The sequence below is a fragment of the Juglans microcarpa x Juglans regia genome, chromosome 7D (genome assembly GCF_004785595.1).
Source record: "Juglans microcarpa x Juglans regia isolate MS1-56 chromosome 7D, Jm3101_v1.0, whole genome shotgun sequence".
Taxonomy (NCBI): domain Eukaryota; kingdom Viridiplantae; phylum Streptophyta; class Magnoliopsida; order Fagales; family Juglandaceae; genus Juglans; species Juglans microcarpa x Juglans regia.
The window spans coordinates 10,870,447-11,014,625 of NC_054606.1; the positions used below are offsets into that span (position 1 = coordinate 10,870,447).

The 144,179-nt window shown below is 37.5% G+C and overlaps 8 protein-coding genes and 1 long non-coding RNA gene across 10 annotated transcripts; 3 read left to right on the plus strand and 6 right to left on the minus strand.

The window, feature by feature from the left end:
- The first annotated feature begins 4,228 nt into the window (after nucleotides 1-4,228).
- On the plus strand, nucleotides 4,229-8,896 carry LOC121239318. Of its 2 annotated transcripts, none has more exons than XM_041136539.1 (6): nucleotides 4,229-4,787; nucleotides 5,811-6,005; nucleotides 6,118-6,357; nucleotides 6,559-6,770; nucleotides 7,585-7,839; nucleotides 8,384-8,896. In XM_041136539.1, exons 1-6 carry the CDS (start codon nucleotides 4,451-4,453, stop codon nucleotides 8,672-8,674), a joined length of 1,530 nt encoding a protein of 509 aa, XP_040992473.1. In that variant the 5' UTR covers nucleotides 4,229-4,450; the 3' UTR covers nucleotides 8,675-8,896. The 2 variants fall into 2 exon arrangements, with proteins under 2 accessions (XP_040992473.1, XP_040992472.1); XM_041136538.1 differs by having other exon boundaries at nucleotides 4,231-4,787; nucleotides 6,553-6,770.
- Nucleotides 8,897-31,633: 22,737 nt separating this feature from the next.
- On the plus strand, nucleotides 31,634-83,388 carry LOC121238769 (tRNA ligase 1). The gene is made up of 27 exons (XM_041135792.1): nucleotides 31,634-32,013; nucleotides 32,779-33,258; nucleotides 33,464-33,514; nucleotides 33,760-33,842; nucleotides 34,476-34,575; nucleotides 35,658-35,736; nucleotides 36,293-36,416; nucleotides 37,187-37,293; nucleotides 38,048-38,176; nucleotides 38,900-38,964; nucleotides 39,097-39,261; nucleotides 47,710-47,870; nucleotides 48,024-48,055; nucleotides 49,289-49,455; nucleotides 63,534-63,613; nucleotides 64,329-64,394; nucleotides 64,510-64,799; nucleotides 69,832-69,939; nucleotides 76,882-76,979; nucleotides 78,863-78,923; nucleotides 79,437-79,513; nucleotides 79,611-79,682; nucleotides 79,818-79,894; nucleotides 80,181-80,261; nucleotides 81,356-81,458; nucleotides 81,712-81,870; nucleotides 82,774-83,388. Exons 1-27 carry the CDS (start codon nucleotides 31,825-31,827, stop codon nucleotides 83,164-83,166), a joined length of 3,597 nt encoding a protein of 1,198 aa, XP_040991726.1. The 5' UTR covers nucleotides 31,634-31,824; the 3' UTR covers nucleotides 83,167-83,388.
- Nucleotides 83,389-84,825: 1,437 nt separating this feature from the next.
- On the minus strand, nucleotides 84,826-85,800 carry LOC121238127. Its single transcript, XM_041134972.1, has 2 exons — nucleotides 85,342-85,800; nucleotides 84,826-85,203 (listed from the first exon to the last, which is right to left on the minus strand). Exons 1-2 carry the CDS (start codon nucleotides 85,798-85,800, stop codon nucleotides 84,826-84,828), a joined length of 837 nt encoding a protein of 278 aa, XP_040990906.1.
- Nucleotides 85,801-86,831: 1,031 nt separating this feature from the next.
- LOC121240013 ((R)-specific enoyl-CoA hydratase) lies at nucleotides 86,832-89,628 on the minus strand. Its single transcript, XM_041137444.1, has 4 exons — nucleotides 89,380-89,628; nucleotides 87,844-88,292; nucleotides 87,212-87,327; nucleotides 86,832-87,122 (listed from the first exon to the last, which is right to left on the minus strand). Exons 2-4 carry the CDS (start codon nucleotides 88,108-88,110, stop codon nucleotides 87,011-87,013), a joined length of 495 nt encoding a protein of 164 aa, XP_040993378.1. The 5' UTR covers nucleotides 88,111-88,292; nucleotides 89,380-89,628; the 3' UTR covers nucleotides 86,832-87,010.
- A 4,667-nt stretch (nucleotides 89,629-94,295) lies between these two features.
- Nucleotides 94,296-96,105, minus strand: LOC121240010 (adenylate kinase isoenzyme 6 homolog). The gene is made up of 3 exons (XM_041137441.1): nucleotides 95,712-96,105; nucleotides 94,926-95,071; nucleotides 94,296-94,827 (listed from the first exon to the last, which is right to left on the minus strand). Exons 1-3 carry the CDS (start codon nucleotides 95,916-95,918, stop codon nucleotides 94,641-94,643), a joined length of 540 nt encoding a protein of 179 aa, XP_040993375.1. The 5' UTR covers nucleotides 95,919-96,105; the 3' UTR covers nucleotides 94,296-94,640.
- Nucleotides 96,106-100,699: 4,594 nt separating this feature from the next.
- Nucleotides 100,700-101,587, plus strand: LOC121239813. The gene is made up of 2 exons (XR_005935371.1): nucleotides 100,700-101,059; nucleotides 101,212-101,587. It is a non-coding gene; the product is annotated as an uncharacterized LOC121239813 (long non-coding RNA).
- Nucleotides 101,588-104,736: 3,149 nt separating this feature from the next.
- Nucleotides 104,737-111,629, minus strand: LOC121238265 (exonuclease V, chloroplastic-like). Its single transcript, XM_041135095.1, has 7 exons — nucleotides 110,640-111,629; nucleotides 109,175-109,279; nucleotides 107,129-107,250; nucleotides 106,228-106,377; nucleotides 105,970-106,123; nucleotides 105,587-105,663; nucleotides 104,737-105,005 (listed from the first exon to the last, which is right to left on the minus strand). The coding sequence occupies exons 1-7, from the start codon at nucleotides 111,498-111,500 to the stop codon at nucleotides 104,759-104,761; spliced, it is 1,716 nt and encodes a 571-aa protein (XP_040991029.1). The 5' UTR covers nucleotides 111,501-111,629; the 3' UTR covers nucleotides 104,737-104,758.
- A 3,119-nt stretch (nucleotides 111,630-114,748) lies between these two features.
- LOC121239781 (exonuclease V, chloroplastic-like) lies at nucleotides 114,749-119,611 on the minus strand. The gene is made up of 7 exons (XM_041137103.1): nucleotides 119,133-119,611; nucleotides 118,246-118,350; nucleotides 117,619-117,740; nucleotides 116,648-116,797; nucleotides 116,418-116,571; nucleotides 115,967-116,043; nucleotides 114,749-115,438 (listed from the first exon to the last, which is right to left on the minus strand). Exons 1-7 carry the CDS (start codon nucleotides 119,472-119,474, stop codon nucleotides 115,192-115,194), a joined length of 1,197 nt encoding a protein of 398 aa, XP_040993037.1. The 5' UTR covers nucleotides 119,475-119,611; the 3' UTR covers nucleotides 114,749-115,191.
- A 10,461-nt stretch (nucleotides 119,612-130,072) lies between these two features.
- LOC121239663 (elongation factor 1-alpha-like) lies at nucleotides 130,073-133,221 on the minus strand. The gene is made up of 3 exons (XM_041136935.1): nucleotides 133,061-133,221; nucleotides 131,392-131,873; nucleotides 130,073-131,279 (listed from the first exon to the last, which is right to left on the minus strand). Exons 2-3 carry the CDS (start codon nucleotides 131,851-131,853, stop codon nucleotides 130,398-130,400), a joined length of 1,344 nt encoding a protein of 447 aa, XP_040992869.1. The 5' UTR covers nucleotides 131,854-131,873; nucleotides 133,061-133,221; the 3' UTR covers nucleotides 130,073-130,397.
- Nucleotides 133,222-144,179: the final 10,958 nt, after the last annotated feature.

Here is a 144,179-nt window from a genome sequence, read left to right on the forward strand (position 1 = left end):
TTTTTTCCTTTGTCTTGTGCTTTGAAGAGTATGTCGGGTCTCTAAAGATTAGTGATTTGATGTTGAGATGTCGGGCCTCTAAAGATTAGTGATTTGATGTTGAGAATTAATAAACTGCCACGATAACAAATTTTCATGCCATTGTATTAATCTTCCAACATATTTTGAATTTGATTAATTGTTTCAATTTATTAGATCTTAACCTTACTGGACCTTTTCTTTCTTACGATTTAGGGTGTAGGGCACAATGATAAGAAAGTTCTTTTTCTTGCAGCTACAAATACTCCCTATGCTCTAGACCAGGTAAAGGGGAACATGGCCTTGTTTGCCTGTCATCTTGTCTTCAATCAGCATAAAAAATATGTTGCTTGTGGCTAAGCAGTTTTAATTTCAAGCCATCAAACGGACAAGCATATATACATTCCTCTACCAGACTTGAAGGCCCGACAACACATATTCAAAGTAATGGAAACCATTCTTAATTTATTTGGTTCATTGAGTGTGTTGGTTTCAATGAACCAAGAAAAATGATGTGAAGGTTGGGAATTGTGTGGAGCCATGAATGAAGCTTATTAAAATTTTGAAATTTGTAATTGTGTTGGATTGATGTAGATGTGCAGCAAATATGTCAGTAAGTTTTATAAATTGATAAATTGAGTATGTGTATGGGTGGCAAATATGTTAGATTTTACTTAAATGCAATGGTTTATAGATTTGAATTTACATGAGGAATTTGAAGTCCAAGAATTGGACAGATTTGATTATGTTGAGGGTACTATGCATGAACAATGGATTGTGTGATGGATTTAGGTTGGGCTCAAGTGATAAATGAATGAAATCTCTTATACTATTGTCAACCTCGAAATGGTAACTCATACTAATGACATGAATACTAAATATTCTATTTCTATTTTCTTGCTTTCTATGTTGATATTTCTTTTTAAACCATGCCCACTATTTTATGCAGTGTTGTGAATACCGTACTGTATTGGCCGGTATTTATCGTACCGGCCACTGGGCCGGTACAAGTACATATATTTCGTACCGGCCTAAATACCGGCCGGTACCAGCATGTATTTCAGCCTGTACCGGCCGATATTTCGGCCTTTAATTTTTTTTTTTCATTTTTTTAAGCTCATTTTTTTATCTCAATTCAGACTAGACTATTTATAATTTATATATATATATATATATGTATTTATATATAATTTATTCATATATAAACTATTATTTTAGAATATAATTTATATATATAATTTATTCGTATATCGACTATCCCGAAATCGTATACGAAACGGTGCCAGTACCGAAATATTTCGTTCCAGTACCTTGACTGATAGGGCATCCAGTACGGTATTCAAAACATTGATTTTATGTATTGCACTTCTCTTTCATATTTTTGTTGTTATGAATGTTTAATTTGGTTGTACTGATTAGAAGCAATCATATCTATGCACTAGGTCAAGGTTCTGGTCGATCCAACAAAGGAGCTATCAGGATTGGTATGCTTGATCACAAGAACATTTAGACGTAAAACCTCAATATATTTATATATATATATATATATATATATATTCTAATTTTACTTCCATATTATCCAAGTTGTGATGATCTAATTTAAAACATTAATAGTAACGTGCATGGTGCACCCTAACTTATCAATATCTACCTAAACCAAAAAAATGATTGGAGATTGGAAGGGATATTTGAGTCCCCATAATTTTAACTAAAAAGATAAAGTCAAGAAGCAATTTAGACTTCTAAAAGAAAGATGACTCAGGCTCATAATGATGACTTAGATTCCTAATAGGAGATAGACTCAAACTCATAAAAAGAAAAGGCATCACATGTTAAGTTGGACTCTATCACTCCAAGAAAATAACCTCTATAAATAGTCTATAAGAGGTAACAAATGCTGGACTTGATTTATTTGCTACTTTATACACTTACTCTCATATTGCTATACTAACTTTGGTATCGGAGACTCTACAGAGTAACCAGTGCCGCCTCTTTATTCGTTGTAGGTCATCTGTATGGTTGATGGTGTGAAACACGTCATTAATGGAAATATAATTCATTCTTATAATCAAATAGTAATGAAAGGCACATATTACAATTTGAGTGGGGCAACTATGCCGCCCTACTCTTACCGTTGGGCCTTTTTTTTTCTTTTTTTTTCACATTTTTTTAATACATTTAAATATTTTTAAAAAATAAAAAAATATACGAATACACTTAAAATTACTTCCTTAATCACTAAGTAAAAAAAAAAAAAAGAATTTTGCCAAGCAGTCAAATGGAGCAGTACAAATGGGAGGGCAAAGTAGTGTTTTCCTTACAATTTATGTATCAAATTAGGATGTCAAAAGTTGACTTTATTAATTCAGAAATGCTTCATGGAAAATAATTCATTTACAAATCTCTTATAACTATTTTAAAATTGTATATTAAATGAATAATAATTTCATAAAATTAAGATTCATTTTGAATGAAGTGGCATGTTTGTGTTGATTAATTTTAAAATAAGTTGAAAAAGAATTATAAATGAATTGTACGTGTATCATACTTGATAGTCAAAATACAATAATCATAAGAAATTGTTTATCTATGATGTCTTATTTGATTATGTGATATCATTTCAAACTATATGTGTAAAGGACGTATTCCACTACTAGTTGTAACCGTTCACCTGCAAATCCCACTAAGTTGGCAGCAGGATGTGCATGAGACAAATCCGATGCCTAAGTTTGTAACAAACAAGAGATGATAGTTTAAGAATACTCAATAATCTGTCTAGAGAATTACATGTTGCCTCTATATATAGGGGTGGAGAGTATTTGATCAGTATTGTTAATTGACCAACTTCATCTAAGACTTAGCCATAATATCACGAAAATACTGGATCATTACTCTATTTGTATTCACAATGTAAGGGTCTCTCCGCCCTAATAAACAGGGCGGCTAGACTCCAGGATCGATCCATAACCCTTTTTATGAAAGATGGGTCTTGGGTCCCTAGTACTAGGGCTCCTAGTTCGGGCCCAATCAATATTGCTCCCTCTAATCTATTTTGATATAAATATAAAATAGAAGAGGTGCATGCAGGAATGAAACATAATCAAGACAATCATCATGATATATGCTGGATAAAACACTTTTAAGGAAAAAAGTAAAGAATAATACTAGTATACCTCCTCATTTTGTCCCTTCATTTTGACCGTTCATAAATTTGATTTTTTTTTCTTAATAGTTAAGGAAGTGACTATTAGTGTATTGATATATTTTTTTATTTTTTAAAAATGTTTAAAAAATATTTGAAATAAAAAGCAAAAAAAAAAAAACAAAAAAAAAGAAAAGTGAAAATTACATTAGGCAGCACACAGAATGAACATGTTCAGGCAGCAAAGTAGCACCACTCAAAAGTAAAGGGTTCCAAAATGATGAGGGGGAAGCAAATGAGAATGGGATGTGTTGGTGCTTAATTGAGGGCATATTTAGAATTTCACTTATTTTGTCCACGTGCCAAGTGTCTAAAAATGATCCATGCTTACAATAACAGCTCAACAATATATTTATCATCAGACGAAAATAGTGTAATGGAAAGATCTTATCCATATATTAAGTAGCACAAGGTATACTTCAATCCTAATCATAAAAAAATATATATATTTATTTTAAGATATCTATACATATAATTTGATTTAAAAGATAAAATAATAATTTAAGACATCATAAAATTATGTTTTGTTTTATATCAAAACATAATTTTATATTCGGCAAGTAGCTATTCATTTGATAAATGAATGAAAACAAGAAAGAAAATTGTTTTCCTTTTACGTGGGCCCCCTCGCGCACAATGGCGTCGTGTTTGGTGGGAAGGGCCGACAGCCCAAGACTCACGAAAAGCAAAGAGGGATTGCAAATACTAATTAGACAGAAAATTAAAAAATCCAACCAGGCACCAGCACCACCACCAACCGCTCTCAACGAAATTCTTTTTCCTACGCTCACTGACATAACCGTCTCTACACGTGGACGATTCCCCACCGTCGATCTCCTGCCCCCACCCCATACCAAACCCATCGTCCCCATTCCCTCGCTGCAATAGCAAAAGGTCCTCCTCTCACTCCTCTCTCTTTCCATGTACGTACATACATCCACGTATCCGTCTCCACTACTCTTTCACACCCTGCCAAAGCTTAAGCTTATTGCTCCCCACCTTTTCTTTGTCAACATCTTGGTCCCCCCACAACCGAGAAACTTCTCTTTCCACCTTTTCTTTCTTGCTTGCTTGTTTGCGTCCCTGTCAAGCTTTTACCAATCTTTCTCGATTTCAGTCCTTATTCTCACCCTCCCTTCTCCCATTTCCCAGTTTCTCACTTACCCTTTTCATCCTTTCTTTCTGATGTTAATTCTATATCACTGCGTGTATCTACTGTTCGTCTGAGCAATGTCGTCGGATGCTGATCGAGGAAACGTCGGATTGCGCTACTCCCCGCCGGAGGGCTTGATGGATCATATAACAGAGTTCCTGAAGGCGGCGGCGGAGATGTCCGTCGAGTTCGGGAAGGGATGCAGGGATATAGTGCGGCAGAGTCTAGTGAAAGAGGACTCCTACATCGGTAGGCAGTTGGGGAAGGGCTCGAATTTTGTGAGGAGAAGGATCGGCGGGCCTTGTAAGAGGGGTTTTGAGAAACTGAGGGTGTTCAATGGCTACCTCCCGGAGGATAAGGATCCGTTGCACGCCTGGGCGGTGGTGTTCTTCGTCTCGGCGATTGCTTTTGCAGGTATATCCGGGTTTTTGTATTTTTTGGTTCCTGATAAAAGAAATTGTAGGAAGAAAAGTCAGGTGGGTATAAGATCATTGGTATGGTGCGGTGAGCTCTGTTTGGTTACAGAGAAAAATATTAGCAAACGAGATGGAGAGTAATTCTGTCGGAAACTGAATTGCTTTATTCAATTGATGCTCCTCAGCTAGTTTTGTAGGCTCTGTTTGGTACTGAGGGAATATTTTTATTTTTTAAATCTGATTTTCGTTATTTGGACGAACAAACTTCCTCCTTTTTGGATAGGGAATTTATAGGTATTTTGTGGAGGATTGCCTACTGGTCGATCTTCCATATTCTTTGCAGGGTGCCGTTAATCTCACAGATCTCCACTTTCTTTAATTGTTTGGTAGGATTTGCTTCATATCCTACTGTTGGAGAATTTCACTTCGTCTCAAAATATAGTATGTAGTTCAAACGGTTGTAGTTGATTCTATGTTTCATGTTGTCCTAATTGTAACTTCTCGATTCCCTTCTTCTTCTCCTCCTCCTCCATCATGGGAAGTTTATGTAGTCTAGAACTTTTTGGTTCTGCGTATCAACCATGAGACTCTGGAGCCTAACAAATGTAATTTCGTGCTGAATGTGTACTCCTATATGTACTCTTATACTTGTTCGATATGCTGAGGCCACTCTGAAGTGTAACTAGCTCTTTGATGAAGTAACAGAAAATGGATGGTCTCCAAGTTAATCAGTATTTTCTAACTGTTGTACGCAAGTTTGTCAAACCAATTTTGCTCCTTATTCTTCATCCTTTTGGTAGAGTATTACACTCTACACTATTCATAAGCATTACTCGTGGTCTTTTAGAGTAATTTGTTATTCACAATATGTACGTCTGTATGTATGTGCATCTTGGTGTATTTGGTTTGGTATGTACGTTCGCAAGATGTTTGTATGTATGTATGTATGTCTCAGTATGTCTTCTGGCACCTCTACTGTTTTATCCTTTGAACAATGTTGACATGGTTAATTGATTTGCAGTCCTAAATATAAATACCCAGCAAAATACATCCTCTACCCCATTGACAAAGAAGGTGTATCTACATCCTCCTAGTGCTGACCTCATAGTGCTTCCAGATGGTAGATACTTGGCATACAAAGAGCAGGGTGTTTCAGCTGAACGATCTAGATTCTCTATGATTGTTCCACATATGTTCCTTTCATCTAGGCTTGCAGGTTGTACGATTAGAGTGTTGAAAGCATACAAAATTATTTGAATACTTTTGTTGCCATGTATACTTTCCACTCAACTTGATTCTTTTAGCTCCTTTATCATCTTTCTAATTAGGAATACCTGGACTTACGGCTTCGCTGCTGGAAGAGTTCGGCATTCACCTGCTAACATATGATCTTCCTGGCTTTGGCGAGAGTGATCCACATCCGAAGAGGAACCTTGAGTCATCAGCACGGGACATGTTATTCCTAGCAAATTCTGTTGGCATTCGTGACAAGTTCTGGGTTGTGGGGTACTCTAGTGGAAGCATGCATGCTTGGGCTGCACTCAGATACATTCCTGATAGACTTGCTGGTATAAATTCATCTTTTTGAATTTCTATTCAAAATCTGTTTGGAGATCAGCTTATTGAGAAATATGTGGTGATACGAGTTTACAAGGCCAATATTTTCTAAGTTCATCAAGACGATAGAAAATTTTACAACATGACTATTGAAAGAACTAGTCATTTCTATGGTTGAAGAAATTAAGAATTCTGTGTTCTACCAGGTGCAGCCATGTTTGCTCCGATGGTTAATCCATACGATCCAATCATGAGTAAGGAAGAAAGACATAGAACCTGGGATAGGTGGATGCGAAAGAGGAAATTAATGTACTTTTTAGCTCGGAGGTTTCCTAGACTTCTTGCTTATTTCTACCGCCGAAGCTTCTTGTCTGGAAAGCATGATCAGATTGATAAGTGGCTGTCATTGTCTCTGGGAAAGAGGGTGAGATTTTTCTGATCAATTATTTCTTTTAAGTTGATATATTTATGAATCAGAACTCTATACTGACTCTAATCTCGTATTTTTTCATTCCAATTGTTGCTACACGTGGTTTTTCCTGTTTCATGTAAGGTGCTTTTATAATTTCAGTGGAGTTGCTACATGTGTGTAATCTCCTGTTATTGAGAGGAAAGTTGTACACAGCTGAGGAATCTTGGCTTGTACATCTAGTCGGTTTGGCCTTGGTGCGGTTTGTATATAAGAAGGATGCTTGGGTGTGGTGAAAGCCTATATGTGGTGAATTTAGATGTAGAGCGAAGAGGATACCGGAAAGGAGTTAGTGGTGGCTGAAATCTTTCGGAAGATTGAAGAGAAGGATGAGGGTTGGGTGAAGAGGGTCAGGGATGGTGCTGGTGTCTTGTTTTGATTAATAAGTAAAAAAATTATTGATAACCAAAAGAGTGATATCCAGATATACAGGGAATATACAAGATAACATCTAATCAAAGAATGAGAACGGTAATAGAAAATCCTGGCTAAAACTACAGAACCCAAATTGAGCAGCTGGCTGGTGTTTTACATTGAGAATACGCAGTAGCTCTGATATGCCGTATGGTGCCTTCTAACTGGTTAGAGACAAGGGCATAACACCTTATAGTATGTGCTTGGATGTGTCAAAAGTTAATCACTCTGTTCGACTAATTCAATAATTTGGTTATGGTTTCTGAGCATTTCATTTTTGGATTCTTAGATGTCCCATTGAGAAGTTTTAATTACTTGTATGACTCCTTATAGAAGGTATTACTGATCTTTCTAGGATAGAGCTTTGATAGAGGACCCACTATACGAACAATTCTGGCAAAGGGATGTGGAAGAATCAATTCGGCAAGGAAGTGCAAAACCATTCGTGGAGGAAGCTGTTTTACAAGTCTCAAATTGGGGTTTCAGCCTTGCAGATCTTAAATTACAAAAGAAACAGCGAGGGAAAAGCATCCTCAATTTGCTCAAGTATATGCTCTTTGAAGAAAAAGAGGAATATACAGGCTTCCTGGGTCCAATACACATATGGCAGGCTAGTGATGTCTCTATTCTCTCCAAATTTGTTTCAGCTTTTTCCTATGTTAATGCTTTACTGCACCGAAGATAACTTGGAAATGATCAGCTTATAGTAGCTTTGCTTATAATTTGCTAGACTTTGTGTATCCTGAGGGACATTTGCTGGATCTGGTATACCTTTTTAACAAGTCGAGGAGATAACAATAGGATCAGTTACTTGAAAATAACTAATGTAATTGACTTTTACTATGATGCTGATAGATCATATTATGAAAACTGTAGCAAAAATTCTAAATACAATTCCACTATAAGGAGGTAGAATCAAACATAATGTTGGATAAATGAAAGTTTGAAATAGCAAAATAGACAATAGTGAAATCACTGCTAGTGGCAGTTGCTTTTTTTGCCACTTAAACAGTGAGAAAATAAATCTTAGGCCAGCAAACTGGTTTCAGTGAAATCAAACAGAACCTTGAATATATTTGTTATTTTCTTGCAACACATGTTTTTTCCGTAGCCATTTTCTTAATCTGAAAAAAAAAAAAATCAACTTTCTGCAGGGGATGGATGATAGGGTGGTCCCACCATCGATGACTGATTTTGTGCACCGGGTTCTACCTGGAGTTGCAGTACATAAGCTCCCATATGAGGGCCATTTTACTTATATCTACTTTTGTCACGAATGCCATAGACAGATATTTACAACACTTTTTGGAACTCCACAAGGCCCACTTGATAATACCATAGAGTTGGATCAAACTCTGGTAGAAGGTAATTTCAAAGAGCTGGAAAAGACTGAGGAGCAGGAGGAGGTTATACTTGATGCAGGTGCTCTTGCCATGAAGAGGTAACACGGTGATATTGCCATTTTAGTTTTGACATACATTAGAAATTTATGCTGTATATAGGCATAGCTTTGCTCTTTTACTCGAGGAGCATAAAGGAAAAGGGCTGAAAAAGGATATGAATCTTTTATTTTCGGCATTAGGTTCTGGGGTATTGTAACTTTGGAGGAGATGATGTTAGACGCTACAAAAGTATACGACACAATCAAATTGTTCTGATTCTCCACTGTAGATTAGAATGTCAGTCTGATTTGCACCTCAATTCTTCTCAACTGCGGTTCTGCCTTTAAAAAGCAAATGTAGGCCACTCGGTCTGCTGGTTAGTTTTCAAACATATAATCATTTGGCCTACACAGAATAAACTAATGGTACTTCAAGCTTACCAACCGTAAAAGATCTATAACGCCAGGGATTTGCGGTCCTGGTGCATGATGATCATAACATCAACTTGCATGAACGTGCCAAAACAGATTTTACCGACTTGTTATAACTCGGAGTCTAGAGTGAAAGAAAGATACGAAAAGTGAGTTGTGTAGTATTTATCAAACCCCTTGGTTTGTTTTCACAGATAAAATTAGATGAGTTGAGATAAAAGTTAAAAGTTAATTAAATATTGTTAAAATATAAATTTTTAATATTATTTTGTTTTGAGATTTGAAAAAATTGAATTATTTATTTTATTTTGTATGAGAATATAGAAAAATTATAATGATCAGATGAGAATAGTTGTGAAAACAAACAAGATCAATATTTCTGGGACATCTACACAGAAATATCAAATATTGTAGAATCCATTTTAGGTGTTTATACTTTTCCACATTTGATCTTAGATTTTGAACAGGAACTTCTAGAGATCTTGCTACTGCCAAAATCATTTTTGCTTGCAATTGAATTCACTCATTAGAGAAGAGGAAAAAAAAAACTCTGTTCAGAGAGGAACTAGTCTGAGTTGCCCCAGTTGATTCCATTCATAAAAACTTAAAAGTAACAAATAATCAATCGTCGTGACTTTTCTCAAATTGGAAGGAAAAAAAACTACCAATGCAAAGAAATAACACTGTTTGGCAAGTGAGATTATCTCAAGGACTCTCACTACTATTCTTTACTTTATTATTACTTTTCACTTACTTTTTTACTATTAATTACTTTTCACTTACTTTTTACTATTATTTAATATTTTATTATTACTTTTTCACTACTATTCACAAACATTTTCGATAGAATTAACCGGCGGAAAATATGTTTGCTAAATCCACCGTCAAATCGTCCTGTTTCATTGCAGTTGAGGGCTACGTCTTAATTATCTTGTTCAGGTTTACTAAAAACATTTATAAGAGCACTCTCAATAGATTATTCATCCTATCTTTTAAAAGACATTATCAAAATCTTTTTTTTTTTTTACGTGCTGACTTTTACAATATACTATATATCAGCTTATCTATGTTTTTTTTTTCATATCATTTAAATAGTATACTTTTGAATCTTTTTTATTCATTTCAAATATTTTCTCTAATTACTAATGATATCCTCATATCTTTTGATATTTGCAATATCTCTCCATATACAATATCATATAATTATGTTCTATTTTAATATTTTAAATTCATCTAAATTTATAAGCTAAATCAAAATATAAATTAATTAAAAAAAGATTATATAATGAAAATATTCTCAAAATATATTATGAGAATATTCATTCTTAATAATTATATAATGTGAATAAAGAGAATTGAAGAAATGTGAAGCTTAGCAAGAGGAGGGAAGAGAAATTAATTAAAAATTGTAAAATATTTACAATGATGAACAGTGTTCTCTATATTTAGAGGTTTACTGTAGTAGAATGTAAAAGTATTTTTAAAATAGAAGATCTAATAGAGGATACTTTTGAGAGCATTTCTTTATATTTTAAAGAAAAATATATTATAAATGATCCAATTATTATAAGATGGTATCCGCCATGCCCATTAACCCTTTGAGGAGGAATACCATCCCTTCAGAGTGTTCAACAAGAGAACCCCCAACCCCCCCCCAGCCGTAGCAACAAGAGAACCCCCAACCCCCCCCCCAGCCGTAGCAACAAATGGTGGGGCCAAAGATTCCCATAGAACCACTAGGCACTAGCTTTGGTGGCCAGTTTTGACTGCTCTCATGGTAGCCGCTAAAGGGTTTATCAGACCGTGGCCTCCCGCCGAGCACACTTTTTTTTTTTTAAACAAACATTTATATATATTTTTTTAATTTTAGTACTTTTCATTAAAAAAGAAGAAAGAAAAAGATGGTCATGAGGTAGTTTTGCGGATCATGATTTCTTTTTTTTTTGTTAACTGAAGTAAACATAATTTGTAATAAAAAGGATTGATCTCTAGCTTGTCATTGCACGCATAATTATATATTTTTCAGGAAAATGCTAACGTGTACCTAGTTGAGTTTTACTAAGTACAACCGGCTATGCGTAAAAGAGATTAACACTGCTATTGATTTGAGAAAATTCTGAACCCACAAAAATATATTGATGTACATAGCAAGTTTTTATACAAACCATTTGAACAACCTAACTATAGAAAGCAGTAACGTAAAATCTATATTTACAGAAAATTACATACATTACAACCAAATAAGAAAATGATCCTAGAATTATGCTTCCACAAATCTTTGCTGATTTCTCTGTTGATTCTACTATGTCTGTTGATTGTGGGCTGGCATTGAGTTGGCTGTAGGATCTTCCTTGATACGCCCCCGCAAGAATGGGCTACCATCAGTAAGGCCGATCTTGGTTTTGAGTTGATTTGTTTTTTGATGCGAGAGAGGCTTTGTGAGTAAGTCTGCCAGCTGATCATTGGTATGTACATGACGAACTTGAAGGACATTTTTTTGAACCAAATCCCTGACGAAATGAAGGTCTATTTGAATATGCTTCATTCTTGAGTGTTGAACTGGATTGAAGCTGAGATGTGTGGCACCTAAATTATCACAAAGCAGTAGGGGTGGCTGGTTGAGTGTGAACTTCATTTCTTGGAAAAAAGAAAGTATCCACATAAACTCAGACGCTGTAGTGGCCAGCGCCCTATATTCAGCTTTGGTGGATGACCTTGCAATTGTTCTTTGTTTCTTTGAACTCCATGAGATGAGATTTGTGCCAAGTAAAATGAGGTAAGCTGAGGTGGAGCTTCTATTATCTAGATTTCCTGCCCAATCAGCATCAGAGAAGCATGTGAGTGTTGAACTTATGTTTTTCTGAATGGTTATGCCATGAAAGATCGTGTTCTTCAAATAACGAAGCAATCCTTTTGTGGCTGTCCAGTGAGTCATTGTGGGACGATGCATGAACTAAGATAACTTGTTGACAGCCAAGCTGATGTCGGGTCGAGTTAGAGAGAGATACTACAGTGCTCTAATGACACGATGATACTCAGTTGAATCTACTGCTGAAGTTCCATCATCCATTTTTAATGCAACCGAGGTTGATAATGGAGTCGTGACATCCTTAGCTCCATCCATGTTTGTTTTAGCCAAGAGATCACGAACATACTTATGTTGTGTTAAGAACAGTCCATGACTTGTAGTAATAACCTCAATGCCAAGGAAGAAATGCAGTGGCCCCAAATCTTTGATTGAAAATTTTTGTCCAAGCTGAGTAATGATATTCGCCACAAAGGTTGAGTCATTTCCTGTTATGACTAAATCATTAACATATACCAAGCAGTAGACAATTATTGAACCAGCACTGTAGACAAACAGGGAAGAGTCAGACTTGGTATTCAGGAATCCAAACTCAACCAGTGCTTGTTTAAGAGCAGAATACCAAGCACGGAGTGCTTGTTTGAGACCATATATAGCCTTGCGAAGACAGCAAACATGGTCTGGTTTTTTCAGGTCCCGAAAGCCAGGTGGCTGCTTTATGTAGACTTTTTCTGTAAGATGTCCATGCAAAAATGCATTATTGACATCAAGTTGTCGTAGTGACCAGCCCTTTTATTACAGCAATGGACAACATAGTACGGATTGTAACGGGTTTCACTACGGGACTAAACGTCTCTTTATAGTCTAGACCGGGTCGTTGATTGAAACCCTTGGCGACTAATCGCGCTTTATACCGTTCAATTGAACCATCAACCAACCTTTTGATCTGAAAGACCCACTTACATCCAATGATGTTGCATCCTTGTGGAGGAATTTCTAACTGCCATGTACCGTGGCGCATGAGAGCTGTTAGCTCAGAGGACATTGCTTCTCACCACCAAGAATCAGATAGGGCCTCACCTATCGTGTTTGGTTCCAAGGAGGGTTGGATAGGATGCCTAGTGACCAGAAAAGATCTTTTGGGTCTATAAATATTATTCATAGAGCGAGTCACCATATTATGGATTCGGGTCACAGTGGGTATAACAGAATCTGATGGTGGTGGACTATTTGTGAGAGAAATGACATGCAGATTAGATAAAGATGAGTGGGGAACACATACCTAGTGAGGAATCGGTGGAGGAGAAGACTCAATCAGAGGCGCTGAAAAATGGTGAGTACTCGATTCGTGAGGAGCAGCTTGCGGCAGGGATTGAGGCAGGTTTGTTGGCAGAGAGAGCATCACGGGATGATCAATTTCAGCAGAGGATGGAGCAGCAGTTGTGATCTCACTGGGTTTAGGGCACAATTCGGCAAATGGGAATTTGCCTTCATCGAAGATGACATGTCTCAAGTGGTAGATACGATGAGTTGTGGGCTCTAAGCATAGGTATGCATTTTGAGAGAGGTAATAGCCCACAAAGATACACGGCTTGGCTTTGGGCTCAAGCTTGTGTTTGTTGTATGGCCGGGTCAAGGGGTAGCAAAGACAACCGAATTGTTTTGAGTTTTAGATAGTTTGGAGTCTGATTAAAAAGCTTCTCAAATGGGGTTCGATTTTTCAAAGTTGCGGATGGCATTCTATTGATTAGATACGCAGCTGTTTGAAATGCATAAGGCCAATATGAACGGGGTAAATTTGCATCTGTGAGAAGGGTGAGTCCAGTTTCAACAAGATGTCGATGTCGTCTTTCAGACATGCCATTTTGTTTGGGAGTATGAGGGGCGGTTGTGTAGTGACCAATGCCATGAACCGAAAGATAGGATTTGAGAGCAATGTGTTCACCTCCGTTGTCAGAGTATATACTCTTGATTCGAGTATTAAATCTATTTTCCACAAGATGCCGGAATTGAGGAAAAATAATTTGAACACTTGATTTTGTAGACATTGGATAGAGCCATATGTATTTAGTGTAATGGTCAATAAAAATGAGATAATATTTTGAACCATCAAGACCAATGTCATGTGAGGGATCCCAAACATCTGTATAAAGTAACTCAAGTGGTGCTTGACTAGTTAAACCATGAGAATTAAAAGGTTGACAATGGGCTTTATTTTGGAAACACGCATTGCATAAAGCATTATTGGCATTTTTATTGGTCGGTAATGAAAAAGCCCGAATTAAATTATTGACAACTTTAGAAGATGGATGACCAAGTCTCTTGTGCCAACCATCTGTGGTGGTACGTTCATGAACATCAGTGATATTTTTTGATGCTGTAGCTAACTTCTCCAGCAAAGGGTACACACCATCTTCACATGCGCCTTTGAGTAGTGTCGCCCCCGTGATTCGATCCTTCACCAAAAAATAAGAGGGATGAAATTCAAGATAAACATCATTATGTTTGATGAAATGATGAACAGAGATCAAATTTTTTTTTATTGTTGGAACACATAAAGTATCTTTGAGATGAAAGACACGAGATACAGGCAAACCTGATCCATCTCCAATTACCACTTCATCAGTACCATCATATTCAGAGTGAATCGAAAGATTGGAAAGATCAGTTGTCATGTTATGAGATGCGGCTGAATCAACAAGCCATTTGTGATCTCTGGTATTGGAAGACGCTGCACAGTTGGCAGTGACTGCAGTGGATCCAAGTTTGGAACAGGTTTTGGCCGTATGGCCCACTTGGTCACATAGTTGGCACTTGGGCTTGAGTTTTCTGGGACCCGAAGTCGAAGCCCACCTTTTATTGGTGTCTCGACTTTTGTTGTTGGAGGATGAACGATGCTGGCTTTCATTGTTGATGATTCCTCCAGGCCGATATGAATAATTTGCAGTTGCAACTAACTACTGCGCAGAGCTAGTTTCTAGTTGCCGAAGATAATTTTCATGACCAACAAGGAGATCATGAAGTTCCTCAAAGTTTAGTGAGGATTCTCGAGCACGAATTGGTGCGACGATCTCACGGAACTCTGGACCCAATCCATTTAAAATGTAGAGAGTCAAATCATCATCTGAAATGGGATGATAAAAAATCGCAAGTTCATTTGCAATTATCTTGACTGCATGGAGAAATTCGATGACCGAACGACTGCCACGAGTGTGCAATGTAAGATTCTCCTTGAGTTGCATTGCACGGGTTCGGGATTTTTCTACATAGAGATGGGTGAGTGCTGCCTAAGCATTATGTGAGGTTTTGCAGGATGCAAGAAGGGGAGTAATGACAGTGGAGGTGGACGTAAGGATGGCATGAAGGATGAGTTTATCTTAGCGAATCCAGTGGGAATTCGCTGCTTTGGAGGTTGCAAAATTTTCTGCATCTATGGCAGGGCATGTAAGCTTGCCGGTAACAAAATTGATTAGATCGTAGTCAATTAACAGTGCTTCGAATTGGGCTCTCCATTGAGGGAAGGTAGCGGGAGTGAGTTTTTCATTTATGGTAGTGGAAGCGTTGATGGTAATAATCAGGTTGACAGAGGAAGACCCAGGAATTGTAGTCATTTCAGAAGGAAACTATATCTCGTTAGAGACCGGCTCGATGATACCATAAAAGAGATTAACACTGCTATTGATTTGAGAAAATTCTGAACCCACAAAAATATATTGATGTACATAGCAAGTTTTTATACAAACCATTTGAACAACCTAACTATAGAAAGCAGTAATGTAAAATCTATATTTATAGAAAATTACGGACATTACAACCAAACAAGAAACTGATCCTAGAATTATGCTTCCACAAATCTTTGCTGATTTCTCGCTGATTTTACTATGTTTGTTGACTGTGGGCTGGCATTGAGTTGGCTGTAGGACCTTCCTTGATAATGCGCAACCGTTGGGGAACCGAGTGGCCACATCATCATGGCAGAAGTAAGAAAAATGATGTATACAACCGAGTGAGGGAACTGCAGCGTAACCGCGTCCCACGTGGAAAAGAAATGAAAACGCGCCCCCCCTACGGCCCTACCCAAATCAAGAATTATTTGACTTTTCTCCTCTTTCTGAAAAAAGGCAAGTGTGGTAAAGTGCTTTTGCCCTTCAATGGAGGTCATCGCTTCCAAGGTAAGCAAGAAAAGCTAAACGCAAGCAAGAAAAGCTAAACGCAATTAGATGATTGACTGTTCTCTCTCTCTATCTGACTGATTAGCTCGCGCACTCTCACTATTAGATCTGATTCTCTCAGCTCGAAGAAGATCTCTCTAATTACTGACTTTCTCTACACTACACAGTACTAGATTTGTGTCTCCTATTCTGGGTGTTCCTTCATTATCTTGTGTCTATTTCTCTATGGTTGTTAATCCTGGTTTGCTTTTGGCCGGTTTGTGCTTGTCCCCAAGTAATAAGTAGGAAATACAGGGATGTGTGTATTTTAGAAGTTTTGTTTTATGATTTTGAATGAATGCCTTCGTGCTTGTCCTTGCGTTTTAGTTTTGGTTGGTATTTGGAAAACTTTAGGTGCTCACTGAAGTTAATTTGCTGTTTTAGGGGAGGGATTTTTTTTTTTTTTTTAAAGAATTTGTGTTCCTTTGGGGTGCTGGATTTTTTTACTTGTTTTCTCTGCATAAACCAAGATCTTGGCGAGTATAATCTGTGCTCTCCCCACCCCCGGCGGCGGATTTGCTCTCTCCCTCAGCCTCCCTCCCTCTATTGCGTTTCAAAAACCCACTTTGATCAGCCCCACAACACTGTCTTGAGTATTCGCAGCTCCCACTGAGACTAAAAACTAATCAAGGGATGATAAAATTTTCATGTTGTCTGCTCGGAGTCATCTGAGTTTTTGGAATTGTCTTTGTGGAAGAAAATAAGAGAAGTTTAGGAGAGAAGGAGAAACCAAGTGCAATGAAGTAGAGGGGAGACGAAGTCTGTTGGATTTTTGTTTTATTTTTTATAAATCATCTGACGTGGCATAAAATTAAATTGACGATTACACCGTGGTTTCTCAGCGCAGTTGTACGTTTAAGAACTGCAGAAGTAGAAGAAAAAGAAATGAAAACTGAGAAGGACTGAAAAGTGGGAAGAAACATTTGAGAAGAGAGATACGTCCAAACCCTAAACCCATTTCGAAATCCACCTAACTGCAACATTTCGATTGAAAAATCCGATTGCAGCATTTCGACTGTAAACATCTGCAAATATTTCTTTCATCCATAAATCTTACCAAAGCACATACTTTTCAAGGGATCTTAGTCACTCAATAAACCCCATCAAGATTCAATAAAAACACACCAAAAGAAACGGGTCCCTTCCCACTCCAAGGACTGGAACAACAACACAACAGTCAAATATTTTCATCCATTTATCAACCTTCGCGAGAAACTTCCCAGATATTTTCCTCATCCCTGGAAACATCCCTTCAAGAAAAAAAAAAAAAAACCCCACTCAATGATGAAGTTTGTAGATTCCAAGTGAAAAGCATATTTGAAAAAAAAATAAAAAGAAGAAAATTAAAATCATTCAGTTGGCAGATCATAAATAAATGAAAATAAAGTTGATTAACAAGTTATTAGCATAATTGACACAAGGTTCTTCAGAAAAAAAAAAATCAAAAAAGGAAAATTTTCAATAAGATGTACAAGTCAAATGCAGAACAAAGAATATGGTGGTTGGCTCGGTCGCATACTCATATTGTTTGACTTGTACAGGTTTGTGGGGTTCAGCCTCCGCATCCTTGGCAAGTGAAAATCTCCTTAGTTATTGCCACCTTTGACAAAAATGCTATGTGCAGTCAAAAGAGAATAGAGGTAATCGGTTAAGAGTTTACTTTGACAGCGATAAAGAGGGAGAGAGAGGCTAAAGGAGGGGGGGCGTACATGGGGATTGAAATATTTCCAAAACGGCGTGTTTAATCTCCCCTCCCAAAATGTAAAAAACGCTACTTCTTCATTTATGAAACGCGATCGTTTCATTAAATTGACGTGGCCAACGTTTACACAACGGTTGCATGGTCAATTGCCTTTAGCTTTTTTATTTTTTATTTTTTTTTAATTATTGTAATATTTTTTAAAAATTAATTAGAACTTAGCCAGAATCCAAATATTGAAACGAAAATGATAGAGTTACAATTTTTTTATAACTTTTTTACTATTTTTAAATAAAATAATATTTTTTGAAATATTTATTTTAATTTTGATTTTAATTTGATGTGTTTGAATTAAAAAAATATTATTTTATTAATAAGTTGTAAATAAAATATAAATAAGTGGTAACTCTATCATTGCCCTTCCTGGTAGCCGTCCTCCACTGATCTCAACCTGCAATAGCGCAAGGGAGCTAGATAGCCTGCAAGAGAGCCTCCGATGCTTAAATTGGAAGATGGTCCAAGACTGAGCAAAGATGAATGAGTTTAAAATGTACATACCCTTTGCATTATAATTTGTCAAGTATTCGTAGGGCGCAACCCTAACTTCCTCGCGAAGCTTTCTTGTTGTATTTAATTTCTGTATGAACTATTTCATCTCTATTTTTTTTTTTCAGGTAATGATGCATCCACGACAACGCATCCCACAAAAGCCACCGTTTCTTATTTATTTATTTATTTATTAAGAAAGTATTTTTAAATGAATTTGTGAATTTATTTTAAAAAGATATGTAAAGGGATTTAAAAAATACTTAAAAAAAAACAAAATAAAAAAGTATATTTTGCACTTCTAAGTAACATAACTCTTTTTTTATACAAAAACTTTATGTTTAGCCATTTTTGCATACTCTTTACACATTCTACTAATCTGATTGACTGCATCACTTTTTTTTAATATAACATAAAATAAAAAAATATATTTTGCACTTCTCGGTAGAAATCCTCAGGGCTACTCGCAATGGCCTTAGCATGACTCTTTTTTTAAAAAAAGAAAAAAAAACTCTATATATAGCCACTTTTGTGTACTTCTTGCGCATTCTACTAATGTGATTGGTTGCATCACTTTTTTTAATATAAATAACTGTTTTGGCTAATCAAATCAGTAGAAAGCGCAATGAGTACGCAAAAATGACTGTATATAACATAATTCTTTTTTACATAGGAGTGGAGTTCAAAATTGGTTCCCTCGTTTGGAGATCAAATCTTATGTATATTATTAAAGGACCTTGGCGACTATTTCATCTCATTTAGTACTTGGCGTGCGTGCTCTCACATGGAGATCTCTTTGCATACCGTCTTATCATATGATATGCTATTCGAATATCCCCCCAATTCGATCTTACGCACGTTGATGGTGCTTGCACTCCTTTGTCACATAATAATAATTTTTCTTATCAGCCACTATTTATTACCTCACACCTTATGTAAAAAGAAAAAAAAAACTATTTGGTGTGGGGGTGAATATTGGCTGATGTATAGCAAAACCCGTCACATAATGTTATTAATGTGACCCTGCTTTCGTTGTACGTTTTTTAGACGGCCTAGTGGATTGATTCCCAAAGGTTCTAATGATGGATTAGTATCCCGTCCTATGTCACAAAGTGAGAATATGTTAGGATTCTAATACTAATTTTATAAGATGGATTGAACACTGAATGAAAGCAGACGTAAGAACTGGGGAAATATTTTCTTATGTATTGCATAGCTATTGGATTATTCAATTCAAACCTCTAGATTCTTCAGAAATTACAGATAATAAAATACCAAACGTGCCTGACTCATTAAAAGATCCAAAATGCAGTGCTACATACTCATAACAAATGACACAGTTTCAATTTTTATTTAACTAAGAAACATCATAATGCATATGACGCTGCCTAACCCCCTATGCAACATGACTCTAACAACTCTGTGTAACGACATTGTGTAGCCCCCTAGTGAAACAACAATGTTGCGAGGTGGCCTCTGACAACCTCCCCCACTTAAAGGACCTTGCTCACAATGTGTGGATAAAGCCCTTGAAGATCTCTGAGTTTCTCCCAACTAGTGTCATCTGAGGAAGAACCAGACCACTTGATGAGGACCTCAGTGACTAGCCGATGACCCAGCTTCTTCAAACGCCGCTCCAGAACTGCTTCAAGCTCAAGTAAGATTTCCCCCAAAGTGTTAGTTAGTGGTAACACTGGTAATGAACAGATTTGATCTCCCAGCTTCCTTTCCAGGCAGGAGATGTGAAAGACATGATGGATCTTCGAGGATGCTGGTAAATCAAGTCGGTAGGCCACTGAACCCAGTCTCTCTGTCACTTGGAAAGGTTCATAGAAATGAGGAGCAAGTTTCATGTGGTGGTGCATGGCAATCGGTTTTTGCTTGTAAGGCTGAAGATGTAGGTACGTCCAACTCTCCACCTCAAACTCAGGTTCTGTTCTCTTGTGATTTGCGAAATTTTTCATTCAATTTTGGGCCCATGTTAAGTTTTCCTTTAAAGTACTTGAGATTTGTTCCTTTCACTGTAGCAGATTGTCCACTGATAGGTTAGATTATGTCCCCAGTACATAAGAAAGAAATTTGGAGGTGGATTTAGTGGTTGTGTGGTAGGTGTTGTTGTACCACCACTCAACCATAGGGAGCCATTGACTCCATTCCTTAGGCTTGTCCCCTGCGTAGCACTTGAGATAGCCTTCAAGGGTTTTGTTGAGAGCCTCGATTTGATCGTCGGTTTAGGAATGATACAATGAACTGTAGTTAAGGGTTGACTCCTTTAAAGTGAATAGGGACCTCCAAAATGAACTTAAGAAGACAAGATCTCTATCAGTTACTATGGATCTGGGAAGTCCATGCAGTTTGAAAATTGTTGTCATGAAAATCTGTGCTACATCCTGGGCAATGTACGAGTGAGCCAAGGTTGAGAAATGTCCATATTTGGTGAGATGATTAACCACCACATAGATTACACTAGTTCCCTTAGAAATGGGCAAACCCTCTATAAAGTTCATAGATATGTCTGACCAAGCTTGTTGTGGAATCGGGAGTGGTTGTAACAGCCCTACAGGAGGAATAATCTCATATTTATTAGATTGGCAAATGTCGCATTCTCAGATCAACCTTTTAATATCTTTTTTCATTCCTCTAAAAAAAAATCTCTCTTAGTTCTTTGATAGGTCTTCAAGTAGCCTGGGTGCCTAGTTGTTGGATTCACATGTATATAATGTAGAACCTTTGTTTTAAAAGGTGACTCAGCTACAACCACCAATCTACCCTTTTTTAAGATTAAACCTTGTTGTAAATTGTAGCCCTTATGAACCCCTTGGTTATTCTCCAGTTTGTTCAACAATTGTAGCACCTCATCAGATAAGGAATAGCTCTGTTTGAGCTCATCCACCCACGAGAGAGTTGGAAATGTTATAGTTGCTAGGAACCCTTCACCTTGCTCTTCATTTTCTAGGACAAGGCATTAGCCACTCGGTTTTCTCTTCCTTTCTTATATTCGATCACAAAATTGTATCCCAATAGCTTGGTCAACCATTTCTGTTGTGCCTTGGTTCCCACCCTTGGCTCTAGAAGGAACTTTAGTGCCTACTAATCTGTCTTAATGATGAAAGATTGCCTCAATAGGTAGAGGTGCCATTTCTAAAAAGCCTTCATCAACACCAATAATTCCTTTTCATACGTGGATAGCAAGAGGGTCTTTCCCTTTAAGGCTTGAGTTAGAAATGCTATGGGTTGTCCAGTTTGCATCAACACTGCTCCTATACCCTTACCACTTGCATTACACTCAATCGTGAAGGGATATGAAAAAGTAGACAGCTTAAGAACATGTGGTAGAGTTACTGCTCTTTTTAACTCAATAAATGCATCTTCAGCTTCTTGGTTCCACTTGAAGGAATTCTTTTGTAATAGTGAAGTAAGAGGAGCTGTTATCACTCCATAATTTTTAATGAATTTTCGATAATACCTGATCAATCCGAGAAAACCACTTAAAGACTTGGGGTTCTTAGGCACAAGCCACTCCAACATAGAAGTTACTTTAGTAGGATCAACCTTCACCCATTGTGAGTTGATGATATGACCCAAATAATCCACTTTCGAGACACCAAATTTACACTTTGATACTGTTGCATACAACCTGTGCTGCTGCAGCAACTCTAACACTTTCCTAAGATGCATTAAATGTTCATACCAGCTTTTACTATATACAAGGAAGTCGTCAAAAAATACCAAGACGAACTTCCTTAGAAAATCCTCGAACACTGTGTTCATTAATCCCTGAAAAGAAGATAGGGCATTGGTGAGCCCAAAGGGCATCACCAAAAATTCATAATGGTCATCATGGGTACGAAAAGTAGTCTTTTCAATATCCTCATGGACCACCCTAATTTGGTGATACCCTAACCTCAAGTCTAGTTTAGAGAAAACCACTGTCCCAAACAACTCATCCAGTAATTCGTCAATCACCAGAATAGGAAATCTCTCCTTAACAGTTTCCTGGTTCAAGGCCCTGTAACCACACATAATCTCTAACTTCCATCAGCTTTACGCATTAATAGAACTGGAGATGAAAAGGGACTAGAGTTGGGTCTAATAACCCCATTTTTTAATAATTTAGCCACGATTTTCTCAATCTCAGATTTCTAATGCTACGGATATCTATAGGGCTGGGTGGATATAGGTTGTGTTCCTTCTTTAAGAATGATTCTACGATCAGGGTCTCGGTGTGGAGGTAACCCTTGAGGCTCTTCAAAAACACTTTTAAGTTTTTCTATCAAGTTACACAATTCTTCAATAGAAACCTGTTTCATCACAGGAGTTTCCTCAGAAACTATTTGCAACAATAGACCCTTACCTTTATGGAGAGAAGCTAACATGGCCTTGTTAATTCCTTCATAAGTCAAGTGCTTTGGAACTAACCTTTTTAAACATACATTTTGTTCATTAAATTGAAACTCCACGATCAACTTTGAAAAATCCCACATTATTAGTCCCAACATTTCCAACCAATTAACTCCAAGTACCACATCACATCCATCCAATTCAATCAAATACCAAGATGGAGAGAATAAATTACCTTGAATCTTTAGATTGACTGCATGAAAAAACCCCTCACTTTGAATCACTGCTCCTTTGGCCACCTTGACAGTGAGCTTCACTAATTTATCAATACTGAGGTTAGTCTTTTCAGCCAATGAAGTGTCGAGGAAGCTGTGTGTGCTCTTGGAATCCACCAATATTACTACTTTTTGGCTACCAATCCTACCCATTAACCTTATCATATTGTGGCTAGGAGTCCCAGCTATCGTGTTTAAGGAAATTTCCAGCTCACCTTCCTTAATTACTTCATTACTTTCCCTTTCCACTAACTGTTATCCCAACTCAGGTTCCTTTTCCTTGTCATCTATTAACTTTTCATTGCCTTGTAAGAGATAAACCCTTGGGGATTTGCACACATGGACTGGATTTCACTTCTTATCACTGTGGTAACACAACCATTTCCTTCTCTTTTTCATCCATGTGTGTTGATGTGATCTTCTTTGCAGGTGGAGCAGATTTTTGGGACTACCCCCACGCATAAAGGGCTCCACTCAGAGGTGAAGACGCCTTTTCCACCCATTTTTAAACACTTTCTTCTTGTTGCTAATGTACTCCTCCTATATTTTAGCTATCCCGAAGGCTGCATTCAGACTCATTGGGTTGAGCATGTGAATGAGAAAGCGTATTTCGTCCTTCAAGGCCTTGAGAAAGAAACTAAGTTTGTAATGATCAGGTAAGCCTTTTAGCCAGTTTGAAAGTTATTTGAATTAGGCCTTATAAGCTGATACAATTGACATTTTTTTTAGGCGAGCGAGAGCTTCCATTGGATCGTCGTAGGTAGCGGGTCTTAAGCAAATCTGTAAAGCTCGAGCGAATGCTTCTCAGCTAGTGAATTGCTAACTGTTCAATGCATCCCGGTACCAGATTAGGGCTTCCCTTCCATGTAATAAGAAGCCATGAAGAGCCAATGATGTGGTTGAGTCTGGTGAAATTTGAAGTACTGGTTGGCTTTAAATACCTAACCAGCAAGGCCATCTCCAGTGAAGTAAGGAAAATCCAACTCTAACACCTTTAGGAAACGTCATCCTATTCTCTTGCAACTTCAATGCCGGCATCTGAGGACCCTCCTGATGAATTAACTGGGCTTGATTTTCCACCATAGTATGCATCATGTCAGTCAATCGGTCCGTACGATCAGTGAGTGCATGGATTTGTTCATCCTGGCCCTCCAGACGTCTCTACATGTTCTCTTGATTTTGCTTATATCTTATACCATCAGCCATGAGGATCGAAGGCTCAAGATACCAATTGTTAGGATTCTAATACTAATTTTATAAGATGGATTGAACATTGAATGAAAGCAGACGCAAGAATTGGGGAAATATTGTCATATGTATTGCATAGCTACTGGATTGTTCGAGGCAATCCAAACCTCCAGATTCTTCAGAAATTACATATCATTCCACACTCATTTCTCGTGTTCTCCTTCTACAACCAACTCTATGGACTAGACATAAAATACACTAATGAATAATAAAATACCGAACGTGCCTAGACTCATTAAAAGAGCCAAAACACAGTGCTACATACTTATAACAAACGACAAAGTTTCAATATTTATCTAACTAAGAAACAACATCATGCATACAATGTCGCCTGGCCCCCTTTGCAACATGACTGTATCAACTCTGCGTAACGACAACGTGCAACCCCCTGGTGAAACGGCAGCGTTACGAGATAGCCCCTGATAGAATATGGGTGATAGTATAAGATATCAACTGTGAATCTGACACCAAATAAAAAGTATTTGGGTTAAAACAAGTTGAATAGATAAGACATGACTAATAAATTAGTTAATTGTGAGTCAACTTGCGAAATTTGAAATCCATCTGTAAAATACGAATAAATTATATTTTTAAATATGATAAATATTTAATTTTATATGCATTTACTATTGTTGGGATGTAATATTATTATTAATATTTGACTACTTAATATCTTAAATTATTATGTTTTTTATTAATATTACTTTTCTTATATATTATTGATTTCAATATTAATTGTAAAATATTTTATTACCATTCCAGTGGTAATTGTGAATGATATATAATATATTATGTACTTTACTATGAGAGTACCTCGCCTCGTGTCTAGATTCGCGACCATATCTAGGGTGTAAAAAAGACTAAAAAACTAGTTGAATGAGACTGGATTGGACTGAACCGCTGGGCTTGGGCCGATTTGTAAGCAATCTGATGCGGTACCAGTTCTTAAGAATCGAAACTGGTCCTAAACTGGTGTTGTACCGGTTTTCATATTTTGAAAACCGATTTAAACTGAACCGGAGCGGTATATATATTTATAATTTTTTGTATCATATATTGATTTTTTATATTATAATATATATATATTATATGTTAAATTGCTAATTAATATAACATGAAATTCTAATCTTATTATTAAAGCCTATTATTAATGTTATGTTATTTGTTAACGTCGTGTTTAGTATACTTTTGGGCCGGGTTCTAACAACTCGGGTTTTGGTCCTCGTACCTGCACATTTAAGAAAACATAGAGAGTGGAGGCCTTGGTGGAGGCCGAGGAGTCTTCAATACTTAAGTCGGTATATCTCCTTAGTAGTTTGTGTGAGAGGTTCAAGGAGTCTGAGAGAGTTTTTCGTACCTGGAAGTCGGTTTTTATACCAGGTTTTTGGGTGGAGATAACCCATACCTTGCATCAAGGAGTTCATGTCACTTCAACTATTTGCCTAGTTATTAATGCTGCATGGCTCCATAACTCACTTTATCATGCCAATGTTTATTGTTAAGCCTTTCCATGCCTGATGTCTGGGATCGAGGGTCCCCCACATCTCTCGTTCACCTGCTTGCATAGGTTCCCGAGGGCTAGGTGTCATTGGGGAGTGTCAGGGCGGCGAATCTCATTTGCTCCTACCGTCCATCTTTCCCACGTGAGGATTGCTTCACAGGTTGGTTTTGTTCATGGGAACTCTGTAGAGGTCTAGCAACTCGTTTTAGGGGAGGGTCATTGGGTCTGGTTGGGCTCTCTCCCCCTTTCCCCAAGGTCCCTTATGGGCTTGCCATACGGACACAGGGGGGAAAATTTCCTTACATTATTAATATAAACTTGCTTTTGATAAATACTAATAAATTATAATATATATTTTTTTGTAAATACAATTTTAAACATTTGATCATATATACTTATATACAAAGTCTAAAATTTATATAGACTATAGTTAAATTCAATACTATATCAGTATGTACTAATTATTATAAAATAATATACTTATATTATAATATAAATAAACTAATATTTTAATATATGTGTTAATGTCGTGTTTCGTACACCTTTGGGCCAAACTCTGACAACTCAGATTTTAAAAAACGAGCATTGCACAAGGTAGAAAAAAGTATGGCTTTGAGATGGCGGCCTCGGGGTTGGATTACCTTCGATACCAAAGTTAGTAAATATTCTTGAAGTGTAGTAAATAAATAAGAGAACCTAGGAACTAGAAAGTCATTCTCGTACTTAAGATCTGCTATTTATACCATATATGAGGAGGGTTTAGATAGTCTTTTTTTCATAAAACCCATGCTTTTCTTTTTGTGCCTATTATTAGACTTTCTTTAATGTGGCGTGACTTTGCGTCGGCTTTATAAATGTGGCGTGTGACTTAATCAGCAGTGTCATTAATGCGATGTGGTTTCCTAACCTCTGATCTGATTTATATGAGCCGTAGATGTCTTGAAACCGATGGATCAAGGGCCTTCCGTTTTTTCTGTGCATTCTGTGCATATATTGTTCCTTAGGGCAGTTGTAGTGTGTCAAGTTGATCTATCTTGTCGACTGTACGGAGCCCCTCCTTGGTTGATGTTCTGATCCTTGCTTGGATAGGGAACCCCTTGGGCCAGGTTTCTGGGTCGAGGCTTGGTGGGCCTTTCTTATAGGGAAAAATCTCCTTACAGTTACCTCGTCAATTCTTCCCAGACAAGTCCGGAGGAATTCCTGTCATTTCTTTTGTTCTTATGCATTGTCAAGTTCCCAGCCTGCCTAGCCACACGCTAAGTGGCCGTTTGTTTTTCTCCTATGTGGCAGCACAACGTCAGTTACACTTTCACATTGAATGGCATTCTTTCGATTTCCGCATCATGGCTTCATGTTTCACAGCCATTAATTCACATGTCACGCCAGCAGATATGTTTTGTTGTAGTTGCGTTAATCAAGGGATACTGGTACTTGAGTGAGATACGTGGAGTTATGATGCCTCGAGAGGATACCCATCACCCCTGCCTATATATGGACTTTTTATGGTGTCGAGTAGCCCATCTTTTTATTCCGTTTTTGTCATGTCATTATGTGATTTCTTTTTCTTACTTTCCTTCCGAAGTTTCTCATCAACCTTTCCTGCCCTTCATGGCCCTGAAGAAATCTTCGTGTTTTGGAGACAGTGTGGTGCCTTCGGGCGATGTTCAAGACTACTTTGCGGGGTTTTCATGGCGATCGGTGGTTACTCCCGACAAATTGGAGGAGTTGAGGGCGACTTATAAGATCCCCTCCAAGGTGGAGCTTGTAGTGCCTTCCCCCACTGATGGAGTGGTGGTGAGGAAGGCTATGGTACTAAAGTTGCGGTGTATACTGCCATATTCTCATGTGGCCTAAGGTTGCCATTTTTCCTACTGGTGTGCAAAGTGCTGGCTTTCTTTGACCTGACACCCACTCAGCTCACTCCTATTGCATGGAGGATGTTAATCTCGTGTTGTGTTATCTGGCGCCATGCTCTGGAGGAGGTCGGGTCAGATTTTTCCGACCTCACAACCTGTGAGTTATTTATTATTCATAATCTAGTGCGGAAGGGTCGACATATCTACAATTTCCAGTTGGTTCAGGAATTGGCTCGGATAGAGGATAGACATAAGGTGGTGAAGGAATACACTTGCAAGTTCTTCTTCTTGTGCGATGAGGGGTGGGAGTATCCGATTGGGCATGCTGTTCAGCGTTAGTTTTATGTTCGTGCCAACTAAGGCACTGCAGATGACGCCTTGATCAGCCCCCTAAATCGAATTCCCGTGAGTCGATGAGACTGGGGATTGTTTGAGCTTGTGTGATGGCACATCCTAGCGATGTTTATTCGGAGGCTTTGTTGTCGATGGATAGTCTTCGTCGATATTTGGTTCCCCCTGCTAACCTGCACTCTGATGTAGGTATTCCCATGAATCCAGTTGCTTCACCTATTCGTAGTCATTCCCCTAGCCTGCTAGTGGAGGAGAAGGGGAAAAGACTCTATCTTATCTCTCTCGCTCCTGCCGACTTTGACAACGTTCCCATTCATTCTGGGGGACCGTCCGTCCTGATACTTTGAATCCCTGCACCCCCAAGAATTCCTGACGAGACCATGTCGATTGCCAATCTTCCTTGCGTCGTGCCGCCAACCAAGAGAGTTATGGCTGACGCTACCTCTGTGGCCGAAGCCATTTTACTAGGTAGCATTGAGGAGAAGGAGGCCGATGTTCTAGCCGAGGGAAACATGTCACCTAGAGTGCTTGGCGATGGAATTGGTGTAGAGGGCGTCGAGGGAGTTCTTACGGACCTTGAGGTGACCGCATTACGCGGCCATGCTGATCATCTTCACAAGGTCGAGAAGAGAATCCAGGGGGCTATTTGCAGGGGTAAAATTTACTTGTTAATTTCTCAGACTTTCGCCTTTCTTTTTTCTTTCTCTTTCTCTCTCTGTTTTTTTTTTTTTTTGGTTGCTGGCCTGGGTAGAGCCCGGTCGTGAGGATTCCCCTTCCGGTATCCCTCGTGATCTATCCCGCCAACATTAGGCTACGGTTGACAACCCTACTTGTTGGTCTTTAGGTGGGGTTCTACCTCGCCGAGCCTTCATGTCGTCGTTTTGTCCTCCTGGTTTCCTTTAACCTTCTTTTTCTTCGGTTGCATTTGTGAGATTCGAAATAGATCTTGCGTGTCCTTTGTGCACACGAGACAACCCATTCCATGTGACTCAGAAGTTCGCTGAAGCAACTCGAGACATGGAAGTAAGCCAGACGGAGAACCAAGCATGTAAAGACAAAAAAATCGTGACAAGAAAAGCCCATGCATGCGCGAATGAAGTACGTCACATGACGGAGGAGACTGGTGTTCTGCCTTTGGCCCCCGATCATGTGGAAGTTACGAGCAAAATTTGAGATGAACAAGAGCTCCGAAGGGCAGAGCCAATTGGACCAATGAAGCTTATTATCCTCCACCCAGACTGACCAGAGGCTACAGTGACAATCAACAACAAAATGACGCAGGAAGTTTAAGATGTCATGCGACAACTCCTCGTCGAACACTTGAATGTGTTTGCATGGAATCACGGGGACATGCTTGGGATAGTGCTTGAAATCATACATCATAGTTTAAGTGTGGACCCAAAAGCCAGATGGGTGTGGTAGAAGCGCCGAAGAAGTTGACGTCGATCTCGTTGCCTTGGCCGTTCGCCCAGTGGGGAGTTGATTTAGTTGGCCCACTTCCCTTGGGCAAAGGAGGGGTCAAGTTCGTAGTAGTGGCCGTCGACTATTTCACCAAGTGGGTCGAAGTTGAAGCCTTAGCCACTATCACTGCGAGCAATATCACGTGATTCCTATAGAGATCGGTGGTTTGCAGGTTTGGCGTCCCACACACTATCATCTTGGACAACGGGAGGTAGTTCGATTTCGACCATTACCTAAATTGGTGCTGAGAGTTGGGGATCGAGTTTCGATACTTGTCCTTTGGGCACTCTCATTCCAACGTGCAAGTCAAGGCTGAGGAACTCCTCGATGTGCTATGGGCCTACCGAGTTGTGGTGAAGATGCCGATCGGGGAAACTCCCTTTACCCCTCACCTATGGACACGAGGTTATGCCGCCAGTAGAAATTGGACTTCCCTCATACAGAGTTCAATACTTCGAACCAGAATCCAATAGCAAACGGCTAGAAGAACAGTTGGACCTGTTGGAAGAAGTCCGACTATAAGTAGAGATAAAGGCCATAGCCAACAAAAGAAGGGACGAGAGGTGCTTCAACAAGAGTGTGCGACTGAGAACATTCAAAATAGGGGAACTGGTACTTAAGGAAATGGGAACAACAACTCGGGACGAAGGAAAACTGGGTCTCCGATGGGAGGGCCCCTATGTGGTCGTCGCCACAAATCGACCAAACTCCTATCGCCTTAAAAATTTCCAAGGAAATGAATTATCACACCCGTGGAACGCTGAGCATATGCAGAAATATTACTGCTAAGCTGGTTTACTTGTCATAATTTTTATATTTTCCCATGTGCTAGTTATCAGCCATAATATATATATATATATATATATATTCTTGTCTCAATGATTGGTTTCAGGAGCATAATATAACAAGGAAATCGGTCCACCCCTTAGCAAAGTCGACTTTGCTAAATAAAAACTCCGTTAACAACTTATCTCCCCTAGAGGGAAAATGGAAACGAAAATGGAAACGTAGGCCTAAAAGGTTGCATTGTCCTTCTCGAGGAGGAGTGCGGGTCGATCTTTAGCCACCCAAAGACAAAGTTTACCTTTCTCGTAAGCGTCAACAGACGGGAGCGGGTCTTGTAACAGACTGCTTGAACGACTTACCTCCTTGCGGGATACCATAAGAAAATGTAGGCCTTAAGGTTGCATTATTCCTCCCATAGTGGAGAGCAGGATCAGCCACACAGCTCCCCGAATGAATTACCCCAACCTCCGTTGCGATGAAAAGTGGGATTAGCGCCAGCTTGACTCAAACCTACAATTTCCTGTGATGTCAATGGGCGGGAGTGAGTCCAATAACAGACTGTCCAAACGACTTACCTCTCCACAAATGATGATAGGCGAGCAAACGGCTTAGCCTCCTAGTCCAGGAAAGCGGGACTAGCCTCGAGGTGGCCCGAAAAACTTATCCCGACTCCCACATAGTGAAGGAGCGGATTAGCCACATCGTTGTTTGAATTACCTTCTCACCTGGCAACAGAGGGAAAAGTAGGCCTTAAAGGTTGCCTTTTCCTTCTCACAGTGGAGTGCGGACTAATCCTCAGCTATCCGGAGAAAAATATTTACCTTCCTCGTCAGCGTCAACTTTTTCATACGAGTTTAGCCTTATATGCTGGAACTTTTTCATACGACTGGGTACCTCTCTTTAAAAATCGACCGCCATTGTTGTGCCTTAAACATGGGATTTTTTTTTCATTTGACAGTCTTGGACAACCAATGAAGATAAAGACTAGCCGTATATATAATTTCTCCTTGTTTGTTTTCAAATCACTTTTCAACTCATCTTATTTCATATAATCTTTATAATTTTTTTAAATTTTCATACAAAATAAAGTAAATAGCCAACCAATGAACCAGGGAAACAACGATGACCTACCAAACAAACTTTTATATTTTCAATTATTTTTTTCTCCAGAACGCAAAGGAGATAACGTCAAGATAAGGCGCCTCCATTTTTCTCAATCCCTATTTCAAATCCCTGAATTTTTTTTTCTTATGCATTAAAGAAAAATTCTACTTATATAATCCGGGAGGAAGATACGTCGACGGGACCTGACGGCGTGCACAGATGGGGCCTGGGGGCTGGCTTGGGCATGGGGTCACTGGGGTGGGGGCGGGTCTGGGGCATCGCTTAAAAAAGTTGTTTTATTTTATGACAGGGCAGTCCTAAAAAGAAAAAAAACTCCAGAATTCAGCGGAGTCAAAACGGTGCGTTGCATGACTCCCGCCGTGTTGACACCACTACCGAACCCGGTTCATTTCTAACCTTTCTTTCGCCCTGGATTGTAATCATGGCCATGGGGACACACAACAAGCAGTAAAGACCGCCGTGCGTTCTCTGCTAATTTCACGCTCTCTCTCTCTCTCTCTCTCTCTCGCTCTCCTCACCCTGGGGCATTGTAGTCTGTATACATACACATTATCTCAGGCCTACACTAGCATTTGAATGTCGGCACCGCAGAGGATTGTCTGCGCTCTCTTTACTCTTCCTTCTTATACTCAAGCTTTCTCCTCAACCTTCAACTCCAGAACCTTCCTCATCCTTCGTTGTCCTCCACCCTGCATAACCCTAGCCTGCTCTCTTACTTTCACCTCCTCTTTCTCTCTCTCCCCTCCAATCATGCCTTACAACCAGGTACCAACTGCACGTTATCATCACTGCTTTCGTCTGTGTTTGTACACACACTAACATCTATAGATATGCATATTTATGTATACTTTATTCTTATATTTATTTTCAGTAGTTTTTCTTGTTGAGATTGGATTGGAAGGCTATTTAATTTCTGGTTGACATTTTGATAAAGTCTTGAGTGGTGCTTTTGAGTTCGTGGAACTATTTTTCTGTTCTCCTAAAATTTGATTACGGTTGATTTTCTCGTTGCTTGTCTGTCATGAATTCTCTGTGTTTGGCTGTTCGATTTTCTGTTATATTTTGTCAAATGACGCATCAAGCTTTTTAAACAGTTTGCTGATGATTTTCTTGATTTTAGTGATTGTATGTATTACTCTCTCCGCGCTTTTTGATCGTTAGTGATTGATTGGCTGTTACTTGATATAAATAAAATTGGATGCTTGATAGAGTTTGCTATTTTTCTGATTCTGAATATATGGATGATTGCTCTACTTTGTATTTGGATCGACTGTATTTTGGTGAATATTTGATCGGCTGTATTTTGCCCAAACGGATGCCATATTTTATTGTTGTGCTAGAGGCAGAACTGATCATTATGGTTGAGTAGTCTTAGTTCCAAAAAATGTTCAGAATTTGTAAGAGTAAAGCCTTAATTAACTCGAGCTTTACTGGCTGATCACGAGGCGCTAAAGAAATAATTATTTATTTAGAATCGAATTTCTAGGCTCAACAGTCTACTTGAGAGAGATTTTTCTTTTTCATTTGCAGCGAAGGGGTGGACATATGGATCAAAGATGGAAAGAGAAGCCAAAAACTGACATGTCATCCTCAGCTACAGGCAGTGCATCAGCAGATGTAGATGAAACCGTCAGTAAAAGAATTAGTGCACTTAGTATCACTGAAAACAGTGGGCAACCCCATGTTACAGTTCCACCCATGCAATTGGGGAGTGTCCAAACGGCAAACCAGATTCCAGCTCAAGGTGGTCAAAAGGCAGTCTGGAAGCCCAAGTCATATGGAACAGTGAGTGGGTCCCCGGCAGTTGAAGTTGAAAAAGCACCTCTTGGTAAAATGATTAAGGGGGATGGAGCTGAAACAGCAGTAGCTCAGATAACAACTGCCGGTTTGAGTAAGTTGTTCGGTGCTAATCTGCTGGAAAATTTCACTGTGGATAATTCCACGTACTCAATTGCACAAATAAGAGCTACATTCTATCCCAAATTTGAAAATGAGAAGTCAGATCAAGAGGTATAATTTCTTCCAATTTTGTTCGTCTGAGTTGCGTCTCTTAGATATATATACATTGACAAGCCTTACTGCAAAGAGTTGTCTACATCTTTTGAACTACGACTCTATCTAGTATTCAGAATGAAGTTTCCATATTATTGCTTCATTTAAAAAATTGTCTCATTAGATTGTGTTATTTATTGGTTATCGCTTTTCGTATGTCCAGATAAGGACAAGGATGACAGAGATGGTATCTAAAGGCTTGGCTACCTTAGAGGTAAGGTGTTTGGTAACTTTTTTTTTCTTCAAAAAATTGTATTGCTTTCCATTTTGGAGTTTCCACCTCTGCTGGCTTCAAATGTATATCTCTTCCCTTGGCTAAGAAAAAATATGAATTATTTCTCTTGTTTATTTCTTCTTGACTATATGGTTTATTCTGCTATTGATAACCTAATCATCATATGAAGGTTTATATATAACATAAATCAGTTTGATTGAGCAAAGGATGATGCTTTTTTGCAGGTTTCTCTTAAACACTCCGGATCTCTTTTTATGTACTCCGGTCACGAGGGCGGTGCATATGCGAAAAACAGCTTTGGAAATATGTATGGGCATGACAATTTTTTTAATGTTCTTCTTTTGCTTTTTGTTTTCATTTAGAAGAAAAATTAGCCTCTAATCAACCGCAACCCATCTGTAGTAGTTGAATGCCTTGATCTAAAGGGCATGGCATCTCTGTTGCTGTGTTGCATTAAGACATAATATTTAAATCTTCCTTAGTTTGAAATTAAATATTTAGATTTATAACAATAATGCTGCATGATAACCCTTAAGGTTTGGCTCAAGTGGTGAATGCCTTGGGCTTGGGGGTATGCTCCCCCCAGGTCTAAGGTTCAAATTCCCTTGGGTGCAATCAATCTTTTGGGACCATTGGACCGAGGGTTTTTTCCCTTGAATTACTTGAGGTGTATTTGCTGGAAACTCCTTGTTGAGGGCCGATGCCCCCTGGATTAGTTGGGAACCTGTTCCCGGACACCTGGTGCCCCAAAAAAAAAAGAAAAACAAATGCTGTATGATGCTGAACCACTCTTTGGAATTGAACCCTAGTTGAGAAAAATATTTGTTAAAAATGTCACCATGCTCAGTCTTTTGCTTTATATATCACTGGGTTCCACCCTTTATATTCAGGATAGATATTTTTTCTCTATAGTTTTCTGAACAGGCTGTTTCTTGTGCAGATACACTGCTGTAGGTGTTTTTGTTCTTGGACGGATGCTTCGTGAGGCATGGGGAACTCAAGCAGCAAAAAAGCAAGCAGAGTTCAATGATTTTCTTGAGGTAATCTATGTTAGATATTTTTAATGAGAAGGAAATACAAAAGAATCTCCAAAACCTTCATTCTCGCTGTTTGCATTATAAATCCAGGAATGCTTGATGATGAATCTTTGTGTTATCTCTGTCTGTCTGTCTTTTGTAATGTGTATGCCTGCTTATACTCACATCCATGATTTGAGAGTTCACTAAAATGTAAGAAATAGAAATTCCTCCTTTTTAATGAAAAAATAAGAGTTGATAAATAGGAGGGGAGGAGGGCAGGAACTGTTAAAGTGGGGCAGGTTATTATGTCCTTAAAATGAAGCTTGGTGGTTTCTTATGAAAAATACTTCTTCATTTTTTTAAATTTAATTTGGACTTTCTACTTATAAGAAGTTACTTATTTAACTCCTCTCCCCACTTTTCTCCAATCCTTTCCGTATTTTTTAGTCTCCTCACCCTCCAGCATCCTGAACATAATGTAAATCGCATCTGACCTGAGATCAGATCCTGATTTCTCTGACTAAGTTAAGGTTTTGAACATTCTCACATTGTGGGCACACTTATATTCATTTGGTTTGCTGATGGTTGTGCATCTTTGCCAGTATTATTTGTAACAATTACACATGCACACAGTGAACACATTTTTTTATCAATGAGTCAACACTCACCTGGAAGGTCTTGAACCCATGACATTGCCCTCGTATCATTCTTGGAGGGAACAAGATGTCATTTGAGTCCAAGCTTATCAGTATACTTGTGACATGGATTATTCACAAAGATAATAATTGCTATAGAAAGTTTCTCCATTGCAGTCAACTGACTAAACTTGATGTTAAGTTGTTAACCATTCAGATCGCAATGTTGTTTCTCTCACTGAATTTAATTTTCAACCTTTTTACATAATTTATATGATACATTGAATTGGTAACTAGCTGGATGTCATGGGTATCATTCTAAGATTTTCTCTGTTTCAGAATTTTAATTTATACTTGTTTATTTTTTTTGATGAATAATTTATACTTGTTTATTTATTTGTTAGTTGTTAAATTTTTTTTCTTGTGGTTTGCTTAGAAAACTAATTTTGTTGTTGTTCATTCTTTCAGAGGAACCATATGTGTGTATCAATGGAATTGGTAACTGCTGTTCTTGGAGACCATGGGCAGCGTCCCCAAGAAGATTATGGTAAGTGCATTTTTCCTTGGTTCAACTAAGATCTTTTTGTTTTAGGGTAATAGCACATTGTCCCCGTAAAATACCATCCTTGTATCATTTACCCCAACAATCTCTAATTTAGTATAACTAGGAGCGTATTTTGAAGTATGAGTCTCAGTTTGCCTCCTCTATCCAAAGCAGTTGTTAACTTAAACGAAAAGGTATGGAAAATGCTGTAGGGCCCTTGACACTAGTTGTTTTCTATCAGGGGCATGTGCCATTTTGTTTATGTTTTTTGTTCGAGCTAGTGGTTGTTCCATACAGAAGGAGCAAACTAACTTTGAAATTTCGAAATAGAGTTTGATTTTTGCTAAGTTAAAGGTCGTGGAGGTAAATTATGTAGGTATGGAAGTTTATGGGTGAAAAGTATGATTTATTCTTCTTCTTAACATGAAGGCATGTTCTTTGATATGCATTTGCTTTGTTATGTTCATTATTGTCTCGATGAAGCAATGTCATTGTCCATCCAAATTATCAAAAACATTCTATAATAATTATAACTTGCGTGCTCTGTTGTTTTGACCAGTGGTAGTGACAGCAGTAACAGAATTGGGGAATGGAAAGCCAAAGTTCTTCTCTACTCCTGAAATCATTGCATTTTGTAGAAAATGGCGCCTACCAACAAATCATGTGTGGTTGTTCACGACACGGTGATGATCTAGGGCCCCTATGACTAGATTAGCTTAAAGAGTGGTTTGGATTATTGTGCATCTCCCTCCCTTTCTCTCTCTCTCTCTCTCTCCATTCACACACCCAACCACTCACACAAAATGACTGTTGTAGTTCTTTAATCAAGCTGACATTGTGAATCAACTAATTCTGCTGGCACTAAGGTTTTCTTTCAACTTCCGCACATGCCTCTCTCTTTATGTGTGATAATTAGTTTATGATTTATGAGATAATTGCTAATTGTTTCAAATATTGATGAATTCTCTAATTTAGTTAGTTGGACAATTTCTTGCCAAATAACTCAAATTGCACTAGTTGCTTGATTGATTGTCTAATGTAACAGAAAACCGACGTATAATCAAATGTAGGAACGACGTGGAATCAGGCAACTATAACAAGCTGGTGCACTTTTTTTGGTTTATAAGAAGTTCCTGCACTCTTGATTGCTGGGTGTTAATTAGTAATGTGATGTAATACCATTAGGTATTTCATAATAAGATCTTTTAAGGATATGGCATATGTATTTATATGAGATATCTGCATGAGAACCATCAAGCAGAAAATACCTATAAAAAAAAAAAGAACCATCAAGCAAATAGAAGAGCAGATATCTGTATGATATTATTGCCCTAACTTTATTTACATAATACAGTTCCCTAATTTTTTAGAAATGATATTCTGTTTTAGACAAAGACAGTAAAACCATAGTTTTGTTGCTTCTGATTGATATTTTTATTTTTTATAACTGAAGGAAGTCAGTGACTTCATTTTTTGCTGTGTATGATGCGCTGTGTGAAGAAGGAACTGCAACGTCAGTATGCAAGACTCTTGATGAAGTTGCTGATGTATCTGTTCCAGGTAGTGTTTCTAAGTGCTACGCGTCTATAGTTATGTAGCTTGAAATTTTGTGGTGCCTCATCCGGTTGCCTTTAGTTAAGAATGTTATTTTACATACAAATTTTCTTGAAAACCAATTCCAAAATCATGCCTGGTAGGAATGACCACCCTCCCCCTCTTGCTTGCCTCAATCACTGAACCAAATGCAGGAGGTTGCTTCTGCCACTGAAGGGAGGGGAAAAAAATGAAACATAAATGGAAACATAGACAGTTCATTTTGTAAATCATTACCACATGCCTCTTGCAATAACATCTTCACCATTAATGCTGGTTCTGCCATGGATTGATGTCACCGCCATGCTTCAAACATCACATCATCATTGTATTGAATGCTCTGTCGACAGTATCAATCTCAAATTCTCAATATCACCAGTGCTACCAGCATGTTTAGTGTTTTTATCAAAAATTGCTGTTACAACATCTACACTCACCACCTCCACCACCAAATTTCTGCCAAGGAGGCTTCGGTTTTATACTTGATGTTTTTCTTCCCATTTTGGGTTGTCATATTTATTGGATTTATCATGAATATCTCTTTCAGTTTCAATCTTTAATTGGAATTGCTTTTTATGGGATCTTTTCTTTACCAATAAAATTTATGCAATATTTTCTATACAATAAAACTGGGATGTTGGCTAGAATTAAAATTTGGTTCCTTAATGTGAGCATTTTGTGAGAGCACTAGGATTTAACTCAGCTTTAAATCAATATGCAGGTTCGAAAGACCATATAAAGGTGCAGGGTGAAATCTTAGAGGGTCTTGTGGCTCGTATTGTAAGCCGGGAGAGCTCAGAACATTTGGAGAAAGTTTTAGAAGAATTTCCTCCTCCGCCGTCTGAGGGAGGTATACAGCTACTAAGTTATTTTTGTTTTCATTTTATTTATTTGGAACTTTTCCTAATTGACTTGGCATCTGTCCTCAAAGTAGAGTGGCATGTCATGTTAAGATTGTGATACATTCTGTGTAATATTGTAATTTAACTTCATGGAGCCAATAGGTTAGTCCAAATTCAATGATCTAGGGTATTACAATACTCTTTAGATTCCTGGCATCTTCGATAGCCCATTACTATTTGCTAGGATTGGTTTTGATACCATCTATACGATCCAAGGAAGACCCAAGCCACATCAAGGCTTGTATTCCAAAAAGAGTTGTCAATGTTACAATTCAACCTTGGAATCATTATAAACTTTAAGACCTTCTCTTTCCTAGCAATGTGGGATCTCCATTCACCAACCTATCATGGAATCAGGGTATTACTCCCTTCCCCTTCCCCCTCAAAAAACACCTGTTCTAAATTGTATGTTGTCTCTGGTGACTAAATCTTGTTAATGTGGCCCACTAATTCTGCAAGATCAATTAATAAGTATTGTTTTTCCATAGTTAACAGAGAGTTTTAGTATACACTGCATTATATGTGGATCTGCTGTTGGCCTCTTACTTAAAGTGTTCGTATTGCTGAACGCTTTTTGCCCCAATGAAGTTCACTTTCTTGGCCCATGGAAATGCTAGTTAAAACTGTAAATCGTACTGATCATTTGGTAATAACTAGTTTTGCCTCTTCAGCTAGCCTTGATTATGGACCAAACCTTAGAGAAATTTGTTCGGCAAATAGGTCCGATGAAAAGCAGGTACTTGGAGTTTCTATTGTATGAACTTTAGTATTCTAATGTGGCATTTATACTTGCATTCGATTAATAAAGTGGATGACTAAGAATTGATGTAATGTTTTTTTTTTTTTTTTTTTGGAAACACTACTGCAGCAAATAAAAGCACTTCTTCAGAGTGTTGGCACCTCCTTTTGTCCGCACCATTCAGATTGGTTTGTGAATGAAGCTGGTGATTCCCATTCAAGGAATGCAGATAGATCAGTTCTTTCAAAATTTTTACAATCTCATCCTGCTGATTATTCAACCACCAAATTGCAGGTCCTGCTACAATCCATTTCAAAATATCTTCTAAAAATGTTAAATTTGATCAAATTTATAAGAATGTGATGAAATCTAAAAACGTGTGTGATGTAGCGGAAGCAATAAAAAAGAGAAGAACATGTCTCTCTTAAATCCCTGAACAAAACAGAAAGAAAAGAAGAGGACGAAGAAACTTTTTTTTTTTTTTTTTTTATCAGTGAAGAAGAGTTTTGAGAACTAGTCAAAGTCTGATTTATTCAATGAACAGATAATGTTCACTCCAAGCCTTTATCTAGGTCCTGAACCCTAATCTCAAACTATCCAGAAAACCAAAAAAATATAAATTACTTGGAGACTACTCCTGTGGCTTTACTTTCAAGTTGTTCTTACTCTACTTTCAACCTACTTCCCACATTATTAGAAAAAAATAACAGTAAAATTTGGGAGTCCTAAAGATACTTAGAAAACTAAGTAAAAAAGAAAAGCTAGCTGCCTCTATCTAATTTGGAGAGGTAGTTTTCCTGTGTCAGACCCCCTGGCCAGAAAGGAACTTGTCCACAAGTTTAAGAATCAATTTCTACGATCTATTGAAATCCCAGATACCTTTTCCCATCCTTTTTTTTTGGCTGCCTTGTGAAAGTGAAGAAATATATCTTTAGTTAGTATGCTAACGAGAAACTCTGCACAATAGCCATGCACTTATGAAATATTCTTATTCTTGAATTTGCCACAAGAATGATCGGTCACAACTAACAAGGTGCAAACTAACATAATCTTTTACAATATGATCTTCTAAAAATTGAATTAATAAGATTTGTTTATCGAACTTTTTCTGGTAAATCTTCCCAAATGTGATCAAATAATACCTCTCTTGTATCCTAAGAGTGAAGCGTGCCATCAATCTTTATCATGTCAGTGAAAGAAATATGTGATTACTGACCTTTCAAGGAAATTAAAAACTCTTTCCTACAATTGAACTTTAATTTCATACTTTTAGTCTCAGGACACCCATCAAACCCATCTTATCTTAGAAAACAATCACTTGTTTTTTAGCTAACATATATTGCTCTGGCTTCATCATTGAAACAATTACCATAAACCATTGGTGTATCCTCTTCTATGGAGTCAATATGTTCATTCTTTTCAACATTATGCCTATCCAAAAGTTCATTCTCCTTTCATCCATCATCAATTGTTATGTTAGCTTCTGCTACTTCTACTTTCTTTTATTCAATTCCTTTCTGCGCACAAAATGCACGAGTGAGAAGGAAAGACTGTCTAACTTAGCTTCAAAATCTTATACCTGCACATACTTTTGGTTTATCTTAAAATAATTTTGTTTATAATCAAGCATAATCCATGTGTAAATATTTTGAGCTCAACAATCTGAAGCTCTTATTATTATTTTTTTTAATGTAATCAAACATCATTATCTTCAATATTTTGAGAAATCTTTTAACTTTCATCCAATATAAGAATTAGCAATATCAGGTTAACCATTATAGCTTTGTATATCAATAATTTTTGTGTGAGAACTCCTAGATTCCCAATCATCACGAACTTGATTAATAGTTAGGCCTTCAAATCTTGAGATACACCTCCATCATCATGTTCACCATCAAGGGAAGTCTTTGTATAGCCTAGTTACCTCTTTGAAACAATATAAATGCAATCACAAACAGGTCAACGGGAGCTCCATCGTTGTTACATAATACATATCTTCTTGTTCATGTAATTAACATTTAGATCCATTGTTACTAGAGCAAGAGTTGCCTAAGTAATATGGAACAATTTTCAAGTTTCATGTTGGAAATTCACGAGGTTGGCCCTGGGGAACCTTCGCTTACGAACATCATTACTATAAAATTTTTACCATTGCATGGATTAGTCATCATGGTAAGGATTAACAAGGCTCTAATACCAACTGACATAGTGGAAACAATAGAAAAAGAGATGTTTCCATCTTAAATCCTTGAACACAAGGAAAAACATAAAGTAAAAATTTTATTTTGGGAACTACTCAGATCTTAATAATGCCAAAATAATTAGAAAACCATGGAAAAGGAAACTACTTCTATTGCTTTAGTTGCAAGTTACTCCTACTTTACTTGTAAGCTACTTTCCACTTTAATTTCGAGGGTATACTTGTCCTCTATCAGTGCTTCTGTTTGTTTACCTTTTCTTTTGACATTAACGCTTGCTTGTTTTCTTTTCTGCTCGATTTAATCGCTGAAGTAAATGTAGCTACTTACCTTATAGTGTTAGTTCTCAATGAATTTTCTGTCATCTGACAAAATCATTAATTGCTTGTGGAGTATTGATGGTTTTTTACATTATATATTTTTTTTGATAAGTAAGAGATCAATATTATATATATGAATGAAAGAGGCATAGCCTATGTACACGGGAAGTATATAGAAGAACACCTAAATAAATTCTAAGAGCGATAAATTAAAGACAAAAAATCATGAACATTGTCCCCATGCAATACAATAGCAGAAAACCAGCGCATTAAAGTGTGTAACAAAAAATTTTCATCTCGGCCATTGTGCGTTCCTTATTTTCAAAGCAACGCGCATTCCTTTCCGTCCAAATGCACCACATGATGCACAACGGAATCATCTTCCATAGCGCTGCCACTTGATGACAGCCTTGCAACTTTCTCCAACAACCCAACAAATCCACCACCCTCATAAGCATAACCCAAGCAACATCAACCCTTTGAAAGATCTCATCCCACAACACCCTTGTTACCTCACAGTGTAGTAAGAAATGGTCCATAGATTATCCATTCTTTTTACACGTAACACCAATCCATCACTACACATCCTCTCTTCCTCAAGTTGTCCGTGGTCAATATCTTCCCAAGGGCGGCAGTCCAAACAAAAAAATCTACTTTAGAAGGCACACGGGACCTCCAAATCTTCTTCCAAGGGAATGGAGTATGCTCTTGTGATGTCAAGATGTTATAATACGCCTTAACTGTACATATCTTGTGATTATTAGACCTCCACTTCAATTTATCTCGCTGTGCTATAGGAGTCCCCATGGAATATAGTAGGTTGAAAAGTTTGAAACAATAGATAATTCCCAATCATGAAAATTTCAAATAAAAAGAATATTCCATTGGTGCGAGCCATGAGAAAGTAGCCGCACATCCGCCACTGAAACCTCCCTGTTAACTGCAATACGATATAGTCCCGGAAAAGCCCTTTCCAATGCTCGATCTCCACACCACACGTCCCGCCAGAAACTGATTCGATTGCCCTCACCAACTACGAAGCGTATGTGATTTGCAAAGCATGACCACCTTTTCCTTATAAACTTCCATAAACCCACACTATAGCCCCCTCTCACTTCGTTGGAACACCAACCACCCCCAGCGACACCATATCTAGCGTCAATAATTTCCTTTCACAATGATCCCCCCTCTTAAGTGATATCTCCAAAGCCATTTCCCCAAAAGAGCTCTATTAAAAGTTCCCAAGTTACACACTCCCAACCTCCCATTCACAACTGAGGCACAAACTGTTCTCCATCTAACCAGATGAAGTTTCTTTTCCTCCCCCAAGCCCCCCATAAAAACGCCCTAAAGAGTTTTTCCATTCTGTTCATCACCTCTGCAGGCATAGGAAACAAAGATAAAAAATATGTGGGGAGGTTAGTGAGAGTACTCTTAATAAGAGTGAGGCGGCCCCCTTTTGATAAATACACCCGTTTCCAACCAGCCAACCTTTTCTATACCTTCTCCACCACTCCGTCCCATATAGCTTTATTCTTGAAAGTTGCACCCAGCGGAAGCCCCAAATATTTCATTGGGAAAGACGACACCTTACAATCCAGAAGGCTTGCTAAACTATGGTTGTTAGAAACCGCACCCACAGGAACCATCTCAGACTTGCCAAGGTTCACCTTAAGCCTTGACACTACTTCAAAGCAAAGTAACAGTGCTCGCAAAGTTTGGATCTGACTATTATCCACTTCGCAGAAGACTAAAGTGTCATCTGCGAAAAGAAGATGTGAGATAATAACGGAGCTACTAGAGGCATTACCCACCTAAAAACCAGATAAGTATCCTCCCCCAACAGCAGCCTGCACCATCCTGCTTAAAGCCTCCATAACTATAACAAATAAAAGGGGAGATAGAGGATCTCCCTGCCGCAACCCCGCGAACTATAAAAAAAACAAGCAGGTGTGCCGTTAACTAGAACTGAGAACCGGGCGGTTGAAATACAGTGCCTCATCCATGAAATCCACCTATCTGCAAAGCCAAACCTCTTAAGTAGATATAAGAGGAATTCCCAGTTCACATGATCATATGCTTTTTCCATGTCAAGCTTGCAAAGAACACCTGAACCTCCCTCCCGTAGTCTGTGATCTAAACATTCATTTGCAATGAGTACCAAATCAAGAATTTGTCTCCCACGAATAAATGCATTTTGAGACTTGGAAATAATGGGTTCCAGCACCGAACTAAGTCGGTTGGCAAGAACCTTTGAAATGATTTTATAAACGCTACTAATGAGACTTATTGGACGAAAGTCCTCAATAGTTGAAGCCCCTTGTTTCTTGGGAATGAGAGCAATGAAGGTCGCATCAAGGGATTTTTCAAACTTTTGACAAGTGTGAAATTCATTAAAAACCTGCAAAACATCACCTTTGACTATGTCCCAACAAGTTTGAAAGAACCCCATCGAGAAACCATCCGGACCCGGTACCTTATCCTTAGCCATACCAGAAATGACCTTGTAAATTTCTTCTTCAATGAAAGGTCTCTCCAAGACACTTACACTCTGCGAGTCAATTGCCTGAAAGGGCAATGTGTCAAGCTTCGGCCTCCAATAATCCGATTCTGTGAGAAGGGTCTATTAGTAATGTACAATATGGTTTTCTAGCTCCGGAGAAGAAGACAACACCTGAGAGCCGAATTGGAGCTACTCAATAGCATTGTTACACCGATGTGAATTAACCATTTTGTGAAAGAACTTTGTGCACCTATCCCCTTCTTTCAACCAAAGTGCCTTGGATTTTTGACGCCATGAAATCTCCTCTGAAAACAAAACCCTCTCCAAGTTTGCCATAGCTGTGCCCTTCCTCAATAACACCTCCTCCGAAGTATCCCCCAATAATTCTTTACCCTCTAACTCTTGTAGGTCCTCCAACAGTGTAGAATTCTGATTGTCAATGCGACCAAATACTTCCAAGTTCTACTTCTTTTGATCCTGTTTCAGAGCCTTCAACTTGCCTGCAAGAATGAAACTTGGAGTACCATTAAACTGATATAATGACCACCAGGCGCTCACCATCTCTACAAACCTGTCCGCTGTTAGCCACATATTTTCAAACTTAAAGTACCGACGACCCCTGTGAATACCCCCACAATCTAAAAGGATAGGAAAATGGTCTGAACTGACTCGAGCTAACCGTTTTTGACTTCCGGATAGTGTGCTTCCCACGAAGGAGAAACAAGAAATCTATCCAATCTCGACCAAGCTCGTCCGTTTGACCAAGTGTACTCGGCCCCTAGCAGGGGAAGATCCATGAGGTCCTGTTCAAAAATGAACTCGGAGAATTCCTCCATGGCCACAGAATTTCTATAATGCCCTGAACGTTCACTAGGAAAGCGAGTAATGTTATTATCACCCCCGATACACCACGGCATATCCCATAAGGAGTATAGACCTGTCAACTCCTCCCACAACCTTCTCCTATCCCTATCTACGTTAGGACCATAAGAACCTGCAAATGCCCATTCCCATCCATCATCCACATTTTTCAATAAAGTCGCAACCAAGTAATCTCCAATACACTCCTTAATCGCCTCAACCACTCTTTTATCCCACATTAGTAAGACTCCACCTGAGGCTCCCAAAGAAGCCAAATAAATCCAACCCATGTGCGAGCACCCCCACAAACTTTGCACCATTCTTCTATCAATGAATTGCAACTTTGCTTCTTGGAAACATACCACATCATCCTTCCACATCCGCAATAATGATTTGATACGAAGACATTTATTGCGATCATTGAGCCCCCGAACATTCCATGATAAAATCTTAGGTTTCATAAGAACAAGTGTTACCCCTCCCTTTCGATTTATCCCTTCCAGCACTCCCTTCCTTTATATCATAATTAATGGAGCAAATTAGCCTTCTAAGTTTCCTATCTCGCTTTGTGGCTGATTTTGAATGACTAGCTTCAAGAGCTACGAGAAGAGCCTTAAATTGTTCTTCATACCCTCCAAAAAAAATCCCAATAACATCTTGGAACTCCTCTACCTTCTTAAAAACCCAATTTGATGGACAACTCCTAAATTTAGAGCTGGGAGGCAGTGTACATAGAGGAGTCAGAACGGCCCCCTCCTCCCCAGAACTAACAGGAGCTAATAAGGCCAGTTCCTATCCACATGCTAAATCAAGTTCACCACTGGATACCACCACATTTTCATAAATTTTCATGACTTCGAACCCATCTCCAGACTTATGCACATCAACCAAACCCATCTCCAGTGGTAAAGTGACTAACGGAGCTCCCTCTGATTGCACAGGAAGCTCATCTGGGTCTCCGACCACAACGCAGACGACGACATCGACAACCCACACGACGGCGACAGGAAATCAACACACAACAACCCATCCTCTGCCGACACCTCTACCAACTTGCCATCCTCAACATCCTCACGTCGAGGTGGCTGTAGCTGCTCACCGTAATGGTCGAGTACTGCCGACGAACCATTCTGTGTCAAAGTGGGGTCCTGCAAGACAGTTATTGGTGCCGAAATGCACTTCTCAACGTTGTCGAAATTCTCTGTAGAGGCTGCTGACGCACTCTCGGCACACCCAGACCTCGCCGATAGACTCATTCCCATCAACCCTTTATCACACGGCTGAGTTTGTGAAGATTCCGGCGACGAAAAACAAAATTTTGGCTCAATCCGTATCGACGACAACTCCGGCACCCTAGCCCTCACCGGTGAACCCACCACCGCCTCCGACGGAACCACCACCATTGGCGTCGGCCCTTGACCCACCGCCAACAGTGGAGGTTGCGGCCCACTGGACGACGTCAGGATTTCAAAAACACCCCTAAGTCTCCAAGCAACCTTCTGGGCCTCAGAGAGGGGTTGGGCCTGCGTGTTGGGCTGAAAACAGGCCTGCAGTTGAGGCCCACCAAAAGCTACATTCTTTCCCTTAAAGCCACCTTTTGCAGAAACAGCTTTGAGCCCAAATAGAGAGTCTTCTCCCTGGCCCATTAAGGGCTCCTTCTCCATCTGCAAGCCTCCCTCAACGCAGCATTTTAAAATTTCCATATTCAGGTTTAAATGCCCCACTTGCATCTCCATCTCAGCCAAAGCTTGTAGTACAGTTACCATACTTGGCCCCGACAAGTGCCTGCCCAAACTTGCATCTTCACAGAACTGTGCCTTCACCAACGTGGAAGTAACGCCTGTCCCCTTTACAGGTTGAGACATGGGCTCACTGTACGAAGTAACAACTTATCGCCCCAGAGGCGGAGGAGGATCCATCCATGGACAACTCCCTTTGTTCTTCCCTCCCAAAACAGAGGAAGTTGCAGAAATTTCTTTTAACAGCTCACCAAAATTTCTCCAACCTACCCCTTTCCTCCCTTCCGGTATCATTAGTAGGCCGCGCCGTTTCTCTTGACCAAATTCCGATAGGGTGAAAAAACTCCCATAGAAGTTACGTGCCGTTGCACCACCAATACCTGAGCACCATTTCTTCGGGTTCTGAGAAAACCAGAGGTCCCCTCAAAGGCAATACCTTCCTTCACCATGACATTCAGCCATCCCAGCGAGGCCTGATCAATGAATATATGATTCACAGCACGACAACTGCTCTCTGTGATTCTCCACCACCTTGCATTCATCTTCTTAAACTCAAAACATTTTTTATCAATAATAACATTCCTACTAGACCCCATCACAGCACAGCTACACATAATGAAACTGAATAACCTGAGCTAATCTACCACTAGCTAAGCAACACTAATCTCCAACCACCGTTGGCAAACCGACGGAAAGACACCATTTTTTTTTCTCAAGTGTATGGAGAGAGAAAAAACTTAAGAGAGAGAAAAGCAACTCTCAAAATCCATTGAAGATTTTAGCGAGATTAGAAGTGGAAGTTGATCTTTTCACTAAAGAAGTAAAGGTGAACAAACAGATAGTTCGAGTTGTATAGGAGTCTTTATAGAGGAACAATGGGTTAGAGACTGTGTGGAGGGCTTACCTCTTAACAATATTGAGAGGGAGAAGATACTGGAGCTTTGAGGGACACGGGATGGGATAAGCTTCTAGTCTGCATGGGTTCACTATTTTTTACATTATATAATGGTTTCCAAACTATATAGCGTCTTTTGTTCGAATTGCCGAATGCTATAAGTGCTGTTTGTCTGACTCAGATGTTTCGTTTATCCTGTATTGATTACTTTTTTTTACTTGACCAGGAAATGATACGCTTGATGAGAGAAAAACGTTACCCTATCGCCTTTAAATGTTACCATAACTATCACAAAGTTGATTACATATCAAGTGACAACCTTTTTTACAAAATGGTCATTCACGTCCATAGCGACTCTGTCTTTCGGCGATACCAAAAAGAGATGAGGTCTTGTTTGAACTTACACTTGAATATTATTCAACTATAAACTTTGCTTAATTTCCTTTCTCACACTTTTCTAACTATCAAACTTGGTTCATGTTATTCTTCAACATTTTATGTCCTGTATTCCCCAAGTGATAAATATTTGGTATGTTCCAGGCTTAAACCAGCATTATGGCCATTATATAGAGGTAAACATCTTCCTCTCTGCATATGATAATCATAATTTATTTTTGGTTTATAATCTTATACCTGACACTTCATGTTCTTTTCCTGGACTTTTTGGTGTGGCTATTATGTTAATAATGTTCACGATACACGTGGAACTTAGATATTTAGGCCTCGTTTGGGGAATGAGATGAGTTAAGAAAGATAAATCTGTGAGTAGTAGTGAAATGGTTTGAGTTAAGATGTTTTATTGGGTTTTGAGAAAGGAGAGAAAAAGTTGAATAAAAATATTGTAAAGTTAAAATATTGTTAGAATATAGTTTTTTAATATTATTTTTGTTTTGGAATATGAAAAAGTTGATTTTTTTTTTTTTTGTGTTTTGTTTGATGATCAGATGAAAAAGTTGAATATTTGAAATTGAAAAGTGTTTGTATTTGAGTGATGTTTGGGAAGGAGATGAGATGAGATGGGTTCCCAAATGAGGCCTTAATCTCTTATCAGCAGTGTTCTCTAGGTGGCTGTAATGCGTTTTTCTGCAGCAATGCTTTTGTGCCCACAAAAGAATAGAAGTAAATATGGATCCTGTGAAAATGATGACCTAGTTATATGCCAATAAAACTCGTTGGAACTCATCATGGCTTGATAATTTGTGTTGTAAACCTAGAAAGAATGTGATGGACTTGTCAATTGTAGAAGACTTGCAAGGGATATAAACAAATCTTAAGTATTAAAGCTTATTAGTGCTTCACATTATTTGTCTAAAAAGCAATCTGCACCTCCTGGTGTTTTTCAAATTTTTTCATCAGTAGATGTATGTTTTTCCCATAGCATCATACATTGGAACCACTCCAATCCATATTAATAGAGACAATATTATAGTTGTGCCCATAAAGCTTCAGATAAGTACTGGTAAAGAAGTAATGAATGAGGAAGTCAAATGCATTTAGTTGTATTTCCTTTTTAATTCCTTGTTTTGATTTTGGGACTTCCGTTATTTCTGACTGAAAAGTTTAAGTACAATAGCCTTATGTGGCTTTTGTGTATTGATAGACCCATTTAATTTATTGAAAGAGTGTATGCTGTCCCCCAATGAGGTATCAACTGGTATATATTTATAGATGCTAAGACAATGCGTGGTGGGCTGCTGTGCAAGTATCATTCTGCATAAATGGTGCTCACTTTAACAGAATGATATTCAATACATCTAGTCTGCTGCGAGGTGTAAATCTTTTACTAACGTTTCATATCTGCTCAGGCTTCTTTATTGACATTAATTTATTCAAGGCAAACAAGGAGAGAGCTGCTGAAATTGCTAAAAGCAATATTATGGTAGAAAATGGTAGCAGTAGCACATTGGGAAAAGATGGATTGGCTGATGAAGATGCAAATTTAATGATCAAACTGAAATTTCTTACTTATAAGGTACTAAAAGTTCTTAAGGTATCTGTTTATAAAAGTCTCAATGGATATACAATCATGCTTTAGATGTTTAATTAGCATGTAGAATTGTTGTAGGATAGTTCTGCATCCTTCTCTCTAACGCATACTTTTCTTTAATAAATACTTCTTCCAAGTATATGCTGATTTATTATTTTATTAAATAATTATGCACTTGTGTTTGCTAACATGCACACAATATTTAAATTTGTTATTGCATGGTCTAATGCCTTAGTGCTGTATTGGGCAGGGAAAATATCCTTCTAGCAGCCGAAGTCTAATGCTTTGTTTCCCACCATATCTAGGAACACTTCTTTTGGGATAATTTATAAATTCACTAAAAAATGGAACAAATAAGTATGTGAAATCTCCAGGTGTTAACCTCTTGGAAGACCTTTAAGTTTTGCATTTCTTCATCTGAGTATGTATTTGTTAAGCGTCTGTAATATTTTCGGTGTAGGATGGGTTTCAAAAAACACTTACTAATTAAAACCAAGTTTTTTGTGTTATCGTTGGAGGGGGGAAGCTACTTTCGTATTACTGAAAGAAGTAGATGGTTTTCAACCATGCCAGTGTTTGTTGGTTGGCAATTACGGTGGAAGAGTGCAATCATTCAGGGGGTAGGAAGGAGTTTTTAAGACTTTTCGTAGTGGGTCTTTGTCACTTGTTGCCATTCGGCATTCCAATACTTACGGACGCTACTTAAAAGTCACCGAGTATGGTGGTAATGGGTGTCGAGGTATGCTTGTGTTCCAGGAAGGGATGGAAGGTAGAGGGTGGAAAAGCCTCTCCATGGAGATGAAGTGTGCTCTGTATAGCCCCTCCAAGGCTCCAGTGGTGGGTCAGGGTGATGGGAAAGGGAAGGAGTTGGGAAGGCATGCTAGGACGTGCACTGAGGTTGCGATGGGAGGTAGAGCAGAAAGTAGGGTGGCGGTGCATGGTGGTACAGGCATCCTTTGGTGTCACAAAATGGAGAAAAGGACAAAAAGCAAAGGGTAGCAGGGGAGTGTTCCTTTGCAGAGAGGGATGGTCGCAACTTTGTACCTGGAAAAGATAGAGGTGGTCTGTCCGATATCTACACGGTGGAAAGTGTGGGGCAAAATGTCCTATTTGAGCTGAAGGAAGAGCTGGCTTGCGTGAAGGAGCTGCATTGTTTGAAGAAGTCTATCGAAGAGTTGCTAGGCAGAGTGGATTGGGATTTAAATCCTAGCCAGGGCTTGGGCCTGGGCTAAGGAAATGCTAGGTTGGGGTCAAGTCAGTGTACGAGGCTTGAAAAAGGCAAAGTTAAGATGGGCTTGGGCCGGACACACCCCTTCCCAAACTTGGATAGTGTCTGAAAAGAAATGGGCTTACACCCATTCAGGCCCAAAGAACTATCCATTTTGAAATGGGTTCAATGTCCTCCTCTGGGCCTGAGGTCATATCGTCACAGCGGCCAGGGGTGCCACCATCCCCTCACTGGCATTGTCTGAGGTAGTTTTCGACAACCCATGTGCCGGAACCCTAGCGTTGCCATTGTATGAAAAGGTTGGAAAATCGCGAATGCCATCTTTTGGTGGGCCAAAGCTCTATGGGTTGACATAAACTTGTGCGCTGGCATTGTCTGGGCAACTTTCCGTTACTGTGGACATAAGGGAGACGTCACTGTTGCCGGCAACAGAGCCTATGCATTAGAGTGTGGCGTCAAGGGTTCGGGAGTGTGGGGAAATCACTCAAAAAATTTTGCAGGAGTCCTCTGGGCAAGAGCTCAATCTCAATGCAGTGAAGAGGAATATTTTGGCACCAGAAAAAGACGTAGCCTTCGAGATAGCCATACTAATCGAGGGACACTCAACGGGGTTTCAGTAGCAAGGGGAAGCATCATAGAAATGGTTGATGGAGAGGGTTGAGCAGGAGAAATGGCTATAGATGTATGAGAAGGCAGAAGGGGAAGGAACATTGATCTTATTTGGGTCCAACATGATTCCAACAGTGGGTGAGGAGTTACATTAGAATGAGGAAGGCATATTCCAACACGATTCAACACGCAGCACAAGGGAGATTCATCAGATTGGGCCAGAGGAAACTGGGGATGATTCTATCCCTATTTATACTCTTCCTCCTTGTTTGTCTTCAGATTGGGTCATGTAAAAAGTGGAGGAAATTCAGAGATGTGTAGGGATCTCCTGTGAGGGCTTTGAAGATCAATTCAAGGCACTTTTCACAACAATTGAGGCAGGACATTATCATCATGGAATGGGGTCAAAACGAAAGAGAGAATTGAGGAGGCTATCTTGGTCTATTAATTATGTAGGAAAGGAGGGGAGTGCAAGCCGAGGAAGGAACAAAGGGAGGGTTGTAGTAGTTGATAAATGAAGCCCAAAATTCTACTTTGGAATGTTAGGGGGTTGAATGAGATAGACAAAGGCCTCCGAATAAGAAATTTGTGGACATCTTGTGCTTGATGGAGACTAAGCTAAAGCTTATCACAAAAAGTATTATTCGAAGTATTTGGGGCTGTTAGCACGTAGGGTGGTCATATTTACTCTCAAATGGGGCATCAGGTGGAGTGTTGATAATGTGGGATAAAAGGGTGGTGGAGAATCTCGACGAGTTTGTAGGGGAATACTCGGTGAGGTGTTCTTTTAAAAATTCTGAAGATGGTTTTTTGTGGGCCTTTGCTGGGGTTTATGGTCCTAATTTGGATAGCGAGAGGTGGTTTCTCTGGAAAGAGCTAGCAAGATTGTGTACTTGGTGGGATGTCCCGTGGTGTATTGGAGGGGATCTCAATGTGACAAGGTTTCCGAGTGAGAGATCGGGGGAGGGATGACAAAACCATGCAATGGTTGAGTTTTCTGATTTCAGATTTGAGTTGGAGCTTATGGACATTCCTCTTATGGGGGTACATATACATGGTCTAATAATCATGCCTGGTCTAGACTGGACAAATTTATTATATCCCTAGCATGGGAGATGCACTACCCAGTTGTATGCCAGAAAAGACTATAATGGATATATTAGGATCACTTTCCTGTAATGTTGGATTGTGAAGGCATCCAAGGAGGAAGAAGACCCTTTAAATTTGAGAATATGTGGCTAAAAATTGATGGGTTTGTCGAATTGATTAGACAATGGTGAGCTTATATTAGTTATAGGGCACTCTGAGCACCATATTGGCTAGTAAGTTGAAAGCTTTGAAGAAGGATTTGAAGACATGGAATGAACATTTGGTAATGTAGAATTTCAAAAGAAGTCCTTATTACAAAGAGTTACAAAGATTGGAAGGTGTAGAAGTAGAGAACACTCGCAAAGACCAAGTCATTTCCGAATTAGAAAGGGTGACTCTAATGGAATCTTGGAGACAAAAATCAAGGGCATTGTGGCTTAGGGAGGGGGACAAATGCACAAAGTGTTTTCATCGGGTTGCAAACTCACATAGGAGGAATAATGCCATTTAGACCATGACCATAGATGGCTGTGTTTCTTCAGACCAGCCAGCGATAAAGGGTTTCATTGCTGGACATTTTGAAGATTTGATTTTGGAACTCTTTGAATGGAGGCCTAGCTTTTGAGGCCATTGATCAAACTAGTATGGCTTGGTTGGAGAGATCCTTTGAAGAGGAAGAGGTACAACAAGTAGTCAGAAAAATGAATAAAGACAAAGCTCCGGGCCTTGATGGTTTTACTATGGCACTTTTTCAGACGTGTTGGGAGGTGGTGAAAGGGGATGTCATGCAGGTTTTTCATGAATTTTTCTCTTTTGGGAAATTTGAGAAGAGTTTAAATGCTACATTTATTGCACTTATCCCTAGAAAGGTAGGTGCAATAGAGGTGCATGATTTCCAACCTATTAGTCTTGTGGGTTGTATGTACAAGATAATATCAAAAGTTCTTTCTAATAGGATGAACACAGTTATGGATAAAATCATCTCTAAATCTCAAAATGCATTTGTTAGGGGTAGACAAATATTGGACTTGGTTCTCATCGCTAACGAATATTTGGACAGCAGGATCAAGTCAAGAGTCCCGTGTATTTTACGCAAATTAGACATGGAGAAGGCCTATGATCATGTTAATTGGGAATTCCTTTTTTATTTGTTGAGGAGATGTGGTTTTGGGGAGAGATGGAGGGTGTGGATGAGGCATTGTGTGTCAACGATTTGCTTCTTGGTCTTGGCAAACGGTGATCCTGTGGGTTTCTTTAACAGCTCGGGGGTTTGCAACAAGGAGATCCACTATCATCCATCTTATTTGTTGTTGTCATGGAGATCCTAAGTAGAATGTTGTCGGCTTTAGTGGAGGGTGGCTTTTTCTCAGGTTATTCAGTGGGGGGTACTAACCATGGTGCTACCATTATATCGCATCTTTTGTTTGCTGATGATGTGCTATTATTTTTTGAGGCAAATCTAGGTCATCTTCAATCTTTAAAGGCTATTTTGCTGTGTTTTGAAGTGGTTTCCGGGTTAAAAATAAATCTCTCTAAAATGAAGATGGTGGTTGTGGGTAATGTGCGTTATGTCAGGGGCTGGCTAATATATTGGGATGTGTGGTCTCTTTGCTACCTATGAAATTCCTTGGCTTTCCGTTGGGAGTTTCATTCAAAGCCAAGACTATTTGGGATGAGGTGTTAGAGAAAATAGAGCGTAGGCTGGCTGGGTGTAAACGGTTGTATTTGTCTAAAGGGGGTCAGATTACACTAATAAAGAGTACCATTTCAAACCTTCCCACATATTTCTTGTCATTATTTCCTCTTCTAGCTAGTGTTGCCTTTTGGATTGAGAAGCTTCAATGAGATTTTCTGTGGGGTGGACTTGATGATGAGTGTAAGTTCCATTTAGTTGGGTGGGACAAAGTGTGCTCTCCCTTGAGGTGTGGTGAATTGGGGGTTTGCAATGTGAGGGCCTTCAATAAGGCTCTTCTTGGGAAGTGGCTATGGAGATATAATTATGAGAGGGCAGCACTATGGAAGATGGTGATTGATACTAAGTATGAGAGCATAAGGGGGGGTTGGTGCTCTAATGAAGTTAGGGGGGCATACGGAGTGGGGTTATGGAAGCATATTCAGAAAGGTCGGTGGTCTTTCTCTAGCAACACTAGGTTGTGTATGGGGGATGGTAATAGAATCAGTTTTTGGCATGATGTATGGGTTGGAGATATGGCTCTTAAGGATGTCTATCCCTCTATTTTCAGAATTGCAAGGGAACAAGATGCTTTCATGGCTGACTTGCGGGAAATTACTAATGGTTCATAGCAATGTAATGTTAGCTTCATTAGGGAGGCCCATGATTGGGAAGTAGGTGTCTTGGTGGAGTTCCTTATCTTGCTCTACACCATTAGTCCTGCTGTTACAGCGGCGGATAAATTGGAGTGGTGGCCTTCCAAGAAAGGCAAATTTTTTGTACGCACTTTTTATTAGACTCTTACTGTCCAAGGAAGGAATCATTTTCCTTGGAAGAACATTTTATGGAGTAAAGCACCTCCAAAGGCTTTTTTTTTGCTTGGATAGCAGCTTTAGGGAAGATTTTGACTATTGATAATTTAAGAAAACGTGGGCTTATCATCATCGACTAGTGCTGTATGTGCAGAAATAGTGGTGAAACAGTGGATCATTTACTTCTACATTGTGAGTTTGTAAGGACCATGTGGAATTATTTTTTCAGCAAAGTGGGATTTGCATGGGTTATGCCGGGGAGGGTGGTTGAACTACTAGCTAGTTGGAGAGGGATCATGGGACACCACAGATTGTAGCTGTGTGGAAGATGGCTCCCATTTGTATATTATGGTGTTTCTGAAGTGAAAGAAATGATAGAAATTTCGAGGACTGTGAGCGCTCCTTGGAAGAGTTTAAGAGTTTTTTTTGAAAGACTTTATATTTATGTGGGCCATTGTTTTAGATTTAAATGGTCTCAGTTTCCATGATTTCCTTGTAACCATTTCTCGTTCCTAAATAGGTGTAATCACATGTATACCTCCTATGTACTTGGGCTATGCCTATTTTTATATCAATAAAATATCTTCTTATATATAAAAAAAAAAATTGTATTTGTTAAGCTCTTTCTATAGCATGTGCAGTTTTTGGATTTTCTTATTAGATGACCTTTGGATATTCTCATGATTTCGGCTCTAGTTCCTTTACCATAACAATGAAAACTCAGCATCCTTTCTTTTTGAATGGTTTAATTAATCATCAATACAAGTATATTTTTAGTGATAGGTGTGAATTCGTTTTCTAAAATCTGCAGAAGGTTTCCTAGATTTGTTTTTCATTGTCACAAAGCTATTCAAGATGGAGGCAGAGATCGTATTATCTGTGGTTCACCTTATAGAAAATAGCAGGGGTGCTTGTCGCTTGATGTCTCTTGTAATCAGTGTACAGTGGCAGGTTGCATTTGTGGTAGGGTTACAGTGAGCAGACTGTAGGGAGTCTGAAGATGTTACAGGTGGGGAACAAAGCATTTCTTCTCCAACGTTGTGCTAATAGACATGATCGATTTTTGGCCCTTTTAGAGTATGTGGAGGAAGTTGAAGGGGGGGTTTTGGTTATATTGTAAGGTAGAGATGGCAAAGGGTAGACTGGTTTCTGTGCTGAACTCATTGCTTGTTTTCCAATCTTTTCTTGGGGATGGGTATTGTTCGCAGCCGCATCCCAAGTCTTCGGGTGGTGTTTCAATGGCTGTAAGGGAAGAAACAACAAGGTGGATCGGAATACAACTGGTTCAAGGAAGGTGGGAGTGCCGTCATATGTAGACTCTCTCAAGGTAGAGTTTGAGCTTAACACATCCAATTCATCACAGGGGGTAATCTGGGTACCAAATTTAATGGGTTGGTAGGTGTTGGTGGTGGAGCCATAACGACAAATACAAAAGTTCTAAATTTCCAGTTGGAGTAAAACCGTTGGTGGCTTTGAGACATTTGTAGAGTAGAGTTTTTTTTCATCTCTTTTGTGTATAGAGAGTGCCGAAAAGAATAAATAAGGGGTTTCTTTGGGTGTTGGTTCCTGTAGGCAGCTATCTTCGGGCAGCCCATAGAAAAGGGCGGTACAGGTGATAGCTCTCGGGTTGAGCTCAGAATCAATTGGGTTTTGGTCAGGGGTTATGAACCAACTAGGGGCCAAATTTTTGAATTTGGTTTTTATTACAACTCAGGGTCGGGGAATTTGATACCTCTCTTCCACTTTTATCTTCTATGAATTAGGGGGTGTGGGGTAGCCCAAGCAGGGGGAAGATTACTGATTTGTCTCCAAAGGTACATACTTGGGGAATCAAGCTCTTTGTCGATGACTACAGGCATTCAAGAGGACCGAATGTGTTGTGAGCCTTTGGCTATGTGTCTGCCTTTGGCTAATGGGCTCTCAGGAACTTTTGATTGGAGTTTGCAAAAAGTCCGAATGTTTTATCAATTAGTGGGAGTTCCAGGTGATGAGTTTGATGAGGAACTTACTGCCTTGTTTGTAGCCATTGAGCCAGTGGAAACATGACAGACATGTCCTGTTGGCCTCAAACCAGATTCTAGAAGGTTAAGGGAGTTGAAATATTGACATGCTCCATTAACTATGAATTTAGAAATGGTAGCTCAAGTCGTGGTAGACTGGCAGTGATAAGGGGAAGGGCTCGAAAGTATTTTAATGAAGGTCCAGCTTTTTTCATGGATATTGTTAGGGGCTTAATTGAAAAGGGTAAGTGCTTCCTTGTTGGGAATTTGCTAAGAGCTTGGAGATTTGATACTATTTGGCTCCAAGAAATGAAGTTGAAACACGTTCTGAAGTACTGTGTGCATTTTATGGAGTGGTCAACATCTAGATTGGTGTTGCTTCGATTAGAAAGGACTTTGAGTGGTATTTTGTTAAGTGGTGATAGAAGAATGATAGTAATGAGTGTGAATGTGACTATTTCATGTTCTTTTTGGAATGTAGAAGACATGTTTGAGTGGACTTTTGCAGGAGTCTCTAGGCCTATCGTGACCATGCTTGGATGCTTCTTTGGCATGAATTGGCGGTCTTATGAGCTGGTGGACCATGCCTTGGGGTATCAGGGAAATTTTAATGTCAGCCATTTTCCTTGTGTAAAATCAGGTGCAGCTTGCATTTGTCCACCTATGTCAGAATCTTCATATCTTACATTTGAACAAAACCTTATTGATATGTCGATGGTGGGATGAGCTTTCACAAGGTCTAGTAATTGGGAACTTCCTACTTTGTCTAGATTGGATCATTTTTTTCAAATTCTGTGGGAAGTACACTTTCCTAGTGTGTGTCAGAAGAGGTTGGTTAGACTTTGCTTTTATTATATCCCTATTCTTTTGGATTGTGGGAATATTTAGGGTGGTAAAAGATATTCCATTTTCCAAGTCCTAAAAACATAGGGCTTTGTGGGAAAAGTCAAGTGATGGTGGGACTCTTAACTGTATTCAAGGATCTTGAAATTTTGTTTTGGCACAAAAACTCAAAGCTTTGAAAGGTGAATTATGAGTGTGGAAAAGAGAATAATGTTCTCTCTGTTGAGTTAATAGGCCTTGAAATGATTGAGAAAGATAGATCATTGTGGGAGGAAGAGAGTTTGAGAAGGCTGATGCTCTATGGTTGGGAATAATTTTAGAGGAGAGAGAGGTATGGGAGGTAGTGAAAGGGCTTAATGGAGATACGACACCTAGACTGGATATTCCATGGCTTTTTTTCAAACTTTTTGGAATGCTTTGAGGGAAGATGTTATAAAGTTGCTTTATGAGTTTTATTTGAAAGAAAATTTTAAGAAGCTACATCCATTTCATTCCAAAACAGCTAGGGTCAATGGGTATCAAGGATTTCAAGGCTATTAGCCTGGTGGGTAGTGTTTACAAAATTATGGCCAAGTTCTGGCAAATACATTGGATATTGAGAAGGCCTACAATCACGTGTACTTGGGATTCTTGATCGATTGGTTGGAAAGATGCAGATTTGGATAGAAATAGTGTGCTTGGACCACTTAGTGCATCTGGATCTCAACAATCCATTTTTCGGTGTTGGTGAACGATGCCCTATGGGTTTCTTTTGAAGTACTCGAGGTTTACGCAAAGGAGACCCTTTACATTGAGCTTCTTTGTGTGGAGCCTGGTTCTGTTTGTGGCAGCCTGGATGATGACCCGACCTGACAAGGATCTGTTGTGGTTTTTTGGTGTATTTTCATTGATCTGTTTTGGCTCTGAATAGGGTTTATAGTATTGTATTAAACCCTTGGCTGCTACACTGTATCTTTGATTATCAACTAAAATAAAATCCTCTGCAGTTTCGTGGACGTAGGCATGCTGCCGAACCATGTAAACGTTGTGTCATGTGTGATTGATTTTACTTTTGTTTTATCTGTTCTCATATCATTCCTAACACTTTATTCCCTATGCTTTTTGTTATTGTTATGAACGCTTTGCGAATGATTATTTCTGCTATGGTGCATAGTGGTCTCTTATCTGGCTTTACGGTGGGCACCAAGAGTGGAACAAGGATCAACATCTCTCATTCATTGTTTAGAGATGACACATAAGTTTTGTGAGGCCAACCATAACCATTGTTATCATTTGTGTTGCTTAATCCTGTGCATTGAAGCAATACCTAGGTTGAAGGTGAACCTGGCCAAGTTGTAATTGATTCCAGTTTGTAGAGTTGAGAATGTAACCAGTTTGGCTGAGATCCTTGGATGTAGGATCTCTACCCTGCCCATGATTTAATTTGGACTTCCCTTGGGAGCTGCCTTCAAAGCCAAAGCCATTTGGGATGGTATTATTGAGAAAGCTGTTGGCTTGAAATGGTTGTATTTATCCAAGGGTGGTAGAAACATGTTGATCAAAAGTGCACTGTCAAATTATCCCACCCACTAAATGTCTTTGTTTCCACTTTCTGTGGTAGTTGCCAATAGGCTTGAGAAACGTTTTTCTTGGTTTATGAGTAAAATGAAATTTTTATTAAAACAAGTAAATAGGCATGGCCCAATCACACAAGAATATACAAAAAAGAACACCCAGTTACAAGTTATTAGTAGCTAAAGAAGGATGCAAGCAACTCATGAAAACTAGCCCCATTAAATACAATAGAAAAAGCCCAAAGAAATTAGGTTTGGAAAAAAACACATATGAGATCATTCAAAGAGTGTTCTTTGTCTTTAAAGCTTCGTCCATTCCTTTCAAGCCAAATGAACTATATGAGACATAAAGCAATCATACTCCACACAAAAGCAATATGTGGATTGCCTAGAAGTCTTCTCCAACAAGCAAGAAGGTCCACCACCCTCCTATACATCACCTATGCAAATCCAGTCCTACTAAGAATATCATCCCATTGCACCCTTGCCATCTCACAATGAAGTAATAAATGATCCATAGATTCACCACTTCTTTTACACATAGAGAACCAATCCAAAACAAAGAGTCCATGCTTCCTCAGGTTGTCCATGGTCAAGATTTTTTGGAGGGAGGCAGTCCAACCAAAGAAAGAAACCTTATAAGGCACCTTACTCCTCCATATGCACTTCCAAGGAAAAGGATTATGGTTATAACATGACATTACCTTGTAAAGGGATCGGAACATTAAACTTCTTATTCCCATAATGCTTCCAAACCATCCTATCCACCTTGACACTACCAATGCTTGAAGCTTACACCAAGCTGAAAAGATTGGAAATAGCTCTAATTTCCCAATCCTGAGCAGCTCTCAGAAAGCTAATATTCCTTGTAGAATTGCTAGAGCTGTCCAAAAGATCTGCGCCCGATGCCTCCTGATCACAAGCAATCCAGAAAAAGGTAGGGCACATGGTCTTGAGGGCTGAATCACCGCACCAAGAATCATGCCAGAATCTGACCCTTCCTCCCTCTGACAAGCAAATCCTCTTGAGGGCTGTATCACCGCACCAATAATCCAGTTAGCTACACCTGCAGGCATTGGAAATAAGGATAGAAAGTTTTGTAGGAAGATTAGAAAGAATATCTTGATTTATGTGATTCTTCCTCCCTCTGACAAGCAAAACCTCTTCCAACTTGCCAACCTTGTCTCAATCTTCTGAGTCACTCCATTGCATATAGCATTCACCATACAGACTTGAGAAACTATGAAGAGATTTTTTATACGGGAGGAATATAAGTTCCGTATTTTGAAGTGGCCCAAGGTGTGTTTGCTAGTTGTAGAAGGAAGGTAGGAGTGAAAAACTTAATTCTCTTTAACTGAGCTCTCTTGGGTTATGGCATCATTCCTAAGAAAGAGAGAGCCTCTGACGGTGCTGATGGATACAAAGTATGGAAGCTTTGGGGTGGTTGGTGTTCAAATTTTGGTGTTTTTTCTAGAAGAATATTAGAAGTAGTTGGGTTTTTTTTCCTCACTAGATTTCTGATGGGTGAAGGGTCCAAGATCTGCTTTTGGCATGATGTGTGGTGTGGGATCAGTCCTTGAGAAACATCTTCCCGGAGTTATTCAAATCGCTTGTAAAAAGGATACTTATGTGGTAGATCATTGTCATGTTGCATGGCTCTACTCAATGGAATGTATGTTTTGTCAAGGAGGCTAATGATTGGGAGGTGGGCCTCTTCTGAACATTCTTTGATTGGTTGTATTTGTGGACTTATGGCGAAGACATTGGTTTAGGGCCAAAGAAAGGAGTTTTCAAAGTAATATCATTTTAAATGTGCTGTATGTTCAAGGAAGGACTCATTTCCCATGGTAGATCGTTTGGAAAAACAAAGCCTCCCCTGGAGTTGCTTTTTCCCTTGAACAAGGGCTTTAGGAAAAATTCTTACCTTGAATAATTTGAGGAAGTCGGGTGTAGTGGTGGCTAATCATTGTTCCATATGCAAGAAGAGTGGAGAATCAGTGGGAGACGTTTTGCATTGCAAGGTTGCTAGCGTTCTAGTTTTTTACCTTGTTGGCATAATTTGCTTTATGCCTTTCTAAGTCTTCAAATTTATGCTGAGGAATTTGTGACACTTGTTTGACATGAATCTATTTTAATATTCTTTTCCTTGATAAGTAGAGTTTATTTAATATATTAACTCTTGTTTTTCGGAATGCTTGGTATGATATCTATGTTGGCGGCACATTTGTGTTTTACTAATTTTAGTTTTCAAGCTTTTCTTAAATTTTTACCTTTTATTTTTCTTAAGAGAACGGTACCCCATTATTCCTTTAAGCCCGTGTTTGGGTAGAGGTAATGTTCATCTACAGTAGTTTTTATCTGCAACAAAAACTTTTCCTGAACTTCTTCACCGACATACAAAATCTCTGTATTAACATATTTTACTTTTTCATAAAAAAATATATTAATTTTATTATGAAAACACCTCGATTAAAAAAAAAAAGAGAGGGGCAGCTACAAAATCGCAGCCACCCCTGTGGGTACCAAATCTCGGGTGGCCACCCACAGGGCGGCGACAATAGCCTCCCTTGTGGGTGGCTCAAATTGAGCAACCCAAGGGGGTGGCCACCATCGGCCACCCGATATTTTACAACCCATGGGGTGTGGCTGATGGTGGCCACCCCTGTGGGCGGCTCAGATTGGGTGCAGCAGGTAACCCTGTGGCAGCAGTGATTCTGCGGCTGCCCCATTTTTTTTTTTAAATTATGATTATGAAATTTCGAAAATTCATTATTTAAATATATTTTAAAACTCGGACCTACATTTTCACAAAAACCACTCAATGTTTTGCATCCAAACATTCCCCAAAAGCCCTCACTTTTGTTTGAGAAATGCCATGATTACAAATCCAAACACCTTGGTGGTTACAAAGACAGAAAAAAACAAAAAGGCCACAAGCAAGGTGTAAAAAATGAAATTAAAATCAACTGCTAAAAATTAAGAAACGTACAACTCCCTTCAACTAAAACAAAAAAACAAACCAGGGGGACTTCATGTACTGTAATTGCCACTTGCAATTGAGAAATTGAAACTACAAAACTGAAGTTGCAAACAGCATTTCTGAGCAAAATCTGGGCATAATCATTTACAACTATAACTGGAAGTCCAGCTTTGTCCATGATCAAGAAACCCTTTGCTTCCGTTGGTATGTTATGATATGCAAAATAATCTTTAGTAACTCCTCTAGCTAGTGGACACCATGGCTCGAAAAAACTGTTCAAATCAAACTGATTCAGTTGATACAAATTGAATTGGTAAAAAGCAGAACCGATTTTACTCAAATATCCTTATTTACAAATAAGATAAATAACCTTAAATTATATGGTCATGATAATGGTAGTATTGTGAGTCCCAAATCAAATACAAAATATTCATTTTTCTTCTAAATTTTTCTATTCAACCAAGTACAGAAAAGAATTCCATATTCAAAAAAGGAAAATAATAATTCTATCATTCTTACTGAACACAAGGATTAGAAAGTAACAGATGTTGAGTTCTCATATTGTCATATAACAAAAAGGAAAACACATCTTTGAATCTTAAGAGAAATACAATTTTCCAAGACTTGGTGAACTCGACCAGACCTTTCAGCCTTAACTACCACCCATGAAACTGATTCAAGCTCCCGATTCATGAAATTCAATTGCATACATAGTTGCAACCCACCTAGAATTGCTTTTACCTCCACCATGGTGTTTGTACCCTCTTCTTAATGATTTGGGATACCTGCTAAAAACTTCCCTTCTGCATTTCTAATCACCTCACCTCTATGCCCACTTAGTATCGGTTTCTGAAACTACCACGATTGAAACTGAGTTTAAGTTTTCTACAAGTGGGGTTAGTCCATTTCAAGAACCTCTTTTTACATATTTTGGTTAGTAGAATCTCTCGTATATTCTTTGTGTACTTGGGTAGTGCCTTTTTTTCATTAATACGTTCTAACTTAAAAAAAAAATCCTTTTTGGTCATTAATAAGTTCTAACTTAAAAAATCTAGGTGGGAATTCATTATAGGTGAGAGATGATTAGAAAGAAGGGCCCTTTAGATACTCCTGGCAGAATCTAACTCCAATTGATGCCAGATCTGGGGAGTTCAATTGCTCCTGTATAAAAAGTTACTCCTTGTTTTTTTAATTTTTGATGCTTCTCCCCTTTTGGAATTCTTATGTGATGTACAAAAAGCATGCATACTCATCTTGCTCTAATTTTTTCCTGGCAGTTGAGAACTTTTTTGATACGTAATGGCTTGTCAATTCTTTTTAAAGAAGGTCCAGCTGCTTACAGGGCCTACTACTTGAGGTAAGGTTCTGTGCAAGCTTTGAGTGCCAGATATATTTGAAATCTGAAATGAGACATTTAAAGGACAAGGCCTATTGATTCCTTGTTAGACCGCCTACATTTTATCATAATCTGGAGATTGAATGACCTAAAGGAACTATATGACTAACATTAAGTGTTCTTTTTGAGTTTCATTAAATTCTCAGAAGCTTGATGATAGGACTAAAAGATCCTGCTGTGATCCTCATTGAATAACTCTGTATTTATTTCGTGGAAGTGCTCCATGTTTAAATACTCATAGATCTCTGTTCACAATCTGATGTTGTGGCCATTTTTGGTTTTCATTATGGTGGAGCATAACCATACACTAACAGATGTTTTTTTGCAAGCTTCATCAGTTATTTTCCATGTAGGACTTTTGTTATGGCAGATTTTCCCCCTCATCGGTAGTTTTGAATTTCATGTCTGTATTTCCTCAATTAATATCAGATTTTACCATTGTACTTAAATAACATGTAAAATGATCAGTATTGTTTACCTGATGGTTTGCTGCTACTCTTTTGTTGTAATTCATCAATGGTGTTTGGACAGTTCTTGATAACATCGCGAGGTATATGTGTTTGTTGACATTATAATCTATTGTAATTGTTGCGTTGGTCTTAAAAGCTGTAATATTTGGCTGTTCTCTAAGTAGGCATTTTTGGTTAACAATTTATCCCTTAAAAAAACATTCTAGGCAAATGAAGACATGGGGCACGTCAGCAGGAAAGCAGAGGGAGCTCAGTAAGATGCTTGATGAATGGTAAGGCTTGTTTCCTTCTTTGTGTGCCCTTACTATTTTTCTTACTTAGATTCCTTTCGGAATTGGGTTTGTGCAGTTCAGCAAGTTGAATATTTTTCTTTCCTTTCACATTCAGGGCTGTGTTTATACGAAGGAAGTATGGGCACAAACAGCTGTCGCAATCCATATACCTTAGTGAAGCTGAGCCTTTTCTTGAACAGTATGCTAAACGCAATCCACAGAATCAGGCTTTGATAGGTTCTGCTGGTAACTTGGTAAGGACGGAAGACTTCTTGGCCATTGTTGACGGAGGTGTGGATGAAGAGGGTGATCTTCAGATGGAGCGGGAGGTAACACCATCAAGCCCCAGTCCTTCAGTAAAGGATACTGTTCCCAAGAAAGAGGGGTTGATCATATTCTTTCCAGGTAACAATATCTGCAACTGGCCTAAGCCTCTCTCTCTCTCTAATTTCTGTCTTTGAGGGAGTATTAAATAGCTTTGCTAACTTATTCAAGAAGAGAGATATGATCTAAAAGTTATTTTCCTGATTTAGAAGGAGTTATTTATATCTTTTCAATTCATTGGACTGTGTTTTTTGTTCCCAGGAGAGTCGTATATTGTGATAACAAAGTCGGGAGTTATGAGAAAAAATGAGCTTTGGGAATATTACAATAAAAGCTAAATGGCTTACATAATTTTCGTACAAGTACCGATAAAAAAAAAAAAAAAATTCGTACAAGTAATCCAATATTTTATTGAGCAACACAAAAGAAATAAGCCAAGTACATGGGACGTATAGAAGAGAAACACCTAATTAGAAATAGAAAAACGTACAAGAAAGTTATAAAAACTCAGCCCAATAAAATCTATAGTGGCTGCCCAAAGAAATAGGGTATTGAAGAAATAAATTTTGAATCCTTCCATTGTTTGCTTGTGGTCCTAAAATTTTTTGTTATTCCTTCCGCTCCAAATACACTACACTTGGCAGATTGGGATCATCTTCCACACTATCATTTTCGTGTTGTCATATAACCCTCTCCAATTTGCAAAGAGATGTACTTTCCTACTGAGCATAACCAATGCCAACCCAGTTCTACCAAAGAAATCGTTCCACAAGGCTTTGGTAAACTCAAAATGGAGTAAAATGTGGTCTACAGATTTTTCGTTTCTTTTGCACATACAGTAACAATCAATAATTACATTGATATGACATTTTCTTAGGATATACATGGTGAGGATCTTCCATAAGGAGGCTGTCCAAGCGAAGAAAACTGCACTTAGGGACGCCTTAGCTCGTCAAATACTCCTCCAAGGAAAAGGGTTATTGTCCCGAGGTACAAGGACTTGATTTAAAAAGTTAGTGAATTTCCTTTTCTTGGAAGGGGTCCAAAGGGTCTTGTTTATGCCTTCATGACATAATCGGTAGAGTACAAGACATCAATACTTTGTGAAGACACCATTTTTTTCTAGTGATGTGCCACTCTAGAAAAAAAATGAGATTTCACTAAGAGGAGCCATTGGATAAATATAATAGATCAGGCATTGAAGTCTCTTGCACACAAGCAATATTATACATCTATGAGAAAGCCTCGTTGAGGGCTCTGTCTGCCAAAGTTTTGAATTCCATTCGGATTTAAGTATTGAAACAGAATATTTTGGTACTAGTACATACTAGTGTACCTTTTCAACATAACCTTTACATATAATTATGTATGCGTATAGTACAAAAAAAAAAAATTACCATTTATTTGAAATTTTTTTAAATCATGGAAAATCAAACATAATACAAAAGATCCAAGAGCCCCTACAATGTTAATGCTATTGGTCTAGTCCTTAATGACTTTATCTTGGTGATTAGGTCAACTCACAAGTACGTTTCAATCTAATTGAAGGTGTAAAAAAGCCATTCTATAAGGCTGCACCGAAACCATCAAAATCGGTCGTACAGTCTAAGATCCATCACAACTGAAATCAATTATCAATACCAATAACAAAAATTTATCACAACTGAAACCATCAACACCAAATGTAATCCCAAAATCAAAATTCATCCTAAAGTCTAAATTCCATCACAACTGAAATCAATGATCAATCCCCCTGTATACTTGGCCCTTTATCTATTTTTGTGATTTACCGATAAAAAAAAAAGGTGATCGATCCTAATAACAAAAATTACATTAATCATACAAAGTTACAAACTCCAAATAAATTGAGTGGGACAGGCTGACCTCACCTTGGCTCTAAAATTTGATGAGCTACCGAGAGGTGATGCTGAGATGTAGTAGAGGGCGGCAGATGGGTAAACTGGCAACGTGTGGCCGCGGATGGCTGAGAAATAGTAGAAATTGTTAGGTGTAAAGTCTATACACGCAGATGTGTGTGTGTGTGTGTGAGAGAGAGAGAGAGAGAGAGAGAGAGAGAGAGAGTGTGGAGGTGGACTGCTGGGTGGGTGGAAAGCTATGGAGGAGTGGCTACTTGCTGGACTATGAGTGGCTGGAAGGTGTAGGCAGTTGGTTTGCAGTTTTAGGATTTGATATGAACTGGAAAAGGAAGAGCTGAAGAGGGGTATCAGGCTGGGGAAGATGGTGGTGGTAAAATCACTGGTTTGTCTATGTTTTTTATAAAAATTTCAAAACTGCCATCGCTCTTATTTCAGACCAAAATGTGCATTTCGGCTAGAATACTGAAATCTGACCAAAATGACTCGGAACAATTTAAAATGGCAAAATTTTTGGTCAAAACAGAATAAACTATCAACCCCTACCAAATACTGTTCCACCATGGAAAATTCCGACAGTTCTGGATGGAACGGAACGGAATTAAAAACCATACCATCTCCACACTATTGAGTCATGCCAAAATCTAATCTTAGAGCTATCACCCACCTTAAGTCTAATATGATTAGAATAGACCCCCAACCTTATGATAGTTTTCTATAACTGCACCCCAGGTAGTCGAAGTACCTCATCAGAACATCACTCTTCTCAAGCACAACTATATTTAGATTTTAGAGTCCACTACAGCTTTCCACAAGGCCTTCCTCTCATGTTAGACAAAAATCGAGAGCCTTATGGTTGAAGGAGGGGGAGAAATCTACCAAAATTTTCCACCGGATGGCAAATTCTCATAGAGGAACGATACCATCGAGACACTATTGGTGGATGGGGTGGCTACTTCAAATCAACCAACGATCACGGACCATATCGTAAAGTACTATGAGCAATTGCTTTCAGAAGAAGGTAAAGTAGACTATGAGCAATTGCTTTCAGAAGACTTTTCTTGTAGACTGACATTAGAAGGGCTTACCTTTGATGCACTCAAGTTGCACGGCTTTAGCAACCCTTCAAAGAGGTGGAGATCTGGAAGGCAGTAAAAACTAAAAGTATGGTGGGTGATAAGGCTCCAAGTCCGGGTGGCTTCTTTATGACTTTTTTTCAAACTTGTTGGGAAGTGATCAAAGATGACATCATCGGCGTCTTTCATGAATTCCATGAAAATGGAAGGTTTGAAAAAGTCTCAATGCAACTTTTATTGCTCTCATTCCCAAAAAACCTAGTGCGGTAGGGTAAAAGATTATCGACCTATTAGCTTGGTGAGTGAGATGTACAAGATCATGTTGAAGGTGTTGGCGAACAAATTGAGCTTGGTGATGGATAAGCTAATATCCAAGCTCCAACATGCCTTTGTTAGAGGAAGGCAAATTCTTGACTCGGTACTTATCGCAAACAAATGTTTGGATAGTAGACTTAAGTCGGGACTTTTGTGCAAACTAGACATGGAAAAAAGGCTTATGATCGGGTCAATTGGAGCTTTTTGCTCTACATGCTCGGGTGTTGTGGCTTTGGTTTGAAATGGTGATCATTGATTACTCACTGCATCTCAACAGCTTGTTTCTCTATCTTGGTGAATGGCACCCCCATGAGATTCTTCAAAAGCTCATTGGGTTTAAGACAAGGTGATCCCTCTTTCCCCGCTACTATTTGTTTTTGTAATGTAAGCCATTAGCAAGACAATCTCAAGAGTTCCTTAGTGGATTTCAGTGGGGGAGGCAAGTATATCTCACCTATTATTTGCTGATGACACCCTAATATTTTGTGGGGCCAAAAATCATCATATCCAAGCTTGGAGGGCTCTTCTTCTTTGCTTTGAAGCTACTTCGGGATTGAAGGTGTGACTTGACCAAATCAAAAGTAGTTCTAGTGGGAGATGTTGCTAATATGGAGGGCTTGGCTTCCATCTTGGGATGAAATATATCTCATTTGCTGATGAAATATCTTGGCATCCCCTTGGGTGCACCATTCAAATTGAAATCAATTTGGGATGATGTATTAGAGAAAATGGAGTGGAAACTGGCTAGCTGGAAGAGGATGTAACTATCCAAAGGGGTAGGGTTACTTAATTAAAAGTACTCTATCCAATTTGCCGACTTACTTCTTATCACTATCTTGCTTCCTACCAAGGTGGGCCAACGCATGGAGAAACTTCAGTGAGATGTTTTATTTATTTATTTATTTTTTTTTTGGGGGGGGGGGGGGGGGGGTGTACGATGAGTTTAAGCTTCACTTGGTAAAACAGGCCAGAGTAAGCTCCCATATTAGAAGGAGGACTAGGTATCAAGAATTTATAGGTTTTTAACAAGTCTTTGTTGGGCAGATGGTTCTGGAGATACCATCAAGAATAGGGGGACCTTGTGGAGAAACATCATAGACTCAAAGTACAGTGAAGCATGGGGAGGTTGATGCTCAAATGAGGTAAGCACATAAGAAGAGGATGGGATGCCTACTTTAGAAACACCGTAAGCACATAAGAAGAGGATGGGATGCCTACTTTAGAAACACCTGGTTTGAGGTGGGTGATGGACTCAAAATAAAATTTTGGCATGACATATGGTGTAGTGATAGGCCACTCAAGGAAGCTTATCTAGAAGTCTATGGCATAGCAAGAATGAAAGAAGCCTCGATTGCGGACCTGTTGGTTACATCAAATGGTGCTCCTCAATGGAATGTCACTTTTTTCAGAAATGCACATGATTGGGAGGTCGACACAATATCGGAGTTTTATGATCTCATATATTCCACTCGCATGAGGAGAGAAGTTGATGACAAGATTTTCTGGGGTCACTCCAAGAAAGGGAAGTTCACTGTCCACTCTTTCTATCAAGCCATGAACACACATACAGGTTTGTACAGAGTATTTTATTTTGTCCACCTTTATGCTGAAAGAAACAGGTTTGTATTTTATTTACTTGTGTCTCCTATTTGAAGCAATTTCTTGTGTGTTCTTCCTTTTAATACATCTGAATATTTTATGATGGATCTTCATTCTACCATATATAATTGCTTCTGACTTGGAACTGTTGATGGTATTGCATGCCTAGGTTTTCATTTTTTGCTATTGGAACTTTGGACATTGATTCTATGCATTTGTCAGAGATCCACATCTTCATTACCATTGCAGGAATACCTGGTTGTGCCAAGTCTGCACTTTGCAAGGAGTTACTAAATGCACCAGGAGGATTTGGAGATGATCGGCCTATCAGTAGTCTCATGGGTGACCTTATCAAAGGTATGACACCTTTCAGAAGATGTTTCAAATTGATGTCTTTTGAGTTTGGGTTAAGTATCTGTGGGAGATTTTAAAAAATCTCCATCTTGTTGGGTCTTCAAATTGGCAATGCCTCTAATCGTGTTCAGCAATCTGGTTATATTTTTCTCACTTGTAACTTGTGTTTTCATCATATCACTTCATCAATATCCAGTTTGTTGCTATATGGCTTTGCCTATTCTTTAATCAATAAAATTTGTTTAAAAAAAAAAAAAAAAAAAAAAAAAAAAAAAAATCAAGTTTATTGACCAGTTGAGCAGGTTAGAAATATTTTGTAGTTTGCATTAAGGTAATTTACAAAAAAACAGCGCCATATTACCACCATATTCTCAAACATACCTCTGAACCATAATTTGTGATAACTCACCACCGCTTTATCAGATCTCTGCGATAATTTGGTGCGATAATGCTGCCTGACTGTTCAACAATTTCCTTTTTAGACTTCTGACCCAGTAGAAGTTGAAACTAGGATATTTCTTTTTTGGCTGAACCGGTTTCCAAGCCAAACCAGTCTCCAAAGTCCAAACCTATGGGTTGGTTGGTTTATCATTATCACAGGCATATATTTCTCGAGAATGATTCATTACTTTGAGTAATTGAAAGAACTGTTCAGAATTCACAAGGTTTGTGACGTGATTTGAAATCAAGGTGTACAAACTTTTTGGTGAATGACTCACTGATCTTGGTTTTAGCAGGATATGATGTCCCAAGCTTCAAACGACATGTTATTGCTTCTTCTATCGGTCAAGATTCTTTTTATTTTTTACTTGGAGTCTTTGATAAGATCTTGTAGAAGGAAGGAGCAATGGTGTTCCTTGAGAACTGCATTTTACAAGTTTCAGTGAAACACTTGATAATGCCAACACAAGATACAACTGACAACTTACTGGCTTTCCAAGTAGAGTAGTAGCATGAGAGTTGGAAACAATGATCTGAGAGACTGAGGAGTGAACTGTGAGAGATATTAGGCATAGGGTTTGCAATCTGCCCACTCAAGAGAAAGCTAAGAGGGATAAATGGATACGGAGGAACTAGGGCCTTCATCTCATAAGTTATATATTTAAAACATAAACCACATTATTTCATATAAATTTCCTTTCTACTTTTAATCCAATTCCCGGTTGGAGCTGAACTTAATTTGGCTAAACTGGAGTTAGTCATGGTTGAACCTGTTGAAAAAAGTCTTTCAAGATTCCATGGGGGTCTTTCAAGAATTCCATGAAAATGGAAGGTTCGAAAAAAGTCTCAATGCAACTTTCATTGCTCTTATTCCAAAAAAAAACCAAAGGTGGTTGAGGTTAAGGGTTATCACCCTATTAGCTTGGTGAGTGAGATGTATAAAATCATCTCACAAGTCTTGGCGAACTGATTAAGCATGGTGGTGGAGAAAGTAATATCAAGGCCTCAAAATGCCTTTGTGAAGGGGAGGCAAATACTCGATGCGGTGCTTATTGCCAACGAATGTCTGGATAGTAGACTTAAGTCGGGAGAGCCGGGGCTTCTTTGCAAACTAGATGGAGCTTGATAATACTTTATCAGGTCAATTGGCCTATGATAGTAGACTCAAATCGAGTCAACTGGAGCTTCTTACTCTATATGCTTGAGAGATGTGTTTCGGGGTGAAGTGGTGCTCGATAAGGGTGGCAATATGTGACATGACTCGTGAATCCAATAAGAACACGACACAAAATTAGCGGGTTTGGGTTCGATATAAATGGGTTCGGGTCAAAACGGGTCGACCCGTTAACACAATTAATAAACAGGTCAACCCACTTAACCCAAAATCAACCCGAAATAACCAATTTAGATTTTTGTTCAAAATTATAATTTTATTATTGTTGAGTTGTAATATTAGTATTTCTCAAAATACTTATATTTTTATTGTTAGGATTGTAATTCTGGACCTATGCTTATATTTATTATTGTAGGGTTTGTAATATTGGTTTTATTATAGGTTAAAATTTGAAAAATATTGATATTTTTTATTAGTAGGCAGTCTTATTGTTTTTTAGATAGTGACTACCAATAAATATAGATTTTAACTTTTATGTGAAATTATGTTAACCAGATTAAATGAATTATGTATTAGTTCAACCCATTTACATGAACAGATTAAATGAATTATGTATTAGTTCAACCCATTTACATGAAACGGATTGAAATGAGTCGTGTCGCGTTGACCTATTTCTAATTAATTATTAAACGGGGCAAAATGGGTGACGCGACACGACCCGTTATTTAAATGAGTCGGATTAGGGTTTGAAAGTTTGACACGTTTAGCTTAATGGGTCGGGTTCGGGTTGAACCATATGGTCAAATGTCCATGAATTGACACGTTGTCATGTCTCATTTGCTGATGATGCCCTGTTACTTTGTAAGGCCAGCCAGGATCATCTCCATTCATTGAGGGCTCTCCTTCTATGCTTTGAAGTCATTTTCGGTTTGAAGGTGAACTTGGGCAAATCAGAGGTTGTTCCGGTGGGGTATGTGCATAATGTGGATATGGCTACTATTTGGGGATGTTAGATATCTCATCTACCCATGAAATATCTCTCCTGTTGGGTGCTCATTACAAATCGATATCCATTTGGAATGATGTACTAGAAAAGATGGAGTGGAAACTTGCTACTACTTATCTAAAGGTGGCAGAGTTACACTTATCAAAAGTACCCTCTCCAATAAACCAACTTATCTCCTCTCTTTATTTTCGCTTCCATCAAAGGTGGCTCACTGCATGGAGAAAATACAGTGGGATTTTCTATGGGGAGGGATGAACGATGTGTACAAATTATATCTGGTAAAATGGGCCGCCGTTTGTTCCCCAATTTTTGAAGGAGGTTTAGGTATCCGCAATTTGTAGCTTTTTAATAAGGCGTTGTTGGGCAAATGGTTATGGAGGTATCCCATAGAACATGGAGCTTTGTGAGAACAATTTTAGACTCAAAAGTATGGTAGAGCATGGGGAGGTTGGTGCTCGACCGAGGTGAGTGGATCCTATGGGGTGGGGCTCTGGAAGCACATTCGACGTGGATGGACTGAATTTTCTAGATTTACTCATTCTGAGGTGGGTGACAGGTCTTGAATCAAATTCTAGCATGACATATGGTGTGGTGACAGGGCACTTAAGGAAGCTTATCTCGACATCTTTGGTATAGAAAGAATGTAGGAAGCCTCGATTGCGGATCTCCTTGTCCAATCTAACCCCTCAATGCAATATCACATTTCTTAGAGCTGTCCATGATTGGGAAGTTGAAGCAATTTCTGTTTACAATCTAATACATTCTGTTCTTATGAGGTGGGGGGGAGGTGAAGACAAGCTCTTTTGGCAATCCTTGGTGAAATGGAAGTTCACAATATGCTCCTTCTACCAGTACATCTCTAAGTGTAATGTAAATCCATTCCTTTGGAAGAGCATTTGGAAGACAAAAGCTCCCTTAAAGGCATCCTTCTTTGTATGGACAGCTTCTTTCGAGCATATTCTCACTACTGACAACTTAAGGAAACGGCAAATCATAGTCTTGGATTGGTGTTGTTTATGTGAAAAGAGTGGAGAATCCATCGATCTTCTAGGTGATGCCAAAAGGGTGATCGACCTTCTAGCTTCATGGAGAGATCTCCAAGGCACTTATCAGATTGCCTCAATTTGGAAGATGGTTTTGATCTACATATGGTGTTGTCTTTGGAGGGAGAGGAACGAGCAAAGGTTTGAAGATCGAGAACGGTCATTGGATGAACTTAGAACCTTCTTTTTTAACACCTTGTTCCAATGATCGATTGTAATAGATTTTAATGGCATAAACATCCATGAATTTCTTGTATCACTAGAACATCACTCTTAGGCGTTGCTCTTGTATATGACCTGTATACTTGGGCTTTTGCCTATTCATACGATCAATAAAATCTTATTGACCGATAAATAAATAAAAAAAGAATCGAAGCATTGGCCCATATTTGTAGATGTAAGGTGTGTTCTCTGCTTATGAAGTACTTGGAGTACTATTCCAACTTGTCCACTTACTACTGTCTTTTTCCCCCTGCCTATCACTGTACCGTATCGTCTTGAGAAACTTCTAAGTTTTCTAAGTTAAATGGTCTGGGATTTGCTGTTCGATTTCGTCAGGTGGTTTGGGGGCTATAAACCTGCTATGCTTGAACAAATTTTTGTGGGGTAAGTGGTTTTGTGTTTGCTATATATATATATATATATATATATAGAGAGAGAGAGAGAGAGAGAGAGAGAGAGAGAGAGAGAGTTTGTGGAAATTGGTGTTATAAGTCAAATATGGTAGTATGTGGGGTGTTCAAATGGGGTCAGTGGGCCTTTTGGGGTGAGTTTGCTGGAAAAGATTAGGAGAGGATGTGGGAACTTATCTTGTCATGTTAGATTTGAGGCAAGCAATGGTTCTATGATCAGATTCTGGCACGATGTGACACGGTAATCAGCCCCTGAAGAAAACTTTACTGGCACTGTTTAACTGTTTAGCTTCTCCTTTTGTAAGGAGGCATCAATAATAAAACTTTTATCAGATAAATGAGAATAAGACCCAAATGGAATATTACATTTATTAGAGCATCAAATGATTATCTCATCGTTCTTTAATTTTTTGTACTCTTTCAAATTGAGAGGAGGTGGAGCTGATAAGATCTGTTGGATTCCTTCCAATGACAAACCTTCAAGGTCAAGTCTTTCTACCATGCCTCTTCTCCCAGCAGGTCCCTCCTTGCCCTTGGAAGAATGTTTGCAGAAATAAGGCACCATTAAGGGTAGCATTCTTTGTTTAATTAGCAGCTTTAGGAAAGGTATTGACATGGAATAATTTGTGGAAGAAAAACATCTTGTAGTAGTGAACTGGTGTACGAGTAGGCGGGGTGAAGAAAGTATTGATCACTCTAACTTTACTGAAAGGTGGATAGAGATCTTGGGTACCAATATTTTGTATCTTTAGGATTGAGAGGGTCATGTCCCAGTTGCTGATAGACTTGGTGGCTGCTTAGCGAAGTCCCCTTGTGGCCATAGCAATTTAGAGATTTGGAGGATGGTCCCATTGTGCTTGATGTGTATTTGGCGGGAATGTAATGCTCTGGCTCTCAAAGATTTTGAGAGGACAGTGTTAGAGTTAAGAACTATTATGTTTAATTCTCTTAAGAGAAAAACTTCACACAAGTATATGCCCGTTTTCCCCTAAATAATAGAGTCCAATTAAAACAAGCCACGTGGACCAGACACCCAAATTATTGTGTGATGCGGTTTAGAGGAAAAAACATTTCTTCTTCCCCCTGATGCTCTGTGTCCTCCCCCCCCCCCCCCCCCCCCCCCCCCCCCCCCCCCCCCCCCCCCCCCCCCTCTCTAAAACAGTTTTTGCCGGCTAATTATATGATGGATTTTTACCGACCTTTTCATTGGCTGAAGCAAGGATACCAAGGCATGGACCGAAACCCTAGCCCACCCTCTCCCTCTACATCCTCGACCGCTGCTCCAGATAGGCTTTTTAGAAAATGGTATGTGCGCTGTAAATGGCACCAAGAATTATGGGTGTTTCCCTCCCTTCTCACATTTGCAATTTGGTCTCTTACTCTCACCATTGATTCGCCGTTAACCTTGTAGATTTTATTTCAATTTCTCACCAAGATATTCCTACACACTTATATTTGTTATTTTTGCAATGTATTTTTGCATATACAGTGTTAATATCTGAAATTATTTAGGATTGTGAAATTATTTTTGCAATATCTGAAGAATTAGATTTTGGGGGAAAGAAGAGAGGAGAAAAAAGAAAAGGGTGCTTGGGAACGAAAACAGGGATTGAGAGACAGAGAGATTGCTGAAGTTTGTGGAATTTGTGCATTTGAAACAGAATGGAAAAATCTATTTGGGAAAGGAGAGGATATGCGAGAAATAGATGAAAAGAAATTATCAGAAACTAAAATGATACAAATGATTTTGCCGTTCACCGTCTGGAGCTCGTCCACCGGGACCAGAGGTCACACGGCGTGCAGTGGGGGTGTGTTTGGTTTTTATTTTGTCGAAGGGATTTTCTGTCGATTATGCTCTTTTGCTGTTTGCTATGGTGCGACCAGGTTTAAGTCTAGATGATGAGCATAGCTGAGGTGTCATTTCACTATTGGTCTCCAAAGTGTCATTTCACTTTGGGCAGGTGTCATACCTGCCCAAAGAGGAACTGTTCTCTTTATATTTGGATGGGTGTTTCCTATTGTGTACTTGATTTGCATCACTTCATGCCTCGAGTATAAAGACATTACTTGCCAAAAAACTCAAAAGAGGCTATCTATACTAGCCTCTATCATTCATAGATCATAACTCTTCATCTTTCATAGAAGATCAGTAGAGTTGGCAAATCCACTGCTCCAGAAGACAGTAGTTCTTTATTTGAAAAGGACAGACAGAAAAGAGGTCTTTCATTGAATGAACAAATATTGACCATCCAACTTCGTTAAAAGTCTCGTGCTTGTCATGTGACCTTTTTAATGCATACTAAAGACACTGAAATATAAGGCATGACAGTATAATAAAAACTGATCTTGGTTTAGGCATAGAGCTAATGGTCTGACTAAAATGGAATAGGGGGCCCTTGCTTAGCTACTCCTTCAAAGTATTTGACACTGCCGAGTACCTGCAGTTGGTAAACATCTCTGTGACTGGAAGATGACCTTATTCAGCACATAGAAACTTTCTCTGGATCCATTCTGCATGACAATCTGGCAATAGTCATATTAACTGTATGAAGTTAAACAGAGAATCAGTGGCAAGAGCTATATGTTATTCTTGGTCACACGCTGGAACTGTGGTTCATATCTTGGGTTTCACTATTGTCGAGATGCTTGCATAGTTTGATGGGCTCGGTTGTAACATAAATAATACATTAACATAATTATGTAAAACAGGAAGATATTGGCCGAAGGTTGCTGATGAATGCAAGAGAAAACCATACTCTATAATGCTTGCAGACAAGAATGCACCAAATGAAGAAGTATGGAGACAGGTAAATTCACTGTTTGCCGACCTTTATATCATGATCCACCAAGAAACCCTTTTGTGTTGCTTTGATGAATAAACAAAACATATGCATCGGATCTTGATCTTCTCCAATGTTAAATATTGATCCTTCTCTTGATAGTTTTACTAGTTCTTGAAATGGTATAATATTACGCTTTATGGCCAGTGGAGAAATCCCAATCCATTCTAATGAGAAAGGAATATCATGATGTTGCAAAATTTTGGGAATGTTCCAGCCAGGCTTTGAGTTACATCTATGGACAGAGGCCTTTTTTTTTTTTGTTTTTTTTTTTTTTTTTTTTAATATCTATGGAAAGAGTTCGTTTGAGCTTACTTTATATTTTGAATGGAATCTCTCAAGTAATGTACATGAGACAAAAAAGGGTGGTTCCATAGGCTTTGATTATTATTTAAACGATGAAATGGATCCGTTTGGATGGTCAAAAGAGTGTTGATTAACCTATACTAGGGCGTTGATTGAAGTGTGTTGGTTACCAGTTCATTCTAATGTTTCGAGCATATAATTATAAGACAAATCTAATGGAACAAACTCTGTTGAGTTGTTTGGAGTATCTTATACTTGATTGAACATATTGTTGTTGTTTTTTCTCGCTTGATCTTCCTGAAGGCACCTACTCAATAAATTGCACAGATTCATTGAATGATCAATTACTTTTTTTTTCTCAAAGCAGTGACATCATTGGCAACCCAATTAATGGTGTGAACTGTGAATAGATCATGGGTTCATTATTCTTTAAGACCGACAAATGTTGTTATTGAATTTGCATACCGGACTTGTGTGAGGTCTCGATTGCCAAAGAGATCTATGTTTTACAAAGTCTACTAAATTCTTTGGTACACTATTCTCATTGTTTTATAGAGGGTATGAAAAACCCATGAGCTTTAGGTCTCTCTTCCTTGTCCCTAGTGAGACTGTCTGCACTGTGTGCACATGTTGTCAGCCCCATCCTGCACCCTTTCTCCATTCCATTTCCTCTCCTTCCCTTGTCTTTAGATTTTTCCTTGCTCTTTTGGTGCCAAATCTCCTTCTTCGTAGCTGGCATGCCATCTTGCCGCTGCATGAGGCCTACCCGCCGCCATCGGTGCACCTGGCACCATGCAGTCTTTCTTTGTAGCCTCTCTGAAGATCTGTGCTCAAGAGCCAGACGCACTGTTAAGGAGTGGTCCCTTGGGAAGGAGAGGGTGGGTCCATGGTAAATTTGGTCCTTTACTTAGTCTTCGCCCGCTTTTTGCAGGTTCTTTCAGACGTTCACAACTTCCTCTTCTGGAAGGCTCACTGCCGTGTCAACAGCCTCTCTCCTCATTTGTGCTAGGGTTACTGTTAAATGGCCCTTAGCTGTCCTATTTATGGGCCTTTGGCCCATGTTTGCAGACTATGTATTGGGCTGTTTCCCCAACCCTAGGTTCTAGTGGTGGGATATCTGTTGAGCCCCTATTCATGCCCTCCTGTGCGCACAAGCCACCACTCTTGTTTTAAACATATAGGGAATGCAAAAAAATTTCTACCATTTGGATATGCAGGCCTGTCCTGTTATTTTTGCAGCCCGCTAACTTAGCAAATATTTGTTCAGACATGGAACAAAATTAGTTTTGTTCAAGCAATAGGTTTAGATAATATAGACAGGATTCTACCTAATTTTGGTTGTTGTTCCTTTTTCTCTTCCCTTTTGTTTTCTTATTATTGTAGTTCATTTAATCTGTAGTAAGTATGCCATGGTTACATGCAATTGCAAATCGACTTCCTGTTTCCCCCTATTAACTCTGTGTTCTTTCCTCCAAGAAAAGTTGGAAAGAACAGACTCTGCTGTTCTCTTCTGAGAATTTTCAACATCCTGGTTACTTGTGCAGATTGAAGACATGTGCCGCAGAACCAATGCCTCTGCTGTTCCAGTTGTACCTGATTCAGAAGGTTATATCAATTATTACTCACGAATCTGTTAATATTCCTGGTGTTCTCATTTGCTAGTCATTGATTGTGCATCCTTTGGCTGTATATTACATGCTATTCTTCTACAACTACAACATATTATTTTGGCTTCTTGGCAATAGACTTGTTTATATTATTTGCTTATAGACTTGACAATAGAGAATATTTTAATCATCTTGACAATAAATGTGTTCATATATATTCTTCTAAAATCTATATTATTTGTTCATCGACAGGGTTGATTAAATTCACGGAATGTGAACCTCTATCTTAACTCTTTTCTTTAAGACACAATAAAGGCCTTGCTTCGTATTCTCATTAAATTTTTTTTCATGCATCCTCAGATTTGTTCTGAATACATAAAAATATTATTTTGTGCTTCCTATGTCTTTGAGAAAGAGTGATTTGGCCTGTGTACTTGCTTAATTGATTTCTGAATGGTCATAAATGTCTTTCTTATTTGATATCTGATATGTTTTCTCTTAAGTAATGCAGGAACGGATTCAAATCCATTTTCTCTTGATGCGTTAGCTGTGTTCATGTCTCGTGTGCTTCAACGAGTAAATCATCCGGTATATGTTCAGTTCTCATTCTTCAAGCTGTGTACTCAGACCCCTGAATTCACAATCTTCCTAATATTTTTTTTTTCTTATTTCTTTCAATCTGTAGGGGAATCTTGACAAGGCATCTCCAAATGCTGGCTACGTGCTGCTAATGTTTTATAACCTATACGATGGCAAGGCATGCTTATATTCCCCACCCACCAAACAACCCCCCCCCCCCCCCCAAAGAAAAAAAGCCCCACTTATCTCTTTTTTCTTTTCTCGGAAAATCTGTCATGGAACGTTTTCTGAAGTCCCTATTCACATCTTACAGAGTCGCAAAGAGTTTGAAGGAGAACTAGTTGAGCGATTTGGCTCACTTGTGAAGATGCCGTTGCTGAAATCCGATAGGTAATCCTAAGATGGTTAAACGCCAACCCCCCACCCCCCCCCCCCCCCCCCCCCCCCCCCCCCCCCCCCCCCCCCCCCCCCCAAAAAAAAAAAAATAATAATAAATAAAGATTTTCAAATTGAACAGTTGATACAATATTAATAGTTTGTTGCAGTAGTGTACAGTTCAGTGGTGATTTTTAATCAAACTTCATTTTCTGACCACTTGCCAATAAAATTATGGCCCTCTTGTGTCTTGTATAAATTTAAATGGATACTATTATTTCATTGCTGTTTGCATATGCAGGAGTCCCCTACCGGATAGTGTGAAGTCTATTTTGGAGGAAGGAATAGATCTGTACAAGCTGCACACTACCCGACATGGAAGGTTCATGATTAACAGTACCAGCATATTTTATTTTTGGATTACTAATATATATAATATGTAAAATAACTTGTGCAGAGAAATTGAAGCCAGATCCTGACAGCATTTTAAAGCCAATTATCTGTAGTTACCAAATTGTGTACTTCTATCTAGTGTCTAGAATCTTTATCTAGTAATCTAGTATATGATTCGTGCAAATTAGATTAAATTGGATGATGCCCAAGAACATAAACTTTTCTAACTTTGGGAGGGATAAAGTTGGTTCATTCACACATCAATTTATTTGACTGCCCAGAACTGATACCGATTAACAGGATTCTGGTGAAAGATAGGGATCATTGGATCAAATCTGTTGCATTGTTTGGTTACATGAAAGCTTTTCTCTTTGGCTTCTACTTTGTTTGGAGTGCATTATGTATAAATCTGTTTTAAAGCTATTAATTATCTGATAGTGGATTTTAGAGTTAAAAAATGACTGGCATAGAGAAGTGTGAACTGTTTAATGTTGACAATATTGGCAGGAAAGAAACGGCTGAGCCCAAAGGTTGAGCTGCCAACCTTTCTTTGGAACAGTCTGTTTTCTTTAGAACAGTCTTTGCTTCACTCATGCGAAGTACTTTTCCCTTTGTGTTATTTTCTTTTTTCCTGATAGTGTGTTAATGCTGGCTGGCACTTTAGGGCTCATGGCATCCATATGCATGCTTCCTGTGTACATCCAGTTGCATCCATGTGTGCTTCCCATTAAGATTTTCTTAACCCACACAAAAATTAAAAGGGAAAAGAGAATGAGAAGAAATAGGTGCAGTGACTTGTAGAGAAATGAGATTGCCTTGTTCTCTAGTAATATCCTTGCATAAACACAAAACTATAGCAATAGTTGTGATTGAACTCGCCTCATGATTTAACACTAAGGTTGCATTCTTATTTGTTTTTGTTTACTTTCTACTTCACTATGCATATGAAATAGAAAGTTTAGGTCTTTAATGTTTCTTCTCCTGTTTCAGATCTTATTTTGTTTTTTTTTTAAATGCCATTTACTTCCAAAGGATATTTTCTTATTTTTACTATTATTGTTTCCTTACTGCCACTGCTGTTAGATTGGAGTCTACCAAGGGATCCTATGCAAAAGAGTGGGCCAAATGGGAGAAAGAATTGCGGAAGGTTTTATTTGGCAATGCTGAGTATCTTAACTCTATACAGGTCAAATTTGTTTCTTTTTGCTTTGTCCTGTAATGTAATATATTCAGTTTTTTTTAATGTGAAAGGTGTTCTATGAGATCAAATTCAGCAAAAACTTATTTTCGTTCTTTTTCTATTGACATGGGGGTTGGGGGACTCGATACCCAAACATTCTTAATTAGAGTGGAGGCAAATTTCATCAGGCTGGAAGGCCCTTAGCAATTATTTTCTTAAAGTACTTAATTGATTTTCTTTACAATTTCTATGACCCCAGGTTCCATTTGAGTTTGCTGTGAAGCAAGTTTTGGAGGAACTAAAAAAGATTGCAAAGGGTGATTATTCAACGCCAGATACTGAAAAGAGGAAGTTTGGAAACATTGTTTATGCTGCCGTTGATCTGCCTCTAACTGAATTCCAAAGCGTTCTTGATGATGTATGCAAAAATTTCCTTCGCATCTGTTATTTTGAGTTAATATACAACCAAATAAGCTCACTTGTTCTTTAACGTGTTTATTGAATACTAAATTTCTTTCATAAACCCTGCTTAGGGGCCTCAAACAGACTTTTGTGGCCTAGCTAACGGCTTAACAGGTTTCAGGGTGGGGCTTTCCTGTCTGCCTACTACAACTACGCTTTGGGCTTGGGTATCACTTTGTTGATATTGTATGATTACTTGCAAAAGTACGGAGTTTGGCCCTAAGGCCTGGGACTGAGAGATCATGATTTTCTAGCATCCACTAACTAAAGCAATTGATACGACTTCCAAATGCAAAGCTTATAAGAGACAGGTTGGAGACCCACCTTGTAGAGCCTGGGCTAGGCTTGAGAAAGGATTTGTATTTGACTTCCATGAGTTCAAATATCCCAAGGCATCCATATAACCGTAGATGTAGTCCCAATTCGCCTCTGCAATGAATCTAATGCACCCCCACAAATATTCTCTTTGGTGATTCCGAATAGGAAAATGAATTGTACATGCCTAGGGTGTGCAAGTCCCGTGCATGCCCTTTGCAAAAAATGGGACCCACTATTTTTGAGTAACTGATTGTTCCTGATTGAACTGATTGGACCTTATCCAACCCTTGAATAACTGATTATGATTCAGCTTTTAATATCCTTGAATTATTTTGAGTTCCTTTTTCTTTTTCTTTTATATTTTGGCGTTGCCACCCTCATGTTGATGCTGACCCTACGTTGGGTTTTTATACCTTGCTTGACAAGAATCACTGATATTTTTTTTTTTTTTTTTTGAACTTTTCCATTTATGAATAGCATTCATCATGTTCATAACTAGGGATGAAGGTATACTTTTTGACTCTTATGTTTGTCCAAGCAGTTGGCTCAGAAAGATCCCAGGGTTAAGGCTTTCCTAAAGAACAAGGCGATGCTGAAAAACCTTAATAAGGCTCATGTGACTCTTGCACACAAGAGAAGTCATGGTGTTACAGCTGTAGCTAGTTATGGCATTTTCCTTCATCAAAAGGTCCCAGTCAGGTTGACTGCTCTGCTGTTCTCGGAGAAAATGGCTGCATTTGAAGCTTGCCTTGGTTCTGTAAATGGTGAAACGGTTACTTCCAGAAATCAGTGGCCCCATGTTACCATATGGACTGGAGAGGGAGTAGCAGCCAAGGAAGCCAATGCATTACCCGAATTGATTTCGGAGGGGAAGGCAACTCAAATTGAAATCAGCCCACCTATCACCGTATTTGGCACACTGGAATTTTACTGAGTCTTTGTCTTTTTTTTTCCTCTTCATTTGATTACTTGGTGCAACAGGTCAAACTAACATTTGGTATGTAAATAAATTTTGAAAGTCGTGAGTTTTTTGAGTGTAGTAGATGAAGTGGGTGCTTAAGTCGGAAGGGGAAAGTTTTGGTAGAGTTGAGACATTTCTACGAAGATTTTGTGTATGGACATTTAAAATGGAAGAAACATATGGTTGAATACTTAATTGAGGACAGGCCATGTTTTATGAGAAATTTATTTATTTTTAGGTGTTGAAAAGTGGTGATGATATATTCGGCTTAATTAACCACATCGTGCAATTGTGATCTTACTGATTTGTAGATTCCGTGGGTTTTCTGGTGGAACCAGATGCCAAAAAGGTGTATTACTCTGTGTTAGTCCCAAATCTGCATTATCTTCGGTACTATGCGATTAGGAAAGAGTGAAGATTTTTATCATTAAAAAAAATAAAAAAAGAAAAAGAGTGAAGATAAATGCACAGGCAATCCATGGACAAAACACGGGATGGACTAAAAATGACTTTGGGGTGTATGAACAGTAAAATCATTTTTGTTAGAGCTAAACACAGCTGTCCGTGCATGATAATATACTACAACTCTTTTAAAACTATTTTACAACTCATTCTAGATCAACCATTTTAATTGTGACACTTTTTAAAAAATAATCACACTTTTATCTAACAATCCTTCGCTTTAAATGGAGTGGTAAAATACATCCGGACAGGTTTGGATTCAAAATTCATCACAACTCATCTCATTTCATTTAATCATTATAACTTTCACAAACTTTCATACAAAATATAATAAACAGTTTAACTTCTTCAAATCTCAAAACAAAAATAATATTCTAATAATATTTTATTTAACTTTCAATTTTTATCTAATCTCATCTCATTTTAACTTACTATCCAAATCTCTCCCAAAAATTACTAATTAATTGTAATTTAATTTTTTTCTTTTAAGGAGACACCAGCAAACCAAGTAAAGCACTTTAGTGCATTGTCGTCCCATTTTAGCAAATTTGCAATGCGTTCTGGAGATTCTGCCATCAGTTGTTCTCCATTTACCCGTCATCCTGTAACAACTGATGGCGGGTAAATATGTATTTAGGAATCAAGTTTGGGAGTGATTGTAACGTTTGACAGTGAGCGTTTTTTCAATATTTCTTTTTCTTTTTAAGGGGAAGGAGGGAAGGAGTTTTGCTACTCATCATCCACACATACCATACATTACACTTTTTTTTTTCTTTTAATTTTATTCTTCTTAAACTAATTAGGTTCTTCTACTCATCATTCATACATCACACATTTGATAAGAGAAAAAAAAAATTAAAAAATTATGTGGTGTGTGATGTGAGGATAATGAGTAGAATTTTTCATTATGAAATTATCTTTGTTTTTTTTTTAAATAAACCATACTTTTTTTTTGTATTCCACTTCATCAAACTATACAAAGTTTATCCTGTATTACAAAACTAATTATCCCCGTATGGCCACTTCTATCCAAACATGTTCCTCATTTACATTGAGTGAAAATCTAGCAAGTTTATGAGCTACTGTGTTGCATTCCCTGTAAGTGTGTTGTACTACCCAATCACGTCTATTATGAAGGACCAGTTTTATATCTTCTATCATTTGTCCATGTCACTCCCAATTTGTTTCAATACTATTTACAGCTTTAACGACTTTCAATGCATCTCCCTCTAACAAAACCTTAGTAAAATTTAGCTCAACACATAACTTCAATGCTCTCCATAACGCATGGAGCTCTACAGTAGCAGGGTTAGTAACCCTTCCTTTTGAGCTACATAAAGAGACCAACACTTCACCCAAATCATCTCTAATGACCACTCCAATACCCATATTTCCTTCTTTCACATTGAGGGCAGCATCCCAATTTGCTTTCATCAAGTTATTTGCAGGTTTCTTCCATTTGAGCCCCCTTCTTTCTACTACACTGCTTCCTTGCTCCCTTTCAGAAGTTTCTTGTGCTTGTTGGAATTCTAGTAGACTATCTTTTGCCTGTTTGAAAAGCACACTAGGGCCAATAAACTTCTTCTAAAAAACAAAGGCATTTCTCCTCAGCCATATTCTTCTCATGACTGTAACCACCAGCTCCAATTCCTCCTTAGATAATTTCAATACAAGATTATCCCATACCTCATTAATTTCCACTTCACTGCTAGGCCATTTCGGCAAAGGGCTTGACTCCTCAGCCCCAACATCTGTAGCACCAACACAACTCCAAATAGCACGACAAATAGACTCCTCTTCCCTCTCACAGATGGGATAGCAAGAATTTTCTACAATCTTCCTGCGAGCTAGGTTCTTTTTTGTGGGTAAACTGTCATTAAGAAGTTTCCAAAGAAACATCTTCACCACACCAAGAACCTTAAGATTCCATAACACCTTCCAGCCGTCGGATATCCCCTTTGAAGAGTCCCCTTGAGTTCTTCTTTTCCTGCTCATATTCAGGTGGTGAGCACTTTTTACATTAAAGATCTCATTCTTTGTTGGAGTCCAGATTTGCTTATCTTGTAGACCAGTTTGGCTGATAGGAAGACTACAAACCAGCTCAGCTTCGTCTTCATTCAGAATACCTTTAACCACCTTCAGCATCAATCAATTCCTCTACTTTGGTTGTTGTACTTAAATTTTTAGCTGGAGACAGAATGTAGAAAGATAAAGGTCTAAGAATCCACTTCTCACCATATTCTTATACTTCGTCCATTCCCAACTCTCCACACAAGTCCCTCCTTATGAAGATCCAACGAGCCCCATAAGCTTCTCCATATCAACGAGTCTGTGGCCCATTATGGAATTATCTGAACGTGCTTTTTTAAAAATTATTAATCTCAATAAACTACATATAGATGAAAGAACACAGTTTTTTTTTTTTTTTTTTTTGAAGAAATCACAATTTGATTTTAAAAAGAGAAAGATCTAGCCTCCAGAGGCAGAGAAAATTATCAGAATGAGTGTTTTCCAGTTCAGCCATGGGACAGCCCAAAATTGGTTTGACCTTAGTTTTTTAAGATCCTGTTTCTCTTCCAAGCGTTGTCTGTGGTGATGCATTTGAGATACGTTTGCAGGTTTTCCATGGCCAACCAATGCCTACTACTGTTGTTGCTGCAGCGCCACATCCACCAGCAATGCGCCCAAGGGTGCGGGCTAGACGAGGTCAGGCCACAGAGCCACACAGCATAGCTGAGCGGGTAAGCTTGATAGTCATATCAATCATGCATGAGACCATCAAACATTTGGAAACTAATAAGAACACACACCATGCTGCTAATTACGATAATTTAATTATTTAATTTGGGTCCATTGCCTGAATTCTTGAGTTGTATACTGAGGAAGTAGAAGTGTTTAAAGTTTAAACCCTTTAAACTTTCAAATTCCATAAATTTATTCACATGACTTTTCAAATTATTTCAAACTTAAATTACCAAATTTATAGATTATGATTTTATAAAAATAAAACTGGTTAAGTAGATGCTGAGGTATGGTTCGGTAGAGAAGTTTAAAATATTATATAGATAATAGATTTTTCTTCCAGTTTGAGTGGGAGACGTTTTTCTTTCACTTAGAAGCAAAAGAAGTACTGATTCTAAATTTGCATTAAAAAAAAAAAAAAAAAAACAAAGAAGTAAACATTAGGTTCAGATTTCAACAAAAACTCCTTGAAAGTATTATGTCCATCCAGACAACTCTGTTAAATTTCTCTAGAACTCTCAGCAAGTGAAAAATTGGTCAATACATTGAAGCTTATGATGCTAAGCAGTTAATTAGACTACAGAAGAATCTGGCACCTTTTTAACTGCTTCCATCAGTCCAGGGAACGGACTCGTTCCACAGCCAGAGATGGCAAGATAGCCATAGCCTCTCCATCCAGAACCAGAAGTTCATCATTCCTGAAGCACTTTGTCTTGAGTTTTACTCTGTATAATCAAGCATCCAAGTAATTTAAAGGTGAAAATCTTTTTCTAGTTCAATGGAGTGGGAGAACTAAATTGATGACATAGCTTACAGGTATTTTTTCTTGTTTTCTTTTAGACTAATCACTTGTACCTCACCACTGACCTTGTCTCCAATATAGATCGGCAACCTGAAATTCAAGCTTTGGGAAACATATACAGCTCCAGGCTACAAATCAAGCATACCATTTCAAAAAATTAGACCATCTTGGAAAGGACGGGTCTTGCAACTGTGCTTTTCAGAACAAACAGGATGAAACATAGTTCTCCTATAACTCAAATCTGGGTGAATTTCTTTTTATTGAAAATCCCAAATAAGATTCCCCCTGGAGGAAAAGTTTCAATACATACCATAAAACACCAAAATCATTTAACCCAATATTTATCCACTCGTCCTGGTTGTTTGCAACACAGCCATTGACTGCAGCTCAAAATCATATACCCTACAATGTTAATACCTAAATACATTTGCCACAACAAAATATTGCACGTGAGATCAAGTGAATTCACAAGTACTAATATGGCTTGGTAGGTGGTATGTTCCCTTTTTTTCCTTGTTGTATACATAACAAACTCCTAGTTACTTCTGTAGTTGCTCTTCTTCCATCAACTAAATTTTGTTGCAATAATATGAATAAGAAAAATTAAGAAGAGAGGGTAAAAAAACCCAGAAATTGTAACTTACGAAATGAGAAGAAATGATCCGTGGAAAGAGGGCAGCAACAAGCATCCCATGAACAAGTCTATCTTCAAATCCAGCGTTACGAGCAAGCTCTGAATTAAAATGCAAAGGATTTGAGTCGTGACTCACCTTTGAATATTCAAGGACATCTTCATCTGTAAAAACTCTCGTCTCCCTTAAGATATCTCCAGTTTTCAGAATATTAAGTGCTGATGATGAAAAGCATCTCAAAGGAGGGACATTCCCAAAAAGTAAACTCCTGATTAACATAGTTGTAATAGTCTCAAAGAGGTGTTCTAAAATTGTAGCTCAGATTCAGATAAGCACACCGCAGCTTAGTATTTTCACAAAGCGAGGCCAAACAGAAATTGTAAACATTAAATTCCTTGACTAGTAGGAGATTGCCCCTCCATAACAGTATGAAAAGCGAACGTCTTTATGAGTGTCTGAACCTATGACAGAGTAAGAAGTATGACGATCAATTACACAGTTTTGGCATGAATATGCTATTTGAATGACATAAAAGTTGAGAAGAAACCTACAAATAAAATTATGAAAAATTACTGACTTGTAACAACAAAATTGATTGATGTATATTAGTTCATGTATAACGTTCAAACCAATATATATAATTTGTTTCTGTTTTGATTCGAAGTTAAACTGCACGCCCCATTATCTGACATAGCCATATCTACATCCAAAAAGCTTTGGGCACCTAGTTTGAAAAGAATCCGTGTCTAATCACCCTTCATTTATTTGAAAAAATATTCCCCAAGAATTGCATCATATATTTTCTAGACATGCTCAACCCTATAAGACGAATGCTTCTTAATTATTCAGCTCTATCTAAAACCACATATTTCCAGAGTCGTATACTATTTAGTCAGTCCTGACCACCTCAATCCACATTCATTTGACGAGGTTATTTAAAACCTCTACAAATATGAATCAGATTACATTCGTGAGCCAAATGAAATTACATAGAGCATTTAGTTTAGCAGCAGCAGTAGCACAATTTTCTAGCCAGAAGTTGCACCATATAACTAGTTGCATGCCAAGAGAACAACGCCCTCTATGACCATGAATAAGGAATAAATCATAGCTTCAGCCAACAAAGAAAGAGGACTTATACAAAATAAGGAAATACCTTGTCGACTTTTCTTTAATTGGTTATAGAATATTATAAGAGCAAACAGATCAAGAAAAAATACAATGCAATAGCGTTTAAAAAGTTTTACATGTCTACCAAAAGGACATTTCTAATCAACCAATCATTCTACCTACGTCCTAGACATCACCACAGACATCGAATACCAAAAACACGTTAACCATATCGTTACCCGAATGCCAACAAATATGACACAGAGAGAGTTTCGTCAAATACGTAAAACAATGTATATTTTTAAGTATGTTTGCGTAAGCATTTTATCGAACTCTTGGAGTGCAACCTTGTGCGTGTGCGACCCACATTTACGTACTACTGGAGAGTGGAGTTTAAGAAGACATTTTGGAACATCTGGAAGTGATTGAGTTAATTACCTGAATGCCGAAAAGCTTCGCTCTTTTCACACCGAGTCCGAGTGTTCTCTATAGTTGTGGTTGTGGTCGCCCTTTTTCCTTTCGCCTTTAGATTCGAAACCCTGTTAATCGACTCTTCCTCATGCAACCAGTAGTAAACTTCGACCCGTCCCAAAAATAACAAAACATATTTACCTCTTATCTCGGTAAGGTTCGGGACAAAACTAGGTTATCGTTTCCGATTTTGTTTTTAAAAGTAGAAATGATATTAGCAGTGACTGTTTAAGTTTGGCGAAATTTTTGTTTAAAAAAAAGTGAGTAAATCTGATATCTAAATGAAAAAATTATTTTTTTAATAATAAATCTCAATTTTTTTTAAAAGGAATGTGTGAAACTTGCATGTCCTAAAATTGTATCTAGTATTACTCTTTTAAAAAATAGTTATTTTATTATCAACTCGGTGATTAGACCACATTATCCATATTACTTAAATGTTAAAATTTGATTTGTAAGATTCAATTTTAAAATTTATCTCTCAAATCAAATTATACTATGTAAATATTTTATTGAGTGTGTTATCCACACTGGCTTATACATAAAATTTTTCTTTAAAAAATCTTAATTCCAATCTAAACATTAGGGGTGTAAAAGAAAATTAGAAAACCGGTTGAACCCTTAGTAAGTGGTCCGATGTTGTACCGGTTCTTATGAATCGAAACCGATCCTAAACCGATGTGGTACTAGTTTTCATATATTGAAAATTGGTTTAAACCGAACCAGACCGGTATATATAATTTTTTATATTATATCATATATATTATATGTTAAAGAGCTTTGTTAATTAATATAACATAAAATTCCAATCTTATTATTCAAGTTTATTAATATTATAACATAAAATTTTAATCTTAAACATAAATATTAATATTAAGTCTTTAATATAAACGTACTTTTGATATATATATATATATTAAAGATAAATACATTTTTAAACATTTGATCATATATATTCAAGTAAAAAGTAAAACTTTCTCTCTCGTAAAAAACTACTAGATATGATTTTTGCCGGAGGAGGAGGAGACCTAGACTTATTCCTCGTCCCTCTCATTTCCTCCCTTCTCCATCTACCCACTTTGTCTATCAAGATAGTTATATCTTTTTAGTTTATTTTGTTTAATTCAAGGCTGAAAGAAATAGATCTATAATTTTTTGACAACTCTCGAGAGACGCGCATGGTCCTCACAAGTACAAGAAGACTTCCAAATTGTAAATCGTTTGTAAAATAGTAATGGTTTTGCGAAAATCATCATGCATGGTCCTCACACGTTGCTCACAATTATGTGTGGTCCTCACATGCCATCCATTTGGACAGCTTTTCTGGCCATGCGCATCGAATTATCGTAATTGCCACTAATAGATCTTTCAAATATGACTTTTGTGGCTAAAAAGAGACAAGTTTATTGCCTTCATGCGCCATCACAAATTCTGAAGTATACCAAATTGGATCCAAACTGTAATCTATCATTTTTCACATCTATCTTACTGCTTTTTTTATTGGTTTCCTTATCGTTTAGTAAAAATAAAAATAAAAAGAGTACATCTCTTGTACATTTATTTGTAGAGGTTGAGTCATCTCTTTCTATGACGAGTGAAATTGAGTCTCTGTTTAGGTAGAGTGTTATCTCTTAGACGTTTGTCTATAGAGAGTATAAGCAGTAGCGAAGACCAAATCAGCCACAAAATAAAATAGTATATTGGTGGAGCTCCGAATGATATGATGATATTCTTGCATGTATTCTGTCATAGATGTAAGTTTCTCTGATAAATAAATGATGACAGTTTCTCTTAAAAAGAATCATATATACTCATATAAAAAGTCTAGACTTATATAAACTATAGTTAAATTCAATATTATACTATTATGTGTTAATTATTATAAAATAATTTATTTATACTATAATATAAATAGACTAATAGTTTAGTATATATAAACATCATATTATTACTAACATAGATAATCCGTAAAATTGAAAAAGTCAGACCTGACCAAATCAAAACTAGAAAAATCGAAAGTTTCGATTTTAATAGTGAATTGATCTGGTATTAATTCTTAAATTTTCAAAATCGGTATATACCGATTCGATTTTAAAAAATATACAAAATTGAACTGAACTGGACTGGTAACACCCTTACTAAACATCTTTCAAATATCCAAAAACCTATCAAAAAGGTATTTTATCATTGGAGTGAACCTATCAAAAAAGTTTGTATTTGTCTCTTTAAAAAAGTCATCTAATACAAAAGGTATCTCAAATTTGTTTAAGATAATTCTGTACTTTCCTCCTCCCCTCCTCTCATAGTTAGCTTTTCCAACGGGTTGGAAAAGGATCGAACTAGCCTTTACTCCTGAGTCTAATCTTGAAGCTCCGCTCTCTTTACCCTTTAATTTCTAATATTTAATTAATGAGTTATATTTTCATGCAGAAATCAACATTTCTTATTTGCATACTCGTGCAAATTTTGAGGTTAAAAACTTCTTGTGAGCTTTGTTATTTATCATTTCACATACCATATATCATACTTATTTTTATTTTTATTTTTTATTTTATTACTACTAAACTAATTGAATTCTTTTATTTCTTATCTCTATACCATATACTTGTTAAGGAAAATAAAAAATAAAAAATCATGTGTAATGTATTGAGTAAGAATAATGAGTAAAATTTTTCATCAATAAATGAAAGTAGAGACAATAGGGTGCTATAATGTGACATCATCTTCTTAATGTGCTATTGCATAAGGTCAAAAAAAAAAAAAAAAATGGAACTCGAGACTTAATACATGCTAAACTACTTAAAAGTAACTAACGATCAGTGAGCCAATACTTTGGACGAAAGAGAATATTAAGGTCCCATTTGGAAATAAAAGTCTCCAAACTCATCTAATCTAATAATTATAATTTTTTTAAATTTCTACATAAAATATAATAAACAATTCAATTTTTTGAAATATTAAAAGAATAATAATATTAAAAAAATAATATTCTAATAATATTTTATTCAATTTTTAACTTTCATCTCTACTCACTATCCAAACCTCTCCTAAAATTTAGGTTTCGTTTGTTTTCAGAGATGAGATGAGATTTTTTAAGATATGTGTGAATAGTGTTGAGATATGTGAATTGAGATAAAATGAGATGAGATAATTTTATTAAAAGAAAAATGCTACTTTGCCCACTCAACTTGCTCCCTCATTTTGACACCTTATGTATTTTAATTTTTTTTTAATTAATAGTTAAGGAAGTGGCTATTAGTGTATTGATATTTTTTTATATGTTTTAAAAATGTTTTTAAATGATAAAAAAATGAATAAAAAAATTGAAAAAAATAAATAAAATGGCCAAAATGGCCTAGCGGTCAAAATGATTAGGCTACTCTGGGAGGCAGAGTAGCACCGCTCTTGTTAAAATGAGTGTATTTGTTTATAGAGATGAGATGAAAATATTTTGAATTTTTTTGTAATATTTGATATAAGAAGAAAAAATGAAAACCACCAATTATTGTGTGCTTTTTTAGGTAATATTTTATGAAATGGTATTTGAAAAAGATGGGAGTAAAAAATAGCAACTATACAAGACAAATTGTATTTGAATAGTTAAGGGTACGGGCATCAATTTAACCAATGGGAGACGACCCGTACAAGACAAGCAGACAGCGGACAGTGTCAATTCGTATTACATATCAGCAAGTTTTGTTGTCGAAAGGGCAACACGAGAGAGAGAAAGGAGATGGTCGAATGAAGCTTTTTGTGTATAATATAGTCAATGAACAGTGATAAAATAATGAGAGATGAACTGAGTTAAAAAAAATGATAAAAAATAGATGTTTGTCTTTAGAGAGTGTCTGACTGTATTGAACTTGAGAAAATTTTTAAAATTTTGTGTTTCAAAAGCAGAGGCCAGTTGTATAAGAGCATTAGCATTATATTCATTATTTTCATCTTCAAAAATTAATGAAAAGTATATATTTTTCATAAATCCAAAATCTCTTTATCCATAACCTCACATTGGATTAGCTATTGGATTCATCAAAATAATAATATAATATTATTTTGTTAACAATAATATTTTTAATTTATTTTTTTCATATTTTACAATTATACTAACTATATATTAATTAATAATTTAATTTGATACTTAAATTATAATTTCCCAACTTAAATATATTGTGGCTCAAAATTGGAAAACAATAATTTAAATAAATAAAATAATAATTATAAAATATGAATAATGAGTCTTCAAATTTGAAGATGAAAAAAATATATTGTAACTAAAAACTTAATATTTGAGCATATAGTGAATCCAATGCTAAGATTTTAAAGCTAAAATATTAAATTTTAAAAATTAAATATTTGATGAGTCCAATACTAATGCTCTACAAATTTAAAGGTTGTTACCCATTTTGTCAGCACAACTTTCTTTTTTTTTAAGACGAGGTGTCTGCGCATACTTTCATTCCATGTCACACAACACTAGGACTGCTGAGTGGCCCAGTCTAAAAGATTGGTGGAGGAGGTCACCCACCCGCCTATTTACATTTTCACTTAAAAATCTCTAATTTTCTCTGTCCCACTCCATTTTTTTTCTGGCAGCAACCCCTCTCCTTCATTTTCTTTTTCTTCACACCTCTCCTCTTCATCTTCTCCTTCATCTCCACTTCTAAATTTTTTCCATGAGCAAAACTACGACTGGACCGTGGGTCTGCGCAGATTCCATGTGAGATTTAACCTTGAATCATGAAGAAAATTGAACAAGAAAACTGAATTATTTGGAAATATGTAAACTCTGCGAGAGAGAGAGAGAGAGAAGGGAAGGGGTTCCCTCTCCAAGCTCAAACCCCACCAAGGGAAGAAAAACAAGTTATAATCTACAAGCAAAGAGGCAAAATTGTCACTCATCCAGTGGAATTAAAATCTGATTGAGTCAAGTACATTTAAAAACTCCTAAGCATTCACGATAATCTTACACAGCCATAAGAGATTAATCTGACAAAACTTCATCTTACAGCAATCTTATGGGCATCATAAAAGGAGGGTGAGAGGCTTAAATTTTGCTTCAAGAGTGAGTCTTATCCGTCTTTAGTTCAGTTTTTTTTTTTTTTTTTTTTTAGTTTAGGTTCACCACAGAAAACTATGTTACAAAACCTTAATCGAGCAGGGACTAGTGCTCACAACTACATTGTAAATGAATATAGGATGGAGGGGAGATGATGATATTGCTGTGATTAGGAAGCAGGACGCCAACTCCTCGCCCAATCTGTCAAACTCGTAACATTTCTGGTAATGTCTTCAATGGTATCACTCTTTAATGCCACCACAATGTCCTCTGGATAACTTTCTCTCGCCTCCTGAAGAAGAACTTGAAAGATTTCACATTCAATATTGTTTGAAAGCTTTGATCCTGTATAACCTCTGTCACAGGAATTGGTTTGAGGCAATAAGTTTCCAGATAGGGTTGAAAACTGAACTAAAAGATCAAGTGACAAGGAAAAATGGAACGATGGCACTACCTCCTGCTCAAGCGATCGTACAACACTGTGTTGTCAGTCTGAAGCACAACTACTCGATCAAACCATCGCTCAGGGAAGAAATCGCAGCCATGGTAGTCGACAATGTTCCCCCCTTCTTCCATCAAATCCTCAAGCTCATCACAAACCTGCAAAATCAGCATGATATAATTGGACCTCATACCAATCCAATGCCATATGGTATCCATTATGATTTTTTTTTTTTTTTTTTTCAACCTACACATTCAGGATTGAATTGAATAGGGGGGAGGGGTATTCAGTTTTGTCTATTGGACCAATTGGCATGCTATAAATTGTGAACTTTCAATTACATCTTCCTGTTTCATTCAAAGAACCCATGGAGGCTTGCATAATGATGTCAATTCCAAAACCACAAATTAATGATGTTTGTGCTCAAAACTCTCCAACCAGTACATATTCTCCTCAAGCACATATACAATGCCTACATCAAATGACAGATTTTTTAATGTATTTCTAACAATTTCACAAAAAGAAAAACACAAAAAAAGAAGAAGTTATTTTTAGCCTTGCAACAGAAAAACTCAACAACCTTTTCATCCAAAACCTTTGGTGTCAATTTTTCACCAATTCGGTAGTTTCTTAACTTACCAAGCTAGATATTTCAATAATACAATTTCTTCCCATGGATTCAGTGTTAAGATCAACTGGCATGTAAATATACAGATGACAGGTGTAGATATACATATTATTAAAAACCTAAGAAAAGTATAATGAATCAGAAACAGGGTAGGGTCTGCGGGGGCGTACGAGGTCTTCGTTAATGAGGTAAGATTCGAGCTCGGGGTCCCAGCCGTCGTGGAGGTTCTTCTCCCTGACTAAATCTCCGACGTTTAAGTGGCGTAGACGGGTGGCCTCCGCTAGAGCAGAGGACGTCGTTGTCTTGCCCGTCCCGGGTGTACCCGTGACCAGGATGTTCGGTTGGCACCTACTTCTAATACTACCGTTTTGCGCCATAGCAGTTGCAAATGGTTTCGTTTCGTTACTTCACTCTCTTTGACGCCTCTCTGTCGGTGCTTTTTCTTTCTTCTTCTTCTTCTTCTTCAGTTTGTCTGAGGTTACACTAGGGTTTTATTTGTTTGGGGGAACTGGCAGAGCTTTGCTTGTCTAAGGCGAGCTTCACGGAATGGGATCAGGATCCACTTGGCAACGGTCTAATTCATCATTTTCTTTTGGAGGAAAAAGATTCCTCTCCATTATTTTTAGATCTTTGATACTTATCATTCATCACACTTTTATTTTTATCTTGTTTTATTTTTTAAATTTTATTTTATTTTATTCTTCTTAAATTAATTAAAATTTTCTATTCATCATCCATATACTATATATTTAGTAAAAAAAAAATAATAAAAAATAAGTATAGTGTCTAGTATATAAAAATGATGAATAGAATTTTTTCTATTTTTAGCATTTAATGTTATTTGGTAATTTTTTTTTCTTGAGGTTATTTGGTATATTTAGGTGGACAACAAATATATCTTTCTTCTTTTCTACGCCATATACTCTCATATTATTAAAAAAATTCCACGCTATTTAAAATGTATACATGATTATGATTTTGAGTAATGATTTGTACAAATTTTATTTAGTTTTTTATTAAAAAAAAAATAATACCATTAAATCATTTGAAACTTACCATTTAGATTATCCTCTTGACGTGGCAGATGCCACGTGATTTATTAGAAAAAAATTTAAAATACAAATACAAAAAGAATAGATGGCATGTAGAGTTTCAGTCTTATTTTTTTTATGTTTTTAGATGCTCTTTTGGCTTGAATATATTTTTTGTATGTTTTTTCAAATAAATTACATGACACTATGCAGTGGTGTCCCGTCAAGAATGTCATGTAAGTTTTATATGATCCAGTAGTGATACTCTTATATAAAAGTAGACCTATCATGAAAAATGCAAAAGAAAAACCTGTTGTTTTTTTAGTGAGATTCATTATTTTTATAAAGAGCCTACACAAAACTTGCACAAAGTTATGTTTGGATGTCAAGATGACCTCAACTCATCTTAAATTAATCATTGATGATACTCTTACTTTTTCGTTAAATCTATTTCAACATAATTCATACATTTAAATAACTCTCTCTCTACTTTTTAATGGACTCTAGACTATGTTTGCATACTTCTTGTACCCTCTATTAATACTGATTGGTTAAAACAGTTATTTTATATTAAAAAAATTGACGCAGTTAATCACATAAGTGGAGTACGCAATGAATATGTAAAAGTGACTGCACATAAAATTTTTTATTTTAAAATAATTGTATAAGTGATTAAGCGGATCTATAAGAGATGTTTCAATAATAAGATTGGAACTGCAACAAGGAGATGGAGACTTTCTTATCTACATTTTGAAACAAAGATCAGCTCGTCTGCAATCTGTCATGATAGGACTCCTGCAATTTTATTTGTAGCATGAATTTTGAATTCAAATTGATTATTTGAAGACAATAAAGAAAAGGTAGGAGATATCTATATACAATAGAAGACGTGCAAACCCATGATCAAGTGAGTTAGTGCATGTTTAAGATTTCAGCGAGAATTATAATTTATAGCTTTAAAACTTATAACTTATAACTTAAATAATAAGTTCTACTATTAAAAATTTATTTATTGTTTGATAACTATATGTTTAAAACACTTTTAAATACATTATGTTTATTTGGAAACTAATTAAAAAAAAAGTATTTTCTAAGGTAAAAATAACGATTATTTGAATTTTTAAAAATTATGACCATATTTTTGAAAGTTTGAAAGTTGTAATTATCTTAAAGTTGTATGTATATTTTTATCCATTGACATTTTTTTAAGATTTGAATTACATTCCACATTATCCGGAAAAATACGTTTGAGGAAAATCATTAAAATGTAATACCAAACAATAGTAAGGGCCTGTTTTTTCCAAACATACTTTTTGACTTTTTTGAGATTAAAAATGCCATTCAAACAACCTAATTCTTCTATTAAAGAGCTTTTAAGTATTTTTTAAGACTCCTACTGCATCCCCAAGCAGGCCCTTACTCTTGTATTTTTGTATGAAACTTGGTTCCGTTTGCCATAGTTTGACAAAGATTTGTTACAATTTTTTGGAAGATTTTCAACGAGGATTGAGCCATGGAGCGGAGGCATGACTCGTTTTTGCTCTTGATCGGACCCGACCGGGTGATTAGGATTTTTATTATATATTTTATACTCTTGTATGGCCGTTGCACTTTATCTTTGATTATCAATTGAGATAAAATCCTCTACAACTCCATAGATATAATCACATTGCCAAACTATGTAAACCTTGTGTGATTGATTCTACTTTTTCTTTACTTTTTTCTCTCATCATTTCTAACACATGCCGAAATCAAATGTGAAACGTGAAAAAAAAATGGTTATCTCCAATTCCATGCCTATGAGTGTGAATAACTTCTTCAACTTGAAAAATACCAGTCTTATGCTTCTATTGTTTGTTCATATTCTTTGAAGAGTACTCAGCCACTGGATGTTCTAGGAGAAGAAGCCAAGTTTGAAGATTGTAGAAAAACTGACTTCTACTATAATAGAGACAAAGCTGGTTGTTTTATCGTGTCGAGTAATGGATTCATATTGCAAATAGTATAATTATTTTGTTCTGAGTAAGCTATCACAAAGTAGTTTTACTTTTAAAGTTTTCCTTGTCACAAAAAACCCGTTTTGTGGTTGACTTGTAACCGATTTTGTTATTTTATTTGCATCTGTATTCATTGTTGCTCAATATTGGTTTGATGCATACAAGCCGATTTGAAATTTAATAAGAGTTGTTAAGGCTTGGCACAAATTAAAATGGAACAAAGAAGTGTGGCATACACTTATTCACTCCCTTTAGGTGTGATTTAGGATCAATCTTGTAATTTATGTAGACTTAGGCCCTATTTGATGTTGAATTGAGTTGAGTTCTTTATAAATAATAGTAATAAATTGAGATAGTGGTGTGAGTTTTGTGGGGCCTACTTAATATGAGTTTAGATGTGTTTGTATGTTAAGATGAGTTTAGATATATTTATGAAAAGTTCAAAAAGATTGAGGGTCCCGCATGTAAAGAGGTGTTGAGTTGAAAAGGAATCCACGTGTAAAGAAGAATTGAGTTGAGTTAAGTTGAATTTAACAATTTGGGAGTTGTGAACTTGTGTGTTTGAATGTTAAACTCAACTTCAAATTAAACTAAAGTCCAAGTTCTAAACGGCCCCTTAAACTATTAGAATTGGAAGCTTCGAATCATCTATTTGGATGAATGTTTAACGTATCAAACCAGTTATTTCTCATTACGATTTGGCATAGGCACTTTTACATTAGGAAAAACTTCATAGAACTATAGAACACGTTGCAATAAAGTGGCTAATGGCTCTCCGACAGTAATATATTAATGCAGCTACTACACAACTAAGTCCAGAGCTCTGCTTAATCAAACTATATAATCAAAAAATTGACCTAAACCCACAAATAACTCTCCCTCTACTTTTCAATGGACTTGACAAAGAAAGACGTACCACCCCATAGAACCAAATGTTGCAGTTAAAAGAGCTCAGCCTGTGAAAGCGAAAGATCAATGATAATCATATTACATTAAGTGGGTTGTTTCTTAATGCAGACCAAGCATCAACTTTGTATGAGTCATATGAAAATTACAACAAGCAGATGTTAGACCAACCACTTCTAGACATTCCACACTTGTAGCCGACACTCTTGGACTTTCTAAACTTTTAGTTGCAGATCAATCTCCTCCAGAACCAAAGTGATTAACGTGATCAATATTTTCCTGATTTTCCTCTTTCCCCTGTATTGTGCTAAAAGTCTTATTTTCATCCTGTATATTTCTATATTTATTATTGTAAAGTTGTAATCTCTCCTTTCCATATTTACTTGTGTAAAACTCAACGTACACAACACTATTTAAAAGAGAATGGAGTTGTAGCAGAGACTATGTTGGTCTCTCTGTTTTCACAATTTTCTATTAAGTTTATAGGTTCTTACATGGTATCAACCAGCTAAGGCTTATGCCCAACAATAACGTTCCTATAACCCAACTTCCGAAATAACCAAACACCATGGCCTCTTCCCTTTAAACTTCACCTCAATTTTCGAAATTGGATGGCTCCAATTATCTTACCTGGCGAATCCAGTTTCTTGTTTTCCTGAAGAGTCACGACATGATTAGACTTGTTGATGGTACCAGCCTTGCTCTAACCAAAACTCTGCTTGACGGATCTCCGAATTTGGAGATACTCGATGGTCTAAACAGGATAACTATGTTCTCAATTGGCTCTATGCCTCTATCACTGAAAAACTTGTCTCTACCATCCTTAATCTGGAGACTTCCAAACAAGTTTGGGATGCTCTTCAAACCCGTTTCTCTTCAGCCTCGCGGTCTCTTGTTGCTTTTCTCAAAAGATAACTTCAAACCATTTCTCAGGTTAATCGTTCCTGCTTCTCTTACATTGAAGAGGCCAAGCTCCTCTCAAACCAACTGTCCACTGCCGACAAACTCGTGGAAGAGCAAGACCTCATCACTTACCTCTTGAGTGGAATCAAGTAGCAGTTCATGCCCTTTGTCACTGACTTTACCTTTGCAACTAGGGACAAGGACTTATCTCAGGACGATTTCCAGACCGAGCTCTTAAATTTTGAGACGTTAATGGAGGTCTCTAGCCACTTTGTTCCCACTGGCAATAACTTTGCCTTTGTAGCTAATTATTCTAAATTCGTTTGTCTATACCAACTACACATCCCCCATCTCATGTGGGGCCCTTTAGCAACAGGCCCGATGCACCTCACTCTGGTGACAATAGACCCATTTGTCAAATCTGTAGTAAAAAGGGTCACATGGCCCTTGATTACTATAATTGATTTAATTTCTCCTATCAAGGCCGCTTACCACCATCAGATCTTGCTACTATAATTGCTGAAGGTAATACTTCTTATGCTCAACAAGTGTGTTATGCAAACAGTGGGGCCAATGCCCACATTACCAATAATACGGCAAACCTCACCACCGCACAACCCTATGAAGGAGAAGAGACTATCACAGTTGGAAATGGCTCAGGTTTGGTGATTCAAAATATGGGTATCACATCTCTCATCTCAAATCATTCCAATTTTACTTTATCCAATGTTCTTCATTGTCCAAATGCTTCCTCAAATTTAATCTCTATCAACCAATTTTGTTTGGATAATGATTGTTATTTTGTACAGATTGAAAATGATTTTTCTGTGAAGAAGAATAACATTGGACGACTACTACTCCAAGGGCAAGTTAAGAACAGACTATATCCAATTGTAGACAACAAATATTGTTCAAATAAAATTTCTTGTTTTGTAGCTAAACTCGGTGTGTCCACCACTCTCGACACGTGGCATGATCGTCTTGGCCACCTGTTTCAAGTTGTTTTAAATAAATTGGTCACTTCCAAACATTTAGATGTTTCCACACCAAACAAAATTGTTTGTCGTATCCTTTAGGGAAATCTAAACAATTACCCTTTAGTGACTCAACTCGTCAAACAACTCGTCCTTTAGCACTTATTCATTTCGATGTATGGACATCTCCTGTGTATTCGGTTGGTGGATCGAAATATTATGTTCTTTTTGTTGACGACTTTTCCGTTTGACTTGGCTATATCCTATTAAATTTGAAAATGAGGTTTCGGCAATTTTTAAACAATTCAAAACTCTCGTGGAAAATGTCTTTTCTTGTAAAATTCAACAATTACAAACGGATAACGATGATGAATTTACCTCCACCGTCTTTTAAATCCTTTTTACAAGAAAATGGCATATTCCATCGATTAACATGCCTTCATACCTCCCAAAAAAAGGGGATCGTCAAATGAAAACATCGTCACATAATTGAAACCGGCTTAACTCTTCTCGCTCGGTCCCACCTTTCCAAATACATATTGGCCATATGCTTTCCTCACATCTGTTTATCTTATAAATTGCCTTTCCACCAAAGTTTTACATCATTTGACGCCTTTCTACATGCTCCATAAAAAGGTTCCCAAATACTCGCATCTTAAAAGTTTTGGCTTTGCATGTTTTTCTTTACTCAGACCTATGACACTCACAAACTCTCTTTTCCGCAGTAAAGATTGCATTTTTATATGCTATGCAAGTCAAGAACATGGGTATAAGTGCCTTGACAACAACACTGGCCGTGTATATGTGTCCCAAAATGTCATTTTTAATGAACAAGAATTTCCTGCAACATGTGATGGAGTCTTCTCTTCTCTTGCCTCACCGAGTACGATTTCCCCAGGTATGTCTCCTCCTCTGTTCTCATTTCCATCATTGACAACCCAAATTTCTTCCAATACTGAAACTGATTTCATTGTCCCCTACCCCGAAAATCCAGATCCTCTTCCTAGCTTTCCACCTTCGGACCATCCACCAGAAAATCTAGTGATTCCCCTAACTAATCCCCCCATCACGGCCTCACTTCCTCCCTCCATCCCGTCAACCTCCACTATGTCCAACAACCAAAACGTTAACCCCAATCACGTCACAACCCGGTCCATGACCGGTAATTCCAAACCCAAAATTTTACCAAATTTCATCTCTTAATACTTGACTCAGCATCCCCTGCAGGTACTCTCCACGGTAGTCACCGACACTAAGCCCTTCACCTACACACAAGCTGCATCTTCTCCTCAATGGCGTGCTGCGATGGGTTCTGAGTTTGACGCATTAATGGTGAATGAGACTTGGTCACTCTGCCCTCGTCCGCCTGGTAAGCATTTTGTTAAAAATAAATGGGTATTTAAGATCAGAAGGCTCTCTGATGGTCTTATTGAGCGCTATAAAGCGCATCTAGTTGATAAGGGGTTTGATCAACAATATGGCATTGACTATGCCGAAACGTTTTCACCTGTAGTGAAACACACAACTGTCCAAATGGTTCTTACTTAGCAATCTCTTTTAACTGGAATATACGTGAGTTAGATATTTCAAATGCATTTTTGCATGGATTTTTGGATGAAGAAGTATTTATGAAGCAACCTCAAGGGTTTGTTGATGAGAATTACCCAGATTATGTGTGTCGTTTGCACAAGTCTCTGTACGGCCTCAAATAAGCATCACGTGCTTGGTTTCGCCATCTATCACAATCTCTGTTGGAATATGGTTTTATTGAGTCCACTATTGATTACTCACTTTTTATCTATGCTACCAATTCATTAAAATTGTATGTGTTGGTTTACATTAATGACATCCTCGTCACTGGTTCCAGCAAGGATGCTATTGATTTATTTATTTTATCTCTCAAGGATTAATTTCTTGTTAAAGAACTCGGTGAGTTGAGTTTTTTTCTAGGTGTCCAGGCTAGCTATGATCAACATGGGCTACACCTACGTCAAACCCGTTATGTTACTGATCTGCTTGACAGCATCAAGATGGTGGGTGCTAAACCTCTCAACTGTCCATCAACCTCTAGACCGAAACTCTCTTCCACCGAAGGTGAGCACTTATATGATCCTATTGAATATCACTGTGTAGTTGGGGCTCTTCAATATTGTACAATTTCGCGCCCCGACATTGCGTATGCTATCAATCAATTGTGACAATTTATGCACAATCCACGTGAACCCCATCGGATTGCTGTCAAAAGAGTGCTTCACTACCTTAAGGGTAGTATTGACTATGATCTCTATTTTTCTCCTGGTGCTATAAACTTACAAGCTTACTGTGACTCCGATTGGGTTGGAAATCCGGATGATCGTCGTAGCATAACTGGGTATGGCATATTCCTTGGCCAAAATCTCATCACTTGGACAGCCAAGAAGCAACCCATCATATCAAAAAGTAGCATAGAAACGGAATACAGCAGTTTGGCCATTACAACTACGGAACTGTACTGGATACATATGCTTATGAAGGACCTTGGTGTACTCCTACCTTTCACTCCAACTATTTGGTGTGACAATATTGGAGCTATTGCTTTAGCCTCCAATTCGGTGTTTCATGCTCGCACAAAACATGTTGAAGTCGAGTATCACTTCATCCGGGAGAAAAACAAAGACATTCAAGTGAAGCATATTTCTACCCAAGATCAGATTGGCGATATTTTCACCAAAGGCCACACCGCCTCTCGGTTTATTTTCTTAAGTTCCAAACTAATGGTGATTTTAATCCCCATCACTTTGAGGGAGGGGGGGGTGTTAGCCAACCACTTCGGGACATTCCACACTTGTAGCCGACACTCTTGGACTTTCCAAACTTTTAGCTGCAGATCAATCTCCTCCAGAACCAGAGTGTCAATGTGATCAATATTTCCCTGATTTTCCTCTTTCCCTCGTATCATGCTTAAAGTCTTATTTTCATCTTGTATATATTTATTTTTGTAAAGTTGTAATCTCTCATTTCCATATTTACTTGTGTAGAACTCAACGTACACTGTACTATTTAAAAGAGAATGAAGTTGTAGCAAAGACTATGTTGGTCTCTCTGTTTTCACCCTTTTCTATTAAGTTTATAGGTTCTTATAGAACATAGATGCAATAATCTAATAAATTTACAGCTAATTTTGCCACAATGAATCATCACCACCACAACCGCCTACGACAGATGCATTTGTTGCATAAATAATATCTACATATGTGTTATCATGGTTGTGGAAAATCCCAAACAACAGAACAGATTCAACAGCATATGGCTCTGGTCAGCATATACCACAAAGAAGCTTGAATAAAACTGTGGGTTCTACGTCGAAAAGTTGCATGATCTGCTCACAGCAACATCCTTGAGGAGGCGGTGTCGGTCAGTGCTTTCTCTAGCTCAGTGAACTATTCAGATTGGCTTTTGTAGGGCTTGATGCACTATCAGGATTGGTGATTGTCGGACAGACAATATCAAATTGACAAAACCGGCATTTCCAACGCTCTTCTGGTGGAGTGCAATTGGCTTCTCTCTCTCCCCGCCAAAACTCAAGACAACAATGAATTTGACTCTTGAGCCAATCAGAGTCATATGCAAACAGATCTTCACCAATCAATTTATTGTCCTTTTGTAATTCATATCTGCACCAAATCAATCAGATAAATATAATGCTAAAAATGAACTGTACAAGCAGGATTAGTGAGTTCACTAGTGTGGACCATCATGGTTGTCCCTCTAATTCATGAACTATGTTAACCATCCTTTTTGTAAATTAATGTTAACTAATGAGTTCAGAACCCATTCAGTTCAAAGAAAATGTAGAACTGATGAAGTCTGGCACAACTGAGTAGCTCCAGAGATGGACAGGGAAGAAAGAATGGTCAGAATGCCAAGATCATCAAATGGGATTAGCTTCCACATAATGTGCTTCCCATCCAACATCTTGAAAAGTGTGTTCCAAAGCCCAAAGAAAATATATGTAGAGGTACTTTTATGAGCTAAACCATCTTCATGCATTTTAATGAAAGCACCTATAACTTCAGCTATCTAAAATATGCAAACAATATTTTTGTTATCATGACATGAAACCTTAATGAGGCAAGGCCTTTTGAACCCAGCATGTCCGAGTCATCCCAAGCTCGTCATTTGACAACTAGATTGCACCGGATTAGCAAGCAATAATAACATAAAGAATTCACCTGACATTCATTTATATGCTTACCGCACTAAAAGCTGGTCATGAGCAGGGGACAGCATGCTGCATTTATGCCTATAATATGTCACCATGTCATCGAGGATCTGTACAGTCAAAGCAAAATAGCAAATTATAAATGCAGGTTTGGATTTTTTTAATTATACAAACCTCCTTTGACTCAACATTGTTCACCATTTTACCCTCTTGTCCATAGGATCATGCCAAGTACTAGGTAATATTTTACAAAATGAATCAAGTGAAAATGGAAGCAAGAGCACGTTGTTTTTTGATCTGGTATCCCAATGAAAATCTAAGGCCCCCCAATATTATGATATGACTTTTACCGGTAGGCAGTAATACACGAAGCGACGAACAGAACATCATGGAATATGAAATAAGAGGATCTTTACCTTTGCAGGGAAACCTGACTTAGCAGTGTTCTCTCTGATTTCTTCAGATAAGATAGAATAAGGATTCAAGGAAAAGAAATTGAAAAAGCGATTGGAGGGGAATTCATCAGTTACTAAGTTGTCCCACAAATACTTGTAGCACATTAATTGAAGCCTGCCAATTGAAATGTTGATGTCATAAATTTTGTTTAGACAGATTAGGTCACAGTTGAGCATCTCAATCACTTTTGAAATAGAAGCTACTGCAATTTTTCATACCTTCCCTTTCTTTTTTGTGGTTCAAAAGGAAGTGCATTTTTCACACGAGTCTTTGTGTCTACAAATATTGGGTTTCTATCAGATTCAGTTACTGGCATTCGGACCTCATCAATCACTCCCACCATCCAGACACCTTCTACTAAGCCTATCCTGAGAGTATATGGTTCAACACAAGGGAAAAAGAGTTCAAAAAATCAATGCTCCATATTTATCTGTGCCTCTGAGATATAGAGCGAGTTGGAGGGAGAAACTTAAATATAAATGAACATAAAAAATGCTCTCTGACCCAAACCAGCTAATATGTATATTTCAATCTTATCAAATTTTAGAAAAACATTGCTCCAGGAAAAATAAAGAAGAATAAATGTCTACCAAAAAAGAAAACATTATAATGCATATGAATGAGCACTAACCCCATTGCTTAATGATTCTATGAATTTGTATTCCATGGTTTTATCATATGTGATCTTAAATATCCAGAGCATTATTTGATTATATCTATTCCATTATTACTTTTGGAAATAAAAATTCATGAATATTAAAATACTTGTTAACTTGAACTCAACTTTACCGTAAACTACAAAATAAAAAATCTCCAACCACTGCGATTCACATCCAAGCGTTGGTTCATATAGGGGTTTTGGTTGAAATATCATCCTACTGAAAATTTGAAAAAAACATTACTTTTCATGCCTTGTAAAATAATTGGCAGCACGATGTGATAATTGGCAGCTCGGACAATGAAATGTAATCTAATGCCTTTTCATGGCCAAAATACTTTTATTATCGATCACAGGGCATTGAAACAAAGAAATTATGTGCAACATGATAGTTGAAAGATACATAAACCATGAGAAGCCAGAAATTAGATAGGAAGATTACCGCATATGATTGAACTTACAATGGCAACTCACGAGTTAATCCTTCAGTCAGTAACTGATTTGCACCAATTATAAACTTCGTAAGCCTCACAGCCCATTCATCCTCAGCTGAATTGACTTGAACTTCCACTTTTTTCACAACCTGCCCAGAAATATAATCAGGACCAGATTGTTGTACAAAGTAAATTTAGGAGGACATAAAAGGTGACAAATAGAAGGAAAAAAAAAAAAAAAAAAAAGGTATTACTGCTGGTGTCCCTGCAATAAAGTATACATGTGGTACACTAATTAATTAGTACTAAATTTTGTTCAACAAAAAGCTGTATTATTTTCTGAAAATGATCAGTAAGAGGCAGGAAACCCAAATTTCCTCTAATTGTATACAAACCCTAGTCTCTAACTATAGAATTAGAGCAAAGATCCTGATTTTGAATACTGAATGTGCATTGGCCCTCTCATTTAAGTTCAATTTTCTATATCTTAATTTTCACTTATTAAGGGAAGTCTTGTTGTACACATGAGAGGGGAGTATTAAAGTTTTGATTAGATTAATAAATTCACTCTTTCTCATCAACTTGAACTTTTAGGATAACTAGTGAGTTAACATGATATACATGAAATGGTAATAAGCCAAAAGCGGTAGCACAATCTGGTGAAGAAACTGAGTATAGAGCATCTAGTGTTATAGAGGGAATATCGTGATTTTCCCCTATTAGGTTTTTTAGTGTTGGCCAAATTTAGTGATCAATTTAAAAGATGATTTTTATCATAATAAGTTTACCGAGAGGGGGTTGAATAGGTGTAAATCACAACCTGATGTATTAAAAAGTTGAATCAAGATTTACATTTAGATTGTCCTAAATTACATGTTCATTTATAGCATGTGGTTCAGTTTCATGAATAGACAATTTCAAAGATCTAACGAATGATAATTTATCAATTATACGATAAAGATTTGGTCACAAAGTGATTACGTTAAAAGAAAACACTTTATAGGCAAATACTTCGGGGCTGCCTATCCAGAAAAAAACAATTCATCATTGAATATCAATTACAAGCAAGTTTTCATTACAAAACATCTGTAAATCAAAAACCTCTTCTTGTACCAACAAACTTCTTGTTTGTCCTTACCCCAATAGCAATAAGAACTCTGGAATTTTCAAACTTTATTTTTTTTATGACTACAAAAGTTGAAAACTCTTCCAGATCAAACGAATCTACATTGTTATCTTTTATCAGTTGAGGTCGGTTTGGCTTAGGTCGTCATGCCCAAAACTTTGTAGGCTCTTGGAGAGGATTAGGAGCCTACAAATTCCAGCAATGTGGAAAATGGTTCCTGCTCACCTTATATGATGTATTTGAAGGGAAATGAATGATAGAAGTTTGAGGACCATGAACAGATGATGAAGCCCAAGACTTTTTTTAACACCTTCCTTTGGGCAGCTTCTATAGACTTTAATGGGGTTAATTTGCGTGATTTTTCTTGTATCTTTTTATTCATTCAGGATATGTCCTCTTATATGCTTTTTGTGTACTTGGATAATTTGTTTTACTTATCAAAATAATATTATTATAAACCAAGAGAGAGAAACACAAATATAAGATGGTCTCATATTCTTATATAGATTCAATCTTTGGAGTTCTTGGAAACTACTCAAAAAACAACAATGAAAATCTGGAAGATCTGAAGAGTTTTTAGCCACTAGAGTTCCAGAAGGAACAAGTTTAAAAGATTTTTGAAGTTCTAACAACAATTGCCGTAGGTACAAATATGATGTTTGTTGGTACAAGTGTTTCGATTACATATGCTTTATGATGAAAGTAGCTTTTAATTAGTCTTCAAATAGGAGATTGATTTTTCTAGGTAGACTGCTCGAGTGTTTTACATTTAAAGAGTGATTAATGGGATTCACTACTTCGTGACCAAATAAAAACTTTCTTTTCCAACACCCTCTTCCTCCACAATGCTATCTGTATTCCTTGTCTCGTTGCATGCATTATTCAGTTGCTGAATGCTGACAGTTATTTTTTTCAGGGCAAAGTATGAAATAAGTATAAACACATACCTCTTCTTCAAGTTTAGCATGGCGAGCTCTACCTATTTTCATAGCTTCAGTAATCTTTCGACTGCCAAAGAGAAGAATAAACTCCATTTGTTTTTCGCACCATTCCTTTTGCATGCATGAAATGAAAATTGAATGTGAGACGGATATGCTTCAAATCACAACATTTTATAAAACAAAACACAACAGAAGAAGTTCAACTTTACAATACACATCACATCACATCTTAAAAGGGCCCGAAAAATGTGAAGCAAGACCACACATTTAAGCGCACAAGAGAGAGAATAAATTCCGGGAAGTTTCTAATTGCAAACACAGCCAGTTTCTATCTACATAATAGTCCTCCAAAATGCAACAGCAAAACTGTTAATGGATGGCTTCCCGAGACTAGCGGATGATTACTTGGGTAGTGAGAAGGAATTTAAAATTAAAAATTGAGTGAATGGACGTCTCCTCAACAAGAATATCTGTTCGCACCTAAAAGCATGAAGGGCATAGGTGCATCCTCATCCATCTTTTATCCCAGTTTACTCTTCTCACATTTGTGCCACATACGCATGCGTTCCTCTTCTTACGAACTCAGCTAGAGTTGCAAGTACTGGCAGGGCAAGCTCAAGCTCAATTGATTTTGAAGCCTATAACGGGACGAGACCTATATTTTAGGTCTCAATATTGATTTTGAAGCCTCCACAACCTCATGTTGTATGATTTCAATTTCTTGTTTCAGTTTATTAAGGCTCGCTGTTGTGGACGTTGCGAGGACAAAGAAGAAACAGACTTAACAAAGAAAAAGTTCATTGTTTCATAACTTTCATCAATGTAGATCAGATGGAAAAATACACAAAATCTCTCAGACTCTCACTCTCTCGATATGAATAAAAATAAACAAGGTATTTCATCCTTATCTCCATAGTCATCACGCTCTTCAGTTTTTCATTAGTGATAATGTGTTGTCTTTACCTTGAATCAATAGTTAATGGGTGCGAAAGGATGTCGAAAGGGGAGGCGGAATGGAGATGCAGGAGGAGAGAACGATGATATTTCTGATCATTTCAAGTGTTAGGCCTAGTTTGGTTACACAAATCATTTCATCTCATCTCATCTTATCCGTGTAAAACTTTTTTTTTTTTTTTTAATCTCGTTGGTATGTATGAAATGCTCAACTTCTCCAGTAAGAAACCAAAGAACACGGTACAAGAAAGAAAAAAACAACCACTTCCTTTGAAAGCAAGTGATTAAGATGTACCAGGGGCCTTCTCTAAGAGTTATTATTACATGCTAACATTTTACGAACTGCAGTCACAGAGTTGAGATTGCCGTGGTTGTTAATGGAGGTTGCAAAAAAAGTCCTATATTTATTTCATATAAGCTATCTACGAATAGCATTAATCACCGCTTAAACTTAAAGTAGACCTATTTCTCAGAGCCTAATACGAAAGCAAACAAGAAAACAGAATAAACATGTTACCGTTGCAGTAATGTCGCTGACAAACAACCCGGTTTTGCTCCTAAATCGACGCAAAAAAGACTCGGCCTCTCTGCTTTTCTTCTGGTTTCTCCCAAGACTGCATGAATCCTCAATATCGGATTCCGCACCAAATGACAATCTCCTCTTGGATAGAGAAGTGATTGATTGAATGGACTTCGCCTTTCTCTGGAACAGAGAGGGCGAACTAGCTGCTGGGGCTACAGACGAAGTGAGAGAGTGGGGAGTGGCTGCTATGGCAGCATCGATGAGATCCCTTTCTTCTTCTCTCACGAGCTCCATTTCGGATAGCGAAGTGATTGATCGAGAAGACTTCAAGTTTCTCCGAAACTGACGTGAGGAACTAGTTTCAGGGGTTGCAGGGGCCGGCGAGTAAGTGAGAGATGAGCGAGTGGCGGCTAAGGAAGCTTCAATGAGACACATTTCTTCTTCACTCACGAGCTCCATTTCGGGTAGCGAAGTGATTGATTGAGAAGGCTTAGAGTTTCTCCGAAACTGACGTGAGGAACTAGTTTCAGGGGTTGCAGGGGCCGGCGAGGAAGTGAGAGAGGAGCGAGTGGCAGTTAAGGAAGCTTCGATGAGCTCCATTTCGGATAGCAAAGTGATTGTTTGAGAAGACTTCGCGTCTCTCCGAAACTGAGGCAGTGACCTAGTTTCGGGGGCTGCAGGGGCCGGAGAGGAAGTGAGAGAGGGGTGAGCAGCCGCTAAGGCAGCATCGATGAGATCCATTTCTTCCTGGCTCACGAGCTCGAGTGGAATGTCGAGACAACTGTTGTTGTTGCCGCAAAAAGTGTCACCGGATAACTCGAGGAACGACTCGGAGGGGCGTGAATGGTTCTTCATTCTGGGACATACGAGGAGCTCGGTAGAGACAAATGACCGTTGCAGTCTCCAAGCTCAGGGAAGAGTCGCTGGTGAACCTTCCGCAGCTTTGTCGTAAGCTCAGAATCTTTTTAACATGAGCAATGCATTTTGAGCCGATGAAGTACGATGACTTTGATAGTTGATTGTTTTTTTTTTTTTTTTAATCTTAGTGATAATATTATTGAATTAATGTATTTTTGTAAAAAAAATATATTTAAAGATATTAAAACAATATTTCAAAAAAAAAAAAAAAAAGCAAAAAAACCTGAAATTGCACTTAACGGTCAGATTATCGGTTGGGACATGGTCGAGTAGCATCCTTTAACATTTAACTTTGGTTTGAAGTAGAAGGAAAATGCTATGGTCCCGAAAATGTGTCCTAAATTTTTTTTTGCTTAATAATTAAGAAATTGTTTTTTAATAATATTATAATTTTTTTTAAAAAAAATATTTAAAATAAAATACACTTATATGAAAATGTATTCAATAGCCATATCATGATCCTTTGCTTAATTTAGATATTGAGAATAACTCACTATTATTTATTATTTTATTAGTATTATTTAATATTTTATAATTACTTTTTTATTATTTTATTATTATTATTCATAAAATACTTAAAAAATATTTTACTACTAAAACGTAAGTTGTAACCTCAATTTAAAAAATTAGGAGAGCTTCATCGGACAAATAGCCGGAGCTGATCGCACGTACAACAAATGTACGGAAACAGAATCCACAGTGTGAGTGCAACGGCTCTTTTCGACTTGGAGAAACATTATTCTCACCAATTTGTCAATAATTTTTCTACCGAATTTTATTATTTATTATTTATTTATTTTACTTAATCGTTAAGAAAAAGAAAGTGTTTTTAAATAAGTTTGTAAATTTTATTTTTTAAAAAAATGTTTAAAATGATTTAAAAAAATATTTGAAAAAAAAAGAAAAAAAAAATTGCACTCTTCTATACCGTATCCATTTTTTAATGAGTTTTGCTATATACAAGTAATTTTACGTATCAATTTACGTATTAATATTGTTGCTTTTATATTTTAAATTCAAATTAATACTGTTTTCAATAAAATCTACTTTTTGACTAATCATATTGAATGAGTGTGCGTATTAGTGCATAAAATTACTTACAATTAGATTTTTTTTTAATAGCACCACTCTATTTTTTTTTTAACTACTTTTTGAACAAATTAATGCAGAAAAGGCATTTATGAGAGATTAATGATTAAAAAACTGAGTTATCAGATTCATCAAAGTGAGATTGGTGTACTTTTTTACTTTTTTCTAAAGAGTAGTAAATGGTTTCTTGATAAAAAAGAGAAGTGGTTCCTTATTCCTTACCGGGTAAGCAAAGTTGGAGCAGATAAAGGCTGCTGGCATGTTCTTTTTCTCTCTTTGTTTCGTTATTCCTTCAAGCAAACATGTCACACTCTCCACAAAACAGGAAAACCATAGTGCCCATTGGCTCTATCCAGTTTGCTTTGCCTTCTCATTCGTTCACACCTCTCATTCAACACCACGAGGTGTGAATGATCTCGAAAAGGCTTAAAAAAATAAAAGAAAATGCTATGGTCCCGACATATTTTTCCGACTTTTTTTTAATTTAATGATTAAGAAATATTTTTTTAATGATATTGTAAATTTTTTTTAAAAATATTAAAAAATAGATATAAAAAGGTTAAAAAAATTAAATGCACTTATCAGCACACATTCGATAGGCCCAGCATGATCCAAAAATAACCGCTAGTCAGCGACAGAGTAGTACTGTTCATTTATACTGCTAGTCACTTTTTTTTTTCTTTTTTTTCATATTTTTTTAATATATTTAAATATTTTTTTAAAAAAAATCAATATCCTTAATTATTAACTAAAAAAAAAAAAAAAATCTCAGCAGTACACCATAGCGGTCAACTATGGGCGGCATAGAAGCTTTTCTCAAATAAAACAGAGAGGCTATAGGATCCATATACCATCCATACACGTAAAAAAAAAAAAGCAAGTACACTCACGTTTTAAAAGCAATTACACTCATTTTTTACTCTTTCTTAAATAAAGACCTTAGCTCTCCCACAGGAGATTGATGTGACATAATTTCATAAAATAAATTCAAACTCTAGACTATAATATTCTTTTTTTCTTAAGCAGGTTATAGTTTTATTTGTCTGATAATAATGTTTGGGAAGATGTGAGCAATGAAACAAAGAAAATGGTGAGAAGCAGATCACGCTAAGCTGAAGTACACATGGATTTTTCTGGGGTTTGGAAGTTTTGTGGTAAAGAATAAAAAGGGAAAATATTATTATGAAAAAATATTGTGCTATTCAGATTCCTTTTAAATAAGAATAAATATTATCGGAATTGACATTTCTAATCGAGAGAACTGACCGACAAGTGCAAATTCACTTTTTTATTTTTTTTATTTTTATTTCAACTATTTTTTATATATTTTAAAAATTTTAAAAAAATAAAAAAAATATCAATTCACTAATAATCACTTCCTTAACCATTAAGTTAAAAAAATAAAAATAACAATCGGTCAATTTTATTAGTCTAAGTAGCATTTTCTTTTAAATAATTGCAAAATAAAGATACTCATTTTAAGTCCCTTTTTCCCTATCAAACATCCGAACAAATAATAAAGGGAGGAAGTTGATCGTCTTTTCTATTCGTTGTAATTTTGATTTTCATTACTTCAATAGTATACCTTTATGACCATTATATATAAATTATATATATATATATATATATGTTTGCATATAAAGTGCTGGGTTTTTTTTTTTTTTTTTTTGGATAGATTTCATTATTAAAGGCAGAGTGACGAGGATAGCATAAGATTTGACTGTTGTTCTAGTTGATTAGATAAATATAAGGCTTAGCTCTTGGGGAACCAAAAAAAAAAAGTTACTAAATTGCAAATAATACTGTATAAGACATGCATCCTCTCCCAGAGAAGCCGCACCGCCTATGAGAGGGGATGCATGATTAAAAAATACTTACTTAATCATTAAGTAAAATAAAAAAATGTAATAGAGTCGTAGCTTTTTCCTATGGGAAATAGAGAGACCCTTTAGGTCTTAAAATGTGTGGCTTTGTTAAAGATGAAAAGTGGAAATAGGACAGAGACAGGAAAAGAGCATAGGAAAGAGGGAATAGTATGGAGCATGACTGTAACTTTAATCCAAACAGAAAACAAACACTGCCGGCCAGAACTAACCTTGCAGTTTATAACATCTACTATTATTAAATAATCTTAAGATCAATGATAAATGGTAAATTCATTCTTTTGTGGACTGTCCCAGTTCTTGACAAGCATCAACAATTTGTAACACAAATGCATACCCCATTCAGATACATTTGGAGAAGGGGGCAGGGTTTTTAATAACTTTATACATATAGTTTGAAAGAATGAATTACCGTTTTACAACAATTCTACATTACAACATCCAATCATCATTGCATACAACAGATGCATTTTGTTATTTCGTGTGTTGATAATGCATAATCTCTGTGAATCCCAGAGGACAAACAAATCCAGTGTATGCCTCAGGTAATAAATACACCACAAAGAAGCCTCGGTAAAAACTTTAATGCTCTTTGCAGGAGGGTCGCATGTTTTGCTTACTGAGTGTGAGACGTTAAAGCAATGTCAATGTTTTCTCTAGTTTGGTGTGCTACTTGAGTTGGCGCTTGTCGGGCTTGGAGTACTATCACGGTCGGTGTTTGCAGGACAGATAGAACCGAACTGACAGAACCTGCATTTCCAACGCTCTTCCTCTGGAGTGTAACAGGCTTCTCGCTCCCCTAGCCAGAACTCAAGACAACCGTGAATTTGATTCTTGAGCCAATCAGGGTCAAATGCAAATTGATCTTCGCCAATTAATGAATTGTCTTTTTGAAACTCATATCTGCTTTAAACAACCAAGTAAATGTCTAGCTAATAGGAACTACTAAGGTTGTTACCAGATAAATCACATGCATGGGTATATCACACACCAGAAGGAAAATGATGCTCTACGACCTACATCCCAGGAGTTAACCAATGTATCTCCCTACGCTTTATTTTATAAAGAAGATGGCGTTCCTTGAGGTGCTATCATGAGAGGTGCTCCAGCCCCACACCAGTCAAAGTGGGTAGGCAATCACAAATTTCACATTCTCTGCTTTCAGGAAACATTTCATGTTACCTCCTGTGTACTTGGGCTACGTTTACACTCTTCTATCAATAAAATTTTATTATACCTACTAAAAAATAAACATTTCATGTAGATTGGTTAGTCAAACTAATTTTAGCTGCAGCCAGTAACCTTCAATCCAGACATACTATAATGCGTGAGGTATGACCCAACTGAAGTTCAACTAGATTGGCTGTCCCTTGTGGCTGTTCCCATCTAACATCTCTCATAAGGTGTGTTTCCAATAAACTTATTACTCACCTCAATAAAAGCTGGTCGTATGCAGGGGGAAGTGTGCTCCAGGTATTTTTGTAGAATCTTACTACGTCGTCAAGGGTCTGCATACCCAAAATAAAACAAAAATAATATCAAAGTTCGGAGGGATTTCTTAATCTATCTGCTATATTATTCATGCAAATGAGTTGGTAGACATGTTTAAAAGAATAAAATCAAAGATGAGAAAAACTGCTCTCACTTTGTTTAAAAAGTACTGTAGTACTTTTATTTTTTCCGATAAGTACTATAGTACTTTTATTTATTACCAATACCATCTATTTTCCCTCCAAATAATATGTGAAAGCATTATTTTTCCTTATTCCAAGCACCTTAGAATTGAGCATTATATTGTTGAGAATATCATACACAGTCCAGAGCAGCAGGCTAGCAGCATCTATCAAACTACATTGTTAGTGGTTTGAGAGAGAACCCTTACATCTGCCGGGAACCCTGAGTCAGCAGTTTTTTCTCTAATTTCTTCAGATAACATAGAATGTGGGTTCAAGGCAAAAAATTTGTAAAATTCTCTGGGGGGGAACTTGTCAGCAACTAAATTGTCCCACATATACTTGTAGCACATTAATTGAAGCCTGCAAAAGAGTATCTATGAATGTTGAGATTTTATTCAGATGCATTACCAAAAAATTCATCTTCGAGGAGGCATACCTTCCATTCCTTCTTTGTGGTTCAGCAGGAAGAGTGCCTTGTACACGAGTCTTTGTGTCAATTAATTTTGGGTTCATATTGGTTTCTGTTGCAGGCATACAGATCTCATCAATCACTCCCACCATCCACACACCTTCTGCAAAGCCTATTCTGATTTCATAAACAACTATAGTCCATCAGCAAGAGGAAATAAGGATACTGAGATTAACGATCCATATTCCATTCACATGTGACAGAGAGAGAGGCCAAAATATGAAGGAAAAAGATACCTCTGAGTCTCTGACAGAAAGTTTTTTTTTCCATATCTATCCTCTGACAGAAATATCATCGCAGCATATAAATATTAGTTCTTATTGAATTTCATAAAAAGGTTTCGTTGGATATGTCCAAGCACTGTCTCTATGCTTCCCCAACCAAAAAGGAAGCATTTATTTTTTATTTCTTGCTAACTAATTTCTGTGGTTTGTTATCCATAATGATATAAGCATATTCAAAGCACTAAGGCAAAACAAGAAGTAATAAATAGTCAAATCTAATCATCTATGGCACTTCATCAATCAGCACAATCGTTTCAACCTGGAACTCAATCCAACTCAAACAAATCGTTACCCAGTATCTGCCCATTATTCACTGAGACCTTCGATCTAGTTACCTTTAACTATATAATTACTTATCTACTTTAAAACCGATAACTAGCCCCCATCAAGATTTGACAACCACAAATATGGATAAATCTAAATTCTACAGAAACCACAAATAACCGCCCCTTTCCAATTCATTTTTCGAAATTACACCCTGCATCAAGAACAAAGTAAACCGTCTCTCAAAATTTAATGCAACACACTTCAAAATGATATACTGAACCACTTACAAGTACAGAAAAAGCATTTCCATGTGGTTACTTAGAACAAGCTAAAACCATGACGGGACAGAAACTGACTCAGAAGACAGTGAGGGATGATTGAACTTACAGTGGTAGTTCACGTGTTAATCCTTCAAACAATAATTGATTAGCACCAATTATAAAGTTCAAAAGTTTCAGAGCCCATATGTCTTCTTTAGATTTGACACGAACTTTCACTTTTTTCACAACCTGCCAGATATACAACCAGGAAGGATAATTGTATATAGTGAACATGTGAAAGACATAGAAGGTGACTAATTAAAGTTTTTTTTCTGCTACAAACATGATGAACGAAAAACAGAAAAATGCAAGTTGGATGACCTTCACATCTTCTATTTTTTTTTATCGGTAGACCTTCACATCTTCTATGAAGAATCCTTATGTACAAAAACAAGTTCTAAATGCCAAATTGTTGAAAACATAAGAATGCCTTCTAGTACTGTTCTTAATACTGATTTTATTTTTCCACTCAATTTCAACAACTTACTAATTTCATGCAGCGGGATTTAAGCCAAATATGTCAACCAAAAAAATGAAGGAAAAGGAAAATCTTATTTTGATTGAAAGGATGATAAAGAATATTGATATGACCAGAAAAATAAAATATTTTTGATATGGGTGGTTATAAGTTTGTGTCCGCATGAGACACGCATGCGCAATGGAGAATTAGTTATTCAAGAGGTTAAAAATGTACCTCTTCTTCAAGATTTGTATGGCGAACGCTACCTGCTTTCATAGCTTTAGTAGTTTTGCGCTTGGCACGGAGGAGAACAAACTCCATTTGTTTTTCGCACCATTCCTATGAAAACATGAAGTTAAAAGCCACGTGCGATGGATATGTTTCAGTTTCAGTTTCAATAAGCCGAATGGACCGCACCTTAGCTTCATGACATCAGAAGATATTTACTGTAGGAATATATTCATTATGCAAAACACTTACTGTGAAATGAAAGCACCCGGAGAAAAAGTTAACGAAAATTCAAACTTCTCAGATACCTCGCAGGACTGGAAAAATTATTAGGTATTCCCGTTACATCACTAGATGCCACGTACTTAAAATTGACTATGGTAACTAAAATATGTTTGACATCGCAATTCCTTTAACAAATAGTATCACGCTCGGGAGTACTAAAAGGAGTAAAATTAAACAGACAGAGACAAGCATACTTGCACACAATCTTAATTGGCCAGCAAAACAGTTGGTTCCAAAAACCATAAACCCAATTGGGGTGGAAGTAAACCTCAGATTGGATCTACTGATTCAAAAGGGAATGCAAAAGGCAAGTTTAGAAATCAATTAAATAGCGTGAATGATCTATAAATGAAATGCTCATAAGATAGTTGGACGCTTGTTATGGGAGTGAAAGAGATGGCAGTTGCTTCACAAGACTGGACCTTTTTTTGTCCACCGATTTTCCTACAATTCTATCCTTCGTCTCAGCGTCAATCTTATACTTATGAACCACCTGGATTTGTTCGAGGTTCCATTAATGAACTCAATACAGGCTACAAATACTACTAGAATGTGATATAAAGTAAAAACAATCCCAACTCATTATGAAGAAAATATTGAATGAATACCGTGGCAGTGATATCAGTGACAGACAAGCCCTTCTTTCTCCTAAACCGGTGCAAGAACGACGACTCATCTGCTTTGATCTTCTTCTGGGTACTCGCAAAATCGCCTGAATCCTCAATATCGGGTTCTGTACGACCCGAAAAGCCCCTCTTGGAGAGGGCAGTAATTGACTGGATGGACCTCGCGTTCCTGTGAAAACCAAAAGGTGAACGGATTGAAGGGATTGAAGGGCGAGCGGCGACAAAGGCCGCTTCGATGAGAGCCATTTCCTCTTCGCTCACTATCTCGATTGGGATGTCGGGAACGGTGTTGTTAATGGGTAACTCGGAGGGCGACCCGGTCATTGTGGGCGATACGGTGGGAGTTTCGTGAAGAAATGACCGTTGGGATCCGCACGCTTGAGGGGCGAGTCATCTGTCGATTTGTTTGTGGAATTTGAGTTCTTAACGTCCGGAACACTCAACACCAGTCTGAATAGGGATGGCTTAGTGTGTGTAGCGTGTGCCACTCACACCTGATTTATATGTACTCGCTGTTTTTTTTTTTTTTTAAATAAAAAACTCACTTTTCAATAATAGAATAATAATCATTATTGGCCGAGAAAAAAAAAATAAAATTAATTTTCCAGTCAAAATTAATGCCAAGGTTCAGTTAAAAATAGCAGAACTCTTTATCATTTTAACACATTGAATATATGTAAATTTTCTGGTATCTGTTCTTATATAACCAATTTATTACGTAAATCTTTAAATTTTTTCATTTTCTAGGAGTAAGAATGTTGTTAAAGTCACACCAATGTTGAAAGAATTTTGTCCAGAATTTTCTCTTCTAATTGTTCTTTTGCCTTTTTTTTTAAAAAAAAAAAAGATAAAATCTAGCTTCCAATTTTTTTAAGACAAAAAAAAAAGTTACTTTCACGGTATTGAATGGATCATTAGGATATGTTTGACAAGTGAGATGAGACACAAAATTTTCATATCATCTCATCATTATAAATTTTTCAAATTCTCACATAAAATATAATAAACAATTCAATTTTTTCAAATCTCAATTCAACTTTTCGAATCCCAATATTACAAAATAATATTTTAAACTTTTATCTAAAATTAAAAATTCTGATCACACAAATTGCTAGGAGTGTCAATTTGTGTTCGCGGGTCATATTCGTTTTGTGTAAATCATGGACATTCAATTATATGGATTAATTTGAAGCCGTCCCATCAACCTAAACGGGGTCAAACCTTCAAACCCTAACACAACTGCCTAGGATGGCTCAAGGGTAGGCTCACTGACCACCTAGCACGTATTACAAACAAACAAACTCTAATCTCAACACCAAAATGGAACCATCAACAGAAAATGGCATCAAGGAACAAAAAGTCCACTACTACCAACAATATTAGAAATGATCACGGAAATATACACTCTTTGCACATGATAACGGTCACATGCAACCAACTAAACATTCGATTATCAGGCAAATGAGACTTTCTAGAGGCCCACAATATCTAAATCTACACACAATATCTATAAAAGCAAATTATATTTTGACGTATTATTAATTATTTCAATTTTCGACAAAGTATGCTCAATATTTTCGAGCAGTTTACGAACTCTCTATGGTTCGAGCTCATGACGTGACATTGATAAATGACAGTGCTATATCGTTGCGTAACTCACTTTTGTAGCAAATTTGTGTGAATGGAACATTTTACTTGAGAAGAGTCCACTTCTTTTTTGGTTGGAGACTTGGAGGCCTTTTTCATATTTTTTTGGCAATAATCCTTAACTTACCACTGATTAATGATTATTCAAGAAGAATGATGAAGTGGAAATATGTGTGTGAGCAATTATACCGAAGAATTTCTGAAAGATCCTGATTCCTTACAGTCTTAGAGCATTCTTATTGGCTTGGCCAAAGTTAAAGGATAGATAAAATTTAGATAATCTGTATAAAAAAAAAAAAAACCTCATATTGGATTGGGCATCTCTAAAACAATTTAGATTTCAGTTACAGTGCTTCACCAAATATAGTTAACTACAATTGCTTCATCAAACATTAAAATATTAGTTTCTTACTCCAAATAAACAAATTAAATTAATTAGAATATAATTAACATTTAAAATTTAGAATATAATTATTATTAACATTTAATTGGTAGAACTACAAAATGTGATAAAAATAAAATTAATTAATTAATTATTAAAATAATAATATTTTATTATTATATAGAGAGTAAATAAATAATCTAATGTGGTGATTGAATTTAAATAAAATAGATAAATGTAAATTCATATGATATTAATTAAAATTTGAAGATACATTTAACCAATCTAATGAGAATGATGTTACATGACAAGATAAGGATTATTAAAAGACCGTTCTGCACTTCTCTGCATTGTCATTTTCTCCTGCTGTGTTTTTTTCCCCAACTTGTTTAGCATCTCAACTCTCAAGCCGACTATAATTATCGCCAAATTTATGTAATTATATGTTTCTACCTAAACTGGAGAAATAAAAAAGTTACACTCTTTTCCTTTAGAGAGATAAAAATGATCCTTAAAAACCCATAAAAAGACAAATAAATAATTAAATTTGCTTGAGAATAAAAAACTTTAAAAATATGTTTTTCCAAAAATATTTAAAAAACTAAAAATACCTTTTGAGAAAATATTTAAAAAATATTTATGAGTAGAAAAAACTTGTCTTAAAATATTAAAAAAATAATAAAATAAATCCACTAAGGAGATCTCACAAGAAATGAAAAAAAAATCTAAAAAATATATTATAAAATGATTTATTCATGTTTCTGTTTTGAATTGATTATTTCTTCCAAAAATATTAATTTTTTTATTTATTTTTAGATCTTAAATTAGTTTTCCTTTTTATGTTCTTTAGTTCTTTGAATATTCTGGAGTTATTGTTATACTGCCATTTTTTTTTGTTTTTTTTTTTTATCAAATGATATTTTTATGGCAATCACTAGGAGTGTCAATTTGTGTTCGCAGGTCATATTTGTTTTGTTTAAGTTATGGACATTTAATTATATGGATTAATTTGAAGCTGTCCCGTTAAGCTAAATTAGTCAAAGTTTCAAACCCTAACATGACTGTCTGGGATGGACTCAGGGGCGGGCTCCCTGACTACCTAGCGCGTGTTATAACAAACAAACTCTAACCTTAACACCAAAATGGAACCATCAACAAAAAATCGCATCAGGGGACAAAAGTCTACTACTATCAGAAATATTAAAAATGATCATGGAAATATACACTCTTTGCTCACGATGAACGGTCACATGCAACCATCTAAACATTCGACTATTAGACAAATGTTCATACAAATAGACTTCCTAGATGCCCATCCTTGAAGGCTCTTACTACAAATTTTTCTAGTCTTCTCGAGCTTTGCACTCAGAGATCTACATTGCTTTGCACGAACAATAGAAAACCAGGGACTAGTTCCCATGATTTATTTTTAACAGTTTTCTATAAGCTATCTCTATCATGGTTGACTTGAAAATTCTCAAGATTTTCTTTTTGAGCAAATCAACTTTAAGAATCGTAGACATTAGGCATAAATTTGACTAGGTCCAGTCCATCGAAAATCTATCACTAATAATAAGGAAAAAAATAAAGTCAAGAAGAGATAAGACAAGTTGACTCAGACTCCTAAATGAAAATGAATTCATAAGGCAAGTATGACTCAATCATTCCAATGAAGGAAATAAATCTCTATATAAGGAGCAGATTTCCACAAGCCTAGGGGCTCTCGATGACTTCTCTATGCACAGACTTTACCATGCACAGTGACCCCAATGGATCCTCTTTCAAGAGAGGCATCATATTCAACCTCTCGAAATCCTAAATTACTCCATTGTATTAAGAGATATTTGAGATCATGAGAGATATGTAAAATCAACTATCAAAGTGGAATTCATCCTCAAACAACCTGTGGACTAGGCATTATACCAAATCATGTAAATCTATGTCTCTCGTTATGTATTTATATTCACTTATTTATTATTTAGTGCCAAATGAATACGAAAAACACCATATCAATGCTCGAATCATCATCGTGGGTCAGAGATAATTCTTTCTTCCACTCCAGCTTGTTGTGTGAATTTATGCATTACTTTTATTTTTTTTATTGTAAGTACATGTAACACTATTCTTATTTTTTATTGTAAGAAAATTGATAAAAATAAGTATTGTAAGTACATGTAGTACTACTATTATTTTTTATCACACTTTTTTTACTAGATTGAAAAATATTAGCTAGCTCTATCACTTTTCAGCCACCAAATGAGCATACTCACCACACCATCACATTATTTAGGTGCCAATATACAAGATTGGCCAAGAACCGCTATTGTTTGAAAAGCGTGTGTGGTTTACGTGTCTTTTACATATATATGAGTTCCAACGTTAACCATACATTTCGTCTCTAAAAGCATTAACATTAGATTAATCATCATATTTTTTAAATTTTGACAAATATATAATTTTTTCACTTTTAACTAATCATTTAAAACTTTAAGTCTACATTAGATTAGTCATCACATTTTCTATAATAATAAAATTTTATTATTTTTTATTATTTATATTTTTTTAATTAATTTTTATATTATTTTCATAATCTTTAATAACCTCCAATAATTATATTCATTTTTATTTTCACAATTCAACAATCTATAATATAATACTCTCATATGTATATAGATAGTAAAATCTCATGAATAAAAATCACATATCTATAATATAATAATCTCAAAAAATACTTTTAAACTTGCTATAGTTCTTTTCATATTTGAAAAGAAGAATAAACTTACTGTAACTTCTATTTTATATGAAAATAATTTAACTAATTTAATGTGATATTTGCTCAATTTAAAAATAAAAAAATATTTAGTTAATCCAATACCAATGCTTTAATCGTCATTATCTCATTCTTTTTTTATATTACCACATTTTCTTCCGATCGAGCACTGGAGTCAATGAAATTTCAGCATGGGACAGCCCACTCCATGCGCTTGCGTCACTAATTTAAAGGCATATTTGTTTAAAATATATATATATATATATATATATATATATATATATATACAAAATATGTTAAGGTATTGGAGTTCATTATTTGAATAGTAAAATTGGTCATAGATATGGTTACAATTTCTTATATTAACAATTTTTTAAAGAAATGTTAAAGAAAGAAAAATAGTCCTAATTATTTGACTTGTTGATGTCGTGTTTCGTGGGCCTGGGCAACTCCTCGCCCCCGATTCACAAGCTCAATCATGTACAATAAAAAATGGAGAGGGGACCTCGGGGTCCGTTAATCCTCTGAAACTTGAGTCAATACTTGGGGAAGTAAGGCTAGAGAGAGAGATAGAGAGAGAGATAGAGAGAGTATTTTTCACATTACCCATTTCTTCGTTGGGCTGCCCCGTATTTATAGTTACCGTTTAGGATTCCCTATGGCTGGATTTCGTGTTGCGCGGGACATTTTGCCCTGCGGGCTGTGTCATCGAGCGGCTTACGCGTTGTTTCCCTACCGAGCTGCAATAACGCCCAGCCTTCTTTGCGCACTATTCTGGTCTTGAGTTACATTCAATGCTGCACACCTTACGCTCTGGGAGGCATTTAATGCGACGTAGCCCCTGTTCTGGGCCGCATTAAATGCGACGTGGCCTCTATTTAGTGTTCTATCCTTTCGGCGACGTCAACCACAGTCCTCCTTTCTTCTCTCCCTCTGAATACCCAGCCCGACCTGGCTCCCCTGCCTTGGCGTTGGCTTAGGCCTTGTTTGGGCTTTGGTGACCGGGTTGGGCCCTATGGCCCAACCCCTGCAACAAGCCCTTTCTGCTTCCTTAGACCTAAGGTAACGATTTTCTTCTCACCACATGACTAATATTATAACATTCACATAAGTTGCCTAAAAAAAAAGAATAATTTTACATACAACCGTGAAATGTGTAAACGCCGCATAATCGCTTTGAAAAAGAATAGGGTTCACTATTAAAGAATTAATTTTTTTTCATATGGATCCTATGTTTTATTTATCTTTTCAAAACAATTACGCGACGGTTGTACAATTCACAGTTGTAAATATTATTATTTTTTTTAAAAGTAGGTTAAGTTTTCATGGTCTTGTTGCAAGAGAAAAAAGAAAATTACATTTTACCCCATACTTACACTTCTTTTGCTAGTTGACCATTATATTATCAAAATTACCATTTTAATCCTAATTCCAAACACAAATTACAATTTTTTCTCCCTTTAAATTAATCCCAATTGTTCATGTCATGTCACCTATTAATTTTCAATAATCTAATTACCTAATCCATGATTGAGTAAATTGCAAGGGGCTAATAGTTTAGAGAGTAAAATTTGATGGTTTTGTGGTCTCAATGCAGAAGATGTAGTTGGAGATGGTAAAATGAACTTTTTCAGAAAACAAATCACTTAACTATCCTCTATTAATGGCAATATATACCTTCATAATTTCATTGGTCCTAAACAAGCGAGGATCACTCTGTAGTGATCACCATGACATCTATCTGATATTCTCTACATAATTCAACAAAGAACTTTACCTAGGAAGGAAATAAATAAAAATGATTAATTTATCTTAGGCCCCTTTGGATATAGAGATAGTTTCATCTTATCTCATCACATCATTACAATTTTCCTAAACTCTTACACAAAATATGTTTATGGCATCATCAACAAGCTACCACCTTCGTGGAGAGAGTTTCAAAAGTCGATGCGCCATAAACAAAAGGAGACATCTTTAGAGACATTAATCACACGTATTCGTGTAGAGGAGGAAGCTAGAGGCCAAGATGATTTGGTGTTTCAACAAAATACCAAATAATAAACATCATTAGAAAATACCAACAGAATATAATAAACAATTCAACTTTTTCAAATCCTAAAATAATAATAATATTAAAAAATAATATTCTAACAATATTTTATTCAACACATCTAAAATCATCTCATCTAACTATCCAAACGAACCCTAACAGTATCAATTATACAACTTGCCAAAAAGAAACAGTAGCTCTTATATAAAGGATAAAACAAACTTTACACTCTTCAATTTTTCACATTTTTTTTATATGTTACCTAATCAATTTGGCACATTGCACTAAAATTACGAAAGAAAAAAAAGTTATGATCTCTAAGATTGTGTTATATCAACTACGTATTTTTACGATCTTAACAGCTCACTAGCTAAACCTAAATCCTTTCACTAGGAAGAAAAGCGGAGTAATCGGTGTGATTAAGCGAGCTATCATACTTTTTCTGGCTTCTTGTCTCTATACATATCATGTTGCCTTGTTCGAAAGATGATGAGTATGGGATTAATTCCATTTACCTTGTCTATTAAGCCTTACAACTATGGTTTTTTATTTTCTTTTATCGAATCTGAGTAAAACTGAAAGATATGAGATTATTTGATTAAAAGTAATAATTTGAACGTGAAATGAATCAAAAAGCCAAGAAAATGCATTATCCATTAATTTAAGTAAAATAATGAATAATTACATTTTACATCTCCAAACTGCTACTCATTTTGCATCATGCACGCTCAGTTTTTTCTTTTTAAAAAAATTACAATATGCCCCTAAACTATCAAAAAATTAGAAGTTAGTCCCTCCATTGAAATATTATACCTCAACATGCAGAAAGGAATTCCATCTCCAATCCAAATATGCGATAGTAATACTAAAGACGAAGATCTACATAACAAATAGCACAAACCTTAGATCTCCAATGCAAAGAATTAGGAGGCACGAATTGGGTAGTTTTTATTTATTTGAGAGAAAAGGGTTGCAGTCTTCAGATGATGAATTAGCATCCATAAAGAAACTGTTGCGCTTTTTTGGATGTGAAAATTAATGATGCCAGAGGAGAGTGATCGAAATTTCGCAATAGTAAATCACATACAGAAACTAAACAAAATATAATAGTTTTACGTCCATTGATGATTAAGAGAGAATTAAGGATCCGTTTGACAACATAATTGTTCTCAAGTATTCGTAGATGTCTTCAGATATTTCATTTTCCAATTATTACTCAAATATAAAATACTTTTCAACTTCAAATCTTCAACTTTTTCTCGTAATCATTACATGTTTTTCCAAGCTCCCAAACAAAAAACATAAAACAATACTACTATTTCAAATTTAAAAAAATATATATATATTCAAACAATTTTTCAATTTTATAATATTTTTATTCAACTTTTTCTCTCATTTTCCAAAACTTAATAAAACTGTCATGGGCGAGGGATGAAGTAGCAGTTGAGGGAAGGGAATTGATCGTTAGAAGACTAAAGGAAAAATGAGGAGTTTTGATTTAATGAAATGGGGAGTTTTGAGTTTTGTAAAGGGTGTGTAGTGTAAATAAAACAATGTGTTTTGTAATTGTTTTCTTGCAAGTGAAACGGTATGTTGAGAGCTTTCTTCTTTGTGGAGTTTTTGTAATTTTGTTGGTATAGGCAGAGAGGGAAATGAGAGGGCAATCTGTGGAGGCTGGAATTACCTTGAGTAATTCCATTTCTTGGTTCCATTCTTGATTCAATAAAGTCCAAGAATATTTCTTTTTATCTTCTTCTCTTATTTTCTTTATCTTGGTCCTTAAAATTGGTATCAGAGAGGGAATACCCTCTCATGGCTGAAGGTTCTCAGGCTACTTCAATGAAGCCCAGCAAGAAAGTTGTCAGAGGAAACAGGAGATGATGCAGCGTCAACTAGCTGATCAGCAACAATCGATTCATGTGACCACAGAAAGGTTAGATCAGATGAGAGACATGATTAGAACTTTAATTGAAAACAGTCACATGGTTTCACATAGGGGGTGTGCAAGAACCTAGGGTGATTATGCAAGAAGATAGGGGTATCTTGCCCAGGGGTGTAAGATTGGATTTCTTGCATTTTCATGGGAGTAATCCATCTGATTGGGTTTTTAAAGTCAATCAGTATTTTGAGTTTCATCAAACTCTTCCCATCCAAAAGTTTTTGATGGCCTTTTATCGTATGGAGGGAGAAGCTTTGATCCGGTTCGGTTGGGTTTTTGAATTTTTAATATATATTAAATCTCTAATCTTTTATCCTCATGTGTGTATATATAAATAATAGTAATACACTAATACTATTAGTATATAGTAATACTATTGGTATAGTACTATTACTATACGTTAGTGATAATATAGTAATTAATATACTAATATATATTAGTATTACTAATATATTTATCAAAAGGAATATGTTGAGAATTTATTACGCCAAAAATGTAATTAATATATATTTTATATTCAAAACATATGATCAAATAAATGTTCATATTTAAGATTAAATTTTTATGTTATAAATTATACTATAACATTATTTCATCTATAATTATAATTTATAAAAAATATATATAATATTAAAAATTAATTACAAATATATAAATATGCGAACGGTCTGGTCCAGTCCTGGAAAACATAAAATCGAGATTAGACCGGTTATGACCAGTTTTTAAAATGGAGGAACCAGTCCCAAATCGAACCAACTAATCCATGCCCATTTTTTGGTTTATTTTTACAGCCCTAATTAATAGCTTGGATTCTCCATTTCTGTCCGTTTTTGAAAGAAATAGCTTACTTTTACTTCTCCGCTTCTAGTTATCCTTTTTTTTTATTTATAGAAAATCTATTTTTAGATCTTATTTTTTACACACTTAACACATCGTTGATGTGGAATCCTTCCACATCAATTATATTAAAAAATTATTGGTATTTTCTTTTTTTTTTGAATTATACCGGATCCCACTATAAACGATGTGTTAGCACACATACTTGCGTATGACAAAATTCTTCTTTTTATAAAGAAATTATTGTCATCTTAACTCCTTTGAGAACATAACTCGTCCTATTAGTAATGAGAACATATGGTGATGGGGAAATTCGACCAAATCCTAGTGATTCTTGAAAGTCATAATTATTAAGGAAAATTAGTAAGATAGATCGGATTTTCATAAAGTCGTAGGCTAAAAAAAAAAAAAAAAAAATGTCATATACTCTGAAGCTTAAATTACTGACAGAGCTGAGAAGGGTGGCTGAAATCAATTCATCTGTGTTATTTTTATTCTGAAAAAACCTCCATTATTTTTGGCACAAATAAATTTTTAATGTTGGATTTCTGAAAATAATGGTAAAAATGGGACTGAAAGAGCACCTGAATCATGATGATTCTGCCAAATTATCAATGGCTCTCTCTCAACAAAGAAATCACAATTATAACAACCATGGGCGTCTCACTAGAAAACTTGAACCAAGGGAGCACTTCAGCAACCAGCTCAGATCAGTTTGTAGGCTATGTATTTACAATTTTAGTTATAATTTTACATACAAGATCCATTTTATCAATTTTCTTTTTAAATTAAAATTTTATAACTTTGAGCATATCAATAGTTAACATGCATTGTTACTTAAGTAAAAATTCTAACTACAAAAATAACATTTTCCTTATAACAATTCATCCCTAATATGCCAGTTGCCTTTAAAATAGAACTCTACCAAGAACCAGAAAAACAAGGAGAAAATCACAACTAATTTGAAGGACCAAGTAACATCAGTAATAATGGTAATATAGAAAGAAGAGTGCAATATCTTTTAATTGTTCTATTAGTTGGCATCAACCAAGGTCATCCACAAATCAGGACTCAATTGCATGCCCGCTAGAAGCCGCTATTCGCAAATGGTATCAGAATCCTAGCAAAGCCAACCCATTTTCAACCACGAATTAAGTACATTAAAAGCATAAAATTTTTCTGCTTGATTTCTTTTCAGGCGAGTCGACTGCTCAGTATAAAATAAATCAGACATGAAATTTGAACGAACATACTCAACCATATTGAGAAAGCATGGGACTCCGGTTATAAAAAAAAAAAAAAAAAAGTATTTTTAAGCAAAACCGAGTTTACAATAAGCAAAACCATAACAAAACATTTGAGCTGGTGCCTCAGAATAACTGAAGCACCTCGACAGATCATGACAAGGAAACAAACACAAACATCATACCATACTCAAGCCACCGCCGATCAAGTACCCAATTCTGAGACGGGGTACCTAACAACGAAAGCATATAACTTCGACTTGTAAAATAAAGCAGGCAACGTCCTAAAGCAGCGCAAACACTGCCCAAGTTTCTTTCATAAGCATTACCAATACGATAGCAGGCATGATATGCCAAAATCTGAGGAACCTGCACGATTCACTTCTTCTTAGCAGCAGACTTGGTGACCTTGGCACCACTTGGATCCTTCTTCTCAACACTCTTGATGACACCAACAGCCACAGTCTGGCGCATGTCCCTCACAGCGAAACGACCGAGAGGTGGATACTCTGAGAAAGTCTCAACAACCATTGGCTTGGTGGGAATCATCTTCACCATGCCTGCATCACCATTCTTCAAAAACTTGGGCTCCTTCTCCAGCTCCTTACCAGATCGCCTGTCAATCTTGGTCAAGAGTTCAGCAAACTTAACTGCAATGTGGGAAGTGTGGCAGTCAAGCACTGGAGCATAACCATTGCCGATCTGACCAGGGTGATTCATGATGATGACCTGGGAGGTGAAGTTAGCTGCCTCCTTGGCAGGATCATCCTTGGAGTTGGAAGCAACAAAACCACGCTTCAGATCCTTCACAGCAACATTCTTCACGTTGAAGCCAACATTGTCACCAGGAAGGGCCTCCGGGAGAGCTTCATGGTGCATCTCCACAGACTTAACTTCAGTCGTCAGTCCAGTGGGACCAAAGGTCACAACCATACCAGGCTTGATGACACCAGTCTCCACACGTCCAACTGGGACAGTTCCAATGCCACCAATCTTGTAGACGTCCTGGAGTGGCAGACGGAGGGGCTTGTCTGAGGGCCTCTTGGGCTCCTGGATCAAGTCAAGAGCCTCAAGGAGGGTGGGGCCCTTGTACCAGTCAAGGTTGGTTGACCTCTCAATCATGTTGTCGCCCTCAAAACCAGAGATTGGGACGAAGGGGATCTTGTCAGGGTTGTACCCAACCTTCTTTAAATAGGATGAAACTTCCTTAACGATTTCATCGTACCTTGCCTTGGAGTATTTTGGGGTTGTGGCATCCATCTGGCACATAATTGTCAGCAAAAGTAACTCAAGTCATATTTAACCTCAAATCATAACCACCGAAAATGGACAGAAAACTAATGTCATCTGCATAGTGTGAACAAAAGCTGACCTTGTTACAGCAGCAAATCATCTGCTTGACACCAAGTGTAAAGGCAAGCAAGGCATGCTCACGGGTCTGACCATCCTTCGAAATACCAGCTTCAAAACCACCAGTGGTGGAGTCGATGATGAGGACAGCACAGTCAGCCTGTGAGGTACCGGTGATCATGTTCTTGATAAAGTCACGATGACCAGGGGCATCAATGACAGTGCAGTAGTACTTGGTAGTCTCGAATTTCCACAAGGCAATGTCAATGGTAATACCACGTTCACGTTCAGCCTTAAGCTTGTCCAACACCCAGGCATACTTGAATGACCTCTTGTTCATCTCAGCAGCCTCTTTCTCGAACCTCTCAATAACACGCTTGTCAATACCTCCAAGCTTATAGATCAAATGCCCGGTCGTGGTCGATTTTCCAGAGTCGACATGGCCTATGACCACAATGTTGATGTGAAACTTCTCCTTACCCATCTTGGAATGTTAAAACGATGCTGCAACAGAAGTGAGAGAACTTCAGAGAACTAACGTCAAATATAAACAAGCCAATGTGCAAACATGAAACAGCAAACATAAATTTCATGGAGGCAACTTAACAGTTAACAACTTAACAAAATCTCAAATGAAAACTCTTTTATCGTTTGCATTCAAAACCCACCTCAACTCATCTCATCTCATCATTACAACTTTTTCAAATTCCCACACAAAATATAATAAACAATTCAACTTTTTCAAATCTTAAAACAACTTCTTCAAATTTCCCTACAAAATACAATAATAATTCACCTTTTAATATACTATTCACAAAACATCTCAACCCATCTCAACTCATCTCTAAATCCAAACCACTCCTTAACAGTTGCACACAACAACCCGATACGACCCAATATAAATTTCATGGAGGTCATATGAAACAGGCATACAACACCCATGACAAACAACGGACAATCACCAATCCACTTCAACGTCATAGTACTCAGTACCAGGCGCAGCAAAAGTTTGAAGGATAATTTCACTTGCTCATCAAAACATATCAAGGTAGAATTGGGAAATTCATATGTTTAGATAACGGATTAAAAGATCGATTGGGCCACTCTTGTGATCGAAATAGATCAGAAACAAAGAACAAACAAACCAGCATTTCCAAAGTTCATTGTTCACAAAAAACAAATCCCTGATCAACAACGAATAACTAAGAATATGAATAAGAAAAGAAAGTAAAAAAAAATCGTACCAATTTAGGTTCCAGACGCAAAACAAATAAAAAACTTTCAGCTACAAAAATTTTAAAGAATTTGAATAGTCTCTATGAATAGAACAAACTGATATAGATCCCAAAGCCAGCACAGAAAAAAAAAAATCCCTTAACAATAATCTTCTCGGGAATTTAGGATTTTTTTATCACGAGGAACCAAAGACCGTACACATATCTTACCCGGTCTAAAATATTTAGGATTAACAAACCAAAAACAGAAATTCATCTGCTAACAAATAAAAATAAAGATAATTAGCAAACTTAATAGATTTAAACGAGGATCCGAGATTTAGATGCATATATCTTCAGCAACGACAACTAGCTGGAAACAACCCATAATCGAAAAAACAAAAGAACCAAACCAAAACAAGCAAATGGATTAATAAAGAACCATAGGAAATCAAAGCTTGCGAGTAGAACGCTCACCTAGGCTGAGAGGGCTTACGGCGAGGCGATAATGTATAATGCAGTATGAGGGTTACAAAATGCTTTTGCTTCCTACTTATATAGACGAGAGGGCATGTGGAGCTAGGGCTCCGTTTGTGAGGTTTTACATACTAAGAGATTACGTATGTACCCTTTAGCGTTAATTAATTGACGAAAGGCTCACAGACTCACAGCTACTGTCAAAGTTAAATGGACGTGGCGGATCAATCGAACTCGATTTACGTATCAATTAACTCGAAAGAAGTGCTTTGCTCATTAATTTTATAAAAATAAATTTATAAATTATAATAGTATTTTAAATTATAAAATTAATTTTATTATAAATTAAATTTAAGGTATTACGTGAAATCGTTAATTTATAAATTATATTTGTGAAATTGTTTTGTGTAGCACTTCTCAAACTTTATGGGTAAGGTAACCTCATTTGAATTCAACTCATATATTATGTAAATTAATAACATTTTTAACCTTTCTAAAAGAGAGAGAGAAAATGGTACCCATAATTTTATTAAGAAAAATACTCTAATTTTAAAAGAATTATACAAAAATAATTTCATAAAATAAAATGGTTTGATATGGTTCGTCATATTGTAAAATAAATCCAACATATTAGATAAAGTCATATCAGTTTGTGAGATTACTTTTGTATAATTTTTTTATGAAAGTAATACTCCTCTTTTATTAATAACCCTACATTATGGTAGAAGAAAACTTGTGGTTACAATCATAAGCTTGGGGTTACATCATAAATCTCAAAATCAAAGCGTAAAAATCATTATCAATGACCTTATATTCATTGATAGTCAAGATATGGAATACTAGCTTTGTCCATTGCTATAACACTTGGCATGGAACGAGGTAGCTCATTCCAAGTATAGAAGGTTCGAGATTCTCTTTGGGCTATTGATTTGTAACTTAATTTATTTCTCAGAATACATGTCAGTCAACAAGGCTACATCTACTCTTCATGTTAAGGATGTGTTTCGCACCACTGTTGACAGACTCAACCAACTTGTAGCACAAGAAACGTGAGGTCTCGGTAGATGGGTGACACCTCTGATACCTAAGTTAGTGTATATCTTGAAGATAGTTGTTTATGAAAAACATGGGCCCTAGTTTTACCTGTATTTAGGCTCTAGGTTGGGCCTTTGTTTTCTGTGTGCCTAGGGTGTATTCTCCTTGCTCTAGATGTCATGTCATCTCATTTAATTCGACTGCTCCTATCAGTTTCTTGGGTCATGTCTCCTACGATAGGTGGTGAGGTGCGGCCTTTCTCGAGGTACCTTATCAGTGACAGAATCTTCCACGGGATCTCTTGCTTGTGATCCATATTGAATCATTTAATGCGGCATGGTTCCTTGTGAATTGTCCCGGCAGAGGCGTGTCCATGTGAATGTTGTCCCATATTCCTATGCTAATCCAGGGCCTCTTCCCCTTTCCCATTTGCTGGACTAATGGTATTTGGTCCTTGGGCCTTGGTGAGATGGATCGGGCCCAGTGAGGTGGGGGATGAACATGCCCCACCAGTTACCTCACAAATTCTTATCGTACAAGTGCGGTGAGAATTGTTTTTTAACCCACAATGCTTCTATGACCTATATCCATTGTCTGCGACTATACACGTTCCCACATCTGTGGTAATGTGTGACAACTCGGCTTCCATGTCTCATCATGCAACGGGGATTGCAGGATTTGTTTCCAACATTTCCTTTCCGGTGACACTTGTCACTTTCCAAGAAAGAGTGGTCCAATCGACACTGTCCTCCTATTTAAACCCCAATTCTTGACTTTTGTCACTTATTTCCTACTGTTCTCTACATGTTCTTGCCTTTTAATTGAAAAACCCTAACTTTTCTTTCTCTAACCTTTCTTTTTGTTGCTAATGGCACCCAAAAATTCCTCTTGTATCTCATCTCGAGGTTCACACCCCGATGGGTGTTCTTGAAACCTTGGGGCCTCTGGTCAAAATAGCCCTCATTATTTTGAGGGATATTACTGGTTCGTGATCACTACTCCGTCGGACCTGAACGCGGTGCGAAATTCCTTCGGAGTGCCTTACTCCATTGTTTTAGAAGTTCAAGGGGTTCACTGTAGGGCCATTGACTCGAAGGGGTTTGTTGAGAAGGTCGTACTATACTCATCCATGTTCTTGAAGGGCTTGTGGCCTCCTTTCTTCCGTCCAGTTCAAGACGTCTTGGACTAGCTCGCATTGGATCTTTGCAGCTTCATCCTAACGCATGAAGGATTCTTATGTCATATTGTATCGTATGGTGCCTGGTCCTAGGAGCAGAGGGTGAATATTATCTAGACCTGATTGCCAAGAAGCTTTTCTTCACCCCACGAGATGCAGTGCCATGACGACAATTTGTGTAGCTTCCGTTCCCACACCAAATAATGGGTAGCCTGCCTGGAACCTCATTTTTCCCATGTTAAGGATTATTCATAAGATTCTTCTTTATATTGGGCTGCAGTTGGGAATTCCCTGCCAATGAGGCCGCTCAATAAGAGTTTCCTATCCGAGCCATGTGGGGGTCATCTTGGACGACAATGAGTTTTCTTTAAATTTATCCTACCAGGAACAGGCTCATTTGAATAAGGTCTGCTCCTAGGTTGAGGATCACTAGGAAGAAATTTGGACCGATGTTTTTTTATCAGAGCCAACACTAACTGATTGTTGGTGATGCTGGATCGATCACATGTTAGTGGCCGCCACTTATTGAGAGAGACACTCGCCTCTCGTGGGCCTTTCAATAGAGAGGAAAGGGAATAAGCCTTGTATAGAGGATGAAGAGATCCATGAGTCCACTAGAGCTTGTAGTAGCTCAGAGTCCAAGCAAGAAGTTCCCTTTCATTCGATGGCTCCAACCACCTTCCACAGGCTCAGCCTTCATCGAGGGCGATAGATTGATTCGATGTGAACCCCTAAGTCCGGAAAGCATTGATAAGATCTTGGAGTAGGCAGAGGTTGAACTGGCGATGGCGAGGGGTTTTGAATGCCCTTAGTTGGGCCTTCGCATTGCTCCATCACCTTCCTTGGACTTGCATTCCACCCTGCCAGGAGACCAGGGGCTAGTCGAGATTCTTAGCCATGATGAGAAGGAACTTGAGATGGCCTTTTATTCGGCCTTCCTCAAACCAATCTCGAGGGGTTCTCACAAACCCGCTTTGGGAGTACCTTTTGAAGATGTTGTTGAGGTGCCCACTCCTAATGACGTTGAAGATGCCAAGGCATGCACCACCATCTCTGGGGTAATCCCTGGCCCTGGGCACATCATCAGGAGGCATTGATGGCAGTGTCCACACTCTGCGTTCCATACCCTTTATTGTCTTTGACGGTGAGACGCCGTCTCTTCCCTTTGAACCTAGGGGTTTGTCCCAAGACAACCCTTTGGTCTTGGATCTAAGCGAGGACAGGGTTTCCATACCTTCCTCGCTTTTCAGCACTTCCTCAGAGCTAGAGGTCACTTTGTTCGTGGCATTGGAGGAGCCTGTGTTACCAACTCCTCCTGTGGGTGGCGGAGAGACTTTGGGTGAACAATTATTGACACGGGTGTTGTAGAGACTCTGGCTAGTGGGTGACTAATGCAATCGAGGGTGTGGACCTTCCTCCCCAGGCTTTTTCTCCCCCTTCTTCCTTACTCATCTTGGGTAGCTAGAAAACTTGAGGCGAGCCTCTTGGGAAGGGAGGCGTTGCGCTTCACGATTGCATGGGCCCTTCGAGTCTCAACCATCTAGATCCGGCCAGAGTGGTAATAATGCCTAGGCTGAGTCTGTGCGCGACACAATCGACAGGCTCAGGAAATTCCTATGACAATAAGCTTTCTCACCCCTCGCCTTCGATTTTCTTTTTCCCTATCATTTTTTCATTCACTGACTTATGTTGATATGTTAGGGAGCTGACTCATTGGCTGCCTGGATTGTCAACAGGAGGGCCGCGCTAGAAGAAGAGGTTCGCATATTGTAGTCTTTTGCAGTTCAAGATCACCGGGAGGTCACCAAAGTGTAGTTCGAGAGGGATGACGCGGAGGAAGCCTTTGCCCAGGTGCATGCCCAGTCATTCTTATTAAAGAGAAGTGTCTCTGCTCTATGTGATGATGTGACACACCTCCAACATGACCTAGCAAAATCAAAGGAAAAGATAGCTCGTTGTTATCTTGAGGCCAAATTCTTTGAAGAGGAGTGAGATAGTAGGCGAGATCGGCTAGCCAACCAGGAAATGGAGCTGGAGGAGACCAGGAAACATTGTCACGAATATGCCACTATAGTCGAATGGGCTAAGGAGTCCTGCCAAGATCTACGCTTGAATTGCAATTACCTTAAGGGTGAGAAGGACAAGTTGAACAAACAACATGCGTCAGTTTAGAGAGAGCAAGAGAGGCTAGATGAGAAGCATGTGGCCAAGGTGGTGTGCAACAGGGCTTGGGGTTATGGCTATAAACAGGGTTTGGAGAGGTTGAGGGACCATTTTCTAGAGAACCCTCGGACTGACTTAAATGTCTTGATTTAAGAGCCCTCAAGCCCGACTGCCAGTCACTCCAATTCCTTAACTCTCTAAGCAAAGATTTGATGCCCGACGCCTTTCTGACCCTTGCCACAAATCCTTGATTTGTACTTTTCTTCTCTCTTTTTTTATTGTATCTTTTTGTTATCAAATTGAACAACCTTGTAATGAATGTGATTTTTCACTTTATTAGTTCTGCATTGCTTTCCCTGTTTCCAGTGTGTCCCTTACTTTGTTTATTTACTCAAGTTTTGTTGAGTGTGAGTACCCCGAATGGTCTTGGACGGTTTGGGCCTTCATGGCTTTGCTTGTTTCCCGCCCTGTTTGTTTGCTCAGGTATGACTGCAGTAGGAACGATGTGGAAAATGCTTAAGGAAGTTATTTCCTCCTCTGTTCTTCAGAGTGAGGGCTAGGCTCTACTTTGAGAGCTAGGCGGGATATGTTCTTGAGGTATGACTGCACTAGGAACGATGTGGAAAACGCTTAAGGAAGTTATTTCCTCCTCTGTTCTTCGGAGTGAGGGCTAGGCTCGGCTTTGAGAGCTAGGCGGGATATGTTCTTGACCGAGCTAGGGGATGAGGTAGGAAATGCTTAAGGAAGATGTTTCCTCCTTTACCATTAGTGCGAGCATGAAGCTTGACTTTGGCGTTGTGCGACTTTAATGTCATAAAAAGTATTTAGATATAATCAGACACAAAATAGTTTTATTGAAAATGTGGGTTTACATGATGTGCCTAAAATGTTCTTTCATGCAGTGGTTTTAAGTAAAAGACTTCTTGAGATGCTTTGTGTTCCACAGGTATTGTAACTCTTTTCCCTCAGCATCCTTTAACCAATTAGCTTCGGGTCGATGGAAGGTCGTGACCATGTACGGTCCTTCTCATTTTGGAACGAGCTTTCCTTCTTCTTGGGAGGTCACTCTGGTTTTCTTCAGCACAAGATCTCCCATTTGGAATGACTTAGGCCTCCCTCTCAGGTTGAAATATTGTTTCGTCTTCCTTTTGCTTGCTATCGACTTTATTTCTGCTTTTTCTCTCCTTTCCTCTACTAGGTCTGGGCTCTCGTGTATTGTATCTTCATTCGCTCGTTCGCTAAAATATTGAACTCTGTAACTCGATATCCCTACCTCCACTAGGATCTCTGCTTCATTCCTGTAAGTTAGGGCGAAGTGGGTTTCCTTGATCGAGGTTTTAACGATTGTTCAATACGCCCACAAAACCTAGGTAGTTCTTCTACCCATGTTCTCTTTTTGGCCGCCAATCTTTTCTTCAAAATTCCTACCTGAGTCTTATTAGTCGCGTTGACTTGCCCATTGGCTTGGGATGCCCTGAGGAGGAATATTTTTCCTTTATGACTTGCCCGTTATCCGCAATGATGACCCGAGGTATGCTGAATTGGCATACCGTGACTTTCCACAAAAACCTGGTTACGTTGGCAACCGTTATTGTTGAGAAGGGCTCCGTTTCCACCCACTTCGTGATGCAGTTAACTACTACTATGATGAATCACAAATCCTTTTCCCAAGGGCATGGGTCCTACAATGTCAAGGCCCCATTACGTGAAGGGACACAGGGAAGTAATCAACGTATGCTCGTCAGGCGAACAATGTGGAATCGATGTGTGTATCTAGCACTACGTGCATTTTCTAACTAATCGTTCTGCATCTTTGAGGACTCGGGGCCAATAATAACTAGCCTACGTTACTTTTCTCGCCAAAGTTCCTCTCGAGTGATTTCCACATATTTCCTCGTGTATCTCTACTAGTACATTCTAGGCTTCTAGGAAGATACACATCAAGAGGGAAAAAGAGAATCCTCATTTGTATAGTTTAACTAGACAGATGAATCGAACAGCCTTATTATTCACATTCATCACCTCTTCTTTTTCATTCGACAGCTCCTCGGTGGTTAAGAATCGAGTTATCTCAAGCGCCCATTCGGGTAATCCTTCCCCAACTTCTGAGCGGTGTTTTAAATTTCGTACCGTACTGACTGGTAAGGTCAAAATTTTTCGTACCGGTACAGGTACTATACCCATTTCGTACCGGCCTCAATTTCGGCCTCTACCGGCCTATATTTTGGCCTGTGTTTTTTTTTTATTATTTCAAACTACAAGCATATTTTTTAACCCCCAATTCAGACTGGACTATTTATAATTTATATATATGTATTTATATATAATTTATTTATATATAGACTATTATTTTGGAATATAATTTTTATATATATTTATTTATATATCGACTATCCCGAAACGTTATCCCGAAACGATACCGGTATCGAAATATTTCGTTCCAGTACCTTGACAGGTACGACGTCCGGTACGGTATTCAAAATATTGCTTCTGATAGTTCAAGTCTAACTGTAGGAGTCTCTAATATTTTGGTGACCACAACCGACAATAGTGTTGTGTTGTTCATGCTCGATGTAGCTCGTGCTAACTGGTCTGCCTTCCAGTTGTCAATGCAGGAAATTTACCTGATGGTGAAACTCCAAAAACAATCACATTCTTCCCATACTCGCGGTAAATAGGGTTGGAGTTTTTCACTTTTCACCACATACTCCCCTTCGACTTGATTCACTACCACTTGTGAGTCCGCCTTCACTCATACTTCTGTCGCCTCTAGCACCTACTATGGCAAGTCCTGCCAGTAAGCCTCGTATTCTGCTTTGTTATTAGTGGTTTTGAACTCAAGTCTTATTGAGTAATAGCTCTCTTCTCAGGAGTTTGATATTATGTGTATCCCTACACCCCCACCCCTGATTGCAGGATGAGCTATCGATGTAAACTTGCTAGTGACTATCGACAGGTGAGGTGTGCACATGTTTTGGCAGATTTGTCAGCTCGAAAATGAAATCTTCTAGGGCTTGTCCTTTGATGGTGGTTCGAGGGATGTAGCCAAATCTATCGATTCCGAGCATGTCTTCGTGACTCCAAGCGAACACGACCTGGTGTTCGGCAAGTAGTCGTATCAGCTGTGATCTCATGTCAGGCTCCAACCTTGTGCATATCCTCACCCTCCTCTCCGAGTAAGTATTATCCAGTGGAACTAGCTTGAGGGGTTCACTAGCCTTTCCCTACTTTGGATGCCGTTCATCTCAGGTTTCCACTTCCCACTTTATGAGTTCAAGGGGTGGGGGCGGGGCGCGCGACTTTGCCATACACACCACATTTCTCTCATCTTTAAGTTCCTGCACGTAGCATTCTCTTAATATCACTTGCTTGCCGTGCACTTCTAGCACTTCTCTTAACATCAAAGGATATCGCTACAGCCTTCTAGCTTCGAGCCTGTTTGGCCGGTCTCCTGATGCTAAAAACCTCTTCATACCTCACCCTCTTAGCGTATGCCTTCCTGCTGGAGGTGGACAAGCCGCCCCCTGACAAATATTCCTGCAATGGTTTGATCTTTGCCTAACAATTATCTTGATTTCTACGAGGGCATTCTTTGCTCTTCATCTTGTTGCCCTTCTTCTGTTCGAGCTCTCATTTCTGTGGGGCCTCCGTACCCTTTTAGGTCTCCTTTCCTCTATCCGTTTGGGTGGCAAGGAATGCTGGGCAATTAGTGATGGCAATCCTCAGTTCTTGTAAATTTTGTATCCTTTGTTTCAAGTGATGGCAATCCTCAGTTCGATGTCCTTCCATGTTGTGATAGTGTTATGTACATGCAATATTTACGAATCCTTTGTCTGCGGTCGCCACCACCTCGAGACTGTTTCTCGGCTTGCACGCTTATGCTCGAATGTGTTTTCTTGGACGGCGCTCCACCGTCCTTCCTCCTGTCGTACTGTCCTCTTCTTGTCTTGGGCTCCTTTTTTCAACTTCTATCACTAGTGGTCCCTTGGAACTATTATCCACTTGCTCCAGCTCGGACTTTCTTAGGGTAGTTAAAGCTTGAAAGGTATCCTCTGCATTAACAAAGTCGTTGGCCTGGGCCAGAAATTCTTGTAGCGTGCCGGGGTTCTTTCTCGCCAACTCTGTCATGAAGGGACTCTGGAGCCAGATGTCGCCTAGGAGTGCTGCCAGTGTAATCTTCTCATCTTGGTCATCCGCATTCATGCGCTTTTTGTTAAACCGGAAGATGTAAGCCTTTTGACTCCTATCCTCTTGTTGTTTTAGGGTGAAGAGGTAGGTGGTCGGTTGCCTTCTTCTCCTGCTGGCCATGAACTATGTAAGAAAATGCTTGTCCAACTCCTCGAAATTGTTGATGGTACCCGACTGCAGGGCCTCGAACCATCCCCTGGTAGATCCCTTAAGTGTCAAGGGGAATGCTAGATAGGTGATCTCCCAGGGGAAACTGTGGAGTTTCATATGAGCTTTAAATGTCTCCAGATGCTTGACCGAGTCCTAAGACCTGTCGCACATCTCCATCTGCGGAACCTTGAATGTTAGTGGGAGTGGGGTGGCCATGATTTCGGCACTGTAAGGGAGATTCGTATTGTTAAGCAACTGGTTGACTGAGGACGATACTCTTATCTTCTTGGCCATCACCTCATATTTATCCACGAGGTCGTGCAACTCGTCATGCATCCTCCGTCATCAGTAGCCACCCTGCTTGCACTTTGTGACTTTGCTTCAATTCGATCGTTTTGGCTTGGTCCAGGACCTTCCCTAAATCTAGCATTCATTGCCTCAAGATTTCGTTTTCTTGTTGGAGATTCTCTATTTCCAACGCCATCTTCTTCATTCACTTCTCCATTTCTGCAAATCTTCCCTCTATGTTGGTTGAGGTAACTTCCTAATCACGAGTTACTTGAGAATGCGTTGTCACCGACATAAGAAATTCACTCTAATGCTACTGGAGATCTTACAAATGGCACCAACTATTAAGGACGTGTTTCACACCACTGCCGATTGACTCAACCAATCTATAGCACAAGAAACGTGAGGACTCAATGGGTAGATGACACCTTTGATGCCTAAGCTAATATATCTCTTGGAGAGAGCTTTTTATGAAAAACTTGGGCATTAGTTTTACCTATATTTAGGCTTTATATGCCGCTTTCTAGGTTGGGCCTCTGTTTCTCTATGTCTAGGGTGTCAGCCTCTTGCATTGGGTGCCATGTCGTCACATTTAATCAGGTTCTTGTTAGTTCCTTGGGTCATGTCTCTTGCGGTAGGTGGTGAGGCATGACCTTTCTCAGAGTAGCTTGTTAGGGATAGAATCTTCTATTGGGATCTCCTGTATACGACGATCTATATCGAGTCATTTAATGTGGCATGGCTCCCTGCAAATTATCTCGGCAGATGCGTGTTTGTGTAAACGCTATCCCATCTTCCTATGTTGATCTGGCCCTCTTTCCTATTGCCATTTGCTGGGCTAGTGGTATATGGTCCTTAGGCCTTGGTGAGGTGGACCGAGCCTAGCCCGGTGGGTGATGAACATGCCCCTCCACTTCAAATCTTCAAATTGTTCCCTCACCTCTCGAAAATACCAAGAGAGCATTCCTTTCCATGCATCTATCTAAGTATCTGACAACCACGCATGAATCAGAATTCACCAAAACCATAAAGTAGATTAATTGGATGCATAGCTTAAGACCTTTAAAAACCGTTCTCATCTCTGCCCTTTTGTTGATTTATTTAATTATCTCTATTGGGTGGATTGATCAAACATGACACAATATGACTCAAACCATTTGATTTATAATGTTAAAAACAAACCACCATGTTTGACCTTATACGACCAATTTGTTGCAACCCTTTTTTTTTTTTTTCACTCGATCAACATGGCCTCTTTTAATTTTTAGAGATAAGATGTGTTACTGGGTGGCTATCCACCTCCATAGCCCTAGGGGTGATCCAACCACTCATTCATTTAAAAAAAAAAAATTGAATATTATTTTTAATAATTTTAGTTTTAAAGAAATATCCACTTGAGTTTTTAAATATTTTGCATTCATGTACTCAAATAATAGATACAACTCATCTTGAGGAATAGCTATTTACTATTTATAAAAAATTCCATTCCATGGTTATGTTTTATAAACCAAATGTACCCTAAATAATCTATTGACTGGATAAATGTCCTCTCAACCATTAATACTTTAAATATCACAATCAAGTAAAATGTGAAGGATGTTCATTTGTGCTATAAATATGATAGTTTTAAAATCGAAGTTTGAATAATAAAATAGATGATAAATATTAAATGAAAAAATACTGCCTTTTTCTACATAATTATTCATATATACTTCTAACTTTGACAACATTTCACATAATTCCAGCTTTCAGTCCAACTCTGAGCACACCAAGCTGCAATGCCCTAGCTCAACAACACACGAGAACCTCAAGCCACCTTAGCTGCAAGAATCTTCTAGAAATACCTCTCTGTGATTCTGTTAGAATAATTCTTCTACAAATTATGTTTGTATCAAAAGGCATCTTTCGGTTATCAGTATCATTGTACAACTAGCTGTAAAGCACCAGTGCACCATATGTTTGCTAAAATACTAGACTCGTCTAGATGTGCTCCCATCTATAAATAGAGCACTGTGTAAACAATTCCATTAATGAGAAATAAACTTTTCAACTCCTGTACTCTAACATGACATCAGAGTCATTCTAGAGAAACTTCTACCATGGAGGACAATACCTCCC

Coding starts and splice junctions, on each gene's coding strand:
- LOC121239781 (XM_041137103.1), bottom strand. CDS start 119,474: ATGACCGGGTCGCCCTCCGAGTTACCCATTAACAACACCGTTCCCGAC. Junction 117,741..118,245: donor ATACAAATCTTGAAGAAGAG/GTACATTTTTAA, acceptor TATATCTGGCAG/GTTGTGAAAAAAGTGAAAGT. Junction 116,044..116,417: donor ACTCAGGGTTCCCGGCAGAT/GTAAGGGTTCTC, acceptor TTGGGTATGCAG/ACCCTTGACGACGTAGTAAG.
- LOC121238127 (XM_041134972.1), bottom strand. CDS start 85,800: ATGCTGAAGGTGGTTAAAGGTATTCTGAATGAAGACGAAGCTGAGCTG. Junction 85,204..85,341: donor GTGAAGTGGAAATTAATGAG/GTATGGGATAAT, acceptor CTTTTCAAACAG/GCAAAAGATAGTCTACTAGA.
- LOC121238265 (XM_041135095.1), bottom strand. CDS start 111,500: ATGAAGAACCATTCACGCCCCTCCGAGTCGTTCCTCGAGTTATCCGGT. Junction 107,251..109,174: donor ATGCTAAACTTGAAGAAGAG/GTATGTGTTTAT, acceptor ATTTCTGGGCAG/GTTGTGAAAAAAGTGGAAGT. Junction 106,124..106,227: donor CCACAAAAAAGAAAGGGAAG/GTATGAAAAATT, acceptor TTCAATTGGCAG/GCTTCAATTAATGTGCTACA.
- LOC121239318 (XM_041136538.1), top strand. CDS start 4,451: ATGTCGTCGGATGCTGATCGAGGAAACGTCGGATTGCGCTACTCCCCG. Junction 4,788..5,810: donor CTCGGCGATTGCTTTTGCAG/GTATATCCGGGT, acceptor ATTGATTTGCAG/TCCTAAATATAAATACCCAG. Junction 6,358..6,552: donor CATTCCTGATAGACTTGCTG/GTATAAATTCAT, acceptor GTGTTCTACCAG/GTGCAGCCATGTTTGCTCCG.
- LOC121240013 (XM_041137444.1), bottom strand. CDS start 88,110: ATGTTAATCAGGAGTTTACTTTTTGGGAATGTCCCTCCTTTGAGATGC. Junction 87,328..87,843: donor GGATCATTTCTTCTCATTTC/GTAAGTTACAAT, acceptor CTTGATTTGTAG/CCTGGAGCTGTATATGTTTC. Junction 87,123..87,211: donor GAAAACAAGAAAAAATACCT/GTAAGCTATGTC, acceptor TTGATTATACAG/AGTAAAACTCAAGACAAAGT.
- LOC121238769 (XM_041135792.1), top strand. CDS start 31,825: ATGTCGGCACCGCAGAGGATTGTCTGCGCTCTCTTTACTCTTCCTTCT. Junction 34,576..35,657: donor AGTTCAATGATTTTCTTGAG/GTAATCTATGTT, acceptor TCATTCTTTCAG/AGGAACCATATGTGTGTATC. Junction 48,056..49,288: donor ATTATGGCCATTATATAGAG/GTAAACATCTTC, acceptor ATATCTGCTCAG/GCTTCTTTATTGACATTAAT.
- LOC121239663 (XM_041136935.1), bottom strand. CDS start 131,853: ATGGGTAAGGAGAAGTTTCACATCAACATTGTGGTCATAGGCCATGTC. Junction 131,280..131,391: donor TGATTTGCTGCTGTAACAAG/GTCAGCTTTTGT, acceptor ATTATGTGCCAG/ATGGATGCCACAACCCCAAA.
- LOC121240010 (XM_041137441.1), bottom strand. CDS start 95,918: ATGGCGCAAAACGGTAGTATTAGAAGTAGGTGCCAACCGAACATCCTG. Junction 95,072..95,711: donor ACCTCATTAACGAAGACCTC/GTACGCCCCCGC, acceptor CTGATTTTGCAG/GTTTGTGATGAGCTTGAGGA. Junction 94,828..94,925: donor TACGATCGCTTGAGCAGGAG/GTAGTGCCATCG, acceptor TTCCTGTGACAG/AGGTTATACAGGATCAAAGC.